General features: G+C 42.2%; 1 protein-coding gene across 1 annotated transcript; it reads right to left on the reverse strand.

Annotated features, from left to right (window-relative positions):
• Window positions 1–21,540: 21,540 nt before the first annotated feature.
• Window positions 21,541–90,330, reverse strand: JAG2 (jagged canonical Notch ligand 2). Its single transcript, XM_030452455.1, has 26 exons — window positions 90,007–90,330; window positions 89,383–89,706; window positions 64,971–65,025; window positions 59,153–59,407; window positions 58,117–58,177; window positions 46,944–47,074; window positions 46,443–46,562; window positions 44,021–44,134; window positions 43,102–43,215; window positions 42,431–42,544; window positions 41,861–41,907; window positions 41,417–41,590; window positions 38,961–39,111; window positions 38,507–38,671; window positions 37,689–37,802; window positions 36,256–36,369; window positions 35,769–35,882; window positions 34,737–34,853; window positions 33,869–33,896; window positions 32,829–32,914; window positions 30,536–30,649; window positions 30,217–30,332; window positions 28,468–28,713; window positions 27,961–28,092; window positions 26,782–26,938; window positions 21,541–23,886 (listed from the first exon to the last, which is right to left on the reverse strand). The coding sequence occupies exons 1-26, from the start codon at window positions 90,328–90,330 to the stop codon at window positions 23,414–23,416; spliced, it is 3,960 nt and encodes a 1,319-aa protein (XP_030308315.1). The 3' UTR covers window positions 21,541–23,413.
• Window positions 90,331–129,735: the final 39,405 nt, after the last annotated feature.

The following is a 129,735-nucleotide window of genomic DNA, read 5'->3' on the forward strand; positions in this document are numbered from 1 at the left end:
TGAGCCTGCTAACACCTGGAGAATGTCTCGCAGGTACAGGGAGACAAATCCTGTTCAGAAGGAATTCGTGAGTAGGGATGGTGAGGTTGGACTTGGTGCTGGCTGCTGTGCTGGGAATTGATGGAATTTCCCCACACTGTGCCAGCCCACCTGCAGGAGCAGTCCAGACAGACAGAGGGATGCAACAGCAGAGACTGCTGAACTCTGGTCTGGGCACTTCAGGATGTGATTCACAGAGGCTCTGGGCTTCCCCGGAGCTGGGGAAGTGGTTTCGGCCCAGATAAGGCAATACCTCCTCATGTGGCACAGCATCTCGGGATGTCTGAGCAGAGTGCTGCTTGTCAGAGACTGCTGAGCTTGCCATGACTTTCCCCTTCAGACAGTGTCAGCCTTTCCTAGAACATCCTTCTTGAGTCATTTCACCTTTTTTGTGGTCTACCCCATTTCTACGTCTCCCTTTACTTTTCCCATTCTCTCTCTTTACACATTTCGCCTCCAGCTGTGGGAAGAGCTGATGCTGTCACCTTTGCTTTACGGATCCCCTTAAGGTTCACTGCTATGGGATCACTTCTACATGTGGGTAACAGCCACCTCCAGACCACCACCACATGGAGACAGGCAGTCTTCCTCCAAAGCTCCTTTAGCCTCCCATGGTCTTTACAGAGCAATTTGTTAAGTGTAGGACACAGCATCACATCAGGGGCAGTAGTGCTTAAAATGTGCTTGCTAGAGAAGGCAGTTTTGTAAAGGTGAACTTGAGGTAAGACTAACACATATCTCAGATGTCAAGTGCCAGACTGAAAAAGTGTTTGGTCGTGAAATAAAGACTGGCAAACTTACTTGTGATGGCTGGTTTAAGAGACTGAACATTGCCTTGGGGCTAACTGTAAAAATATGGGGCATCTAAGGACACATGAGGGCTGCTGAAAGAGAAAAGTGGTGGGTGATAATACATACCAATCTAATAACGTTAGAAATAATTTGAAACAAATTAGCAGTGGAAAACAGAATAATAACAATTTTAAAAAAAAGAAAAGAAAAAAAAAAGATAGAGAAGAACAAGTTGTAGGTATTACTAATATTTCTTCTCCTGTATGAGCAAAAAATTTTCCTTGGAGTCTCCAGCCAAGTGAGAATGTGTAATTGCAATTCATGAGGAGAAGTAACTGTTGGCTGTCACCATTAGTGATAACATATTAGTACTGGATGTTCTGATGAGGGCCCTCTGTGGTCAAGTAAACATGCCTACAAGGCTTAGCTGTAGTCTTTTCCTTTTAGAGAGCACCTCTAAACCTGTTAGAGGTTTAGAGACCTCTAGGTCTCCACTGCACCTTTAATCATGATAAATTATCATTGCTGTTTTTCTGACATTAGAGTTACCTATCTGCTGAACAGGGGTAGAGATCTGGAGACTTGGTAGCTGGTTTCTTGTAAAGTAGAAATAACCACTACCAGTATATCATGAATGTGTTTTATTTCCACACACCTTCTCACGTCCTGGGACTGAGCTGGCCAAATGACACACAGGATTTTTTTTTTCTGAGTTCCCAGCCTATGGTCAAGATGTAACTCCCAAGAATTACAGAGAACAGCAGAACAGCAGGAGATGGTCTAACACATCCAACTCTCAGGATGAAAGGAGGTAGCTCACCCAGCAGGTCTTCACAGGACTGAGTGCTCTGTGGAGATTCATGAAAAGCCTGTGTCCAGCTATTGCACCTCAGGACACCTGAAGAGAGATTTCTCTGCTTATGAGAAGGAGAGATCATCTCTTCCTCATGGGTCCTTTGCAGAAACTAGCTTGAAGAGCAGCAAAGCCTCCTGGTGATCCTTCTGTTTTTATGCAAATTAACTCTTAATGAGGAAAAAAAAAACCACAACTTCAGAGTAATTTCTTTGGGTTACCTTTTTGATGTGCAGCTACAGAGTTTTAATCCAGTGGTACCTATTAAAATGTTTCTTGGGAGCTGTTGGGGTAGCACTGTTCAGGCAGGCCAGGAAGCATTCAGAGAAGCAAACTGGCTCTCTCCATGCAAATGAGCCCTCTGAGATAGCTGGAAAACTCTTTCTTGTGGGCTTTGCTAAATACTGTGGTCAAATGGGCTGTTATTTGCTCCTTTGTACTGACTGCAGATGCTGAACACACACCCTGGCATGACGTGATGCTGTTTGTCCAGGCTGATGCTTGGGCACTAAAATGAAACGAGCACAGAGGCACTGAGCTTGGAAAAACAAGAGGTTCAGAAACCACTTCCAGCTCTACACCAAGTCACACGGGTATGGGCCTTGCCTGGGCTGCATTTACCCTTGTTTTAAACAGGCATATCCCTGATGACCTCACTACTGTACAAACAGGGTAGGAATCACACAGTAAGTGTCTTTAAGCTTGCAATAGGACTTCAATAATACCATAGTGTGATGGGTTTGCTTCTAAAATCAGCCATGATTCCTTCAAGCAACTGTGTAGAAGAGATTGGAGAGGCATGGTCCTGAGTAGGCCTGGAGCTCTCTGCTGCTGGGACAGCAGCTAAGCAAACCATAATGCAACAGAAAGCCCTTAGCTCACTTAAAAGCAAAGCAATAATCCCTCAGTGGTGAGGGAAATTGGGCAGGAAACCCCCTGTGGGTGAGGCTGCAATTGAACAGTCTCGTTCCACAGCTCAGCACGTGGTCTACCCTAAAATGCCAATACCAGCCTGGCAATGATGTGCCCAATGTTGAGCACAAGGGTTTGCCCAGCATGTGAATGAACCATCCCACAAGAAAACATCACTGAGTGTTCCTCACCCTTGTTTGTCCTGAGGCAGCAGGGATGCACTGACAAGGCTTGAGCCAGTCTGCCAGACAGGTTCTCCTCTTGCAGGCAAACCAGCAAAGCCCAACCCAGGCGTGCAAAGCTGCAGAGTGATTCTCCATGCACATTTCTGCTGGACAAGGTGGTCAGGCTGTGGTGGTTTGGGGCTATCTTGGGGTGTGCTGGAGCAGTTGAAGGATTCATGGTAGAGCTGGGAAGAGCTGATGGAGTAAAGAAAATTTCCATTGCTGTAAGCCTCTGCTCTCCTTCAGCACCCAACTGCAAATTGCAGATAGGCAAAGAGAGACTTTTTCTGCACTTAGTTCCTTTTTGTCACTTTTTCAGCTTCCATTCACATCAAGTTCCCCTTTCACTGCACCTTTGAACTCCCCTTTCCATCTCCTTCCTACTCCTGATGCAGTAAGGATGCTCTGCCCTGCCAGGACATTTCCTTGGGAAATCTCCCTGCTGTGAGCTCCCTGCACAGGATGAAGGTAGACCATGATGTTTCGTTGCCACAGGGCAGCAGGGCTTGCAGCTCTGGTTTGCTCCTGCTTGCCTGCACATTCCTGTCAGGGATCACAGTATTGTCTCAAGGAGCGGCAGGCATAGGTAAGGGATCAGGAAACTTGTTTGGTCATGCCAGAATCGCAGCAGGAACTCTCTTATCTGCTCTTATCACACAGTGCTACAGTGTGGCTTCCCTAACGCAGCTGTCCCCCCGAGACAGGGCTGCCAGGGTGGGACCAGAGACAGAAATCACTCAGGCTCTCCACCCTGCACGTTCAGCAACCTTGGCATCCCATAAAAATATGGAGGGAAGGGAGGGGTAAGGGAAACCTGTGCATTCATTGCAACTTTCCCCTTGGCTGGCCACTGCTGCAAGGTTAGGACCATCCTCTCCCATATTGTAAACCCCAGTGGAGGGGTTTTGCACTCCCCATGAACCTGTGCAGCAGGCCCTGTGCACCAGGGCCTCCAGGAAGAGTTCCTTGGCTTTGGGCACCTTATTCCAGAGAGCATCCATTGGCCAGGAGATGCCTGTGCCACATCCAGCTTTCCTATGATGCTTCTTATGATTGAGATTTGCAAAGACAAAGCCAAGGTTTGTGGCAGCTTAAGGGGCCCAAAACAAGCTGTAAACTTCAACATAGTGTTTGCCACCCCTCCAAAGCCTGACTGGTGCTGCCTGCCCAGTTTTTGATCAGGAACAAAGACAAGTGCTAGGTCTGCTCTGAGCTAGAGCCCTTTTCACAGAAGGTGGCCTGTTTCAGGCAACAGCTACCAGGAGCAGCTAATTAACCCTGGCTTTATTTGAAATAATTGCTACGCACAACAGATGTACATCAGGCTGCTTAATGCACACCCTGCTCTGTGGTCAGTTGTCTCCCAGTGCTCTCAGATGGCCTGGGTTTGGTGGTGGTTCCTCTGGACCTCTCCTCTGCAGAAGGCTTCTTCCATGTGGAGGAGTTGAGAGGGTGAAAATTCATACCCTGAGAGTGTGTCCTCATAGACTCTGGATTCAGGTTGTTTTCTGCACTGCCTGTTCAAGAGAAAGTGTCTCCAGATTTCCCCAAGCCTATTAAAAAAAGCTGGTGAACTTAGCAGCTGTATGTCAGCATTTTGTCTGAGATCTTGTTCACCAGGAAAATACTGTGATATCCAAAAATACAGTTTACAAGCCTTGGGAAGTTTTGGTTGGGTCCAAGCCTGTGCAAATTGACCCTGGGCTATTGCTCTTACAGCACCAGTTCTCTCTTCCTCACTTTGATGCCCTTGTGGATGAAAAAATCTTTACTGACCTCCCCCCAGATTCAAGAACAAACAGACCATTTCCACCACATGAAGACTGCTGTGATTTATTGCAGAATAATCTACTGAAAAGGGGATGGAGGAATGGGACAGGACAGGGCAGGTCACCATGTCCAGGGGCTAAAAATAAATGGGACAAGAGGTTTTAGAGCAGAGGTGGGACTCTGAAACAGTGTAGATGCAAGATGTAAGCCTTAGGTTGAGCAAAGAAAGCTGCTGACTTTGGTTTCAGGCTGCAGCCTGAATTGAACCCAGTGCAATTAAAAAATTGCACAGGAAAAGGCAAAGGCTGTCAGAGAAAGTAAAACACCTTTACTTGTTTGCTTTTCTCACAATGTTCTGCAGGGAGCATTAGCAGCTAAGCAGCATCTCCTGGGTTTGTCCTGCCTCTAAGGCATTGCCAGCATCCACAGGCCCTTCTTGTATATTATTTTAAAACAAATCACAGCAGCTCTTCCGCCACTGGAAACTCACTGTTTGTTCTTGGATTTAAGGGGAAAGGCAGCTGGAGGGTGGCCGAGCAAGGATTGAATGTGTTTGCACATTCCCTCCCCTTATAGGATTGAATCCCTGTCAGCCCAGTGATGGATGGAAGACAGTGCATCTGATAACTGGGATCATTAACTAAATGGGTGGGGGGTGAGGGGTCGGAGGGCCAAACACCGTCCTCATTCCCTGTTTTACAATGATCCTTTGTGGCATTGTGTGCTGGCACGAGTCTTGCAGGCAGGGACAGTCACCTCAGAGCCCTGCAACAGTGACTGAGCCTTGGGGGGATGTGATGAGCAAGGAAAAAACTGCACAGAAAACTGCAGGGCTTGGGTGGCTCAGCCACAGAATCTGTCAGATCCTTGTAAATGGATGCAGGGTTTCCCCACGCTCACAGTTTTGTTTGAGAATGGTGTTTGTCTTTCCTCTCTGCAGAAGAGAGGACACCGTGGCTGCAATGGCTTCCCCCACCCATCTTCCTCAGCCCAAGGAAGACCTTTCCTGGGTAAGGCCATTTATGGGATGCAGCCTCTCTCCCTGCTCCATCAGGGCCTCTCTGCAATTTCTAGCTGTCACACACACATCGAGCAACTTCTCTGGAAAATTGCACTCCATTTACTTAGGTCTGGTGCACAAACGAATGCCAATCCTGGGGAGGTGGCTACTTTCCCAGGCAGATGACTTCAAGTGTTAAAAAAAAAGGAGCTAGGATGCTCCTATTTATCCTGGAGGGCAAACTGTGATGGAAAGAAAGGGATGTACCCATCCCCTGGATCTTTATGAGGGGTCTAATGCTTAAGAGACTGTTGAATCAGATTCAGTGCAACACTGAGACATCTAAGAGGGGATTTAGGAACTTAAAATTTGCCTGTGGGCAGTGATACAAACTGTGTGAACAAATGGCTGCAATCCTCAGAGAGGTGATGGGCTGCCAAAAAAGAGAGAAGAAGTAATTGGCTCACACTGGGTCAAGAGGGAATGGGACAAAATGGCAGGAGGCTCAGATAGGCCCAAGATGGTGAGCAAAACCCCCAGGATGAAATTCCAAGCAGAGAAGTGTGCTGCCCAGCAGCTTTGGGAAATATGTTAGGAAAAGTGTAGAGGGAAAACGTGATATTAAGTGCATCCATTTCAGTGACCAGAAATACTTCTGCTCATTCTTCAGTGTCACAAGAAGACATTTTTGTCATAGCTTAATTAGACAGCTGCCTGCAAGTGTTCAGGTTGAGTTCTTTTCTGTGAGAAGAAAAGGCAAGGCAAGGCAAAGCAAAGGGAAAGGGCAAGGAAAAGGAAGAGGAACAGGAAAAGGAAAAGGAAAATGAAAATGAAAAGAAAAAGGAAAAGGAAAAGAAAAAGGAAAAGGAAAAGGTCAAGGAAAAGAAAAAGAACTTTTCTTAAAAAAACCCGAAACATTCTATCAGAACACAGCTTTCAACCAAAACTTATTTTGCAAGACATTACACAGGCACTTTCTTGCCAAGGTCAAAATATTATCTTGGCCTCTTCCAAGTAACTTCTTTTCCTTTTCATTAATTTTTAATGTTTATTCTATTGCAAAAATCAGTGCCGCTCAGGAAAGACTGAGCCTGGAATGAGGAGCATTGATTGTATTGATGGGGAACATTCTCCTGATATCTGAATTCCCATTTGCACATCTGGAAGGAGATCTCAAACATTTTTTTTTTCTATTATTACTTCATTTTGGTTTGGAACCAATATTTCAAATTCAGCTAATGTTCAAAACCACATAAATTCTGCCACCAAGGAAAGTTTTTGTCAGCCCTGTAGGTGAGAGGTCTGCTGCAGGACATGGTTTAGTGGTGGACTTGGCAGTTGGATTTAGTGATCTTAGATGTCTTTTCTCCCCAATATGATTCCATGATTCTGTGATCTTCTCCAAGTTTGGTCCAAACAATGCCCAATGGTGTTTGTGGTCTGAGCCCTGTCTCAGAAGGGCTGTGCTGGTGATTTGTGACCTGGCTGCATTTCCTTTGGAGGTGCAAGCAGAAATGGAACCAGGAGATGGACCTCAGGGAATATCCAGCTTCACGACAAGTATGATATTCAGAGGTGCTTTTCCTTAGCTGCTCTTGGCCTGACAGCAATTCCAGAGGTGTCCAAGGGGCATTGGAAAGCTTCACTGCAGACTGGTGACATGGCTGCAAGGCAGGAGACTCTGCAGAGGGTCCAACAGCCACAGGGCCAGTGCAGACATGCAGTGGAGATCAGATTAGAGGGGACCCAAATTCCTGGGCCCTTGGAACACTTGCCAAACAGGTTCTCTAACCTGAACCACCAAAATTTGAGGGCTTCTGTGGACACAGTGGCTGCACACCACAATGTTTGTGGAAAACGGTGCTACATGGCCACAGCCCATGCCAGAGGCTGGTCTCACACCAGCAGTGCTTAGCTGGGCTGCTCTGTGGTCAAAAGCAGGCAGGGCATCCCCCCCCTCAGCTGGCTCTAGACCCAAACATGAGCCCAGACCTAAGGAGCAAGCCTGGGAACGTGCATGAGGAGACACAAAGCAGGTGCTCTCAGGAGGTCTCATTGCCTTTCCATCAAGGAACTCAGCTTCTGGATAGCTGGGTGAAAAGCAGGAGAAAGAAGCTGCATTATAAAACTGGACTCACGCAGCAAGTTTTTTGCACATTTTCTTCTTATACGACATTCTCCTTCTCAAATGAGGTCCTGTACCTTTGTACAGAGCCCTTTGGCTGGTTTACTCAACAGGAGATTTGCAGCTGGATGGTGTCCCAGTCTCATTGCAGATGTGTGGGCTCCAAACTCTGCACTTGACCCTCAGTTTGGGAAACCACCTTGAGGTCACTTGGGAAATTTGGCACCTTGAGGTTTCAAAATTGTAGCTGACTCAGAGGTGTGCTGAAGCTGCTGCCTTGAATTTGGTTTGTGAGACAACCACACACATCACCTCTGACACACGAGCTGGTTAAGGCCACCCAGGCCACTGCTGGAGCATCTGCTGAATCACTGCACTCCCCTGCCTGAGTTGGGTCTCCTTTATTAGTTATTAGTCAGCAGAAAGAGAGGTTTCTGGTGTCTGCAAGCCACGAGCTGCTCTGTGGCACCCAGTTCTCTGCAGGGAAGGCTGCTTGGTCTCCTGTCCAGATTAAAAGCAACAAGTACTAAATGTTCCTTCTTCTGCAGACTGAATTATTTATATCAGGTAGTAGGAAGGAGAAATTATTTGACAACCAAACAGACCCCATGCTACAATCCCTTTTAGTGACATTGTGGTGTGGAGCTGTGGAAGAAATGGTAATTTGCCCACCTCTGGAGTTAGCCAGCTGTGGGCAAATGATTCTTAAATTGTCATCTGAGATGGAACATTGAACAAAGGGCAAGAAAACTCTTTCAACCAAGCTAATAATTCCCAGCAAGGAATTTGTTTGGTGACTGAGAGTGAAGTCCCTGTGAATTCCTTGGAATTACTGACTATGGGGTTGAGTTTTTCTTGGTGTGTTGTGGGTGGGGAGTTTTGCTGGGGACTTTTTGTTTGCTCATTGTCAGAATTTCAGGGGTATTCTGATGGGAAACACACGCTGTGGCATAGGTTTGTGTCCCTTGATGAGCTGAATAAAACCCCTCAAAGGATCTGCAGTGAGGGAGGGTTTGCTGAAGCAGGAAGGACAATTCAGTGGGGATCAATTGTTATGCCTGGGGGCTAGAAAGAGGATGAACTGAGATGCCTGGGGGCCATGTAGAAAAATAAAAAGAGAGAAAGTGTAAAATAATGATGTATGATCTTAGTTTTTCAGGCAGTCTTGCTCATTTGTATGAAGTCACCCTGTGCCAGAACTGTCAAGTCATGAGTTTGATGGTTTGATTACCACAGCTCAAGTGAGGATTGGTGACAAGCACCAAGACTTTAACATGTCATTGCTCCAAGACACTACCATGTCCTTAATTCAGGTTGTTAGCTTGTCACTGCTCTGGGACACTGGCAGCTTATTGTTCTAGGAGGTTAACATAACAGTGGTCCATGAAGTTGAGTTATAATGGGAGAATCTGTTCTGTGATGAACTCAGGGCAGAAGCTGCAACTGGGAAGTGATTCCTGTGGACAGAAGGGCAATTCCAGAATGTGACCTGGTCCAGGGGCAGTCCAGGGTGCTCTTGGCTTTGTTTCTTTCCACCAAAACTGGAGGTGAGACCTTGTATTGTCAAAACATGGGCCCAGACTGACAGGTTTCTCCCTGTCCCTGGTGCAAACCATGGGTGCTCCTGGCTCTTCTCCACCCAGGGCAAAGCCAGTGGCACAGTGAGGTGAGCACAGCTCTTGGACTTTGCTTTGGGATAGAGGGAAGGAGGAATGTGGGCTTCCACTCTGCACACCACAAGCTGAAGCCAGGGGGAAGGGTGATGGGAGACTTCCTTTGCGTGCTGAGATAAAAAAAAAAAACAAGGAAACAAACATTGAAAACTCTTTTTCCAGTGACTAGCTCTGGCAGTCAAGGTCCCTTATCCTGGCTTCCTCACCCCAGTTTTCTCTCAGAGCATTGGTATAACCTGGCAGGAATTGTCCAGATTTTAGACTGTGGCTTTTTTCCTCCAATGTGTGGGTGATGCTGGTGTTTTTTCTCCCTTTTTCTTTTTAAGAGCTTGAAAAGCCCCTATGCTAACGACAGTCATGCTCCTCTTTCAGTGTTTGGGTCAATACTTGTCCTTGAGACCATAACAAATTCAAAACACCATTGATTGCTCCCCACAGCACTATCATCATCAGACTTGTCCTAGCTGGTCAGGGTTCCTATCTGGGATGCCAGTGAAATACCAGGCCTTGAGTTGTTTCTCTGCCCCCATGTTGTGTTTTCATCACTTTTATCAAGTCATGCCATCTCTGAACAGCACTTGGGCATTTTGTCAGGCCTCACATTGATAAGAGGCTGCTTTTCTGTGTTGTTTAAAAGCCATTGTTCTTTATTCACTTCCTTCTGATGATTTACTCTTTGGCAGAAATGAACCATTGCATAGTGGCTCCTCTGGGCTTCTGGAGGAGCCATACACCCAGGCCAGGGGTACCCTCCCACCCTTAGCTTCTTCTTCAGTGGTGGCAACCTTGAATGGAGGTATTTTCCCAGGAGCTGTTGCTGGAAGGATCTCAGCCATAGGAGGGGCTTCAGTTAAACTCATCCTGAAGAATCAGTTTTGGTTACAGACCCTTTACAGAGCCTGAGGGAAAATGAAACATCTTCAATTTTGGAAATAATTTGTGGGAGACCAGGCTTCTGAATGCTGGGGATAAATGTCATCCATCACAGATATAAAGGGCCCAGCAGCAATGCAAGGTGAGAAGGGCAAACCTTTGAGGTAGCTCTTAAGAAGCTGAGTCTTTCCATACTTTTAGAAAAGAGACATGAGAGACAGCTTAATGTACATGTTTTGAAGGGATGCAGGGCTGCTGGGATCTTTAACATTTCCAAAGGCTCAGGTGGTTTGAAAGTTAAAGCCAAGCATATCTGAACCAGAAGGAAAACACACACCTGAGCAATGATGGTGTCCAGCTACTGGAGCAAAGAGAAAGAGACACTTAACCTTCCAGTGTCTTCAGGGCAGTGTGGGCTTTAGTGAGCCCAGCTACTGAGCTTGAGTGATTGAGCTCAGTGACCTGAGTAAAACCAGAGTTAGCAATTCCTTCTGGCCATAAAAACTGACCAACCCTGCTGATTCTCACAATTTAGTGGTGGGAAAGGGCTGAATTTGGTGCTTGCTGTGTTTATACAAAACAGAGAAGTGCTCTTCTTGTAGGGGAGCAGCCCCATCCCCATGTGGCAACAGTCACTCACTGAGGGTAGCAAGAGGTCCTGGATGGGGTCACCTCCCAGAGGGCAGCTGGTGGTGCTGGCATCTCAGACCCACTTTGCTGCTCCCAAGGAAGCTCCCTGGCAGAGAGGAAGGGTTCTGTGCACCCAGAAAGACACGTCTAAGAGATCCAATGTCAACAGCATCCTGCAACACCTGGACAGGACCCTAACACAGAGGCTTGTGTGTAGCTTCAGCTGTTTCTGAAGATAGCAGATAAACAGTGCTGTGATCAGATCTGATGATGGTCTGCTTCATCCCAAACTCGTGTAAATGCAATTCTCTGAACACCCAAAGACCCCTAAACTTTACCAACCAACTGCATCAGCCCTAGACCACTGATCCTTGCAGTAACAAAAAGACAAATGGGTAAAACCACTACAAGAAATGTAAGCTTTGTAACTTTGTAAAACCAATTTCCAGCTTTTTTTCCAGAACACAGCTTCACTACCTGTGAAGAAACCACTGGCACCAGCCCTCTGTTCCCCCACAGGGCACACACAGGCAACCAGAAACTCTACCCCAAGTCCAAAGCTGAGCTTGGGCATAAATTTAGTTTTTTTATAGACTTACAGAATTATAGAATGGTTTGAGTTGGGAAGGAGCTTAAAGATCACATAGTTTCAATCCTACCAGGTCAGATTGCTCCGAGCCCCATCCAACCTGGCCTTGAACACTTCCAGGGATGGGGTATCCTCAACTTCCCTAGGCAAACTTTTTGTAAGGCTCATGGTGTTAACCAGACCTTTTGTGAAAGTTGCACATCGGGTAAAGTGTGGAGCAGTGTGAAACCATCAGGGAGAGTAACCAGAGCACCAGCATCACTGTGGCAGTGGAGATAAGGGGCAGTCCTCACACTGCAGCTGATGAGTGATGCTTTCTGCCCTTTCAGTGCCTTGAAGTGTTTTCCTTCTTGACTCAAACTAGAAGTAGCACAACTTAAAAACAATTAATGTCACCTTGGGGAGGGAAAAAAAAAGAAAGAAAAGAAAAAAAAAAGCAATAATTTTTCTTTCTATTTTTAAGTCTCACTTCACCACAATAGTTCCAATATTTCACTCCTGACTCAAAGGCAAAGTCCGAGGGAGCAGGATATGCTGTAGGGTATCTCTCTTGCCACACTATTCGTGTTATTTTCAAGTTCCTCTCTCCAGGGTTGATCTTGGCAGCAGATCACAGCGCCAGCGCAGCACAATGTAAACCGGAGCCATTGTTACTCCATCTCCCGCTCCTCATAGCTGCAACAACATTTCCCCACACGCCTCCCAGCAAATTGTTGCTGTGTCCCATCCTGCTTCCCCCCTCCCCCCTCCCCTTCCAAAATCCATTAGGCTGCTGCAGTTCAGCTATTCATCTGGCCCCCTCAGAGGCACCAAAACTAATGTGTTTCCCGTTGTCGGCTGACATTTCACAGCCGTGAGCCACCACGCTGCAGGGCTGCCCCGTGTCCTGTGTCATGTGCACCCAGTGGGCAGAAAAGGGTGGTAGGGAAGGGGGAAGCTATCAAAATGGCTGGGGAAGTGAGCCCTTCATGTGGGGTCAGCCCAGTGTGCTGAGGAACATATAGAGAGTTTTGGACCGACAGGGTCAAGGGTGGGTTTTGCTGATGGAGTCAGAACTAAGGATGAGTTGTGGTACAAATAGAGAGCTGAGAGCCTCAGTCTTCATCAACAGGGACGGGTCAATGGGAGCAGACTCTAGGTTTTTTTGCTCACAAATTAGTGGCCCTGATATACACAAATACAATGTACATTTGTGTATGCATGTAGGCTCACTCCTGCCACAACACAAAGCCAAAGGATACTGCACAGAACTAGTGCAGTGCTGAACCTTAATTCAGCCACCTTCCTTCTGCTGGGTGTAGCTTACCCTGGCCCCAGCAACTGCAGGACGAATGATGCTCAGTCAGCAAAGCCAGGCCCAGCCCCATAGAAATCCTCACAGCCAGGCTCTGCCCAGGCTGGCTGGTGGTGGACAGTACCCAAGATGGGTTGGGAGTAGCGATAAAAGTGACATCCGTGGGAGTTCACCGCCAACTTCAGTGAAACAGGATCAAGTCTTCTGTCACTTGGCAACCTGCTTTATCGATGTGAACTTGTATCTCCTGCTGCTGCTGTTTTTCCAAGGGCTATTCATGGTTCAAAGCTGTAGACAATACTGCTCCTTTCTTCACTCACCGCCACCTAGTTATCTCTGGCAGAGTGTGACTCTGGAGAGAAGCAATTTGAGAGAGGAAATACATCGGAGATGGAAATAGCATGGAAGATACAACAAGGACTTGACTTTCTTGTTTCTATCTGACTCAAGATTATGTTTCCTGACTCCAGCCTTAAAGTCATTTGAGTTGTTAAAAAAATTGTGAAAGGAACAAAAACAATTTTTTCATGCACATTGAAGAAAACCCAGAAGGCTTTTGCAGAATTCCATGGTGTGGAAGTGGGAAATGGGGGTCAGCACTTGACCCTTGGCTGAAGCATGAAATATAGTGAAACTTCAGGGGCATGGAAGAAAGAAATGCCATGTCCCAGTCAGGTACCAACATGGGAACATTTCTCTTAGCATCCTGGTTCATAGCCCATTGGAAAACCCATCTTGGTCCCTACAAACATTCAATGTTATAAAAATACAGTAGCTGGACAAAAAAAAATCTCCCAGGGTTAGCTGGGAGAAAGGACTGATGAAACTCAAAGCCATGGATGCCAAAGGCTGTGCTCCCCTTCCCTGGAAGTCTGCTGGGTCAGTTCATTTGTATGGTGAGGAAGTTTGCCATCTCATTCTGGGCCTACCCTGATTTCCAAAGCTTACTTTGGAAACTGGCTAAGAAGCTCTCAAAAGTTTCATTGATGGAAAGGTGAAATGAAATAAGTGCACACAAACCTGGAATAATTTTCATAGCGAGGGCTTTTCAATCTCAACAAAACTTTTCTTGAAAGGCTGAAGTTATCCTGCCATGGGTAAATCTGATCTGGTTGATTTGGTTTTCTGAAAAATGTATACATAGACATCAGGTGATAAAAGTTTGCCATGAATTAACAAAAAGGCATAACAAAACATAAGCAAGAACAGAAAGAAAATGACAGGAAAGTTGTAAAAACAATAACCCTGAGAAATAACAACAACAAAAAAAATCAAATCCAATTTTTCCCCACTTAGTTGACCTGCAACAATTAAGGCTAAAAGGTCACCAAAGCCCTGCTGGGAGGGTGCAGTGGCTCAGCTCGGAGAAATGCCTGAGGCTGAAGGAAGCTCCCCATGGGACAGACCTCCTGCCACTGCCCCCCCTGCCTGGGACTCCTGACATCAGCCAGGACATAGGTCTGCACAGTGGCACCAGGACATGAGCTTATCCCCTCTGTACTTCTGGGGCCATGTGTCAGAAAGCCTCACCAACAGAAGGGCTCTGAAGAGATCCTGAATGGCTAAAATGTCCAAACTGAAACTTTCTGTCTATTTTGATCAAATCTAGCTTGATCGCAAAGCTTTATCCTGCTTGACCTCAAATGGATGTGCAGGCAGGGAAATTTATGAGAAATAAACATCAACAGTTAAATAAACACTCTGGCCTCTGGCTATCCTGTTAGGAAAACAAACAAACAAACAAACAAAAAAAGCAGACAGCAAATATTAGCCACAGATTTTTAACAGGTGGAGGAATTATCATATGTATCTAGGAAAGAAAACAAAACAGGCACTCCTAAATCACCAGTGCTGATTTAAACATGAGGTTTTAAATATAGTGTGTGAGCAGCAAATGAGTTCTAATTGAGGAAAGCTTGTAAACAAACAACAGCTTTCATCTGCAGCATCACACGCAGTGCAGGCTTTGTGCTGGGGGCTGGACCCTGCTACTGAAGCCCAGGTCTGGGAGTGGAGATGGGCACTGGCCCTTATCTCGTTCATGAAGTTCAAGGTAGAAGCATCCTGGAGCAAGGAAGAACAGCAAGGACTCACTTCTCAGGGCTTGGATGAGCAGAAGGAGCTGTGTCAGATCAGTGAACCAGGCACATGTGAGGACCCTGGGGCTGCTCCATCTCGTCCGGGTGCTGTGGAGAACCAGAACGATGTCTGGAGGCAGCCTTGGAGCTTTCAACCTGGGATGAGAGTCACTTTTAAAACCACCTTTGAGAGATGTCATTTGTCTTGAAGTAAGAGCATTGAGGTCTCTTTCCAGTGCCCGTGTGGGCATCTGGTCCTTGCCACATTCTCTTGTCATCTCCTGCTCTCGCCTTGACATCCAACATCTCTCAGGCTCCATGAAGAAGTTCCTGAGAATTAATTTAGGAAAACTGGGAGTAGCAGAAAGGAGGGAGAATGGTTGGAATCAAGCCTCCAAAAGGTAGTTGGGGTCATGGTGGGGGACAAAAAGTCTGTTGCAGCAAAGCCTGCAGAATTAGTGCCCAGCCAGTGATGCAAGAGCAGGGGAGATACAGCATGTCAGGAAATGTCTAAGCAGCTCAGATACAATCAGGCTGAAAACACACAGAGCATGCCAAGGAAGTAACCTTGAATGTCTGCTGGTATTTTTCTCTGGAAAGCAACAACAGGATGTTACAAAGGGACAGAAATATGGACATGGTTGCCAGTGCTTACCTAGATACATAAATTACCTGCCCTGGAAAAGAGCATGAAAGGGAAAAGTGTTTATGCCCAGTTCCAGACCAGGGCTCCTAAAAAGGCAAGTGCTGGCTCTGCTGGCAGCAGTGCCCATGGAGCTGTCACAGTCAGCTGGAGGTTTCAACAGAGGGACCATTGCATTCAGTGTTAGAGCTCAGCATTTCCACTGGGTCTGCAAAGGACAGGCCATGAAAAACACTCCTCTTGCAAGAGAAAGGGACTGCTGCAGCTGAGCTGTGCCAGCACCAGGCATCTGCTGCTAGGGAAAAGTAATCCTCCTTAATTCAGTTTTTATTTCCAGAAGTTTTAGTCGCTCTCTGCTCTGATGAATGATTAATCTCTCAGATGAGCCGAACCAGAAACTGGCAAATCAAAGCCGCCCTTTGTTTTGAAAACACTTTGCCCACAAACCCCAGTTTAGTACCATACCCCACAGCAGGAGAAACACAAACCCAAGCAGAATATAGCACCCGCAGCTCCCAACCCAAGTACCCAAATTTAGGCATGTAGATGGAACAGCTTAACCCTGGGGATTGCTGGGACCCATATAGACCACCAGAGTCAATGGAAGCAGCAGGTGCTTGGAAACACTGCAAATCAAAGCACTCAGTTAGGGCACTAAATATAGAGCAAAATTTAAACACCCAGGCTGGAAAATGCTGGCCATGTTGTCCCTCATGCTGCATTTCCCTGCGGGTCCTGCACACCCAGGCTGCTGCCACACGATGCCCGTAGAAGGTGCTGGCTCCCTGCTCCCACCACTGCTGCTCATTAACAGGATTTTTATCCATGGTGACACAGTGCAAAGTAGGTTCTCCTCCTTGCTTTTTTAGAGGATATTGCTGCACTTGAGATAACCTCACTGGTTTATCTGTACTGAAAGCAGTGTCAGCGGGCTGTCAGAACACCTCCCTGCTTACCCTCCCCCCCTGCATCCCTGGTGCCTTGGGGCTGGGAGCAAAGGTTGTCTCTGTGCCACCATGTTGGTGACCCTCACCAGGCTGAGGTTTGCACCCAGGAACTCAGAGCAGCCCACCAGGGTACAGGGAGCCAAGGCAGCACCCTCAATGTTTCCCAGCACAGACTTAAGGACACTGTGAGAGAAGAGCTTGTTGCTACAGAATTTTTTTTTTTTTTTTTTTTCTTTTTTTTTTTTGGCTGTCATTTTAGTTAAAGAAAATAGGAAAAGGGAAGAGGAGAGCCTGGTGATCCACACTCACCTTTTGACTTGCGTAAATGATTTGTGAAACTTTATTTTGCCTCTTGTGACACTTTATTTTGCCTCTTGTTGAGAAGGACTGCTCTCACCATTTCCATTTGCTTTGGGGAAGTGGAAAAAAATGAGGACACGCTGCAGCAGTTGAACCTTTGGTGCTCTACAGAATCCTTCCCAGGAGAGTTTCAGCCCCAGGGACAGCAGGCTTGGTCCTCGGCTGGAGCAAGGGCTGGCTTGCACATCTCCAGCACAGGCTGACTTGGAGTTTTGGCACTGAATGGGCCTTTCTCACACCTCTTCACACCTCCTTGTAAGTAACCCAGGGCGGATTTTGGAGTGTAGCCCAGTCATGCAGACATACACCAGTGAAGGGACCACCAAAGAGGGAAGACCTAGATAAGCCACGTGGCAAAAAGAGAAAGAGATACAAACAGTCTGGGTATTTCTAATCCATGAAGAGGTCAGGTCCTAGAACAACACCTAACAAGGGTCCCTCCTCCATTCTCCCAACAGCTATCATATACTATTTATAAATGACATAACACAACTTCATATAAATCCACAGCTTCTAAATATGCAAAAATAATTTTGAGCCCTTTCTGAAAGGAGCTGTGCATGTTGCTGCTTTTTTCAGCACTGGCAGGTACCAGGACCTCAAATAGCCCTGCCAGGGTATTTCCTCAGCTCCTAAAACAACAAGCAGCCCACTGCAGTTCTTAGTCGTGGTCAGGCTTTTACTAGAGGGCAGCCCAGTGATGAACAGGAGCTGCTGCTCTCTACCGGATAATGCTGTGGAGAAGCTGCCCAGAGCTGGGCGCAGGACAAGGCCACCAGCCACCTAAAACTTCTTTTTTTCTCTTCTTCTTTGTCCCCTCTGCAAGTACTAGCGGTACAGTATGAAATTTTGGGGTTGGAGAGCACCGTGACTATCCTGCTTTTGAGGACTGTGCCAGCTGTGACTTGTTGCACAGCTCTTCAGCAGCAGAGAAATTGAAGAGGGATGAACCAAAGCGATGTGGTGCCTACCTGACTCATCTCTGGATATCACTGACGTACCGTTCCCCCCAAAAACACAGTTGTCTTCCACGTTTAATGATTCCCGAGACCTTTTCAGCCTCCTCCCTGCTGGGAAGGCTGCAGGGTTAGTTTTCCTACCAGCCTTGTGTGCATGAGTCCTGAGCATTGACATATTCCCCCTGCAAACAAATGGAATCACAATGCTCAGGCTCAGCATTGACCACTTCCCTGTGCTGCTTTCTGCAGACAGTCATGGGTAGTGGGAGCTTCTCCAGGGATCTCAGCACTCAGAGCAGCTGTATTCAGACAACTTGGCATCCTCCAGGCACATGCAGAGGCAAGGCAAGAAACAACCATCTCTGCTTCCAGCCTGTAGTGGCCAAAAAGTAACCATCCCAGCCAGGGACTGTCAAGAAAGGATTTGAACAAAATGGAGAGCAGTGCTGGATTGTGTGGGGTGCCCAGGTCTCAGATGCTATTCAGTTTGCTCTCCCCAACTCAAAAGTGGTAGGGAATTATTTGGAAGGACATGGAATTCATACAGGAAAAACAGCTGGAGTTGGGGCACAGCAGTTCTACATACGGAGACTGGAGAGGCTGGAGCTCTGAACCCCAAGACTCAGGGAGAGATTGGTGTCTGCACTGTAAATCCCAAATGTTGTGGAGATGATGGAGAGGTACCAACTCCTTGCTGTGTTCCCACCACCTTACCAAGGGAACAGGTTCACAACAAACACAAAGAAGCAAATTTCTACCCTATTCATGGTGCAGTTGTGGAACTTGTTGCCACATGACACTGTAGAGGCCTAAAGCATAAAAAAAGATGGTAAGATGCTGGAGGAGAGATGCCTATCAAATGTGTCTGGCTTCAGAAGCTCTTAAACCACTGATGAAGAGAGGCTGATGGAGGGCTCCCACTGCAATCTGCTGCTTTCCTGCACTTTCTCTAACCATCTTCCACTGGCCACTGCAGGACACGAGATACAAGATTAGATGAACCTTTGATCTGCAGCAGTAATGCTATTGGGTGAATCAACTTCCACCCACAGGTAGCGTTTTGTTAATTAATAGGTGGGGTTATGCCCAGAGTTATGCCTCCAGACAGATGGCCAGGCCTTCAAAGGGCCTTCTGGATGCCGCTGCCACAGCAGTTTCCAAACCTGCTCCACAGCTCCCTGCTCAACCTTCTTTAATACGTAGCCTATCTGCACAGCAAATCTGCCAGAAGAAGTCCCCTCCAACCCCAGCCTCCCTCAGATGGGTGGGAGAAAAGCTAGGATTAGCTGCTGACAAAGATCTACAAGTTAACAAGTCTTTCCCTACCAAACAGGGGTGGAGGATTTGCACTGGGTTGGTTTCTTGAGCTTTTTTGACAGAACATGTAAAATCAGTAGTCCCTCTTGGGAATCTGTATGCCAAACAGTGTGACTCCCTAGTGACAGACTTTCATCCTTAAAAGAATTGTCACAATCACACCTGCTAAGTGATTCTTATCCACCACCGAAAAACACAGATTTATTGCCTCTGTGGTTATAGAATAGTATGATTAAAGTATCAACAATGTGGAAAAAAGCATAACACCTCCTAAACACTGCCTGTTTACAGTTTCCATGATTTTTTTTTGCCCATCTAGAAAAAAATAAAAATAAAATGAGGCACCTTTGTTGCCAGAGAAATAAATAACTAGAGTTCCTCCTCTTAGTTTCTAAAGACCTGGTCATTTTCCACTCCAGTAGTTGATTTACACACTTCTTCCATAAAGGCACTGCAAAGCAACCCTAGAAAAGGATGTGCTAAATCTACAGCTGTAGGAACAGGTTATAGCTATGAGCTGTGGAACTTACCAGCTGCAAGAATTGTCAAGATAACATTGTTCAGCCTTTGTGAAGTTGCATGCCTTCTGCAAACCGTGCTGATTCATTAAAAATAACCTGGATTGTTAACTTTGAGTCTCCTTTTCTCTTTCCTGTTCAAGTAGCAGATTTGGATCTCAGTCCAGGTCATCTGCAAGGCTGACTTGGTGCTATGAATACAGACACCACCCTGTACCATGGCTGTTTTTCTTGCCCCAGAAGTAGGATACACAAAGTCAAAAAGATGAATTTAAACCACACAGACTTTACTGGTTTTTGGAAAGTGTGACAGAATGGACCAGGAAACTTAGTGATGCTTGAGAATTAAAAAAAAATTGTAATAAAAGACATCCTATTTCTGAATGTTACCTGTGACATTGATTTACAAAAAATTTGACTGCACGTTTTCAATCAAACGCTTGAAGAGATTATTGCACTTAACACTAAGTCCCAAAGGCACTGAAAGAAGTCACTTGCATAAAAAGTTCCACATGAGTACAGAAACACTGTGTACAAGATGGCTGCTATGTAAGGGATGAACATGGGAAGCATTTGGTCATCTCTCATTCCTAAGGGGACATTTTGTTCCCTTACTGTTTCATTAGCCCAGTTTTTATTCCACCATCTGTGATGAAACAAGAACAAGCAGGTAGTTAGGGACTGCGCTGCAGCACTGCACAGAACAAGTCTGAGAATCACATTTTTCCAGACCAAAATTCCTAAAAGTGATTTAAACAGTAACTTTTCAACAGTAAAGGGAGAAAAAGCAAAGCCAACCTCCACCCTCCTTGCCTACAAGAGGCCCTCCAAAGGTCACAGCCAGACTATTTAACAGAAGGGATGCTAACTACCTAGAAAGGTTCACAAGCTGCTTGAACTCTTCAGACTCATCCTTTCTTTGTTTCTCCAAAGGACTATGAGAGGCCATCAGCACTCAAAAGCAGCATCATGGGGAGACCACACATGTCACTTAATTGAACCAACCCCTTATTTTTGCACAGGTTAATTACAACCTACAACAATCCCCAACTGTCCAAGCTATCTCACCTAGCATTGAAATGCATGTCCTCTGCAGCTTCCAAGGCAGTGACTAAAATGCCTTACAAATTTTAGGCTTTTTCTGAAAAATGTATGGGGTAGCAAATAGCTTTTAGTGGTATGAACTAATTTTCCATCCAAGCAGTTGGTTATCAAAAGGACTAATTACGTGGTCTAGTAAAGAACAAACCATACAACAGTAAACAGCCAAAAGAGTTGAGCTCACCAAATGTTTCAGATTAACATCAGAACTTGAAAAGAGCAAAGAAGGAAAATTAACCTGGAACTACCCATTGCTTAGGAGGAAAAAAAAAAAAAGAAAAAACCAAGGAGGAACCAAGCTGCTATTTTTCTAATTACAAACTTTTTTTAACAGATAGATTTCTGGAAGCAATACAATGGTTTACATGTATGCACCAGCAAGAAGTTGAGATGTACAAGTTCAACATTTCATGTACAAATAAGCTGAAAGGAAAAAAAAAACAAATCAGTAAGGGGATGTGGAACAGGGGAAGAAGACCTGCAATTAAAGAAACACATAAATATAAGATCTGTATAAAACAGACCAAGGTTAAACTATGCAAGTAGAAGAATTTACTTTTTGTTCATCCTCCTCTTTCAATCATCTTGTTTCATATATCTCAGTCTCCATAACTCATCCTTGGTCATCACATGAAGGTGGCATAAAACAATTTTTGTTCTTTTTTCAGGCAAATAGCACTACCAAACTCTACACTTGTCCTTGCTGTTTTTGCAAGTCCATCGGGGAACAAGACAGTTTCAGCCATCAGGGAATCTTTGATCTCAAGATTGGGACATTCACTCCTTCATTTAGGCTCCTCACATCAGAACTCCAAGCCCTTAGAAAGTAAACACAATCTGAAGTATCTTACACACAATGAGGGAATCATTTTATTAGATTATGGAAGACAGCAGCATTACAGTACAAAAAGTTACAAGAGTAGCCGAAAAAAAGTGTTTTTGGTTTAAATACTCAGGATTATACTGGGGAACATGAGAAGGATAGTACCCTTTTCTAAACTAACTCCTAACCAGGTTATCAAAATAAGTTTTGAATATTTAGCACAAGTAAAAAAGTTACAACAAACATCATTATAAAATGCTTTAATAAATAGTTTCTTTTCTGAAAGTTTTTTGTTTTTTTTTTTTTTTTTTTTTTTTTTTTTAAAAAAATGTCAAAAAAAAAAAAAAAAAGTACTAAAACAGAAGATCCTGCAAAGCAAATCCTGTGTTCCTGTATAAAATAACTGGTTTCCAAACATTCACGTTTATATTGTTCTTGGGCCAGAGTTTATACTCCAAAACATCCGTTCCTCTCACTGGTAGGGTAACTAAGTGTATGTAGTGTTATGCTTCTTCAGTAATTAAAATAAACTGATCATTTGCCCAGTTAATAGCAATAATAAAGCTTTTAAAAAAAAAAAAACAAAACAAAAACCACGCATAAGCCTTTCATTACAAATAACCATTTCTGATGAGGTACTCCCATCTTCTGAGCTTGCCCGCCTTTTTTTCTTTAGAGCGAAAGATGAATAAAGCACAACAGAAACAAGATTGAGGAAAATATTGTTCCCTTCATTAGGCCTGTATTTAAACGCAAAAAAGTAATACCACATGTAATTAACATATTCACAAAAGAAAAAAAAAAACAATGCCTCGCTATGTTGGTACTGTACAGTAGATGCACCCGTTAGTGTTCTTGAGATGGGCTGAACATGGGAATAAACAAACAGTTCTGGATCCATTTACATGTAAGTGGTTATGTTCCTATGTAAATACAAATGACCAACAGATTCCTAACATTGATTGTATTAACATCATTTTCTAATCTGGACATAATACCAAAAAAAGTCTTATAAACTGCCATAAAACCTCCTTTTCTGCAACATAAATTAAAAGGAATGACATGTAAAAAAAAGACCAAAATATTTAAGTTATTAAATCAAATATACAGAGTGATTCATTTAATATGTACATATTTACAAAAAAAGCACTTTCACTATTAGAAAATAAACTGTGTCAGTCAGGGAACCTAGAGTTCTCACAATTTTACTATATTGATATGGCAGTCTTTGACAGTTGCTATAGAAAAAGTTTAATCTCAAGGCACTTGTCACATGCTTCAATACTGCAATTCTAAAGTAATTAAACAGAAACAAAAAAGGCCACTTTTAAACCACAGTTGAAAGATCTCTATAATTTTTTTTTTGTTCCTATTACAAAGTGTGTAAGGCAAATTTGGAAAAAATCTTACAGAAGCTACTAACGTAACAAGTGCAGTGAGCTGCCATTAATAGAGATTCAAAGTCAAGAAAGCAGTTTAAAGTTCACACAATTTCCTCAACCAGGAGGTTTTAAAGCCACCATTAAATTAGAGCAAGTAATAAAAAGAAATACATTCTGTAAACAGTGTACAGTCTTTTGTAATAAACTTTACACATATTGAAAATACCTCTCCTCTGCCACACAGCGAGTGTATTATAAGTAAACTTTACAAAAATAGCAACTATCAAAGATTACTCATTTTTTTCATCTGACAGTCATTGAATAATTTATACAAGGCTAAAGAAACAAAATAAATTTTATTTATTATTATTTTTATTTTTTTTTTACGCAAAATAAAGAAACTATGAACATTTGACTCCAGACATTTTTAGTCCTTGATGCAAAGTGGAGATGTCAACTTTTTCCCTCCCCAGTAATCGCAGGCGCAGTCTGCCTACATTCCAAACACAGGTTAGTCTCTACTGCCTTCAAAGTTTGATGCATTCACATTTTTTACAGATCTGTTGTCCATTTTGCCTATTTGATGGGATTTCTTTACTGGACTGCTCTCTGATGTGTCAGATGCCTTTGTGGGCAAAGGCTTTGCAAGTTTGTGAGAGAGGAATTTGTCCATTTCCTCATCTCTTTCCTCCTCTTCATCCTCTTCTTCCTCATACTCTACATACTCCTCTACTGCATCACAAGTTCTTTTTTGAGGAGATATGAAGTTTTTGCATTCGTAACGAATGTCTTTGTTACTGTAAGATCTGTCTATAGGATTTCTTATTGGATTTAAAGGTGCCCACTGGTTATTGGCACCCTCTTCTCTGGGAGGACGACTTCTCTCTCTCTCTTTTCTCCTCTTCCGAGTCCACCACACGCAGATGATTATACAAGTCAGCCATACAATGCTGAACACCGCACAAAGAATTGGAACCAAATAATCTAGAGAGTAAATGAAAAAAAAAAACAACAAACAACAAAGTTTTGAGTTAAGAGGATATACAGCAAGGGACATCTGCAGGAGAAATACATCCATATGTAACTATAGGTTAGCCCTTAAAAGGTTTTTAAGAGAAAGGAAATAAGATGTAATTACAGCACTGTGATAGCTGTCTGAGTGCAGCAGTCCACCTAGAAATGCACTTTACTAGATGAAACTAAGAGTTCTCCCTGGTTAACGATGGGGAGGTGGGGGTAGAAATGCTAAACTTGAGAGGGTTTTTTCTGCTCCAGCAGACAAACTGATTGTAGAAACAGCATCTCCTTCTCAAGTACTAAAGCTAAGTTGTCCCAGGAAAGCTCAGTAGTGACTCTTGAGAAAAAGTAATAAATCTACCCTTGTAGGAGGCAAGCTGTAAAGAATACTGGCCCTTTAAGTTGCTCTAGAAGTACCAACACTTGCATCAGAAATATGTCCTGTGTTTAGTATCACAAAGAGGAGTCCTTTACCATCAGGTCCACAGACATTTGTGTATAAACTACCTCAAAAATATTCAAGTTAGAACTATGTAACTAAACCAATCATGGTTTCTTTAGGATGTGTATATTTCAGTGTAAAACATCAGCATATTGCCACTAGAAAAAGAAGTCTTCACTGCTCACTGTATAAACAAAAGGAATTGAGGCAATTGAGTTTTCCCACATTCCCAATCACAAACCTCAGTAGTGCTCTCCCAGACACACAGCCTGACACTATTTCTCTAGGAAACAACTCATGGCCTATGTTTGGACTCCCCTCCCAAGCCCCCAGTCCATTCCCTCAAGGGCTTTTCTGCTAGGATAGAGTAACATTTTTCTGCTCTTCTTGAGAAGCAAGATAAGAGGCAGTTAAGACATGAGGTGCTTTGCTTTCTGTAGACTGCAGGATTGATCAACAGTTCTACCCACAAACACTGTTAACCTACCACTCAAACCTCTGATCCAAACATAAATTCCCTCTGAAGTCTTAATACAATTGCTTATGAAATAACAACCACTTCAACAACACAGTCATTGAGTCCAATGTTAAAGTCACTTCTGGACATATTCTTACGTGGAAGATGGCAAATTCTCTAACACTTCTTCCAGGTAAAGGGGCATGAATGATGAATGGCATCAAGGGATCTAAAAAATTGAATTTTAGCTGCCTGGAGAAGGATTGTATTCTTAGAAGAAACTGGTATTCTCTCCTGTTTTTTTCATAATACTCAACTAGGAACGGGAGGAGGAATACTTCAGGGTAAAAGGAGCTCTTCATACCACCTTCCCCAAGATTAAAACAGAAGGCTTGCATTCTCACAACTATCACATCTATTATTTCATCATACAACTGTCAATCCAAGTTTACTTAATAAAAGGTTCTTATACAGAGAACTGTCTATATATAGATTCCAAGTACAGAATACTTTTTAAAAGCTAGAGGAAGTAAATGAAGTGTTTAAATAATCATCTCCATCTAGACACTTGAACATCCCACAGAAATGAGATTCTTAAAACAGACATAGGGCTTTACCACATTTGGTGATAGTCTTCCACCTACCTCATCCAGTTAAGAGGTAACAATAAAACAAACAAAAAAGACCAGGGGAGTCCAGGTTACAGTTTACTTCATAACAACTCCACTGAAAGGACCAGAAGGCAGCAACCAATATTGAACATCCATATTAAAATGGAGAGTCTGCAAAGCATTTCCTAGCCCTTGCCACAAGAGAAGTCCCACAATATAAGTCAAAGTCTTTCCTAAGAAAATCTTTGAACCTTTTTGAGGCAGGAGGCAAAGTAATCCCTGTCCTTTTCATCCTTGCATTTAACACACAAACAGGATAAAGAGAGGCTGAGGAGATACGTCAGAATCTCAGATCAATTCTTTATCATATATGCAATTTCTGTTTAAGACAAGAACAAAGCTAGCAGACTCCTTCAGGGCAGTTGAGGAAATTGTGTATTTGCCAAGGCTTTAGGAGATGAAAGGCATTTCCTCAAAGAGAAATGCAAGGGAAATGGAATCGGGCAATTTACTAATTGTTTGGACTACGGGTGGAAGATCTTCCAGAAGATTATGTTGGGAAGATCTAGGAAGTCAGAGACTCTCCTACCATTTTAAGTTTTTCACTCTGAGGCTAAGTTGAACTCAAGCTGACCAGAGGTCTTTCCCAAGATCTCCTCCAGGCATGAACGCCAGTATGCAAAATCTTCAGCTGCTTATTTTGGTATACCTCTTGGAGAGCTGATATTCAGAGATAGAGGTCTCCCTAATCATACCATTTCCTCATTAAGAGCAATGAACTTTACATTTTAAGCCAGCAGCACACTAGTGAGAAACACATGTTGAAGAAGAGAGCAAAGTTTTGCATTATCATGGTTGAATATGGGAAGATCCTAGACACCTTTAACTCTTGATAGGGTAAATAATACATAAGCATTTGAGAAGAGATGCAGTACTACCTTATGTGTCTTCCCCCTCCCCATCACATTTTCAATACCTCTCAGCATCTGTTTCTATACTGCAGCATCATCAAGGGATACAGTTGGGTTAAGATTAACATAGGGGAATCCAAAAGTATTTGAACAATTCACAAGAACCCCTGCTCTTGTGAACAGTATGCCTTGACTGGAGAGTGGGGTTGGAAGTCAGAGCAAAAACAATAGCAAGAGTAGGTGGGGATATTTCACTAGGGATGAGTTTGAACAAGCACACAAGCACATTGTTACTTTTAAAGCCACTTTCACTTCAGTCAGCAATATCAATTAAAGGAACAACCTGATCAACCTTTTCCCTCAACACGTAAAGAAAAGCAAGAGACTGGAGTGGAAAAGAAAATGCTTACACACACAGGATAAAGGCATTGGAACCCTTACCTGATGATGAGTTGCCAACAACTATGGTCTCTACTTTGACTTCAGTCACTGCCAACATAACAGTGCTGTTCTGCCGCTTGGTGATCGCATTTACTATCACATTAGCAGCATTCTGAATGAGGCTGTTATCTTGTTCATCTCGATGTGGGACAAAAGACTGAAGGGAGTGAAGGGGAAAACCAAAACGTTATTGCAATCACCTAATCATGGAAATCTACTTTTTAAAACCAGCTACAAATTAATTGAGTTCATTAGGTTGAATTTGATGGTAATTATGAAGAGTATCCTAGAAAGCTACTGCAGCAAGAGTGTAGCTGCCTCTACCCAAACTGCAGATGCATTATCAGACCTGGTGGGTAACGTGCCTACTTGCTAATCATACCTCAAATAAAAGGCAGCTGATTTCCATGTTACTTACAATGCTGAGCTAAACTTAGTCATATAGTTTGGAGCACTTCAAGACACAAGGATTATCTAGACAGAAGCTTAAACTTAAAAGTCTGCTCTACTTATACCATATACTGTGCTTCCTGCATCACAGCTCAGCATGTTCCTTATGGTACTGGCAAAGACAGTCCAGCTTCTCCTGGATAAACACTTTACTATGAAAATTAACTCTTTTATTGGAAACTAAGGAATACACAAGCACTAGGCTGCAAGTTGGGCTGTAAATGCCTTTGAAGCAAGTCTTTAGCACAGAAGAGCAACAATTACCTTTATCTACACAACTTGTACATTCTTCCACTTCACGTTTAGCACTTAAGTGTTTAATGAACATCCTGAAGCAGCTATACTCCAAATGTACAGCAGAAACTTATTTAAAATATTCAGTCCAGCCACCTGCACATGTAGCTCCTTATCAAAAAGGTCAATGGCCCAAGGTTCATGACAGAACAAGTAGGCACTTTTTCACTAATTTGGGCTAGATTAGTCTAACCCAGATTAGTCTCCTGATAGTATTTTATCAGGAGACTGTGGTAGCCTTCTGTCATTAATGAAACCTACAGTTCCAGCTAACATTATACCAAACTGAAATCACAAAAATTGCTTTGCAGTCAGACTAAGCCACAGATTTCAGCATCTGCACTGAAGTTTAACAAGCTTAAACAACCTCTTCCCCAGGCTTGAACTAACAAGAAAACATTTTCGTATGTATGTTAATACAAGTCTCATACTTACAATAGCAACTTCCACTGCATTCTCTGTGGAGTAGGACAGATCACATAATATTATCAGAGTTCTGTCCCTAGAAACAGTCTTAGTAGCTGGTAAATACCGAATTTCAGAACAGATATTTTCAGTTGTAGTGCCCTGTTGAAGCAAGGGAGATTGTATGACTTCAAGTAAAAAGTAGTACATCAACATCTTTGGAGCTTCTTCAGTTACTGAGATCTGAAGAAGGCAGCAAAGAAGGCAGCAAGAAAGGGCAGAAGAGACTGCCACAGTTTAATGCTGGGCTAGCAATTAACTGAATGACAGATTTAAAAAAGAAAACATTCACTGTAAGCCCTAATTTTGACACACCCTTCAGACAAAGCACAATTAATAGCAACAGAGAAGTCTAATAATAAATTTTCCAAGTTTATGACAGCAGGGAGTTGTATTAGAAACATTAGCATTCCATCCTCTGACACGGAATATATCCCTACATATATTGCCATACTTCATTATTAATTCTGTTCTCACCTGGGGGACTTTGTCTCCATTAAAAATTAAAGTAATTCTAGCACAGTCATTGTCCAAATATCCAGAATTAGGCAGACACTTGATATTGGGAGGCAGAGGTTCAGAGGTACTGCATTCTCCCCAGTCGGTGCATGGTGGCTGAAAACATTTCATGTACTTCTCCTGGCATTCTTGACCCATGGGACACTGGTTGTTTGAATTATCCCAGTGTCTGTGTAACAGACAAGGTTTTTTCCCACACCACACCTAAAAATTAAGAAGAACAAAGTACTGTTATATAATTGCTTATGCATCAAATCAAAATAAGCATTTCACATAAGATGGTTATGATCTACTAATACATTTTTCCATAATGCAGTAGCAGATGGAGGATGTTTTGTATGGACAAGAGGAAAAGCTATGCAAAGATTACCAGAGACACCAGTGACTGGAAAGACCTCCTTAGAAACTTATGAATTTGCCCCCCTAAGTTACACAGATGTTCAAGCATTTATTTTGAACTAGTCATCTAGGCTTCTATAATCTAGAAAAAGAAGCATCTCCATAAGGATTCATTTCTCTAACATTTACTGAGATCTTTGCCACAAAATACTGAAGCCATTGAGATTTCATGCACTGTGGTGGCACTGTCACTTCAACTGCTGTCCAAAAGAGCATGCTGGCACCCCCACATTACCAAGGTGCAGGAAGCTTCCAAGCACAGTGTTCTTAAAGCACAATTGTCAGCAGGAAAACAGTGCTTGTTCCACTCTACATGGAAGAACCAAAGACCACTTGTGGATAAATTGCATTTGCAGCACAAAATGGTTTCTGAAATTCCAGTTACCTTCTTGTACTGTTATTTCCTAAAGGCATTTCAAATTTGAAATCACAACACCATAGAGTCTAAAACAGCATTTCTAAACTACTAATTGCAAGATTTAGTTATTTCTTTGCCTACAGTGCATACTAAGTAAGATTAAACAAAGCTACCAGCTAAACAAAGATTAAAGCTGGAGTAATTAGACCCAGAGGTTTTACACTGGTGCATCTAGTGAAAATGTGGGAGTCTGCTGTTTAGGATAATGTTGTAAAAGTGCTCCTAGCACTCACCTGGAGCCACCCACCCAGCCCTACAGCAGCTATGTTCTTGAATCATTTCAGCTGTTATGGAAAACTGCACAGGTACTACAAATCCACTGAGAAATGCTATCTCGGGAGGTTTGAAAGGCTTGGAGCACATGAACTAACATGGTCAATCTGCATTTAAGCTAGTCTTATTTTTATAAGTCACAACAATCAGGATATTGTCCATATAAAGGTTGCAACTTGTCAATTCATAAACCTTCTGAAGGACAACATAGAAAGGCTTTTATTACCCACTGAAAAGCTTTTCTTCCTAAATGTCCTTTACCTAATATTTCACAAAATTATGAGCTCTAAAACTGTGTTCACAGAGTCCTGGCAGAGTGATTTATCTTCTCAAGGATTATTATTCAATGACAATTCATATTTCCTTTTCTGCAAAAAGTGCCTATCAGCTCCTAGAAAGCTTGTTCTAGCAGTACACAGCTTATGACTATAAAGACAATCCAATAAGTATTTATACAGGAAGTCATTAGACACCTTGTTTTTTTTTAAATAGGGGTAGTTTGAGGGACACGTAATACAAGCCTAGATGGAAAAAAAAATTAAAGATCAACTTGTGCATGAAGAACAGTTCAGTTTGTTTCAGACAAAAGGATTTATTAACTTAGGTCAACTGCCTACCTTGGTGCAGTCAATGCGGCCATCCAAACAGTGGCAGTTGTTGCATTCTTGATCCCATCTGCTGCCATGGGGAAAGGTCAGTCCTTTAAGCCAGCATGGCTTTCCAATTCCAATCACTAAAGGAAAAATAAATAAATAAAAGCATGCTCAGACACCTCACATCTGAGATCCTGATACTATACAAATTTAAATTTAAAAAAACCCCTACCAGCTAGCAGTTCCTTACACATCAGACTATTGTATATAACCTCTATAGTGGCCACATTCTATCAGAGAATCCTGGTTTTTGGGTAGAGGTTGAAAGCAGGTACAGGCATACCTTCTTGGCACCTAGGACCAATTCTTCCAGGGGGACAATTGCATCGGTATCCATTTATTTCATCTATACAAGTGGCACCATATCCACAAGGGGAAGACTGGCATTCATCAATATCTAGAAAGAAGATAAGTAAAAATTAGTGTTAGGGACCCAGAACACTAGTTAAACATTTACTGAGATGTCAACTAACAACACCTGCTTTCCTAACAAGCAAAAGACAATCTGGCTTCAGAATTAACCTCTTAATTGGTTAGTTCTACTATTTCAACAGATTTCTTGTAATTGCACCCTAACTGAAGTTCTGGCAATCAGACACAGTCCTCTGCTGACTCATCACTCAGAGCAGAGCTGCTGGACAGGTGAAGGTGCTAATGTCTTCTTCTCATTCAGCTAGAGAACTAAAGTCCCACATCCTGTTCTGATGCTAACCTCAGACATTTAGGCTTCCTAGAAAAGCACAGTGCTTCCAGGAAGTTATCACAGTATAAGAGCTGAACAACAGATTGGCTCAAGTGCTCAAGAAAACTGACTTACTGCTATACAATTCACCATAAGAAAGAAGAGCAATAGTTTAATTCATAACAAACATTTGATATAACTTTTCTTAATAACCTTGGAATAACGAGTAGATTAATTTAGTACATAAATACTTATCACAAAAGCCTCTCAAAAAAATCCGAACCTTCAATGATTCAGAGACTTCGGCATAGTTATCTATTGAAAAGGGCAAGGAAGCATACTCCACTCAAAAGCACAGCAACATGTTACTTAGTATCCTGGGGAAATGACCAAAAGTAATTTACGGAGCAATCTACCAAAAAGGCAACAAACAGAGCTGTAAGGTTTTTTTAGCCACAGGCACCAACTACTTCACTTTCAACCATAAGTACCTTTTGAAAGGTTTCTTTCCACTGGAAAGGAGTAACTACTGCTAACCCTCTGGAAAAAAAAACCCAAAAACCCAACAACCTGATTCTTGACACAGTATCAGATCATCCTCTGTGTTAAAGGAGTTGGATCTTAGAAAGAAAATGCAGTATGGCAGTAGTGAGACTGTTGTGCATGTAAGAAATAAAAAACACTGAATGGATGTGGAGAGACTTTTGGTTCTATTTTAGCTTCCTTCAGAACTGCTCTAAGATGCAGTTTAATGCAAATACAGAAGTATGTAAATGACTACAGGGTTTAAGTACTCCTTTTTTCCTCCCTCTCTTCAAGATATGTTGTGTTAAGATTCTCCTTCCCTTCTCTGTATGCTGTTTGTGACTGCTACCTCTGTTGCTGTTATCAACCTCCCAGAAAGAGCATTTTTGTCTTTACAACTCTAAATAAGATATCTTCCATCCCATTACTAATGGAGTATTTGCCTTTTAATACAAATAGTCCCTGCTGTATTTCTTGTCTGGAAAAGTAGATGTCCACATCCCTCATCGCATGTCTGGATCTAGATATGCAATTATTTGCCATCCCTGGAGCTCTATATCCAGATATCGCGAACCTGATGGTACCACAATGGCCACAGTTGCCCTCTGACTAGAGGTGTTGGCTCATTTACTATCATCCAGAATGGAGATGGAATCTTGAAAGCACACCACCATGTTAACAGAGTGCAATGACCAAGCCCAGCAGCCTTGAGGCTACAGAAGATTCAAAGCCTGGATCCTCCAAAGAGGGAGAAATAAAATAAAAATAAGGCATCCATCACCTTCAAGCCAAAACAGTAACACTCCATTAAAAATAAGAGACTCTTCCACAGCACTTCAATGCAGTCTCAGGTTCTTTTGTTCCTCCTTTTCAGTTTCCAACTGCCAGGATAATTGCAGTGCAAGAGGTTTGTTTTACAGCTTTGAAAGATCTTCATTATATTTCTGTATACTCTGGCGCTCATGTGCCAGCATTGCACTCCTGAAGTTTGTCTTAATTTGCAATGTCTCAGTGGCTTTCAGTTTCTAATGTTAAACTCCTAGTGATACCCTTCAACACGTTCTCAAGAAAAACACTTTAAACTTAGGATTCTATGAAGCCAGCACCCCAGAATCTTCAGAAATGTCTGACAAAATACAGCAACCAAGTTTTTTGAATATAATTTTAGCCAACTTATTTCATTTCCATTTAATGGATGAGAAAAGTTGTCATTATTTACAAAGTATTGGTACTTGTCTGACTGACAGGTGACCTCTGCCTCATTATTTGAAATTTAGCTAGACTATTGCAAAGAGGATTATAGGGTGTTTTTTATTTGTGCATGAGAATGGTACAAACTTTTAGGTCTTTATCTACACAAGATACTTACTAATTCTGCAGTCAGGACCAGCAAATCCAGGTGCACATTCACACCGAAACCAATTCACACCATCAACACAGATGCCCCCATTATAACTGCAAAAATAAGAAAGCCATCATCAAACCAGGATTTCTCAGGGTGGATTCACTAGTCTAAAGATGAGCAAAACCCAGAGGTTTCATGTGGCACATTCAAATGCAAATTTCTATTGTCTCTATTCATAGTATCATCTCATTATTCAACAATGCAGAATTAAAAAGTCCTTGCTAATTTGTAGTATGAGTCTACTTAATTAGCCATCTACATTGTTTCATTGGTCTCTAAATTTTTGTTAATTAAAGCTGCTGTTTAGGGTGATGATCTGTTTCCATCAGATAAAGCATAATGTTAGATAAACAATATTGCCTAGTAAGTCACCCATAAAAACAGCAACATCCAAAGGAACATGTGGATGAAACAGCACTGTAAAGAAAGCTCAAACTTTTGTAAGGTTCTAATAAATGAAGTACAGGTTATTGTAGAATGAACAGAGAAAGATAAGGCAGACAGATGGTTTTCTTCATCCAACATGAATACCAACATCTGCTTTTAAAATACTCCTATTGTACCTGCCAAAAATTATTTGTTTTTAAAACACATTTATACATAGTACTGGATCTAACAAGATGTTTTATATTATTTAGAATTATTGTAAACTAACAAGTTTTGATATCTTATTTTTTATTCTGAAACTCAACTATAGATCTTCAAAATGTTATCAAGTCTCATTTGTTTCATAACACAGTAATTTACTAGTCAGTTCTGGGATAAAGATGGCACTAAAATACTTTCGTTTGCTCATAAAAGAATCAACTCATGATTGTGATTGTTCTGTGATCTTTGTTGCTGCTAAGGCATAGATAATGCATGGGAAAAAATGGTTTTAGATTTTTACAGAGGCTGGATTTAAATATTTTATGGTAGAATCACCTCTAAAATGAAATGGAAATTCACATTATTGTGCTCACTTATTGTCTGAATAGGTATAGAACTGGAGTATGCATACTTACCATGGATGAGGGTTGCAGTCATTGGTATCTATAAAAAAAGAATACAGACTAGTGTAACTAGTGGCATCTTTTGTTTTGTAATGTACAACATTACAGTTCAAGGAACACTGTATTTGATGAGAAAAAAAAAGCAGAATTGACATTTGCAAAGAATGTTCAATTAGACCTGACAGACCAATGAAATATGCTAAATTTTACAAACAGACTGACAAATGCACATTTTACAGCTTCAGTGTATTTTGGTGTTTCAACAGCAGACATGATGAACGTGACAGGATGACAACATAACCAAAATAAAACAGGGTATCAATTGCACTGGTAGTGGATAATTCAACTGGCCTCTAAAAGCTTTCTAAAGTATTATTACTACTACTTTGGCACTCCACATGTATACAATGCAACTAGCCAGAACTCTTAAACAAATCTTTCCCATTACAAAAAGCTTGGAATTATTTGTCAGCATTTATACCAGCACTGTCAGCTTTAAAATAGCTAACTAGGGCACACATCAGTACAACAGTCATTTCACAGTAGATTTGGAGATTTATAATTTTTGGATATTTCTGTCATGCCTCAGAAAAATATCAAAGTTGCAGGCTTTACCACACCTAACCAACTAATTTTATTAATTTATCAAAGCAGTTAACTGCTACCCTCAGAAAATGATGGTATGTACACTACTGCCTGCCTTTGCACATACTTTTCCAAGCTCTCTATTCATTACTCAAGTATTGCCCTACCTACCACCCTGAGTGATTCAGTATTTTGGCACATGAATTCTATAAACTTGCTTTGTTTCAGTTAACAACTCTGTGCCAGACACTCCTAATATCCAGAGGACTGGAGGGGGTAGAAAGGAAAGTCTTACTCTGTGTGCATGTACGTCCTTCCCATCCTTCTTTACAGATGCAAGAAAAGGAATCCCCACTGCCAACACATGTTCCACCATTCATGCAAGGGTTTGGAATACAGCTGCTGTTTTTAGCTTTGAAAACAGAAAAGGTCACAATTTAGCACAGAAAACAAAAAGTTATTAACTGGACCTGTCAACATCACAATCCTGAACATCATTTTAGTCAGCAGTGCAAGACTTACAAGTAGGTCAGAAAGACTTCAAATAGTCACGTCACATGAAAAATCTCTCACCTGTGTTCAGCCATCATCCTAATTCAATATTTGATTGAACCATTAAATTTCATTTAAAAAAAATAACTTTTTTCCCTGTGTCAGCATGCTTCAAATACTGCTGAACTCTTACTTTGGCAGTAAATTACCTAGTACATGAAGTGTGCTTTATAACTATATAAAACTACAATTGTGTCTAAAAAGGAGAAAAGCTAGACAAAGTTAGCTTCATCCAGCTTCTTACACCCAAGAGAAGTCGCATATTCAGAAAAATGTGCCACATAGGCTACGTTCAACCCCCAGAGAGATTTAGAGTAGGTACCGACAGCAGGCAGTAACCCTGCAAATCTCCTTGGAAGAACTTCATTTTTCTTGCATACATCTGCTCATACACCTCCCTTGACCAAACCTATTCACATTATGAACTTCAAGCAAAGCAGGGGACTAAGTTCCAAAAAAAAACCTTTACACAAGGATCTCTGAAGGCTAATAGTAAAGTCAAGGAAAGTCCAAGTGTTCCAAATGTGTTTAGGAGAAGCTATGCAAAAAACATGTAAGCAGCCTGTGGAAAAAAGTTTCCTAGAAATCAGTGCTTTGCCAGGTGATGTTCTTCTAGACAGTGGAAAAATTACTCTAAGACTCAGTCTCCAGCCAACTGGAACAGCTTTGAACTAGGCAGCAAGAAGAACAATGTGCCTACTTACTAAACAGTGAAGTTATTATTTAAACACTTCAGTATTTCTGGCTTCATTATCAGACAATTTAAAAAGCTTACCAGTGTTGCAAGTACTTCCTATCCATTCTGGAGGACATGAACAGCGGAATGTATCTCCATCATCATAGCAAGTTCCACCATTGCTGCAAGTATTGGCATCACACTGATATTCCCCTATACATCACAATAAAACAGTTTTAGCTGCCATTGGTCTTGCAGAATTTTAAGACCAAACACTTTTCATCACAAAATTACTTTTTAAAGAAACAATATTTAAATACAAAAATACCATGAACAATTGCTGTAATACAGCAAGAAAACAGTGGAATCTAAGGGCATCTCTTATGGCACTATTTCACTAGATTTTGTGATGGAATACATTTTCCAATTGTTCCATTTTGTTGCAGAGGACTTAGATAAAGTAATGACAATATAACTATTATTTTGCTGCAACAGTTTTTACTTTAAATTTCAGGAACTCTAGTCTCATGAGAAGAATGAACGCAAATCTTTGGGTAAACTCAAGATCAAAGCAAAGAGCACTTACGTGAATGGCAAGTTTTGCCTTTCCAGTCATTCTTACATTCACAATAGAAGTCATTTACCAAATCAATGCATCGGCCACCATTGTGACATGGGTTGGGAGAACAGTCATTGAAATCTAGAAAGAGTTATTCAAATTAGATGAACTAGCCTAGACAAGGCCATGAGAAAGTCTAAAATGCTTCTTTACAGAGGAAAGAAATTGTGTGCTGTTTAGGAAAACAGTGTTCCTATTTAAGCTAAAGGTTATCTTTATACAGACAAAGAAAAACTTCTGATTTAATACAAAACAATGTGAACTATGAAAGACTTTTGACAGCTTAAGAGAAAAAGCATCATTCAAGATTTTAAGTACAGCACCAAAGTAGTTTTATTTTTTCAAACAGCCATATTCTTAACTTCAAAGAAAAATTTCTAGTAGGGACTGCAATGTCCTGAAAAGGAGTTCTACCCCAGGACACCCACAAAAGGCAGTGAGTTAAGTCTCCCTCTCTTGCCTTGCTTCAAATTAACATAATATATACACAGACTTTAATTTTACTTTTTTGTTTACCCACATAGATGAGTTTAGAGAAAATTCTTGAGACAGATGTTTACTAGGTAGAACATCATAATTCCAGACCGAATTTCATCTCAGCAAAAAGTTCTTTTGACAGACATAGCTGACAAAAGTTTCTCAGTCTTTTTTTCTCAGTTGGTGCGTGTCCTATAATAAGTCCCAGCAAGTCCTTGCAACCACAATTTACAATTAGCTTCAGAGTGCGAGAACAAAATGCAGCTTCCGTTGAGATAATTTAACAAGAACTGGCCTAGTATACTTTGTCAACAAAGGCCCAATATGCCTTAAGCCAGGATAGCAAGAGTAAAGGTCTGTTCCCACCAAAGAAGCAACACAACATGCTGACTCGTGATATTTACAGAGTAAAAATTCAGGCTTCATCAGTACTTTTCTTATTGCAGGAGTAGATTTTAAATTTATGAATTCCGTCAGTAAGTTGGAAGCGTACTGTAACTTGCACTGGCATGAAAATAAAAAGCTTTTTAAGTCTGGAAACTACTGTCTATGAGTGGGGCAGTGATAGACTTATATAAAATACTAAGAAGTACATATGCTTAGACCAATAAAAGCAATATACCAAAGAGACCCCCTAACAGAATATATTCAACTTTTGCCTCTCCTCAGCAGAGAAAAGTTCTCTTCTCCTGAGATATAACCTGTACTGCACCAAAGAATCAGAATGCAGTCCTATTAAAGGAATTGAGCCTTTTAGAGCTGCTACCAAAAAACCTTCTTGAAAATAATTTTGCAAACACTGGTTAGACTGTTACTATGGAACAGAAAATTTAACCTTTATTATTCATAACATACCAACCACCACCAATTATCTCAACAAAGCTGTAATTTTATTTGACACTTCAATACTTAGCAGTACTCACTTGTGTCACACAACTCTCCTTCCCAGCCACTTGAGCAGAAACACCTAAATGAATCAACTTCATCAATGCACGTCCCACCATTCTTGCAAGGTTTCCCAAGGCAATCATTGATATCTATAAAAAAAGAAATTATTGCTCAAGGCTGTCTTCATCTATCCTGAGAAGTGAGCTACACTTGTGTTCAGAATAGCTACACAATGCTATACTCCATTTGTACATACACAAGAACAGCTCAAACTGTTTTCAAGTCTGGTAAGGTTTCCAGATGTATTCTCTCTCACACAAAAGGGTGAACCAGGGCATTAAATTTACCTGGGAAAAACAGGCTGATGCTCAAGAAATACCTGGAACAGCAATGCATGTGTACCTAACCTATGCTGTCAATGTGTCTGCTCCTTCTCTATCATCCCCACATTGGAGAAATTCATGCCTTTTTATAAGACTGTATATAAATGCATTGAGTACAGATGCATTCACACTGAAGCTGACCTGAAATCAGTTTTCTCTCACAGAGGAAGTATGAACCACTACAAAGAGACAACTGTTAACAGAAGAAACTGGATTTCAAACAGTACACCTGACAAAATGCTCTGTGCAACTTTATTAAAGTCTTAATGTTTTCTTCTTAAATACCTCCCTGAAGGTATTTAAGAGACATACATAGTTTATTGGGATCTGTCAGTGTCAGGTTTATGGCTGAACTCAATGATCTTAGAGATCATTTCAAACCTAAATGACTGTATGTTGTAAAGCTTCAAAACAAAAACTTCAAGGAACTGTTAGAGCAACAACATAATTTAGAAGACACTCCCACTTACTTTCATGGCAGTATATTCCAGTAAAACCTCTTTCACAGGCACAAGTAAAATTTCCTCCTGGTTGACTAATACACCGTCCATGAGGCCCACAAACATTAGATGAAATGAAACGGATCCCTTCTTGGGTAGCATTAGTGAAGACTTCTATTGTACAGCTGTCTATTACTAAGAATGAAAAGTATATGATCAGACTAAAATCTGCATCACCGATCAGTAGTTAGTTTCAAAAACAGTTCAGGTTAATAATGACTTAAAGGTCGTGTTAACTCCAAGCTGCCCTTTCCCCCTTTATAAATAAGGACTGTTACAAGCACCACTCACTGCCTTACTGCTTCACAAAGCCCACAGGAGTACAATCAAAATATTTCTGCACTATGCTATTCCAAAAATACTGATTTTCTCATCTGATGTATCATCAATGCATTAAGACAAGTTTCTGGACAACAGCGGGTACCTTTACAAGAATTGTTCTTGCAGTGGTCCTTGAGATGAGAACAATTCTTTCCATCATAGTCATCAGGGCAGGCACAGTAATAATCTCCTCCCAGATCATAGCATTTAGCCCCATTCTGGCAAGGGTTAGGTTCACAGAAATCAATATCCATCTGTAAGAGAGACCACAGTTAGCAGCAGCTGCTTCATTTCCCAGGAGTAAGCAGTATTATCTTTGGTAACAAAGACAAAGATGAAGCTAATTTATGTGGTACCTCAAGTTTTGAGGTAGTTTTGAGAAGGTTATGAATGAAATATATTACATTTCTCCTTGCAACATGGAAAAAATTCAGTTACTTTAACCAATCCTAACACAAAGCATTTCTGATACTGCTAAAAAGATATTCCTTTGCAGGAGGCTGAATAAGCACATTTGCAATAACTTAATTAGCAAAGAACAAGTCGTTAGCAGACATCTTACTGTGACTATGCTGTGATTTAAAATAACTTCTGTGTCCTTCACACCCACATACTAACTGCTATAAAGCAAGTTAAACACCAGTGCACTTGTCAACTTTGTCTGCAAGAAACTTAAAATAGAAAGAACCTTTAAAAAATCCTATTCTCTAGAGCAACTTCTCTTCCCATCTCAATTAACACATAGAATCTTTTATAGAAACACATGGCAGGGACCTCTAGAGGTCAGCTACTCCCACGTCTTGCTCAAAGGAAGTCTAGTTAGATCAAGCAGCTCAGGGCCTTATTCTTACAAATACTATCACCATGCCAATTTAGACACAGAGATACTATGTACATTTTTAACACTTATTACCATCTTTTTACCACCACTGAAAAACAAAACCTTAAACCTAGATTTCACAGCATAACCCTTAACACAGACAAATTACTGCAGCAGAGCAATTCTGCTTGTTCTACATCTTAGCTTGACACAAGATCACTGACTGGTGATGCCCTAAATGAACCTCAAAACCCACAAAGAGGCCTAAGAAGGGATATTGTTACTCCACAGTATCTTTCTTCCAAACTGGTTTTCTTAAGGACTTCTTTCCTCCCCACATGTGAATTTTTCCTCTCTCATCTCTGTTGTGAGAAAGATAGCCTTCTGAAACTCAGACATAAAATTAACTATAATAGTAGATTTGGTTACTATTTTTAGTAGCTCTTGTAGCTAAACAGGAGAAAAATCCAAAGCTAACCAAAACAGAAGGAACATCACTGGTGTTAAGTATCTAACTCAGTGGAGCACATACAATTCCAGCATCAATAGAACTTTCAGTAAACATTTTTCTTTTGCATTCTCATATGGAACACTCAAAGCAAACTACAAAAAACAGCTAAGGTCTGAGAAAGATTCTCAGATCTCCTCTATCATCTCTATCAGATGTCTCCATTTGTTTCCTTCCATTAGTGTAAATTTCCCCTTCCCAATGTAAGTTCAGTAGCTGGTACTTTAGCATCTGGAATCAATGGTAGATATTTCCTGCAACACACAAGGCAAGCAGCCAACTACCCCTATTATTCAAACACATTTGCTAAAACTTTAATTACACATTATGGTATGAATCAGCCAAGAGTAGAGCACTCAAGCAATAATCCTTCTGTAGAAATGGTACATGAGCACTTAGGTACTGCTCCAGTTTTCTTACCCTGGTCAGGATCTGCAGCCCTTTGATTTTGAATAAAAGGAAGGCATTGTTTTTTTATCAATGCAAATAATTCAGAATAACATTACTTCAGCATTTAAGAAAGATCACTCCCATGTCCCCTACAATAAATTCAGGAGCAAATACAACAAAATTCTAACACAATGCCTCCAGATGACACTGTCTTACTAGCCACAACACACCTGATTTTGGCTATCAGGAAAAGCCAGGAAATACATACTTAGGACAATAAAATGTTACACTGAAAAGCCAAATGTCCTCCCTAGAAAAACGCAGATCTTCATTATAATGAATTACTTTATGGATTATCAGTATTTCAGATGAGAATCCCTCTACACATTCCTAAAATAACCTCAAGTTCTGGGAGCCAATACTTGCCTATCTGCCTGCCTTTAATTATGTGGCTGCTCCTACCAACAGCCAGATACCTTGAAAGATAATTCAATCATGTACTTCAGAGTTATTAGGATGGAAACATAAAACATTTAGTGTAAGAGAAGAATACAGGTCCTGAAAATTGCAAAGGAAAATGTTTCAAGATTAAGGAATACTTACAGCCTCAGAACATTTACAAGAACCAACACCTATGTGCAACAGCTTGCAGTTTACCAGAGTGTAAATTTAAGTACTACAGCTACAGCAGCACTGCACACATTATATGCTTATGGAGTGTCAACTAACAAATACATTAGTCTGTAATGCCTTAGACTTGGGTTACTTCCATTTAAACCCAGATACGTTTTGAGAATTCAACCCATGGAAGGTAACACAGTCAGGTCACCACTGTCCTCACCTCACAGAAGACTCCTGAGAATCCCTGGGAACACAGGCAAATGAATCCATTCACCATGTCTTTGCAACGGCCTCCATTTTGGCATGGATTGCTTTCACACTCATTTGTTTCTATCTCACAGTTTTTTCCTGTGAAACCACGAGGGCATAAGCAGTGGTAACCATTCACTTCATCCTTCACAGAAGGGGAGAAAAAGGCAAAAAATATAAATCTTTGCTTACTGATACAACTTGTACACAAGAACCCAAGCTATATCCACAGTCTGGATTTGTGGACCACAGTAGCACCACATAAAACTTCATGAAAAGGAGCAGGAGTCTGTAAATGCTACACCACACTTAATATATAACTTCATTAAATCAACCAGTAATTATACACTACAGAATTCATAAGTAGGCAGAACGAGATTTATTTTCAACATGGCATGTAATAAACAGGAGTTACCTTACAAGTCCCTCCATGTTGACATTGTCCGTGACAGTCATTAATATCTATGGATAAAATATTAAAGTCATTAGAATTTGTATTTGAAGATGAAGCTGTGAAAGTACAGGTCTGGTATAAAAATGCAGGTTATTTCAGAAATTATTTTTCTAAATGTTTCAGCAGAAAGCAAGAATGCTTGATGTCTTGAGTCTAATATTCTAATAGAAAATGTATTATATATTTCTATAAACAGAAATTAAAGCAAATGCTATCAGCTGATTTAATATGCAATGTTTTTGCCAACAAGTACATTACATTGAATAAATACATGATATTGGTTCAGAATCAGGTACGAGTGAGGAGAGATTTATTACAGTTATCTAAGTGTGTATATAAGCTCAATTTAATACCAATTATCTTTCTAAATTTTTAGACAGTACTGTCAATTTAGATTGCTGAAATTTAAGGAAATCCTGGCAATATTTGTTTTGTTTTCTTGTACAAATATGCATGCTATCATTCATCATAAACTTTTTTTAAAGAATAAAAGCATCCTGTGGTTAACATATATACTAAAGAAATACTAACTTATATGACAATTTACTCCTGTCCATCCTGGAATGCAGTCACAGTAATATCCACCAATGAGATTTTTGCAAGAGTAAGCATTAACACAGGGTTTCCCCTCACACTCATTAGCATCTGTGAAAGAAGATAAAAGAAAGGAGAATAAAGAACAAACCCAGAAACAGATTACCACTGCACCAAGCAAAGTTTGCATGCAATTCAAGCATCAGAAGCTTATATTATAACATAGAAAGGGCACTGAAACCATTTAAATACTATAGGTTTTTAATGCACACTTGTTTGTAGCAGCACATGCTTAGTATCTTACTTTTCCCTTTGCCAAAAATCAAGGCAGTATGTTAGTCAGGACAAATCCTTTTCTTGCCCCCACAAGCTTACAGTTTCTGTTCTGCCACCATAAAGAAGGAGCTACCATCACCAATGCTGTATTTTGAAACAGAAAATTAATTGGACACTCTAGAAGAAGTATTTTAAGTAAGCTTAAATTGGGGCTTGAGTAGTTGCAGATTGACTTGAAATTTCTGCCTTCAAGATCTATTAAAATGAGCTAAGACACCAAGAGCACACACATCTTCAATGTTTTCTTCAATCATAATGTCAGAAACGATTCAGTTATTAATTATTTAGGAATAACATCCAGTGGTCTTCCAAACTTGAAGGTAATTACTTACCAAGCTGACATGTTGCTCCAATCCACTGTTGTGGACATATACACTCAAATGCATTAACCCCATCAATACAGGTCCCTCCTTGAGCACAAGGGTTAGATGCACATTCGTCAATATCTGGAAAGTTAAAGTGTGCCTTCCATTACATGGCTTAAAATTGGCTTAATTTGTTGTTTTGTTTTGTTTTTAAAAACTTAATTTGGGATGAAGGGGAAGAACATACAAACAAATAAGTTTAGGAACAGACTGGTGTTTCTAACTTTTTACTTAGGCTTTTCTCATATCTTTGAGACAGAGGAGAGAGAATCTCTCCAACTTTTTATCTGCAACACCAATTCAGCTAATCTGCCAACAATTAACACATCGATTAAAAAAATCATGTCCCTAGATCATAACAAGTTTACTCAGTATTTTTTTAAGGATAGTTTCTGCTCAAAAATAGATAAAAATCTTGTGTTCCAAATCACAAAGAATATGCAAACCAATTACATAGGACCACAATACACTTAAATTGCTTCCCTGTCTTCCAAAACAGACACTGAAGCAACTGAGTAAATCTACTCTTCTACTACTTTTAAGAACAGAATGTTTCATGTTCACATTTACATCTCAAAGTGAAACCATGTGGTGTTTTGCATTATATCAGCTAGCATCAGAAATTGTCCAACAAGCTTTGACAACAAGGCATTTCTTTGGATACAGTCCAGATATGTTTTTGATAACCTGCAGGTCTCAAATGCAAACAGTGCCAGCTGCACAGTCCCATTGGTCTTTGCAGAGGCTGCCCCCCAGCACACAGCTGTTAAGACAGGTAAGGGAAGAGACTAACACTGAATTCCACACCCACAGAGCATGAGAACCAGGCACGATGCATCAACCCATTCCAAACCAACCTGTCCACAACCAGTAAATCCATACCCACCAATAGCACATGTTGGTCCACTCCACCCCGATGGGCAGTGACACTTGAAGCCTGATGAAATTTCATGACAAATTCCACCATTAGCACAGGGATTAGATACACAAGCATGCTCCGCTGGGAAGAAAGAGGGAAAGATATTCTTGCTGAATACTCTTCCAGTACCAATTAAGAAGAATTTATATGCTTAGAAACTGTATTCTGATTAAAAGTGATCAAGAGCATGATGCCTGTGGAGAGATGCCTGTATGGAAGTTTGGAGTTTCCCTCTCCCACTGCAGAAACTAAGATTGCCAGTACAAGAATGAAGCAAGATTTCACTGAAGGTTCAGCATTCTTTGTAGAAAGTCTACAGGTAGGCAGGTCACTCATGTATCTTAATATTCCAGGAGCTAGAGAAATTCCCCATTAATCTACCGCTTCCTGTCAGGTTTGGGTTGTGTTTTTGTTTGGTTATTTTTCTTTCTTCAGTGAGACAAAAAAGATACACTGTATGAAGAGGTCTGAACTGGAGTAGTAGTTTAGATAACAAAGATCTTTTAGCTTCATTCTAACACTGCTCCTTGGAAACAGCAAAGAATAGAGCTACAGGCAATTGCAGGCAGTACTGCTTGCTGTCACTCCATGTAGGGCTGTAACATCAGCAGAAGTTGCACTAATCAACAGTCAAGCTGAAGAGGGGCATAGTAAGCCATCACTTTTCATATTCAGAAGCCAAAGAAGCTTTACAAAGAAAAAATATAAACCTCTTACTAGGTAAGATTTTCTAATTGTTGCATTTATATTTTGGTATCTTTCTTTCAAGGATGTTCTCATTTGCAAACTGAATTTACATTGTATAGGATGCTAGGTAGTAGTACCTAAAGAAGCTCATATACCAATCTACAGCTAATAATCCGTACACAAATATGTCTACCTTTATCATTGCCTCATTTAGAGGGACAAAGTGCTTCCCACCCACAATTTAGAGCAAGCCAAACCAAAATTTCATCCATTTTTGCCAGAATTTTGCATCACAATCTACCAGCTGAAGCAAAATTCAAGTTTTGATAGCATAATTAATACCACAAAGCACTTATTAGAGGTTAAAAGATTATCTCTACCCTGATAAATGGGAAACCCTTCTGCAGATAAGAGTTTCATGAAATAAAGGCCAAACAATTAGGTGAAATTAAATTATGGGTTCTTTCTACTCATGCTTAAAACTTTGAAAGAACAGCAAAATTCAAGGAAAGAAGAGTAAGAATAACAAATTTTTAAAAAGGATTTAACAATCCATCATGGCAAAGAGAGCCACTGCAGAATACCCAACTGAATATTACAGGTGAAAAAGTTGAAGCAAAAATTCTAATTTTTCTCTAAATATAGAATTTTTAAAGGAAAATAGGAGAGAAATACAAACTGTGCACTTGACCTTTCTAACCAGAGACAGAATAGTCAGGAAGTCTCCAAACCAGGGTAGTCTCCAGCATGTGAAAACTTTAGTCTTTGTGTAACAGATACAGAGACATACATGAAAAAAAAAGCAATATTCTATCTTTGTAGTGTGGCTGAATTAGGAAGCAGTTTCTCATGTTGGACAGACACAGATCTGTTAGACTCTAGTCTAGAAGGCATACTTCTGAAGTAGAAGTTGAAATACTTCTCTCCATTTTGCCAATGGGAACAGGGAAAACAAACGTTTTATTTAGACTGTGCCTTAGGAGGGCCTGAGCAGGTTTCCATATGAATTAACATGTGTTATTAATCAGAAAGTATTAAGAGCCCTGTATTAAAGGATAATATTAAAAATTAAGTCTCCATTGATCAAAAAGGACAATCATCACATTCGGGCAGCTAAAAATTGAGCCAAAACTCCATATGACAGTTAAAACTGAGGTGCCCATCACTACTACCTTCCTCAGTCCCCAGCTTGTTGAAAATGCACATTTGCAAGGAAGCCAGAAAATAAAAAAAATGGGTAGCTATTAGAAAGGTAACAGAAAGTGTACCTCAAACTCTCTTACATAAGACTACAGCCCAAATTGGATGTTTGAATTAAGGAAGTGAAGAAACCAAAGGGGAAAAATATTCTTGGTCTGATCTAAACCCAAAGGAAACTGCTTCACCATTTCTGTCATCTTCAGTGTTGTTTTTTTTTTTTTATAGCAAGCCTAAGGCACTAGATAGGGGAGATGGAGATGGCATATCCCCACTGTCACACAAAGTAACAAATCAAGCTGGAAGGACAGCATTGCATGCCATCACTTTTCACACTTGCCCTCTCAGATACCAAGCCAAGCTTCTGGAAAGGAGAAAACAGCCTCTCCACTCTACAAAACTAAAATGCAGTGAGCACACAAAAATGCCACAATGGCTAACTAGAACACAGCAATGCCTAAAAGTGTTTCAGTTTTCTGAAGATAAATGCAACATCCAGAAGTACCAATTTCGCAGTTTTTTCCAGAGTAGCCATCTGGGCAAGCACAGCGATATTCATCTGGTTCAGTGTTCATGCAGGTTCCACCGTTGAGGCAGGGATGGTGATTTCCACAGTAATTCAGATCTGGACAAAGAAGAGTGTCGGTCAGAGAACATAAATTTCACCCTCTTCATTCCTAGTCAAACATACAGATGCCTTTCTGGCTTGAACATTATCTACCCACATCAACCCCATACTCCATTAGCTAGCCTGTCATCTCATTGCTATCCACAGAACTGGAAAGGATGCTCAAGAGATGACTGCAGGAGTTAGAGGAATCATGACCACTCCAAGCCTTTTGTCTTAAGCTTCCTGTTCTTAAGGCATTTAGGTACCATCTGCTATAAAAACATTAGGCACAGAAATACTCAGGTAGTTGCACAAGAGCAGAAAAAAAAATGGTTATTGAGTTATCAGTTAATCATGCAACTTTACTTATTTTTCCTGTACATTAATGTTAAGTACCTTTGTTACAGAGCAGGCCACCCCAGTTGGTTTCACAATTACACTGCCATGGTTCATTACAGCTCCCATGAGCACAGCCTGGGTAGCGGACACACTCATCACAGAACTGTCCTTGCCAACCATAATGACACCTAAGATGTAAGTTCACATGTTAAAAGTTAGCAACATGATGCTTAATTATCAGCATTACAGGTATTTGGAACACTCTACACTTACCATTCTCAAGAACAAGGTCAACTGTTCATTGTGCAACAGATGACAAAATTTTACTTCTTTTTAGAAGGGACATTCTAGTCCTGTTGAACCTCTTACTGGAACTCTGCTTCCTCAACCATATTACATATCATGGCAACAAACACCACCAAGCACTATGCATTATGAGAACTGTACATTTATTAGTTGTTCTCTCAAAATCATCATCTCACACTAGAATTCAAATTGTGATTGATATGCAGAAGTTGAAATTGCTTTACAAAAGGATACTGCTGGCTTACTGCATCAAGCATCACAGCTTTTTTTTTTTTTTTGTGTAAGGATAGATTTCAAGACATTAGCTAGTTTGTTCTACAGTCTTGAAAGACCAGAGCAGCCAGAGAGGCAGCTGTCTTGTCAATTTTCTTGGGACTTAGAGTAAATCTGTATAAAAGATTCTCTTGAGAAACTATTATGTCCTCAGTGTTCTCTAGTCATATAACAAAAGTGCTCTTTGGAGAAACGAGGAGAGAGAACAGAAACAAAAGCTATTAATAATTCATTTGTTTTAAACAGAGCTGAAATTCTGTGACAAGACTTCTTCAGAGACCAGTATCCTTATGTTATCTGTAACAGAATTAAGCTAACAAAAGCACTAATTTATATTACAAGTGTAAACAGTCTGAACTTAGAGAAAACAAAAAAAGAAAAAAAAACCCAAAGAAAAAAGAAAGGCACAGGCTAATGTATGGGGATTTAAACACTTATTTCACACACATTATAATCAAAAAGACTGCTCCTTCAGGTCAACAAAAAGTGTTCTGCTTATTATTTTAAGACCATGTCTATAAACAATTTAAGAGCCACACTGCCAGCAAAGAGATGCATAAAAACACTCTGAAAGGGAGCTAGGCACATGCATGCCAGTGCTGCCCTAAAGCCTAGGGGAAAAAGCAAAGAAAGAAAACTCCTTTAGTTTTAACACCACCATTCTATTGTCAACATGCCTTGAATACCATAAAACAACTGAGAATAAATCCTTAAGTCTTTGAAATGTGGTGGGGGAAGACAAGGAAAAGTATAAATGAGAAGTCTTGGTTCCTTGTGAATCAATCCACTTCCACCATTTCAGGAAGCTGTATCATTCCCCAGAGGAACAGAACAGGTTATGCTGCCAGCCTATTATTTAAATTTCTGCAGAGGCAGAAGGCATCTGCATTGACATTCTCACAAAGCAATTTTTTAATATTAGGTCCTAGAACTGAGTTTTTATTCCCAGTATCTGCTCCTCATTCAAAACCTCACAGTTGCAGGATCCCTAAGGAAAGCCTCAGCTGTGCACCTAATCCAGACACCTCCAATGGCTCATCTAATCAAGGTTGTCAGAAGCCTGGAGAACATGATTTCATAACCAGCTTTCTTTTGCTGTATTAGCAGTAAGAGGAAACACATACTGCTCCTGCTAAATTTGATCTCTTCCTTCCTCCTTAAGGACAGAAAAATCTTTTCAGGGGCTGGTAATAAATGATAAAAAAAGCACTGTAACTCACTTTACTGGCCCCAACCCAAACCTCCATCCATGCCAAACCTGGCACTACTGCCAGTGATTCACCATGACTATTCCAGCCAGAGCCAACTTCCCACCCACATATAACAACCATTTTTCAAGAGCTAAAAGCCTGCATCACAAAGCAAATCACAATAACTCAATTTGTTTTCCATACCCAATGGATAACAAGTTTCTTTGTATTTAGAGTGCAAAGGAAAATACAGCTACTTCCTTAAAAATCTGAGACATCTTAAGTACCTACTTGAGTTCGTAGGTATGCTTGACTGCATTAAAATCAGTTCAGCAGGAAAGGTTGTTGCTTTTTCATGATATTCAAAGTCAAAAAGTTTACTGTTGAAGTTACAACCAAACCCAAGGGAAATAATTTCTAGAGGCTAAAAGCAGTCAAAAGGAACACAGTGTTTATAAGTCAAAAGGTTACTATGTGGTAAACTGATCAGCCTCCAGTTTACAAGGAAGAGTAAATTAGGATTTCCTCTTGAACAGGAAGTCTGGTCGCATCCTACATTAGCAGGTGCTAGAGCAGCTTTAATTCCACTTCCTTCTAAAAAGATACTGTTTACATGGATCTTGGCCACCCCTTGGTCAAGATTTGATCAATAAAGCGAAATCGATTTAAAAAAATGAGGATTTATTGTAATTTACAAGAAAAATATAAAGCCAAAACAAAAGGATGAAAAAAGGTTAATGATCCATTATGAGAAGTCCAAAAGACAGATAAAAAAGCAACATCAAGTTAAAAAAACAACAACAACAAAAAACCCCAAAACCAAACAAAAAAACCCACAAAATTCCTTTTCAAGTAACAGCCACTTGTGCAAAGGCCAAAAGGAAACCACCAGTGCAATTAATGGTGGGTCAAGTTACTTCTTCCCTGCCACTCCCCATTAAGAAAAATGTGTTGGAAGTTTCTGCAACCCTAAATTTTTAACATCTGAATAAATAAGAAAGCCAACTTTAGAGAATTCATAAGGATCCCCATTGTTCAACAGACAAAGAAAATTCTTACTGGAATCAAGATTCTACTTCCTTTGTCCTTCCCCTCTGCTGACTTCATTGGCTCTAACTTGTCTTTACAACCAAATGCACGCAAAACAAAATCAGAGATGGCTTAATCTCAGCCTTTGCTGGGTTATTAGCAGTACAAAAGAAGCTACCATAAATAGATTGTTACAGTTTAGTAACTTCCTGATGGAAGGTTGAAGTACAGGCATCTGGTTCCCAGACCAAAGCGTCCCTTCAGGTCAGGATTAGCACAAAGAGAGTGCAATAGGAATAGAAGAGTAATTAGCAATTATCTTGAAACCAAGAATTTGCAGAAGAGATCATGGTAATTCTACAGACATGCTTCACAGCTTGCATTTTCCTTGGATGCGAGTCTGGTGGTGGCAATGGAAAACAAGAATTTGAAGACAAGGCTGGAGGAATGGTATTTGGCAGGGGCTGACATTAGCAAAGCTTTTAGATAAGAGTTTAGTCTTGAGATTAGAGAAACTGCAACTGTGTAGGAAAAACACTGTTGTCATAGACAAGTAGATAACACCACAATAATTCAACTCATGGAGTATATTTGGTTATAATAAGCAAGTGGGGCTTCAAACAGCTGAATTCCAAGTCAAGGAAGAAAGATGTTCAATAGTAAATTTCTTTGTGTTTAGAGGAGTAAACTTAGCATCAATAGAAGCATCTAGCAATACAGGCAGTTCAAAGATACCAGTGTAGTATGAGACAGGAGTGGGGGAAGTGAGGAAAGGAGAAAGAAAATTGAGTTGTTTGCTTCTCCTGGACTTATGTAAAAAGCTGAACTATCAAAAATCAATAAAATGGAAGTTTTGCCAGAGCTATACTTTCCCATATACATATACTTTCCCATTATACACTGGTCTTTGCTTTCTTCTGAGGATGTTTGTGTTGTAATTATTTAGTGAAAGCTAGGTTTAATTTCAGCACTTCCAAATCAGATGGCACAAGGTGTTCAAAAGATGGTTTGTTGCTGTATGTAAGCAGGTAAATTATTTGTGAGGAAAAGGCCCTGAGTAATCCAGGCTAAACAAGACCTTTGAGCAGGAGGTGGGACTTTGCAGCCTCCATCATTTTATAGTAATCTCACAATGGCTGTTATGAAAGTGATGTGGAATGGCAGAGTTATTCCCAGATCTTGACTGTCTGCAATCCATGGTTGCTCAGCACCTTTCTTAACTCCTCCCTAGCCAAAAGGAAAACACCTGTGACAAACTAAAAACTTAAGATGTTCTCATCACTGAGTATTAACTCAGCTTTTTTGTACTATCTTCAGTTTGTTCTCCAGGTTCAATCACTTCTGATTGAGAGTCCTGGTTTTCTGGTTCAGAAACTTCTGGCAGAAAGTTTGCCTGAGAAACTTCTTGCCACAGGTTTCATCTGTTTACTAATCTACTCTGGTCAGCCTTTCAAGAACACTCATAGTACAAACGAATGAGAGTATATCTAAGTAAATTCTGTCCTACATCTAGCTACAGAGCTTTTTCAGCACTTAATATACAAGTCCACCTAAACCATTGATGTGAAGGAAATCAAAACCAAACCACTTCTCAAGTTAAAATACATAGCCTGAAACTACATCAAAATAATCCTGGGGAAGACACAGGCAATGTGACATAAACCTTTCATTACCACAAACTATGCCTGAATGCTATCTTGCACTTCCTAGAAAAGCTTAAGTGAAGATCATTGTGCCATATTTACATGTAATTTTTTAAGCAAGTTTTTTGGAGGGAGCTTCTCCCACTCATATTTCAACTGCAAGCTGTGGCCAAAACACTCAACACAGGAAAATGAAGCAAATCATTAGGAGCAGAAGCAAAATGCATCATTCAGGGGTGGGGGAAGAAATGACCCTCTTAAATGAAAAACCACTAAATTTTCTAATGACGTGAACAGGATGGTGTTGCATAGGCCAGAACAATAGCTTTATATTAGTTATTTACTTAAAATAACTATAAGAAAGCCTGTTTAATCTTTTAAGAGAATAATTGTTGCAGAGTAGACAGCAATATGGTCTACCTGTTAGGGCATCCTACAACTCTGAGCATCCAGATTCAATGCTATAGCTCATACAGTACTCATATTTGTCACAGGAGCACTTTTTCCACTTTCCTGCTTTTGAAATAGCAGGATTGGTTTTGTGAATATGGAAGGAAAAGATACTCATTAATGAACTTATGTAATTTCATGACCTGAAAGCATGTCACCTTTCCTCTCATCCCCAGTTTTCTTATTAGACAAGAAAATACAAGCCTTTTCCTACACTTTTTTCTCCTCTAGCACTGGAAGTCACTGAAAATTAACATTCTCACTCCAGTATTTACAGTCTTGTGAAGGAGCTGACAGAGGGGATGGCTCCAGCTTGTTTACCCAGAACATATGGGGAAAGGTTGCTCAGTTACCTAGTAGTAAGTAGCTCTAAAGTAGTGTCTATATTTGCACTAGTTCACACCAGGAACATGCTTTTTAAGTGAACTGCCTGATCATTACTTTTGACAGTGTGCTGGTTCACATCACAGAGATAGTTTGGAACAAAAAAATTAGTTTCCTTTTAGGTTAAACTAAGGTAATGTAAAACACTATGCCAGGAGCACACCTAATGTGTTCTACCTGCAAAGAAGCATTCAGTCCACAAGAACAGACTAGAGCTAGTCTAAAATTAAAAAATGAAAGCATCTTTTTAGTATGGATTTTGGGTTTCCAATGACACTTTCATCTACTTTTCTAATTTGTCTCTGCTACCTACTGTTGTAGACACAGGTTAAAGTACTACATTATTTTACTTTCAGTACACTTGCTCACATCCTCCTGGAAGCAGCATCCCCATTTCATAGAATCATAGAATTGGCTGGGTTGGAAGGGACCTCAGAGATCATCGAGTCCAACCCTTGAACCACCGTTGCGGTTGCTAGACCATGGCACTGAGTGCCACATCCAGTCTCTTTTTAAATATCTCCAGGGACGGAGAATTCACCACTTCAGTGGGCAGCCCATTCCAATGACGGATCACTCTTTCCGTAAAGAAATTCTTTCTAATATCTAACCTAAACTTCCCCTGGCACAACTTAAGTCCATGCCCTCTTGTTGAAAGTCGTTTAGTAAAAGAGCCCAACCCCCACCTGGCTACACCCTCCTTTCAGGTAGTTGTAGAGTTGTAGGATGCTCTGTCCCCTTCTACCCACTAACCACCCAAGCAAGCAAGTGCAGACTGTGCCTCAGTTTCTTGACCAACACAGAAGCAAAGCATGAAATTCTTTTTCTATCTAACTTTGTGTCTATTTGTAAAATAATTGCCAACAACCCCAGGAGGCCTGCCACTAGGATATAAAATAATAAATGCATACCACTGATGGTAACAGGCAAGATAACTTGCATAGTCCTCTACAGCCTTTCAGTAGCAACCTTCTTTGAGATGCCTCACCAGAATGTCTTATACTCAAGAATGAGTTTACAAGAACCACCACCACCCTTTTCTAAGTTCCTCGAGTTCCCTGATGCTGATGTTACCCATGTTATCCACTCAACTGTCATGAAAACACAAGCAAGAGATCAGTTGTACAGCTAGGCCTCCCTACTGAAAAGGGCAGGAAGACTATGCAAGCCTTTAATTTTTAACAGAGAATCTCTAACCCCCAACACTCCAGGTAGTTTTGGCTCATCGTGCAGTTCAGGCTTTTGCTCCTACATCTCTGTACAGAAAGTACCAAAAAAGAGCTGAGCAGGTTCTGGCTCTTACAGTGACAGATCAAGGGAGCAAAACCATTTGGGAGAGGCCAACAGCATCTGCAGGCACTGCTGGAAACAAGAAATCAGCCTCCCCAGCAGGGAGGAAGGGGAATACCAGGACTGCAAAAATCATGGCATTTGGGAGGAAGTAGGAGAAATGTTTCAACAGGACAAACAGAAGATATGTGATTAAATAAAGACAAAGAGTCATAAGCACCGGAAACCCAAAATTTTGTCACATTTTTTGAGTAAGACCATTCAAACAGTGTATACAATCACTTTCAAAAAAAACTGGACACTTTCTTAGACTACTATTAAAAGTCTCATTCAGTTGCTCTACACACTCTAAGAACATTTTTATCAGAGTTCTGTGAAGCAAGACTTGCATTTCCCAAGAGATAACCTAGATCCTACCATAGCTTCAGAAGCTGAGCACAAGCTGAGCAGTGTTAAAAGATTTGACTCCTTTTGTTTTGCTTCAGAGAGAAATTTAAACATTCCAAAGCAACAGGAAAAGTAGACAGACTTCTGAAAATACCACCCTCCTGGCAGGAATATGACAATGTAGGCCAGACACAAGGCGTATCTGGACTTCTACCAAACTCACACCACTCTGGATCACAAGGAAGTGCAGGATTTAAGCCTTTAAGCCCACTGACAGTTTGAGTGGTACAAAACACCTCAGATCAGCAGTTTTAATCAAGGAGGGGAACTGTCAGTTGTGGGTTCTCTATATTCAACTTTGATAGTTCCATAAGGTGACTGAGCCTAAGCCAGTTATAAGTCATTAGATCAAACTTCATTCTTTTCTAGACAGCTAATGGAATTTAATTATTTAAAATGACACAGACACACAGAAAGCACCAATCATTGCCTGGCAGTGTTGTGTCTTCAACAATCCTTCCTACCACTCTGCACTGCCAAAGTCAAACACCAAAACCATTTGGCTTGCCACTGCTGGCTAACAAACAAACAAAAAAAAAATTAGTGGCCAAACACTTTGAGCCTAGGTATGGGTAAAGGGATGCTTTTAGGATTGCACATTCATATATTTGCAGGATTCAGCTAACCTGCTTTTGCTTTCCTCAAGAATGTGATTTTGCTTATTACTATTCAATAAATTAGTTATTATTATATAATGAAAATAAAAATTTTAAATAAAAATTTTAAAAAGAAAATATTAAAAAACCTAAAATAAAACCTAAAATAAAACCTAAAATAAAACCTAAAATAAAACCTAAAATAAAACCTAAAATAAAACCTAAAATAAAACCTAAAATAAAACCTAAAATAAAACCTAAAACCTAAAATAAAACCTAAAACCTAAAATAAAACCTAAAACCTAAAATAAAACCTAAAACCTAAAATAAAACCTAAAACCTAAAATAAAACCTAAAACCTAAAATAAAACCTAAAACCTAAAATAAAACCTAAAACCTAAAATAAAACCTAAAACCTAAAATAAAACCTAAAACCTAAAATATAGAATAAATTATTACTTTTTCTGACCTGTCTCCACAATGACAAAATCCACCACCCAATCCCATCTATAACACAATCATTTGCTATATCAAATAATTTTGAGACACCAGGTCATTCTCTACTTTTTTCCCATTTCTTTGATGAAAGGTCAACAAAAGAAATGGCAAACTTCACAAGATTATAACTTCCTCAAAACAAGGGGTACATGAACTACACCCAACAGATGATGTACGGTTAACAGCTAATGGCATATCCTTTATTAACAGCTCGTAGTCATTTACCTACTATTAACATCTGTTTTTGGTTTAACATTTAATCCAAGAACAGCTCTAAATTGCATTGGAACAAAGGATGGAGGGCAGCTCCTTGCTCTCAGAGCTGGGTTGAAGCCTCAGAGCCATTGCTTCAGTTGCCTGCATGTTCACACAAGCTGAAGATGGAAACCGTTTTCCAACTTTTCTATTTATAAATACCACAGCAGATTTTGGCAAACAAGTAGCTATTGGCACTAGTAGATTTCCATACATCTCACACCCATGTTTTTCTCACATCTTCATTTTCTGAATTAAAAGGACATTGTTTTCACCTGTTAAATGACAGTGGCAACTGTCCAAAAACCAGGATGAAGATTATAATTCAATAGCACCAAACATAGCAGTTTCTTTTAAATAACAGCTTCCTTTGTACTGCTGAAGATAAAGGTCATGTCTGCAAGCCTTGCTTATTTTTAGTTCACAGCACAATTTTTCTACAGAAAACGTTACCCATTTAGGTTAAAAGCTAAATTTCTAATACAGCATAGCAACTATTACAGAATATAGGCTAAAGATACCTGACTAAACAAGCTCATTCTACTTAATCTCATGTAAAGAGGTAGCTGAGAACACTCCACAATACTGGAAACAGTGGCTGTACTGACAGACCATACTTTTATTTCAACCTGCTGATCACAGATCTATCCCTCCAGCAGGTGTTAAGAAAGAAGGTAGATGGCAGATCAACCCATCCAAAACAGTTAAGTCCTTTATTTCTTCCCCAAGTCCTTTTTTCTGAGATAATCCATCCAACAAAACAGTGAAATTTGTGGTCAAGTCATTCTACAGACTCAATCTTATTTTCATGAGCCTTAGATGGGAGCACCTAGGCTTGTGATGCCAGATGCTTCCTCACATCAGTGATATTCTGTAAGGGAAGGCATCACTCACGAGACAACTGATTGGCAGACATCTTTAAAAAAGGTACCAACAGCCACCCAGCCCATCACCTTCAAATGTTTTATATTCCTTTGAACTTTCTGCTGCCTCTCCAACTTCCTTTTTCCCAGCTAAAACTGGTATCACAAAGAAATGAAAGAGAAAAGAAAACTGCACCATCCTCTCTCACCTCCCCCAAGGAGGGAACAGTTTTGCATTTGCTTAAACCTGTTGATTTTTCACCTTCATTCAAAGGCCCCTTGGCATTTGGAAAGCAAGCATTCATGGGCTTCTAGGACACTAAGGACACTCCCCTCTGATACCCTTACATGAATCCAAATTCATTAGAGTAGGTTCTCAAAGGGAAAAATGTGTTCTCAGAAGGCTCAAGGAAAGGAGAACTTCTTACTCAGGCAGAAGTGATACTGGCCCAGCTTTCAACCATCACCTCTACTTGCAAGTTAAAAAAAACCCAAACCAAACAAAAAAAACCCAGTACCACCACAAAAAAATCCACCACCAACAGCAGTAGGGGCACACAGTACTTGAAATCACAAGCAAAATATTTAACTATATAACAAAAATACCAAATAACATTGAATAGAAATATTCTCTTGAATGATTGAATGAAGGAAGCTGTGCTTTAAACATCTGCCTTGAAAAAAATATTTTAAGGGGGAGGGTTTACAGCTCTTCAGAAATGAAACTGTATATGCACTCTAGTACTCAACTTCATAGCCTGGAATTTACAGCTTTCAGCCAGATCTGAGAGCTACAACACGTTAAATCTTCTACAGGTCAGCAGCATCTGATGTTTCAGGGTAGTAAGAAACCACTTTTTACTAGAATGACTTAAGACTTTGTCACCTTCTATAACCCACTCTCAGAAAATTCAGGCTCTCCAGCTGGATGGGACTTGTTTGCACAAAAGCTGCCACAGCTCACAAACTGGCACTCCAGCCCCACTAAGCTCTAAGCCCAGCAAAGCTAAATACCCTGCATCTTATTTCTGCCACTTCCATGATGCAGTAGTTAGTAGGATGCTGATGAAGCAGAAATCCCTTGAACTATCAGAGCTTGCCACAAACAGTATTTGTCATCTCTCGGGGGTCCTGGCAGCCAGTTGAGTTCCACATTCCAAGCAAGCCAATTCAATACAGCTGACAGACAAATCACTGCACAAACCCACTCTTACAATGACACATACAAATCTGAACACAAACTCAGGAACTTACACATGAACCCAAGCTTGCAAGTAGACCTGTCCTATTCCGTCAACAGCCTTTGTAAAAATAACACCCATTTCCCCTTGACCTACTGTGTTAGATGCCTAAACTCTTAAAAGGAAACGATCAACTCCCTTTGCTACCACAAAGGCTACTTTAGGCTTCATCACAAAGATATGAGAACATTTCAGACTCCCAGATTTAGGGACAAAAATTCACTTGGATAGAAAGTTTAAGTTGGGATTGCCACTGTTTTCTCCATTACTACCAAAAAACCACCTTTTTTTCTTGGAAAAGCTAATTTTATTATATTTTGGTGATCAAAGATATATACTGAGTACTCTAGCAATGCAAGCATTTCCTAGTTGTGACAGTCCCAACAAGCAAGTTCCCCTTTTTATTTTGAGGGGAGCAAAATTTTAAAAAGTCCTAAGGATTTTCAAAAGAAAACAAACAAAAAATATTATTCTCTTATTTGATAAATGCATAGCTTTAGATTACATGAAGTAAACGTGTTTGGTCCTATATGTACGAAAAATAGAACATATTGCAAAACAGTATGAAGTATATGCAGTTCTTACAAATGCAAAATCTACTTCAGATCTATTTGCATCCAAAATCTACTTCAGATCTATTTCCATCCATGTTTTTTATAGAATTATTTTCATTTTAAAATAGCATTTCAAGTAGCAGCAACACACAGAGAAAATACTAGAAAGATCAGTACTCATAGGAGAAGATACTTAAACATGCAGACTTACTTGCATTCCCCAGGTGTACTGCAACCCCCATGGAGCAAATTACATCCTTGTTTACATACAGCTGGAAACAGAAAAAGATTTAGGCATCAGTCTGGGCAGCCAGGTATCCATTAATACAGCAGGAATACAGAACTGTACAGCTAAGGCTTCTGTCACTTAGCTTATTTGTTGCTTGTGCAAAGCAAACTACAAACTTTTACCATGTTTCAATAGTTGCTGCTTCCAGGTAGCTTTCACAAAGCACAACCCCCATACAACTGTTTATGAAAATTAACTCCTTTGAAAAATTTGCTACTGAATAGGTTTGCAGCAAGAGTGTCAGCACTGAAACATTTAACAAGAACAGTTGTTTTTTTAAAGCTGTTATTAGACTGGCATTATGCCCAAAGATACATATAGCCTGAATAAGTCCTACAAAAATTCTCCCTTCTCATTAATATGCTTTTTGCTGAAATGGAACAGAAAACAAAAGCAAAAAGCCCTCAACAGAAGGAAGAGAAGGTGAAGTAATTTTAGCACTAATTAATTACCAAGAGTGAAGGAAAAACAGATTTGAGTGGTACATTAAAAAGGACAACACCTGAATTTCTGTTTACATAAGAGCTATCAAAAAGCTTTCAGATTTGCATCCATTACACTTTTTTTTTCATTTGCAAAAAAATAGTGTTACAAGGCCTTTTTTGCAGGATTAAAGTCTACAACATTAATGATTCAATCACTGTTCAGTAAAATCTTACATTAAAAGATGCAATATACCATCTTGCTGTGAAGTAACACCACTATTGAATATCAATTAGTAAAAAGATGTTTTGCTGTTGCAAATCCTAAATTTGTTGTGTACCCTCCATAGCAGCAAGCAACACCATATCCTGCATCGAGCTCCACTCTTCAGTGTTTTTTTCCGATTTCTAGTCAAAGGACAAAGTGTGTGTGTGCGTCTTAAAATTAATATGCTACACCACCCACACTACAAAAATGCCTGCTGCAGTTTATTATATATATATATTCATGCTAATCTAAAATTAAGTAATACTACCTTGTTTACATTCTTCTCCCATCCAGCCTTCCATGCAGGCTTTATTTCCATTTTGATCACAAGTGTAGTGACCAACAAAATCATCTCGAGGACCACAAAATTTATTGCACAGAGCACTGTAGTAATTTTCATCACACTTCACTCTTATTTGTACTTCAAAATGTGCAACAGGACCATTAAATTGTAGTGTCTTCCATCGATCTTCTGGGTTGATCATGCCAGCATGTGCCACTCGTTCTATTAACAAGTTGTCACCTTTTAATAAAAAGGTAAAGTCAAGAGGTGGTAAGTTTCATAGCACACATAGCATATAAATTCATATCAAAAGTATTCAACTGGTTAAGAGAAAACCTAGTAAAGAAAGTGTTGAGATGATAAAGATCTACCATAACCGAATTTTCCTTTGCCTTGCAGAGTTCATTACAGGAAGACCAATTTAAAAGTGTCCCAAAGGAAATATTAAAAAACCCTGGAACATAATCCATAGGAAATAGCTTATTTTTCAAGGCAGCCAAACATACCCCACCCACATGCTGACAACCAGCAGCTTTATCTTGATCTGAGGCTCTTTTTACCTCCTTTTTGTTCCTACAAAATTGCAAAATCTGCATAACCTAGCAGCTGAGATATTGAAGTTCTCTGGTGCAAATTTCATATTCAAAATAAAGCAAAACACATCCTCGATTTGCTGCAAAATTACTGAGCAGTAGTAAATCCTCTGGCAGGCTTGCATTATTTACCCAAACTAGCTTTTTCCATTTTATCATCTCTCCACAGTAAAGGCAAATACATTGAAAAAGCAATTCATACAACCCTTTTGCAGCAAGTATTTGACACTTTCGGAAGATACAAGTTAACCCAGATTGTCAAGGGGACATTCTCAGCTCCCTATCCTGATTATCCTTAACCCCAGTGGAACCACTGATAAATATGATCCCTACTTTAATAGACTCTATAAGCATCCTGCCTTACCCTCACAGAAAGCAGCAGCACTGCTACTGCCAGGGCTCCCTTAACCGAGACCAAATGTGCACAAACCATTAGCTGTCATGTGGGACAAGAGGATGCTAGGATACAGGACTATGAAACTGTCAAGATATTTTAGTTTTTCATGATTTTGTATTTATGCATTTGATTCTTGATATAGAAGCTTCAGTACTAAGAGAAGAGATACAATTATAGTCAGTTTCTGTAAATGTTATGAGTAAGCAGAGCACAAGGGCAAGGGTAGACAGTGAGTAACCCCAGTGATGATAGCTTTCACATATTGTCACTATTTAAACGTGGTAGCATCCTCCTGCAGGAATTTTTCTAGGTGATTCTGCAAGCTGCAGCCAGAACTCCAAGCATTATTTCACAACGAGGGAAAGATACAGAAGCTCTGTTTACATACAGGAATTCCACACCTATTTGTGAAACAACTGTAATATTGCCAGCTCAGAGTCAATTTTATTGGCATTACAAAGGATTCCATAAAATGCATGTTAAAAGAAATTAAAAACAAAAAACTTGCAAAATGCTGTAATGGTCCTGAGATTAAGTCTAAACTTCAGATTTCTTATAATATAAAGCATGTCAAGCTGGTAGCAAGCAACACTAAACTATCACTTTTAAGCAACAGTGGTTCACCTACTTACTTTATACAACTCATTAACCTAATTGGTTTAGAAAATAAAACCAAAGGAGTGACTGATTCTCACTTAGGAAGTTACTGACAGCAGAGGTATAATATTCATCTGGTACCAAAACTGCACTTCCTTCTCAGTACATAAAAGGACTCAAGAGAAAATTAAGTCACCCCAACATTAAATAAAAAGGAAAGCTACAGAAGTAGTAGGCTCTGCAATGCATTTTATCTTAACACATCATCTTTTCAAGCTTGCTTCTATGATAAAAATCTTTCCTCTTCAAATTAAGGAATACTAAACTGAAAAAAGCAGTTTTTATTAAACACTGAAAGATTCCCCAACCATTAAGAACTCAATATCTCTCTTTACTACTTAAATTAGTATTGTCATGTATAGGCTAGGATTCATGCTTGCCTGGAATAGTGTGCATAAAGTGTTTTATGGCTGGATAACACACACTCAAATTTATCCCTGCTCAAATTTATCCCCTCTGTCCAGCATCACAAGGTCAGTAGAAGAATGGACAAGAAACCTGTAAGCTAGAAAAGGATGCCTGCATTTTATTTTTGATTGAACAGAATCTGTCATACTACCTGGCACCATTAAAAGCTTTATGAATAGATTCAATGTCATGTTATTCTTCTCTCATTACTACTGATCTGTAAAGCTATAAAGGGAAAGTGCTGAGTAACTGGATGTTCAAGGAATTTGAACAAATAGCAAATATGCATTATAGAGCTATTTTCCAGCTATAAGCAACACAAGCTCATTTTAAAAAGGCTGCAGCAGCCACTCCTATAAAAGTGTTTCCACAGACTGGATAAGGTGGACTGAAGAACAGGTCCTGAGATTAAAGGACTGGCTTATATAATGAAAATCTTATCACACATCAGGGTAACACAGATTTATCAGCCAGTTAAACAACTAGAAGCAGCATTACAGCTATTGCAAATATGCCTATGCAGAACAGTCTTATAATACATGGGGTAGAGAACAGAAGAATCCTTATCTAAAGTGGACTAAACTGCAGACAAGAGCTATGACTACACTTAAATAAGAGTACTGCTCATCAGCAGCTAACTTTTAGGAAACATCAGACATTCCCAAGAAGCCCCTCACAGGGCAATACCAAAGGTGATGCTGGTAGCTGCTGGCAAGGAAACACAGGCAGCATAAGAACTTCATGCCCACAGGAAGAGAGGAGGTATCTTTCTCAGGAAATACGTTGCCTTGAGTCTTTCAAGCAACTATTTCAAAAAGTGATAATGGGACAGATCTGCATCCTACAGACTAACATGAAAAGAGGAAGGCAACCACACTATCCTTGCAGTAAACATGCAGTCAAATGGGAAGTTACTCCACAGATAAAGATACCAGCTTGATTCATTGCAGCAGTGCTGAGTTAGGCATTGCCAAGATCTCTGCTACACAACTAGAAGCTTGCCAAGTCAAATGACTTACCTGGATAGTAACACAAACTGCTGTGACAGATGACAGACCACAGGCCCCTTTGCAGGGACTTTTTATCTAAGGGAGCTCTTCCTCTCCCTTCCTCCACCCTCATGAAGCAAACTAGTAGTAACACTATACTGCCACAAGGTTCCCTCTGATCCAACCCCACTGCACAGAGGGGGGAAAAAGCATAGATGTAGTTCAGGACTCAGGATTTGAAAGACTCTGAGTTTGTAGTTTGAGGAAAGTACTGAGGAAACATTTGTCCTGGCATACTTGTGATGGGTACTTTGCAGATCTGCTCTTAGCAGATGTCTTGCTTTTGATGGGTACAAAGAATGAAGGATGCTAGGCCATGGAGGGAAGAATGACAACTGTTCTAAAATCTTCAAGTTGTTCCCTGGAAACCCCTCTTTCCACATTTTTTTGCTTGGGTTATTGTTTGGTAGTTGTTTTTTATAAATACCCACTTGAAAGTTCAAGCAGGAACACACAACCTGCATTTAACTTTCAGCCTTATTCATCCCCATTAAAGGAAAGCAAAGTCTGACTTTGATACTAGTTAATTAGCTTATAAACAGACTCTTGCAATTACTTGGATTAATCTTTCTTACAGTAGCAACAGAAGACACATGTAACCTGATGCAGAGATCAGCTCACTATTCAGGATACAATACAGAGTTCAGCTTTCCACTCTCTTCACCCCTCCAGTATGATTTCTACCTTTTCTCATGCCCTTTCCTATTCTCTTACATAGGGATTTTTTTTTTACTGATATGTCCATCATCTTCAGCACTCTTTTCAGAGGTACAAGAGAAATGTCTCTGTATCTTGACAGATTCACAAAGTAAAACCCTACTGAAAGACTCCCTGCCAAGAAAAAGGAAATGAAAGAAAAAAACAGTATCTTCTATACCTAGGAATCTAACATGCAAGTCTAAGTTGCATGATGGTAAAGCAACAGGTCTCTAATATGGAATCAGTAAATAGACTGCAGAAACATTTACCCAACACTAAGTTCCCATGGCAAGCCTTCCAAGTCTCAAATGCTATAACAGCACCTCTCTGTCAGCCTATATTAAAAGGAGTTTAGCAGTTTCTCATGAGAGCTAAATGATAATCTGGCACTTGGATAGACTGCATTAATTAACAGAAAGTGTTAAATTAAGTAGAGGGCCCACTGAGCCTCAAAAAGCCACTATATATCCTGTTGTCCCGAAGTTCAGGAAAGAATTACATCAATACAAGTAAAAAAAAGATTTGTCACACTATCTCATGAGTTCATCTGCCACCTAGAACTTGGGCATGAATATTCCAAGCTGCTGTACTAATTGCTCCTATGTAACTATTCCTAAGCTAGAAATTATTTAAAGGAATTAACTCCATGTAGTATCCTTTGAACAAAGCATTCAAGAGAATGCCTTCAATGAGTTGCTACGTAGGATATCTAAACTTATTAAAGATTCAGGCTTACTCTGCTCAGCACACAAGATCTCATTTTGAATACCATGTTCAGCCATTCAAGAAGGCTGTGCACCAACTGAAGGGTTGCAGCAACATGAATTACCAGAGATCTGAAGAAAACATACCTATTGAAAAAGGTTAAAGGAGCTGGTAAGCAAGACAAAAGAAGCTTAATTCTAGTAGTGAGCAGGCTCAGGAAAAAACTGTAAACTCATCATTACTTCATATATCACTGGAGATAGAGTGTGTTTAGAAAATCTGTAAGTTAAAGTTTGTCAGAAAAACACAAGTGGGACTGATAGTCATCTCCAAGGAAAAGGACCTTGAAAGAAACTCTCACATAGCCTTAACATCAATTGAGCTTTGCCAACTCTTTATACTTGATTCATCTTGATAAGGCTTGTCAGTGAAGTAGCAGAGAATGGCACCTATAATGAGAAACTGTTGATTATTTGGGACATAAACCTTTCCTAACTTAATGTCCAAACACTCATTTTCCTCTACATTCATCCCAGCAAAGATTAAATAGTTTGTCTATTGTTAACCACATTGAAAGTCTGAATTCATTTAACACTTGCAGCCAAAAGCATTGATTATTTCAAGACAGGTTTGCAAACCATTACCAAAGAGTAGGTTCAGGCTGTAGTCCTACTTTAACAACAATACAGCAACCATCATCTTCATAAAGTTCTGAAGTATTTACACAATAATCTTGCTTTTCCTTCAGCCCTCATCCAACACTTGAGCACTAGTTTTTTACAGACCAGAAATGCAAGGTAACTTTCAGTACTTGAGGAGAAACAAACAGAAGGAATCATACCACAATTTAGAACAATCAAAACATCAAGCATGGTTCCTTTATACAGAGCAAGAACACTTCTTTGTTTATCTGATGATGAAAGGCATTACACAACATGGTTATGGACAAACTGGAGGAGAATTAAAAGAGCAACTCTACAGCACAATCATTACTTTTTTAAAAAGGACCTATCATAGCTTTTAAGCATATTTTTAAAGCATATTGTTAAGAGCCAAGCATTACAACCCTCACTGACCATTGTCCCTTTCTTTTTTTCTCTTGTATCAACAATACTTTTTAACAGCTTCTAATCTAAGATGCCCTGCTTGAATTTGTACATTCTCTTCACTTAGCAGGCTTGCACTGAGCCTGATTTGGAGGGGAGGCTAATTGCAGCAGCATCCCATTTTCCCCCTCCCCAGTCAGTGTACATAAGGCACTAAGTGGAAAGTTCAAGTTTTACATAAATACTCACCAGCTCTTGTATCATTATCCCAATCCCATGCTTCTAATACTAACGTGAATGATCTCTGGAAAGAAACAAGACACCAGTTAGATAGTAATAAAACCCCCTACTGTTACACACCAGGCTCAAACAGCGATTTGGAATCAGCAGATAATAAGAAAGCCAACTGAATACAGTTAAAATTTCACTTCTCTGCTGTCATGCGAAAGCCCTTGAAGGCATCTTCTCAAAAGCATGAAATAAAACAGCATTAAAATTGTGGGGCAGAGCATGCTAACACCAAAACAAATACATTAACACCCCCCCCTACACACACACACACACACCAAGGACAGAATTATTACTCTTCTCCTCCCACTGCATCTAATTCTCAGGTTTGCTTAGTCACAGAAACTATTTTCAGATGTAGCCCTAAAAGGTTCTGAATGAAGTGAGGGGTTCTGAACCTTGGGAAACAGCTAGAACATTTAAGACTTTGAACAACTAAAGACCAAATAAATAAATAAATAATGAAATCACAGTCATCCTCTAGAAAGGCACATAAAAGATCAGGCTGCAAAACAGGTCTGTTTGCCATTCTCTAGAAAAGCACATCTAAAGAAGAAACACATGAAAATCCACCCTGTATCCATCCAGAATTTTGACTTCTTTCTCGTGGAAGAGGTAACGTGAAAAACAGACACGCACAGAACACTGTGGAAATAAAAAATTGTTGAAAGAAGCAATCCTTGGTAGTACACTTTCCCATGAGGAAAAAAACATCATTTCAGGCAGTTTTAAAACTCTTTTGAAAAAAACACTAAGGTTTTACTTCACTAAAGCAAGGTTTCATACATATTTCTTGGGTTTATGACCAAATATGTAGGATAGATACCGATATTCAAATATCACATTTAGGGAAAAAAGTTACATTCTGCATAACTGCAATGTTTATCTGTTTTCCATTCAACTAAAGTAGCTGTCAAACCCTTCAGCTTTGATAGCTTCCAACTTGTCCAAGTTAAAATTGAGATTCTCGTATATGTTTAAAACCAAGAAAAAACCTCCAAAGAGTTATTGCACCACTATCCTAAAACCCTCGTGTATCCATCTTTATGCTTAGAGGCAAGCCACACAAAAATTGAAGCTCATTAAATTCAGTAAGCCAAGCTTTAACATGCACAGAATTCACAGGTTAAAAGTCTAAGAATTCACATGAACCTATGGACATTCATCCAAGAAATTAAGAGCACTGTCTTTGGAACAGAATTCTGTAAAAATTCAGCTATCTTCCACAGCGTGCTTAGGACTATTTTACTGTCACAGTTTTACTTTGAGATAGCTTGTATGTGGTTTATATACCCATCATCTCGCCATCAAGAAAGCTTGGTTATAATACCAAAATCTCCTAATTTTGGAACAACAGCAGCAAGCAGCAACACAACCAAGGTAAATGACTTCAGCACCCTAAACAGAAGGGCTCTAAAGTCCTTCTTGACTACAGCAAGGAGTCAAGCTATTCAGAAGTGTGCTTGACTGAGCATGTATTTTAACACTGCATAGTTATGTCAAAATGTAATCCACAAGATACTCCTTTGTAAAAGGAGTACCTTGAGTCTGTACCTTGAGTCTTCAGTGATATCCTAGGGAAAATTTTCTATCAACTGAAACAGATAAAGGCTTAGTAAGCAGCTAGATTACCATCAAGGAAGGAAGGGAAAAGGAAGCTCAGCAGTGACCACAATGGACAGAGGCACACTTGGGCTTGAACTGCTTTCAGAAAAGAAGCTGATGGAGATCAGCTGGAAAACTGAAGGCCTCTCTTTTGAGGTACAGCACTATAGCACTACTCTACAATTTTTTTGAAAGAAAATGTTAGTAGAGCATTTGAGCAGCTTCACCCTCCAACTCTCTGCTTTCCCCTGCCCCAAGTCTCAAAATTTAGGGAAGCAGGATAGTGTTTTCAGAATACAGTTGAGTATTACCTGCCACCCCTCTCCTAAGCCGCTACCTGGAAAGAACTCTTAAGTGAATAGTGTCAGAAGTACTATATAGTGTTGTTCTAACATTTCCTGATAATTGCTAGTCTCAATTTGGGTCAAAATTTTAAGTGTTAACCTAAGCACAATCCTGCAAATCAGTGCATGATCCAATGCTCTGTTATTCACCTCCCCTGCTTTTAACTAATCTTCTAACATACTCTTCAGTTTTTCTGCATTCTATTGATTTGTATTAGAAGTTCAAAGCAGTGCTCAAGTGTTTCCAGATGTCCACTTACTCATCTTATGTGCTTGTCTTTCCTATTGCAACTTGGCTGTTGCATCTGACTGCCCACGCAGGGCAAGGCAGAAGAAAATAAGCTGGACCTGCTGTGTTAGGAAAGAGATTGGTCAGCTTTGCCTTCCGAGCACTCTGCTTGAAAGCAGATTTGTATCTCTGCCTAGGATGCTAGGGAATTTTTGTGGCTAAAGAGAGCTTCATGTAATACACTGTACCAGAGGGTGTGAATGAGACCTAAGAGGCATTCTACCCATTTTAAATATACTTAAAAGGAGTGACACAGCTCTGGTGACAAATTTGACCATCTAAAGCTGGTATTAACTCTGGAGTTGAAAATACTCCTTTACTGGGACAGCTCAGTTGTGCAACTTCCTGTTTTCTACTGACTGTTCCATGTTCACCCTTTCAAACCTCCAAACAGATAAAGCATGAATGCAACCAGAAGAGAAACTGATTTTTTTCGCCATTTTACCTCTAGAGAAGACAGAGTTACCAACCCAACCTGCCATCTTTTCCACCCCTGCAGCTGGTCAGAAACTTTGAAGAGAAATTCCTCTCCACAGCAGCACAATGGATCATCACATTACAGTTACTACATCTCAAAACAGGAAACATATCCTTAATCTACTGGTTCAGAACCTCCTCTCCCTTCCACCACAAGTCTTGAGCTAGATCCACTTTAATTCTTTTGAATTTTGCAGTTGACTTTTAAGAAGCATCCATGTTACAAAGCATGTTCACAGCACGTTGCAAGAGAGCTTTCCAGTTACTGCTCATCTTTTAGAGGTATTTGCATGACTATCAAAAACATTTATTAGTGGGGAAAGTTTCATATTCATACACTCCTATTGTAACCCAGTCCAATAAGTAAGAGCTATAAGCTCCATTCAGTTATGGATATAAATTTTGAAGACTACTTTCAACTCACACAGTGGACACTCATTTGACAGAAGTTCTACCATTGGATTGCATTTGTCCCATCTATACTCTTCAATAAAAGTTTAACAGACTACCCAGCACATCTTCTGTAACATCAGCTGCAAGTAACTTCTGCAGCTCAGATGCTTATATCAGACATCTTCCTTAAAATGTGCTTCCAGAAAACAATTATAGAACTTGCATTAATTTAGTTCTGACCTGAATCTAAGATCTATCCATATTAGGAACCTTTAAACCTCTCACCTCATCCAGCAGTATACTGGCTCTCTGATATATCTTTATTAAAGAGTCCAGATGCTACTGGCATAAACCAGTGTGTTCAGGTTCCTGCATAAATTTAAGAGAAACTTTGTGGTTTTCAAATAAGTGCCCTAAGAATGCCCCCCCCCCAAAAAAAAAAAAAGATGTTAAAGGCTAAAAAGCAGAAGAGAAGCATCACTACACTTCTGCAGAAGAGCAGAGCTTCACAACAGAAAGATCTCTTAGGAGTTAACTAGATATGCCAACCAGTTTGGAAAGATACAAATTAAGCCTGTTTATGTTGGTGATGTTGTTTTAGTTCTGTTTTTCTCAGGACTGATGTTGACAAAAGCAACTTCAAAGCATTATTCCCCTGTTTACACTAAACAAAACACTCCCCATACTATTCCTGCGACCTCCTTTCTGGGGAGAGGGGAAACAAGACCTGTAATATTGGTTTGGTGTTGTCTTTTCACAAACTATTACTATTACCTTGATACTTGGAAAACCAACATTCGAAAGGATTTGGGTTGTTTTGGGTTTTTTGAAAAACCAGACATGTCAGGCTTTTCATCAAGGAGGATGATCACTTTGCTCATGGCACTTTCATTCAGGTATAAAACATATTCTCCAATTCAAAATTTGAATGAAACAAAAAGCTAAGGCTGAGTTGAAATCAGTACTTTGCTTTCTGCCTCAATAACAAGCTATTGTGAATCAAAATACTTTTATTCTAACAAAGAATTAAATACATTTCAGTAAGAACTGTGACTGGAGATTCTACAAGAAAAAAAAAAACTTCAAAGAAATCAGCTATGAAGTAGAAAAAAGTGTGGCTCCTAAAAAAACCCAGAGCCCACGTATCTTCCTGTTCCACAGCCACCCAGTAAACAGTGTCTCATCACCAGTAAGTACCATTTCCTTTCAAACCTCAATCAACAGACAATATTTGAATTTGAACATTTTAACCATAAAAACAAGTCAAACAACGTATCACTATTCTTATTACTAAGTTCTGGAATAAGTCATCACCAATATTTCTTGCAACCATGACAACCAAGTCTTGATCAGCACATTCAATTGACATTTGCTTTCCTATGAAATGTCTGGAAGTGAGGTAAGCAGTGATCTGGAAGGCTTTCCCACCGTTTTTCCTTCAGCATCTCTTCCCTGAACAGCATGTTTGCCATGGAAAAAGCTGACTTATAGGCAAGCATATTCCATTTCCATCCCTGGAAGCTCACAGCTAGGCAAGTCCTTACAGCTTCCTCATTAATAAGCCAAAAGCACAAAGGGTGCAAGGAAGAAATGAAGAAAGATCCTGACATCCAGGACTCACCTTCAACACAGATGTAAGGGTAGGCAGACAAAACTAGCCCGCAGGCTGATCTTTTAGAAGCAGATATTATAAAAACATAATGGAGACCTTTACTGATGGAATAATTGTTTCCTATTTGGGGGGCATCTGGGAAGGGACCTCCTTCTTGAAACTTGAAGGGTATTTCCAAAATTTGCATTGCAAGAACTTTTATAAAGGCAGAGGCAATTCCACCACGGAAACATGAAGATATCCCTCCTCTAAACCCTCGTTTTTCTTTTGAGAAATTACATTTCACTGGCATGGAAAGTTCCAATAAGAAGTCTACCCTTTGGAAACCAAGACCAAATAATCCCATTTTGTTAGGAGTGCTGTGGAAGGCCAGGCAGGAGTACTGCAAACATCAGCAGCAGATAGAAAGCTGAAGCCTTCCATTTGAGAGCAATTACTGCCATTACACTCCTCTTGGCCCAGTCACAAAAGAGGATGATGTTTACAAACTCTGGAGCTCTACTGTTGTCTGAGGGGAGCACTTTATGAATTAGCTCCATCTGACAATCTTCAGGAAGTCTGCAAAGCCAGGGAGAGAGAGGGGTATTTTTTGCCATGGTTAATAGCCAACAGGCTGGCATCTCCACCTACCCGAGTTTGAGCACTTCATTCCACTCCTCCCCCAAACTAAGCAAACTCAAAACTGAAGGGGTGTGTTACATGTGTATTCATATGGGGGTGGCAGGGGGAAATCTAGATGTCTAGACTATTAAGACTCATTTATTGCAAAAGGAGCGCAAATAAAAACAACAGGTGAATAAGCTAGAGACAAGTCTTGGAGGTAATTTATCAAATTTAACTCCCAGGTAGACTCACCTTCAGTTAAAGAAAATTACCCAGCAACTAGGTGGAAGAATCCTACCAACAACCAGCTGCATGCATCTAAAAGATAAAACTTCAGGGAGGAACTCAAAGGAGTATTACAACATCTATTTTGCAGTGCCCAGTGCTGTGTGAAACAGGAATATAGTGTGCTTCTCTCCAAGGTGATGAAACTACTAGATCAGACCTTACCAGATACTTTATCTACAGGAAGATCTTCAAGTGAAGGTTTGAAGATATTCTGATCTTTCTGTAATTGCAGAATGCAACCAGAGTTTCTCAATATGAGAGGGCCTTGATACATCATGAGACAGCAAACATTTTAGCTGTGGAGTTCTAAAAATCATCTTAGTCACGTATTAGCTTTAGCTAATCCCTGTAGAAATAACAACCCATCTTCATGGGGAATACAAGAGGCCAAAATACCATGTCTCTGACAAGACTTCTTCAAGAAAGGACATTAATACAGTCACCTCAGACCACATACAAAGCAAGAGCTGTCCATAGATCCCATCCACACAAGAAGCTAAACCATCAGAAGAAAGACTCCACAACCTTCTCAAAACTTAGCACCAGATAAAAACTCAAAGCAAATCTCAGTTGATTCAACCTTGCGACAAATTACACCATAGAGTTTAAGTTTCCAATACCTCAGTACTGGCCCAAACCTTTACAGCACCCTGCAGCATCCCTGAGTAAATGGGAACCATACACCTCACTAACAATTTTCACAGTGCCAGAAGTCATTAGCTTCTTATTTAGAAAAACTGCAGGAGATCTGACCCAGCAGTAGTCACATTAGGACTTTCCTACAGAAAAGCTGATCTGTTCGCTACTCTCATCTCACAAGACATTAAAGGTTCTAAAAGAACCCATCTCTATTTTAAAGCAGAGCCTTTCACCATTACATCCACAGTTGGGCCTGTGGAACATAAGTAATTCCTGCCTCTGCTTTTTATAGCTATCTGCTATTCATCCCCACGCTAACTCCATCCCCTCTCTCCCCCAGTTCCAGCATATACACATCTCTGTTGCGCTCAGGGAGATTAAGTTTCAAATCTGAAGTCCAAGCTGTCAGCTGTGGTCACTTGAATTTGAACAAGTAACACTGGACTGATTGGCTTCCAAATCTTGTTTTTTTCTGAAGCATAAAGAAAACAAACAAAAGAAACCAAGGATTCATCAGTGAAAACTCAGATCTTCAGCTAGAAGGGCTCCTGTGAGCTGAGCCTCTGCAGAGATCTTTCAGCAAGAAATAAGAATATAGATGTTTAATACCAATGCAAGCCAACAGCTACCACACTTACCAGTTTTGTTCAAACACTTTATTTTACTACAAATCCCTTCTGCCTATGCCACTTCCAGGTGCTTCCTGTGTGCCACAAGCCTCAACAAAAGTACTGGTTTATAAAATTAACCAATACATCACAGGTGATGGGTTGGGTTTTTTTGCCAAACACTTAAGCATAACATTTATGACAAAAACCAATCTATTTAATCTCAGGTGAGTGACCAGTAACTACAAGTTTTTTCTAGTGACTAGAAAGGTGGTACTCTAGAAGGTCTAGAAACTAGCTCAGAGATCAATTTAAACACAGGTTAACCTTAATGATTATTTATTTCTCTTTCCATGGTATCTTTAAGAATTCTTTGTACCAACTGCCATAATCAAAGTAAAGTATTTCCACCCTGTCATTTAAACTTGCTGCTAAATGTAATCACATTTTCAAAGAGCCTCATTTAATCCTGAGTTAATGACACTACTGAATGTTCTTCTGCACAAGTTTGTATTGATAAGCAAGGTTTCATGAAGTAAGTCTTGTGATTTGTCAATGCCATGAACAGCTACTCCTTCAATCCCCAAAGCCAGCTTGTTTCTAGCTCAACACAAATTCTTTGATCTAGAGATCTGCTTCCCACTCAAATCCATTTCTTGACTACTTAATACTCAAGTCAATTGGAAAGTATACCCTGGCCAGAAGGGGAGGCTAGAGAACAGGGAAGAAAAACAGGAAAAAGACAGTGTTACAGCACTGCATGATTCTGTATCTGAAGGTGGAGGGAAGCAGGGTAGTTCTTCCTTTCACCTTCTCTCCTAAGGGATGGGATGACCACCATCCCTCAAGAAGGGGATACTAAAAATCAAAGGTCCAGAGAAAGGCAACAAAAAGGAACAAAGAACAAATTTCCACAAGATGATGAATGGAAGATCTGGTCAAAACTGCTCAGCCTGAAAGAAAGAAAACTAGAATATGTGATAGAAACCTACAAAGTTATGAAAGGTACTGGGAACAGTTAGAAATATGTCATCCATGTTCTTGCTCTTCACAGGAGCACAAGGGCATCAAATTAAGCTAAACATTTAAAAAAAGACTGGATGTGGCACTCAGTGCCATGGTCTAGCAACTGCTGCGCTGGGTCAAGGGTTGGACTTGATGATCTCTGAGGTCCCTTCCAACCCGGCTAATTCTATGATTCTATGAAAAGAGATAATGGCACCTCATACAAAACTCAAAAATGTTACACAGGTTACCTAAGGGTGAAGTGGTTTAAGAGCTTTGTGGGTCCAAGTGCAGACTGGCATAAGTACTTAAGAGAGATCAATCATAACTAATGTTCCAGAAGTTCCCTGGCTGCAAACAGAGCCTAGGAGAATGAAATTTTCCATATCCTTGCCCTTAGACTTCCATCAATATTTGCTTGTCTTCCCTGAACTCAGGATGCAGTACAACTGCTGTTCTGAGTAAATATTTCACCTTTTCTGATGGCTGACATCAAAACAAGAGACTAAAAAGAAAATAAAAACTTACAATGTAGAATTTTGAATGTCTGCTCAAGCCAGTAGTATTTGTTCCAAGGTAACAAAACCCAGTTCTACAACTAAATTTATTATACCTCAGAACCCATCCTTAAAAGCCATGACAAGAATTTTTCATAATTGAAAAAAATCTAATGAAGATTCTTTCTGCAATACTGAAATGTCCTGTGCAATAAAAATTGCAAAAATCACTAAACCATGTAACAACAAATTCATAGCCAGCCCCAGCGCCTGTTGCCATAGATGCAACAAATGCTATTCAGAAAAAAACCCAAGCAGAGCTAGTGTTTTTAACTGAGAGATCTCACTACTTGGTATAGACTTTCTGACACTTCCCCTGAGGAAAATGCAACCCAGTCTTTTAAGAGTAATTAAGTCAGGTGACACAGATCAGAAAACATCACTGAAGCCAACATAAGAGAAATGGATAAATACAGCAAGCATTTATCACTAACTCATTGAAGACTGACAAGTGTAGGATGAAATATTAAGCTCACCAATTTTAGAACAAATTTTCACAAAAGGATGCTTCACATTTTTGATAAAAATCCTGGTTTAACTATAAGAAAAACAGTATTTGTCTTAGGGAGGACTGAGGTTTACACAATAACTGCAATAATTAGGCAATTCATCCCCAAACTTCAGCTATTCTATTCGCAGTAGTCAAAACCAATCCTACTTTTAGTCCACTAAGAAAGTGGTTCTCCACTGTCTAGGTGTGCCACTGAGCCCAGGATCACCATTCCAGACAGACATGTTCCTCCACGCTAGCTGAAGCACAAGCAAGCAAGAAATATCTCCCTCATCAAAACCCAGAACTGTCGCTCAGGATCCAGCCTCCAAGAAGGAACAAAACAGCTTTCAAAACATCACCTATGCTTTTCAGGGGGAACTAAGGGAAGAACAGCATAGGAAGAGTGAAGCATGACTGCCCCAAAAGCTCTGAAGACAAGAGCATCTGTGACAGTCTGCAAATACCAGCTAATGAGAAAGAAGAGTTAGAACTTTAAAGCTGGAGGGGAAAAAAAATAAAGTCCCAGACTTACTGCAGAAGTTGCCCTAACCTGACTGGACCACCTCAAATGCAATACAGCTATCCATAAACTGCCCTTTAGTCTGCTCTTCTGAGACCCCACCTTGAAATGTAGGGGGGAACAGGGGTTGCAAACAGATAATCTTTCGGGTCCTTTCCAACCCAAACCATTCATGATTGATAGGTTTTATCATGGAATCAATCTCTAAATACTGTAAGGAATCCTTGCCATTGCTCAGAATCCCAGACACAAACTACAGAAAGAAGATCCAGTCTCTTCAGAGCAAGCCAGATCACCCAGCTTTCTAATAGATGCTCCATAAATACTCTGCATGGATAACCAGAGTACTCCTGATAAAAGGAAGCAGTAGATCCATCAGCTTGACCCTTTGGATCTGCCTCAATAGCTGACAGTCACTATAGGCTCAGTCCAGTGCTTAGCCAACCCATATTCACAGCTTCAGATGAGATCAGAATCCTTTCCCTGAACTCAGGAAAAACATTTTGGATCAAAAGGATCAGAGGTGGGAAAGCAGCAGTTAGACATCACTGGCCTTTCAGAGCCTTACCTATCAAGGTGAACCTATTTCAGGTAAACTTCTTGATTTATACTTTTGCATGCTGTCCAGTTGGGAAAAATTATCTTAAACATTTTGGTCAGTACCCACAGAAGACCTCTTCTTCAGGTCTCCTAACAAGTCATGGGAAAAGACTTCCAGAAACTCAATACCATTCAACAATTCAGTAAAAGTGTTTTTCTCCTACATAAAGGAAGCCTACATCATCACACACATTACAACCTGCAACACAGAGCACAGCAGATTTTGACTGCATATTCAAGGTGATCCTTGGATCTGCTGGACAGAGGCCTGGCATCCCACAAAAACCTTCAGGCATGTGGAAAACTGGACTCAGAAAGGACAGCTTCTCCCAACTGTAAGCTCTTCCACAGATGCCAGACCACTGCAATGCTGTGCTCACGGCCACTCTGGAAGAATGACAATATAAAGGATGATAACATACACAAAGCAAAAATCCACCTGCAAACAAGGCCTTAAGTTATTCTGCTTATCACTTAGTTTTGATCAGCTACTAAAGCAAAGCTAACACTCAGAAGAAACATTTGTCATCCTTTCCACTGCCACAGCTCTGCTAATTAACTTAACCAACACATCCATATACACTAAACCTTAGTGCAATCTGCTTACAGTTAACCAATCTTTCAATATCCTTTGATATAGGTGTTAATGTGCCTATTCCAGGAAGGGTTTCTGGAAAGTAAATCAGGATACAAAATAGCATCAGCAAGCTTTCACTTTTTTACCTTAAAAGAAATCAGTAGAAAAGTCAGCCAACTACAAAACAAAACTACTCTAAACATAGCAGCTATCAAAACAGCAGAATATGTTATGCTATACTACAATTTAAAAAAAAAAAAAAAGAAAAAAAAAAGAAAAAAGTATCCTATTAGTTTACCTGAGGGCAACCAAACAAGTGCCACAGTTTGTATTGTACCTGTCTCTCAGATGGGAGAATCTAAAGTAACCTTGCCAGGTTTCATCTCTTTGACTGCTCTAAAGCAGATGCAGCAGGAAGGAAAATGAAATTATCCCCACATGCAACCAACCCTACAAACCTGACATAACCTCAAGTAACAATCTTATCCTTCTCTCCTGCTCAGGAAAATCACAGGACAAAAAGAGAAGTCAGAAACTTACCAGAAAACAGTTTGAGGCAAAGGGTCACAAGGTTAAGTTTCAGTGGACATTTTGCCTGATCATTATAAGGAAATAAACAAGCTATTTACATCCTAGATACTTTAATGTCTTCATAGCTATTAAGAGTCCTTTCTGCCCCAGCTGAAACTAGCACTAGCAGTTTCCAGAAATCCACTCAGTTAATCCAATAACAAAAAAGAAAGCATTGATTAAATTAGAGAATAGAGAAAAAAGCCTTTTAGAAAGAGATGTGTACAATACCAGCCAGACAGTGGGGTACCATGTTAACACCATTTTATTGGATTAAAGATGAAGCTGTCAGCCTTGCAACCACCTTTGAACTGTTTCAGATAAACTTGATACTAACCAAGTATCCATGTCCTATTCCTTTCCTAAAGTTCTGGAAGAAGTCCAAGGTAAATTAAGCCTATTGTACGTATACTTTCTTGTTGCATTAATGAAAATGTAGGTAGATTGTCTCTTTTTATGTGTATGTAACAACTATGAAGACCCATTAATGGTTAGGGGATGGCTTGTTTTATGCTAATATTTAGAATTCAAAAATGAACTAGTAATTAATACTGCTCTTCCCCTCCTCTCCACGTGGCACAGATATTAGTGTCCTCTGGGCACTTTAAGCCATGCATCGTTATAATTTCAACTTGAAGTCAAAAGGGAATTAAACTATGTAATAACATACTTTAATTATTGTTCTAACACAGAACACCTGCATGCACTTTCTTTTGTATTGGAAATACACATACTAAGAGGGTAGGCAAATACAGGAAAAAAAAAAAAGTTTTGCCCCGGAGTTCTATGTATGCAAATCTCCTGGGAAGAAAGTGTTTTATCTTAACCCTTTTAAATAATGTTAGCTGTTAATAGCACTGCAGATTTTCCCTTTGTTTTTGAAAAAGCAAATGCCTACAAACCCAATTTAAACTAATGAGCCGAGATGTCTTGCCCTAGGAAGGGAGAGGCCCATATTCAACTTTTGTTCCTACAGGGGCAGAGATTAGGGCACTGTTCTGCCAAGCCCTCTTCAACCCTCTCATCAATCCTACACAATTGAGCCAACTCCAGGGCCAGTCTGGCAGCAGCAATCATTTGAAAGAGGACACGAGGCAAAAGCTTCTCTGTCCCACAGTGATAGCAGCAGTTGACTGATCAAACATTTGTAAAGCTCCAAACAAGACGCATCCTTTTTCTTCAGTGGTACAAGCACAGGTATCACCATAGGCTTTTTCACTTCAAGGAACACATATTTAGGTTTTATAGCTACATGAACTGCATATTACATGTTCAGTCAATTAGAACTTCACATTTGCACAACAGGCTTATTGAATAGCTCATAAATTTCCTCGTGGCTAGTAACAGATATCAGGAATCCAGAAGGGGATAATGTACTTAAACAGTCCTTTATTTCAGCCCCAAACTGAATACTGACTCATTTTTTAATTTCTATACACATTAGAGGCTGGCAGAGAAACAACCAAAGAAAACACTTTATTTCAACTTCAGAGACAGCTGCTCACCTTCTCTGACAACCTCAACTCTCTCAACCAGGACACTGGGGAAACAACCAAAGCTATAGTCATATCTTGCTGTTAGCCCTAGATTTACAGGAGTAAGTTGATCAGAAAATTAAAAGTCACAGCTATAAGAAATGGTGTGAGTTCTTTCATACAGACCAACACTTGCAAGGAACTTAAAGGATTAAACAGGAATTCTGCACACAGGCATGCACATCTAAGTGGAAGCACCAGAGTTTAGCTGGGAAAAAAATACAATTCATAAACATGTTCCTCTAACAAATGCCTCATTTTTTCCTAGCAAGAGGACAATCTCCTGAACAGTACTCTGTGGCTACAGCAAAATTCTATCACATTTGCAGAACCAACCATTACACTGTATTTAATTACTATTAAAAAATTAACTATTTACATCAGCAAATAAGCACAGTACATAGGATATGTGGCCTGCAATTCCAAGGTATCTAAATATATGACAGCCAAGACTTGATCACCATAACAAAGCAGCATCAGAACTTTGATATCAAGACATAAATTTCAGATTATTGTAAACTGGAGGGGAACTGATACAGATTTATACTACTAGAAATCAGACAAACCCCACAAACTGTTACACCTTTGGAAGTGCAGCTTTGTAACAAGTATAGTCAAATATATAAACCAACCTTTTAAAGCAGGCACTTGCACTGTAGATATCCTCTAAGTGAATTAAGAGTGCTTCTCTATTTTTTCCCCTTCTCCCATTTATGTGGATCTGCAGCTACAAAAGGGATTAACTCAGCAAGGCTTCAAGTTCATTTAATTCTTGACCCCTAGCTACTTCTCTGGTGGGTACCAATATTGCAGATTTCTTCATAAGGATGAGCATCAATGGAGAAAAGAATGAAGCCACATAAAATAAGCTAACATTAAAAAGCCTGGAGACTAATTTTACCAGGCCAAAGCTGAACTCGTAAGAATGTGTACTAGTGAATATACTTTTCAATTTTGTTAGTACTTCATTTTCCAAAAACTCTTCCACTCTTGTCTTCTCCTTAGCAGGCTGATACTTCACTGACTACCCAATCTGAAATCCATCTAAGGGCTCAGGGACAAACAAATTACCACTGATAGCTAGCTGCCATGAGTCAAGAATATCTTTTTCTGCCACCTGAAGCTTATTTTATATACCTTACATTTGCAGTGATTTGGAAACAGGTATTAACAGCTTGGGAAGATCTGTTGATATGCAACAGTTTATTCTGTCTAAGCCCTGTGACAACTACATTTTGACAGTCCACAGTTTAAGCCCCAGAACATGCAGTGTTAAAAAAAATAAATTTCAATTCTGGAAGGTAACCTCTAAAGAACCGCCACTGGTTAGGTTTGAGCAACCACCTTGCCCTTCATCTCTTACAGAGCAAGAGGCAATGTAAAATGACAACAAACTATAAACTGTACAACCCTGATGTTATCACAGCTTAGCATCAAACATCAGAAGGCACTGCAAGAGCACAAAACACTTAACAATCAACATCCTAAGTGTGCATGCAAGACCAAATACTTCAAGTTTCTCTTCCTTCCCTTCCTTGACTTTTTACAGAAGAAAGCATTGGTCTGTCTGAATCAATCTTGGAAACAAAACCCTGTTTTACAAAGGTGTCCAGCAGCCAAATACAACACTAAACCATCTGGGACCTATACATAAAGATATGGTTTAAACAACAGCTTATAACCAACACAGGAGCTGCTATCAGCTCACTGTTGTGTAAAAAAACCCCTGTCATTAGTAAGGAGCAGCAGATGGTTATGCTTGCTCTTAATAATCCAAGTAAATATGTCTGACTTCTAGACTTTGCTGATTATATCTAGGCATTTACAGTAAAAACTCCATTTTGTGATACAGAAAAATTGTGTTAGTGAAACACAATTTCACTGATCAAAAGCACAAAAACTTTTTTTACACAGTGTAAATAAAGGAACTGACACTAAAATCTATTAAGCAGCAGCATAAGTTACTAGAACAGTGTCCTTAATCAACAGAAAGAAAGGAAAATGGTACCAAAAATGGCACTCCCTGAAAAATTTCTACTTCAGTCTTTACTGGAGTAGCTCAATAATTATGCAATTTACATTTTTCTCAACTTTCTGCTTAAATCACACTACAGTCAAGCCTTCCAAGTATGAACAAGCTCCTTAATTAGAACTTAAGTTCTCCAGATGGAATCCCAGACCTTTAACATTAAAAGCATAGACTGGTTTTAAGGTAGATATTTCAACTTTACAATGCTATAAAAAGAATTACACATATTCAGGCAAATAAAAAAAAAAAAGAAATCACTGAACAAATCCTATTTCATGTTTTTAGGTTAACTGATGGCTCATAGGATACAAGCTGCATGTACAGAACTGCTTCTGAAGGAGAAAGGAAAATAGCTCTACTTAAAACTAGCATTTACTGCCAACTGTAGATACTGCATCAGTATTAATATTGCATACACACTAAAAGTCTCCAGAAATATAAAATTTAACCAATTTGAATGTTAAGATGCTCAAAGGTACTTAAGGTAGTATGTTCAGAGCAGTAGAACACAGAAACTAGAAATCTAAGGACTATGTGGAAGTAGGAGGCACTGCAAGAACCATTTAAGTGTAATAATAATTAAATAGCAATGTACTCAAGAAAACACACCAGGGCACATCCTGCTGGGAACAAGATATACATAATCAGGACTTTCAAGCCCAAAGCAGGATGTAAACAGATTGCAGTTTATGTACTAATACTCCAGTCTTATCTCAGATTTAAAAAAAAAAAAAAAAAAGAAAAAAAAGAAACCAACTTCAGAGAATGAGCACCTGTGCATCTGTCCAAGGGGCATACAATTGGTTACTCAAGGACTATTAGGCTGTTCCTTAGCAACCTCTGCAAGCTCTAATCAAGTAAGACTAAGACTGTCATTTAGCCTTGAAATGCCTTGCCCCTTCCATCTAATACAGCATTCTAACTGCTACTGAGGAGCAAACAGCCATTTCAACCACAGATAAAAATCCATCAGCTTCCAAGGTGTTTCAGCACGAGCTCTCAGAAGACCTTCATGTTAGATGTTTTTTATACTTTAGTATCTGAAACAGCAATTAATAAATTTTTAAGTTCTGTCCCCCACAAAATAAAGGCTAACTGCAACTAAAAAATAACCTTTATTTTGAAGCTTAATTAGCAGCCATAAGATAAAGCACAACTTTATAAATAACATTTCGTAGCAGCAAAAAACTCTCAATATAATTGCAGGAAAAATGCTTAGTATCAAAAGCAGTAGTAGAGACCTTTAAGGGAAATAGCAAGCATTTATCTCACAGAGCTATGGTGATGCTGAAATACATCTCCTGTGTTGCACACACTGGATTTCTCAAAGCAAGTATCTTTCAGCAAAACTCAGATCAGAGGGAGAGAAAAAAAAAGCCAAAGACATCAGAGTAATTGAAAAATAAACTCATCTGGTTCAGTGCTAGTTTAGCCTTATTGCTCATCTAGAATAGCAATAAATATATAGTATCCACTTAAGACAGCAGTCTTAGAGATTAAGTTTTATATGAAGTATCTTCCTTATGGAGTAAACAAAGGCACCAAAAGTCTATGGTTAAATCAGGGATGGCCATTCCTGCCTGACTCAAGATTATCTACAAGAGAGGCACCACAAAGCTCTATTCAGCTCTCTCCCTGGATGTACAGCAGGGGAAGGCAGAGCACTAAGAGGGTCCCACAGTTCCATGGGAGTCAGAAGTCCAGCAAGTGCCCAACACAACCTAGCACAGATGGCCTGAGCCATCCACACTGGTTCATTCCCCAGTGCTGGGGGGCAGTGGCACAGGAAAGTGGTCAGACCAGACATCCACCTCCTGTGGATGAGAGCTGAAAATGCATCTCAATCACCAACTGGATATGGTGGACAGTACTGCCAGTGGTCATCTCTGGCCATAAACTGATGAATTTTAGCCACCCACTAAGCAGAAGCCCCACCCAAGGTGTGTGAGTGCTAAAGAGGAAGAAAATTCTGGAGTTATTGACAAGGAACAGTAGCAGCTGCCCTTTGGGTAAGCATTAAGGAGCTAGCAGCAAAGTGAGCCTCCCTTTTTGGTGTCTTCAGTAGGCTGAAAAGCTCTGAGAGCTCTAGAGCAAGCCAGGCAAATAGGACCTAGAGTTGACAAAACATTGGCCCTGTTTTCAGAAGAGGAGGGAGGGAAGCTTTCAGGCACACAGTAATTTAAGGCTTCTGTAGATGACTAAGTATACAAAACGATCATAGCTGCTTTATGAACTTAAGAGTTGTTTCTAAAGTATGTTCACAGCATGTATTTCAGAGCCAGCTTTCACACAAAGCAACACCTACAGGAATAACAAGCAAAGGAGTCAGGCTACACAGAAAGGATGAATTCCACCCATCTCACCTACACAGAGTGACTCAGTGGTGTTGCTTAGAAGAGGGGCCAGACAGCAACTGGATCACAAACACAATATTAAAATTTTGAAAATTTTAAAATCAGTTACCTTGCACATCTATCTCAAATACAATCCTTCTCATAGAAGTAAAACTTTGTGGTAACCAATTAATGACAAAACATTATAAAAATACACTAAACCATTTTTGGCATTTTTACATGCAGAAAAGATAGCAGTTTTACATTAATTCTTTGACAAAAGTTTAAATTTTTTTTTTTCGGCTTTTGTGCTGACAAACAGTGAACTCTAACAGTAGCTCAAAGCAGCCCGGTCTTGTGCACAGAATACACAGTAGCATCAGACACAGAAGGTAGATTTTGAAAGGCAAAGCTTCAACATCTACACCAACACATTTCCTTGAACTTCACAGGGTGGCTCAGAAGGTCTACCACACAGTGGGAACTGCCCAATTAGGCCAAGCATCACAAGTCTGATACAAACATAACAGATTAGTTTTACCCCAACCAATTATGTTAAAGATAAAACTGACTGTTTTAAGATTAAAGCTAGAAGTAGTTATGTCTTTAGTAGACCTTTTGTATGCAGATGCCTTTTCTTTTTTCTTTTTTTCTTTTTAGAAAACAGACAACAGCCCAAAGACAGTGATATGAAGCCCCCATCATGTCGTGGTGTTTCTACCTCACCTCTTCTCAAGCTCACATCTTCTAGTGTAAACCTGACTACTTTAATACCAATTCCATTTTCAGTCAAAGATTTAATGTCCATGCCAGCTGCAGGGCTAAGTGTGTAGCATTTCATTGATAGGCTGGCAGGAGTACCCTCTGGAATAAAGATGAGAAAGTTGATGAGGTATCTAAACATACCACTCTCAGTGTCTGGGGGGTAAGGTTATTTGTAAGTTCTGAGTTCAGCCTCAGTGTTTCTAATAAATAAGCAAGTGTTTATTTAAGGAAGCTTTCAAGGAGTATAAATAGAAGTGTTCTTTACTATCTGACCATCTCTGTGACATTCAAAAACCACTCAGAAAGGTTAAATAGTTACCAGGATACTGTCTTCTGAGGCATATTTATTTCAAAGACAGAAGAAATTATTGATTTAATGACATCAATGTATGCCCGATTAAGAGTGCAAAGAACATTTCTGCTTAAAATTAGAAGACAGATTTTCTATAGTTACATGAAACTTAAGTCTTTAGGCTTTCTATTCTGGGCAAGCTGCAAATAGTTGCTGGCACACACACCATGCCAATAATAAATCCCTTTTTCAAAGAGTGGTTCTGAAGTGCTCACCATTAAGGCTTTGAGTCTTTTTTAGAGGTGACACCTGCAGCTGCTATTGAAGTCAACTGGTGTGGTCACTGCCCAGCATTGCTAAAGTCAATCTCTAAAACATCACCTAGTTATCTCCTAAGAGCGAGCATAACAAAAGTTGCAAGGTGCTCTTTGCATTTGTGTTACTTAAAACTAAAGGGATCTTATTTATATAATAAACCACTTCTCCAACGTCAGCCTTTCATTTCTGATCAAAAAAGTTGGATGGCCAATACACTACTGAGCAGGTGAAAGCAGACAGTTCCCTGACCTACACTCCCTTCAAGACTGAGGAAACGTTTTTTGATCCATAGTACTGCTGTCCATGAATTGCAAAAGGTAGGGGAAGGCTTTGTGAGCAAAAGGACTAGAAGTATTCTATCAAAATAAACAGTTCAGTATGCCAGTTACCACCACAGCAGTCCTGAGGTCTACTCACAAGCCAACCAGACAATCAGTGAACAAGCAGCAGGGAAGCAAGGGGGAGAAGTGGTCAACAACTAAAAAGCAAGCTTTGTGTTATCAGCAGAGCTATCCTACTGGAGAAAAAAAGGTTAAGCTTCTAGCAAACAAAACATAAAACATTTATGTACTTCATCAAGACATGGCAGACAACACAGGTGCTGACTTCCTCTGCTAATGAGGTGTGATAGATGTGCAGTAAAAACCACCACTAATCACATATACCACATTTTGGTACAAGGTCTTGCTCAGGACCATGTGTTTGAATGCACTTATTTTTTTAAAGGGAGCTTCAATGGAGCAAAGAACAACTACTCAGAGGTATAGCTTGCTGTGTGTCACTTGACTCTGATCTTTTTCGTAAGTGTACATGCTGTTCCTCTGGTACAGCTGTGTAGAAACACCTTTTTCAGTATTAAATGGCCTAACTTTCCACTGCCCAATTTAAGCATATCTGTCATGATGGGTTGTCATTCAAGTTTACAGAATGTACCTTTACTCTATCAGGGAGCATGGAGTAATCTAATCCAGGATGTTTTCATTACAAAGCCTCATGATCCTGATCAGAGAGGAGTGATGGCTGTGTTAAAACAGCAGGTAGACCAACCATAGATCTACTAGCCAAACAAAAACACAAAAGCATATGTCCTGCAGTCACACTCTCTAGTTCCCTACAGGCACCAAGGATCCCAGATAATGAAGGCCAGATGGCTTTCAGGACCAAACCACCTTTGTAAGATAGACAGGTTTTCAAATAAGGACTGAGACTTGATGCAGAGTCCTATACTGAAGAATAAAAGATCCAAAAGATCCAAATGGAAAGCTTTATCCATTCAGTAATAAAAGCTATAAGGTAAAATATTCCTGCTCAGCTTTTGGCAGGGGTGGGGAGGACTTGCTTTCTAAGAAATTCAACCTTTACTGCTGCAGCCAAGTTATCCTCTCAACAGCTTTACATATTTGACAGCTCATGCTCCTGTGTATGTTTTAGATCAAGACTGAATCCTTCCAGACATTTGGATGAGACTCACATGAAGGCTGCATGTGGATGAAACCCACAGAGCCTGGATATTAAATTTATATACTTTCATGCACTTTTATCTACCTGAAAGTTGAGTACTTCAGAAGAGGTGTTATAATCACACTCTAAATAAGAAAAACAAATATAATTGCTTTAAAAATGGTAAATTAGTTACCCACATTCTAATGTGGAAAGCACCCCTTACTCCAGCAAGTTGTGAGGGCTGCTGGAACCTCTACTATTCCTTCAGTTACACGGAGTCCTAGCTAAGCACCAAGGAAGGAGAAGCTAAGTTGCTGTTTTCTTCTATTTATCCCCAAGGCCATGAACTCTGAAGTTCACCTGTGGAGTTCAGAACATACTGCCCTGGTTGTCAATCACACCAGAATCTCAAAAATGGAGGGATTGAGGGAAGATAATGATGCATACTGTAACAAAATTTCAACATCCATGACTAGTCAGAACAATTCCTCTATGTGACTAATTAACTGAAATAATGGATGCCATACCAATATTTATGGTGCAGGAAAAGCTGTCAGTTCCCTGAGGGAAGGAACAGGGTGGAGGGAAAAACCACACAGACAACTCCATTTCATGCCATCTTGAAAAGAAGAATGAAAAATGGTTCCACAAACACATGCAGCAGGATGGCTATAACATTAAAAACACCATCTTTAGAAATAGAGCCTTAAAGTAATCCTTCCTTCATTAAACCCAAATCTAAAATTTTACCACTAACTTGTTGCTGATAAATGTTGCAGTGCAAGGTATTTCTGAAGCTCTGGTCTGAATAAACAGCTTTGTGCTAGAACTAAAAGTGGTCAGACTAATGAACCTAAACTGTGCGAGTGATCAGAATCAATTCCTCAAAGCTACTTCAATTCTTCTGTCTTTAAGTTGCACTTAAAATTTAATTGCATCTTTTTTTTAACAATTTCAAACAAGCATTAAGCTGGAAGTTTTACACCAAGAGGCACAGAAAAAAACCACAAAAGGTAAGTGGGTGAAGAAGACAGCTGTATTGTCCTAGCTGTTCCTCAGCCTCTCCCACTGCCAGATTTCTTGGATGATGTATCCCAAGGTAGCAATTTTTAAAAACTTCTTGGCAATATCACAAGCTCCTCTTGCAAATTAAGGATCATACTAATGATATTAAAGAAAAAAAAAAAAGGAAAACAAAGAAACTGGATAACTGCGGATAACTGACACTATCAGGGAATGGAAATCACTGAATTCTGGTACTACAGCTTTACAGAAGAGACACTTGTGCAAAATTTACAGTTTGGTTTTTTATTTTACATGGTAAAATAAAATCAGTATAATAAAACTCAGGCAAAAAAAAATCACCTTTCAAAATACTACATGCCTTAAAGCTATTGCTCACTCAGGACACTGCGATATCAGACATTAAGAAAACCTCCCTTGAGGGGAGTTAAACATGAAAGTGTGTAAGTGAACTCCTTATGTAAGGGAGTTATTCAGGTGAGGTTTAGTAAGAAGTCAACATATACCAGTGCTGCCTTCCACTTGAGTTGCACTTCTCAGTCCTAAAAGCTGAGATAAAACTACTGAATTAAGTCATTTGCTCACTGTCAGCACCAAGACAAATTCATTTCTTAAGTGAAGGACACACTTTCTGACTCTTTAGCCTTGACCATTCCCAGCATGCTAATAAAAGAATGTTAATTTCATTATTTTGCAAAGGAAAGAGTCCTATGACAAGACAATATCCATATTGTTGTTTCTTGTTTGCAAACTTGAGTAGAGAGAATATTATTTGAGAATAATATTGAATCTACCCCAGGGAGTTGAAACCTAACCCATAAACTCAATCCATTAAAAAAACAAACAAACAACTTTATGCTAAACTAACATTACAATTAAGCCTCTCCTTGCCGTCTCGCATACAACTGCGACAAAGATGCCACATTCCCCATCAACAGACTGAAGGTCCACAGTTGAAGACAACTGCAACACTCAGGAGGAACTTCTTTCCATAAGTGCATCCATAGCCTACAATACAGGGACTGTTTTTTAACAGTACAACTACTCCACAGCCTATTTTTAGAATTGAGGGTGGGCAGAGAGAGTATTCAGTGAACCTTCCAAAAATCAGCCAGCCACCCACTAAACTGCAGTGGCACTGTTTAAATGAATTACAGGGTGTTTTGCAACAGCTGCAAAAAGAGAGAAAAAAAAAAACAAACCACTTTCAGTCCTTTAAAATGCTGGAGCCAATGGTAGGAGAAACAGCAGCAGACACAGTATTGTATGCTAGAGACATTGTGGTAATTTACCTGCAAGAGGCAGGTCAATCAGGCCCTTCTTAAGACTTGATGAGCATAGAACAATACCCAGCAGCTGCAAGATAGGAATGTGCTTGTTCCAATAGAGAAAAACCAAAAAAGGCTGGGCTTAGGAACCTCCGCTGCAAGGATTATCAAATTCTCTTCATTTCAAGTAGCAATTTGCAAAATAAACGTGTGAGTTAAGTTACCCTTAGTTCCTTATGCAGATAACAAGAAGTTTGAGGTGTTAACGATCCTACTAAAGAGTTCATTATTTCATTAAACCTGTATTCAACCTAAAGGGGAGAAATAATCTTCCCTTTGATCTTAGAAGGGAGGAGTTCCAAACACCCTGCTTTTTATGGCATTGACTGTATTTGTTAAGAGGAATCTTCTTACATCCAACAGGCCACAGGACCAAGGAAGACTAAACACCCCAGAATCTAATTGCTTCTGCAGAGAAATTTAACCTCTGTACTATTTAAAATAAATAAATAAAAACCTAACTCCAGTAAAATTCCCAACTTCAAATTGTGGCCAGTTTTTAATCCGAGGTACCCGTCCATCAGCTTGGAAGGTCCCTGGCAGCATGGACAGCAAAGAGCCGTGGGCTCGTTTCCTTTGGCACAAAATAACAAGCAAGGAGTTTTGTCCCTGACGGTTCCTAGCGGGAGTTTTCCAAGTAACAAAGGTCCTGCGAGAAACCTATCTCAAGAGGTCAGCGAGGGCCATTTCATCTGCTAGACACCAGGTGCCAGACACGATCCCGCAGGTACCGGGGCTCCCAGTACTCATCTCCCTCCATAGCGAGGACACCGCACCATCCCCATTCCTCAGCGCTTCGCAACTTGCCAGCTCCCACCCCGTGGCCCACTTGGAATGGCCGAAAGCAACAGCTGTGAAACTCCCTGCAGGATCCTACCTGCCTGCAGCCGGGCACCGAGCCCGGCCTTTTCTCCGCCCGCCCCTCCCCAGCCCGCCCCGCACCCTGCGGCCCCGGAAAGCAGGGGGAAGCTCCCCGTCCCCCGGGGGCGTGGACGAGCGCTGACCCGCAGCCCCTGCGGATGAGCCCCGGGGGTCAGGAGGTGCACAGGGAGGTGGGGGCTGAGGGATCGAGTCACAGAAGCGCCAGGGTCTCGCACGCACACGCCCACAGCTCCCGCCGCAACACAGCCGAGGCACGGATCCGGTTTCTGACAGGATCCGACCAGGGCTCCGTTTCGGAGCTTCACTCTCGATTCGTGCTCCTGGAGGGAGGGAGGGGGGGTGGGAGCTCAGCTCAGCTCCATCCTCCCTTCGCCACACTGCAGGCGTATAGCGCCGCGCTCGGCCCCACACAGGTGTGGGGGGTGACTGCGCTCGGTTGTGGGGTGGGTGCGGGAGCTGCCTCAGGGCGTGAGGACAGAGGCGGGGGGTGAGAGGGGTGCGGGAGGTGAGGGGGGTGCGAAGGGGGGTGCGGGGGAGCTCCCGCCCTCCCGCCAACAGCCGCCGCGCGCTGCCGCCACCCAGCAGCCCCGCCCGCGCCCCAGGAGGGGCGGCAGCTCGCGCCCTTCGCGAGCCACGGCACGCGCCCCGCGCCGCGCCCCCACCTGCGCCGCCGCGCCGCCCGGCAGCGCCCCCTACCGGGGGCAGCCCTGAGCTGCGCGGGGGCTCCGCGGCCCCGGGGTGCGCCGCTGCCGTCGGGTCTCGGTTTTCGGGGGCGGCTTCTAACTATCGGTAGCTTTACTCTATTTTTTTTGTTTGGTATTTTTTTTTGTTCCTCCTCTCTAATTTTACGCGCGCAAGCAGCTGCGAGCCGCACCTACAGCTTGTACGGGAGCCCGTCACGCAGTCACTCCGCAGCCGCCGACCATTCCCGCAGCCGCACCCCGGTGCCCGCACGCCCGGGCTGTCCCCGCCAGCGCCCCGCCGCCGGCAGCCCCTTGCCGCAGCCCTTGCGCCCTTCCGCTGAGCGAAGGCAGCGCACACCCACCGCACCCCCCTTAGCCGGCCGTGCCCCGCAGAGTCGGGAGGAGACCAGCCCCGCCCGGGAAGCGCACCGGCAGCTCGCCCCGCTTTCTAACGGGGGAGCGGGCAGCCGCTGCAGAACCGACGGGAGGAGGTGGAAGGGGGTAGGGGGAGGAAAAACAACAACAAAAAAGGGTGATAACACCACCGCTATTATCAACCTACCGGCCACGCAAACTGGAAGGGAATAACAATCCTGCCCGTCTCGGGGGTTCTGCCTTGATGGGAGTATTTGTTGGTATTCAAATAGAAAATATTTCCACCGAGAACGGGGGTAGATCCGAATCCGTAGTTGCAGGGTCCGACCGGAGTGATCTTGGCCTGATATTCCTTGAGGCAGACTTTCACGTAAGTGTCGCACTCGTCCCGGGTACAGCGCAGGTTCTCGGGGCTTTTCATGCCATCGCAGCATTCCCCATTGAACAACTCGCCGTTTACATTCTTCACCGAGTTAAGCTGCAGCTCGAAATAGCCCGTGGATCGGGACACCTAAAAATAAAAATCAAAGGGGAGACAGACTCGTTACTCCACCGCGGCCGGGGGCAGCGCAGGGAGTGCGGGGCTGCGGCGCGGCACTCCCCGCTTCCCCCTCTCCAACTTTCGCCGGCGAGAGGCTTAACCCCGCCGCGGCAGCATATATATATTATATTATACATATAAATCCCATTTTATATATATATAATATTATGTACATATATGTAAGATTCGCGCAAGGTGGTTACGGAGCGGGAAACGAGGAAAGAGAGCCGCGCCGCCGGGCCGGGAGCGAAGCCCCCCGTGTCCCCCTACCTGCACGCAGGAGGCGAGGAGCAGCGCCAGGCCGAGCGCGGGGGCCCGGCTCCTCCGACCGGAGCCCCGCATGCCTGCTGCTCCGCGCGGCCGCCTTACAGGAGCCCGCCGAGCCCACCGGCCACGGACCGGCGGCCGCTCGCGGCATGGGCGACGGGGGAGCCGCCCGCAGCGCGCCGGGGGGCGCAGGGCATGGGCTGCCGGCGGGGCCGCCCGGAGCGCTCCGCCGCCGCTCCCCTCCCGCGGGCTCCGCTCGCCCTCTGTGCGCCTCGGCTCCGCGGACACCCAACAAGTAGGTGCCGGAGTGACAGCTTCATTACCCATTCGCCGCTGCTGCCGCTGCCTTCATATTAATGAGGAGGACGGCCCGGCCCCGCGGCCGGCGGGTGGGGCCAGCGCCGCTCCCGCCGCGGCTCTTAAAGGGCGGCGGGCAGCAGCCCCCGCCTTGCCTTGCAGTGCTCTGCTCTGCCCTGCCTTGTCCGCCCCCACCGGCAGCGGGGGGTCCGGCAACCCTGGGGTGGTGGGGGACAGGAGAGCGCGCAGAGGAGCGTTTGGGGTACAGGGGCCCACACCCACGTCTAAGTGGGGTATGTGTGTGCAGGCGCTACCACGGAGGAGAGTGCAGGGTGCTAGCACCCACGGTGTTGGGGGAACACCCGTGGGGTACGTGCAGCCGTGCTGGTAGAGGAATGTGAAGGGTGGGCGCACCCCTGGCCGTGGGGGAGTGTGCAGGGTACACGCATCCACACTCGGGCAGTACGGGGTGTATGCGCATACAGGTGTAGAGGATCATGTGTAGTTGGAGGAACACATAGTCAAGGAGATGCACTTGAGGTGAGAGCACCACAGAAACGTAGGAATTTGGGTAGTCGATGCACCCACAGCTGTGGAGGAGAGCACAGGGTGGGATCACCCACAGCTGTAGAGGAGAGCACAGGGTGGGATTACCCACAGCTGTGGAGCAGTCCACCGAATGGGATCACCCACAGCTGTGGACGAGTATGCATGATGTATGCACTCAGTCATCGAGGATTATGCTGGCTGGGAGTGCTCACAGCCATTTGAGAGTACACAAGGTGCATTCAGACGTGGAAGAGAACACGGACTGGGATGCATGTTTCATGCACTCACAAGTGTGAAGGAGCATATGGCTTGGGTGCAGCTATGACTCTAGAGAAGCATAGAGGGTGAGAGCACCCCCAGCCTTGAGGAGCTCGAGGGGTGGGTGCACTCTTGTCTGTGGAAGAGCAAACACAGTGTATTCACCTATGGCTGTGGAAGAGTGCATGGGATGTGTGCAGCCACACTCATGTAGAAGCACAAAGGGTGTGTACACCCACAGACATGTAGGAGTTATCACAGGATTGCCTATGGAGTGCTCTCAGTGACGTGCAGTACACAGAGCAGATGGCCAAGTGGTGCGATCATGTCCTCCTCCAGTGGTGGCTCAAGCAACTATGAGAATAACCAAGCAGCGATTTCTCCTTTAGTGTAAGCACCCTGTGATTTTGATCCCTGCTGACAACTATGAAAGCTACACATCCAGACAACCACATGCTATGGATACGCTGTTAAAGCCCAGATCCTGATTTAGGACCTAAGTTTTTCTTCTGTTTCTCTCCCTCCCCCCTCTCCCCATTTTATCTCTTTAGAGAGCTGATCATCCACCGGAGTGGACAATTGGAGAACAAACAGCTCAGAAATCAAAGGGCTGTCATGTTCCCCTGCGTAGAAAACCTTTCAGAGCCTCCCTCTGCCTTTTCAGCTCCCCGGCTGCCCCCCGTCCCTCCAGCAGCCAGCCGGCACGCTGCTCCTCAGCTATTCATGGCCAGCCTGCAGCTGCAGCTACTCTCCTAGGCTGACACAGCAGCAGCTGCTATGTGTGTGCCAGCTGGCTAGCCGCTCTCCAAAATCCTCTTGTCCGCCCCACTCCCCTTGCTTTCCTGCTTCCCCACCTACAGACCTGCTTCTCCTTCCCCACCCACGTCTCTCACTGGCCACAATCTGCTCCAGTTTCCTACCTCCCCCCCTGTCCTGAGCCTACCCTGCTGCTCTCCTGATTCACCTTACTTGCTCTCCAGGAAGCATCCCCTACTTTCCCTCTCATCCCTCCTGAGCTCAAACAGGAGCTCTCTGAAGTGGAGCACTGAATATTGCTTTTAATTATTTTATGTGTCCTCTCTTTGAAACCATGCCTTCTAATATAACTGCATTCAAGCATTTTTGGGGTTCAGATAACCTCTCATATAACCACCTTCAGAAGGCAGCAAAGGAAAAAGGAGGGGAGCTGAGGCAGGGCCAGGGCCTTGGTTTGAGGTGTTATTTTAAAACCATTATGCTTTGCTAATCAGAAACTTTGCTGGGTCCATACTCTTGCCCAGCTGTGCTGTCTGCTGGCTTCCAAATAGAGAGACAAATGCTCTTTAGTTTTTAATTATTTGTTTTCTGAAAGGAAGGAGTTTTAGACTAGCTTTCTGCCTAACGATTATTGTTTAGGGGATGGCAGCCAAAATATTTTGCAAGACAGGTATTTATTTTTGCATGTGAAATCATCAACAAACATAAAACCTCATCATCTAGGTTCAGCATTATGCGGTCAATATGCCTGTGGAGGAAGACATATATTTTTATCACCAAGCTAAGCAAATGTAATACAGAAGAAAGATGATCCATTAGTTACAGCATATGCTCAGTCTCTACAGAGCCAAGCTCGGTTACCTGCTGTATCACAGAATTTCTTTGTTACCTTGAGCACACTGCATGCTGGTTTTGTGCTTTCATTTTGCCTTTGTAAATATTCTACAGTATTCAAAACTCTGGTGCCATTTAAGAATGCTTTTTCCCACTGTAACCTGACTTAACAGGAGCTGAGAAGGGAGGTCCAGCTATTTCCAGGCATTCTCTCAGCTCAGGGAAGTTTTCATTTTATCTTTCCTAGTGCTGCAGTCCCATTTTAAGCCTGAACTCCTTAGTTTTCTCACTGTGGTTCCTATTATTTCCTGAATGCCATGAACATTCCCTCTTTTCTTCTGTAGATAGGCAAAGCTGTTTCATTATAGTTTTGCACTGACAGTGATGGTTTTCAGGAAATGCAGCAAAAAATATTTCTCAATGTAAAGGATTTTGCATTCTTAAAAACGACTGGTGGCAAGATCTGGAGATGAAGGCTAAGGAAGGCTTAAAGGACCAATCCATTGCAGCTGGAGTAATGTATGTTAGACCATCCTTGCAGGATCAGCCCTGCAGAGGAACAGTCCAGCCTCCTGTGTAGTCCCTGCCCTCCCATGGGGGCTGCCTCCCACTAGCATTTTGGGGAAGATAAAGTGAGATACTATTAAAAGCAAAAGGTCCTGTACAGCCTTTGGGATGCCTTGCACACTTCCAACAAGCCAATGAACTCTTTTGCATCCAAGTGCATGGTGGCAGGGTTTGCTCCCTTCTTGCTCCAGCATTTCCCTGGCTCTGGAGCCCTGCTGCAGGCTACTTTGTGGGACAGGGCTTCCCCTGCCCTGAGCAAGCACACTGGAGGCGGGTGGTTCCATAACTCATTCCCTATCAGCTGTTTTCTCCAAGACCGGCTAGAGGCCCTGCTGTCAAGTGTAGCATCTCTTCTTACACCCACACCTGCAGCCCAGACTGTTGTCACCCAACCCGCTGTCTTTCCCTGCCATCCTGCATCTGGCTGTACCCCACGCTGGCTGCCATCCTTTCCCCATTAAGCAATGCTGGGGCACTTCCTTCCCTGCTGCAGGATCATCCTCCCCTTGCCTTCCCCAAAGAAGGGTCCTTGTGCCTTTGTGTTGAGTTGCAGGACCATCCGTGTGGTCCTGTGCAGGCAGGAACCTGCCTGCTGCTCAGGGGAAGTTGATAGAAATCTCCTTGTGCCAAGCAAAAGTTTTGAGGCATCCTTCTTTCACTCCTTCACCACTGAAACAAGGGCTATCAAGATTCTAATAATGAAAACACAAATATCCTCCCAGTGCTGTTCTGTTTTTTTCTCCTGCTGCTGCTCCTTCACCTTTCTCCAGCAACCCCTGCTGAGGGTAGCAAGCTGGAATGAGGGGCTGTGTGTGAGAGGGGGGTGGAAAAAGGGTTGAGGAAACTTTTGCTTGACTTTAAGCAGGGTTTGGGCTTGCAGTCAGCAGTTACTCATCCTGCACAAGGGACGAGACTGGAGAACATTGGTCCCTCTGGCAGGGGAGGGACGTGCTCACTGCCAGTCTCAGGCAGGGTGGAGTGCCGGCATCCCACACCTCCTTGTTCCCAGCCCTCTGGGCCAGGATTTTTTGCTTTTGTGCTCTGGCTGTGTGCTGGTGCTAAGTTTATGCTTGTATGCAAATCCTATGCTCATTAAATCATTTGCATAAAATATCCCTGGAGGATCATAGCAGCCAGAAAGGGGTGGGGTTTATCTGTTTGACTTCAAAACGGCAGAAGTATAGGGATGTCATTTGTCAGTGGATATGTGGATATGGATATGGTCATATATCTCATTTATCCACGCCAGAATGCATCCACTTGGGAAAGTTAAAGGCAAGAAGATAATTTTGGATGTTGTCCATCTGAAACTTGGCAGGGTAGGAGTTAACCCTCCCTTTCCGGCCAGAAAGGCTACAGCTGCCTGTCCTGAAAGCAAGGCATTGCAGGACAGAACCAGCTGTGAAGAATTAATTTCTCTCCTTCCTCCTTTGTGAGAAGCCTTGTGGGCAGGGGCTAACATTATGAATGGAGAAGACTGCTCAGGAAGAGAGCTAGAGGGTAACTAGAGGAGAAGGATTTTTCTTTCTCTCTTCTTTGTGGAACTTGGCTGGAGCAAGGTATTTTGAGCTTTGCTGTGGAGTTGGCAGGGTAAAGACATGTCTTCTCCCTTGACTTTGACTGAAGAGTCCTGTTGGATTTGAATGGCTCATGTAATATCTTTAACGAGTGTATACATGCATATGTGTGTTCTTCATGGAAGCAGAGCAGACCTGAACTGCAAGTATGCTGTTTTTAAATATCCCCCAGTGTAAGATCTGGGGGTGGTTTCTCTTAGGTAGGAGTGAGCTGCTAGTACAGCCCATGAGAAGGCCAAGTGGAGAAGGCATAAAGTAGTGCCCCTATTTGTCTTCCCTCCCAATTACTATTAGGAAAGTAAAGTTATGCTTGATAGAAGTTGTGCCAGCAAAGAAGCTGAGATCTTGGCACCACTATTTCCTATTTCAGTGGCTGCCCAGCTCTGAGCTGGCGCTGGTCTCTGGGCTCTAGAGCAGAAAGAAGGTGGTTTCCTATCGTTTCAGCTTTGCTGCTTGGCATGCTCTCTGTTTCTGGGGTCTGGTCTTCTGCCAGCAGAAGCATATGCTGAGTCTGGCCCAAGAAGTCAGTTGGTCTCAGTTTGTGCATTCTTGGTACTGAAGTCCAGCAATATTAATAAAATGAGGGCGTTCTACTGAACACTGGCTTTGCAAGTTCCTTCCAACTGATCATCTTCTATGTTTCAAAGCCCTACTCAAAATGTCAGCACTCAGGGTGGAGTTAACTGGTCACTTTAAGAGGGGGGGAAATTAGCAAACCATCTCAGCTGATCTGACTTCTAAGACTCAGTCCACTCCCTTAAAAGTGAAGTTTGCTCTCCTCATACCTTTTCTTCTTTGTGGATTTTCAGAAGGCAACCCACATGAGAAGCTTTCTCAAAACTGACTGAACCATGCTGTGTCCACTCTCCACGGCTGGCTGTTGCTCTTAAGGTTCATTGCATTTATCTTCAAAGAAACCTCCACATAATTCTTCCCTGATGCGTGAATCACAGAAAATAAGGTCAGAATAGATACCCAGAGATTATCTAGTTTATCCCACAAGGAAGGACAAACAGTGTGTGCTTCTTGCATGACAGATGGGTATCCAACCTCTTCTTAAAAACATCCCCAGATAGAGATTTCATGGTCCTGATAACTTATTCTAGTGGCTAACCAACAAAAAAATCTATTCTACTGTATTGCTGAGCTTTGATCCCATTTCTTGACCTATTTGCAATGGACACAGAGCAAAGTATATTCTATTCCTCTTTGCTGCTGCCCTCTATGTATTTTAAGACTACAGCTGTGCCTCTCTCTTGTGTCTCTGTACAACAACAAGAACAACAATAACAAAAAATAATTCTGGTCTTATATGATTTTAGATCATATTTTCCAAACCCTTGATCATTCCTGTGGTCCTATTGTAGTTTCTCTGCCATTGTTCTTCCATTTTCTCAAAATCCAGTTCCCCAAATTGGACACAGAGTTCCACTGAGATCTTAGCAGCATTAGATGAAGTGAGAGAGGAATAGATCACAGACCAGGCAGAGGTTACTCTTGGCCATGCATGCAAGCATGATCTTTGCTTTAATTTTCTTTTCTCTCTCTCTCTTTCTTGCAGCAGCATGATGTCCTTAACTTCAGTTTTGTTTGCCCTCCAGCTTTTGCTTTGCCCACAGCTTTTTAGATAGAGGTTTAGATAGTTTTTTCTAGTTATGAGAATATGATGTAATTGTAAAAATCCTACTAAAGGACAGGTTTGTTGTATCTGCTTTGTGTGTACCCTGCTGCCCTAGTGATAGCAAAAATATCTGGGTGATCATGCCCAGAGCTGTGAGATTTTAACAAGTAGCCTAAGCACACAATATTTAATCCAGCTAACTATTCTTCAATTATTTTTCTTCCTTCTAGACTGAGTTCTTTCTCTGTCATCTGTGGCACTAATTGTGTGTAAGTGGTGTTTTTACTGAAAGCTGAAGTAAAAAAGGCAAGTATTGTCTTTACATTATGCATTGCTAGCTTTGCTTGCCTGTTAGGTAGTTCTGCCACGGCCTTGATGTCCCTGCTAATATATTTTGTGTTTCCTAATGTTCTGTTGGTCCAATTTCATTTTACATCTTGACTTTTTGGGTCTTCATCCATTTACATTCAAGTGCAAGTGAATCACTCCTGTTTTCTGAATACACTCTTTCTTGCATTAGAGGTCAATTAAATGGTCATGAATTAAGCAAACCATCTGATTCTTACAACAGTTGCTTCCCCTTCTCTGCTGGGTTTGCTTGAATTGATGTCCTTACCATTGTTTCTTTAAGATGCTGCCAACTTTCCTGAGTTCTCTTTTCTCTGGGACTTGTTTCTCATGATTATCAGTTCTATACGGGTTTTGAAATATGGTTTCTGGAAGTCCATTGTATTTATTTTGCTGTTCTCCTTCCTTCCTTTCCTACGACTTATGAACTCAGTTGTTTCATGGTCATGCTCACCCAAGCTGCATTCTTCTTGCATGCTATAAGCAGTTCCTTCTCTTTGGTTGGAGTCAAATTCAGTTCTCAGTTTGATTATGTATCAAGCTCTAATCTCTTCTTATTTATTCCTTATGTGGTTTGCATTATTTCATTATCCTCTTCAGCATCCCGCCAATGATTTTCTTACAAGTAGTGGTATTTCCCCTTGTTTATACACCTCTGCCCCAGTACCTGGTGCTCATATTTACCTGTTTGCTTTTGAAACCAGTCCCTGTGGATCTTACTTGCATTAACTCAGCAGCTCAGGCCACAGAGATGCTGTTCCTGGCTTATGAGTTGAACACAAGCTCTTTTTCTTAGAATATCTGTCCAAGTTCAAGCAATTCAAAACTTTTCCCAGTGATATCACCTGCACAACCATGCATTCATTTCCAGAAAAAAGACTTATAAGTAGTTGACGCCACTCATGACCAAAATAGCTAGTGCTATATATATGGAAGGGATTTTTCCTTCCTTCTTTCATACATGAACTGGTCTTACCAATGCTAAGAAAACCCATTCTGGATGTTTTAGTTATAGCCAACTGCTAACAAGTTAGATCTCTAGTTCCTGTGGAAAAAATATGTGGAAATTATCCAAGATACAGTTAGAATTTTTTTTTTTTTAAACTCAGGATGTATTAAGACTAAACTATTGGCATCTTGGATAATCTGCTCGCAGAGGAGGAAAGTCTGACATCCCTCTTCTGTGTCTGGACCACTTGGCAGAGCAGGAGCTGTTGTTGACCAGGAGGTGTTGTCATGCTGCTAAGAGGAGATGGCAGAATTCAGGAAAGTACAATAAAATATCCATGACTGTGGAAAGGACATATTCAATGCTTAAGGAGGAAAGCAAACATCTGTCTATGCAATTAATTGTTAAGGTGCAATGTATTGAGGTATCAGATATATGTAAATAGATATAATGGTACCTTTCTCTTCATACAGAGACATTCTTTCACTACAGCCACATGGTTGGCCTTGAGCAGCTCACAGCTTCTCAAACTTAAAAGTGATTAAGGTGAAGGGTATGGTAGATTGAAAAATTGAAAATGTGAGGTGTTTAAAGATCTTATTCCATCCTCCTTGTTTGAAAGCATCATACGTAGCATCAGTGGAGTAGGGTTCACGCATTCCTCACTGATACACTCACACTGCTGCAACTTCAGATGATACCATCCACTATTTCTTGTTACCTGGAAAACCTACCTAATGCTGGAGGAGGATGGATTGCCCTTTATTAGGGCCCTCTGTTGTGTAAAGACCACACAATGTGATTGGAAGTCAAGCAGTCAGACCTAAGGAAGTGCAGATTTCGTGCTGTGCTGGTGTGAGCATCGTGCCAGTCCAACCTCTGCAGCAGGGGTGTGCAAGGGAAGTTCCCAGCACACAGTGGTGCACTGGCACAGTGACACTGCTTTTAAAATAAATAAATAAATAAATAAATAACCAATATCTACAATATTCCTATAACTTTTTTCCCAGTTACCAATGTGTTTATTTGAGTTGCTTCTTGAGGTGTAATGTGATCTGAGGTGCATGTTCATGCCACCTTCTCCCCTACTGCCACCTCCAACCCCTTGTATTTTGATTTTTAAAAAATCTTGTATCTTTCTAAAAAATTCTTTGGTGTTCCATATAGCTGAGCTTGTCAAGGGAAGTGATTGTCCACATCAGAGCTCTGGAACTAAAACATTTATGCCCCAGTCTCCATTAACACTTGGATCTCCATCAGTCTTTGACCTTTCTTTCAGCCAGTGCTTTCCAGCACTTTCTGTAAGGAAGCAATGTGCAGGAGCAGACCTCCAGCTTGCAGAAGACAGCTCAATTCATTTGAGAGAAGTGACTCAGAGCCAGGATCATGGCATCCATTGTGCTGGATCAGAGGCACTTTCGCAATTCATCTGTTTATGCCCTGATTAACCATTCAAATAAAATTTTTATCACTCCTAGTTAAAAGCAGACATAAATGAGAGCTTCCTCTTCTGAGCAAGAGACCTTGCTCCAAAACAGAATTCCTTTTTCCTGGAGCCAGGCAAAATAACCAAGAGGGGTGACGGATAATTCATCTACCAGCACTCTCCATCGAAAACTGCAGCTAAAACGAGATTACTAAGAAGAAGAGCGCTATTAAAGGAGGAAACTGCTGCTGTAATTTTGTTAAGGAACATGAGATTATTTAAAAGCCTTTTTAAAAGTGTGTTTGTTCCAGGAGAGGAGGGGTGAGGAAGGATTTTAGAGGAAGGGAGAAGAGAGAGAGATTATTAGTGTTTCTTGTGTATAAAGATTCATGCTGCTTTCTTTGCACTACCCATCAAGGGTAGAGGTTTCAGGAGCTATTGTAAGTCATTACTCCAGCCCTAATGAAAAGGGCACAAGCTGCACCCTAGCTTTGCAGAGGCTGAAAGCATGGGGAAAAAAGGTTGTGGGGACTAGAGGATTTGATGCACTGTACAACACGTAATTGCAGGTTAAGATTTTTTCCAGACGGAGTTTTTGTTCCTGGCCGTGGTGATCCCCAGCGTTACTCCCACAGCAGCAATCTCACATTGTTTGGTACTGCTTTATAAATTCTCAAAGTCATGCACGAGCAAGCCTTAAAGCATATGCCTCACTTTGCTCACCAGCAGCTGGTTTTGCAGCACACGAAGCAGCGATGGAGCAGGTAGTGCCACAGGCTGCCACTGCTTCCAGCAGGCTCCACTCTGTCTTATTCACGGCAAATTACACAGCAAATGCATGTTAGTGCAGTGACCCTGCAGAAAGCAGTGCAGACAACCTAAGGGGCAGAATCACAGAGCTGGGAGGAACAGGGATTTGGGTGAGGCTGCTCTGGGATGGATCTGGCACTGGATGCATCTGGGGACTGCTGGTGGGTTTCATCTGTCCCCTGTGTGCTGGTTCCCCCGTGGAGCCAGGCCAGCACAGCTGTCCCTGGGATCCAGAGCCTTTTCCTGGGAAGCTGGAGGTCTCATTCTGCTTTGGAAAAGTGGCCTCTCTGCATACCAACTGGATGTATTGTAGGCATTACTGAGAGGGAGAGAAAGAGGATTTGTGCCCTGCCAACACACCGACACAGATCACCAGCCACGAATTACACGTAGCCCCCCCAAATGTGACTCCGTGTAGAAAAAGATAAGGGACCAAAGTGATCCCTTAAACCAGGTCTTTCAGTTGTACAAAAAACGTTTTGTGTACAGTGTCAACTTGAAGTCAGAGCTGTGCATTTTGATCAGATTTTCAAGGTCAGACAGAAACTTGATGGTGATCCAGTCTGACCTCAACTGGTTTTTAGGCTTACTCAGTTCACTTTTATTAAGAGAGGCTCTGCAGCCAGGCTCCCCACCTTTGGCTCAGTAAGAGCCATTCACTGGGCAGGATTTGGCCTGGGGGCTGCATAACAAACTGAGAAAACACTAATGAGCTTCAGAGAAAAACCTCTGGGTCCCAGCATGGGTTGTGTCTGAGCATTTCTCCTGGACAAAGGAAGAATGCTGATACCTGTTTGTTAACTGTGTGTTGAATTTGCACTGCTATCACAAATTAATGGTGTGTTTTGAATGCAGAGCTCCACAGAGCAGAATGTTGCAAAATTCTGGCTTTGTAATGTGGCAGAATTGGGACACTTGGGAGAACTGCAGTAGTTCTGGACTTCTAAAAATGAAATGTTACATGAAGGAATTTGAAAGTCGAGAGGGGCTCCAGCAATGAACAATTTTTAATAAAAAGATTGAATTCATTCTGAAAAAAAAAAAAAAGTTCAGGATGTGGCTTGTTTTCTGTAGTTAATCCCTTCTAAATATTTAAGGGAAAAATTATAAGGAATGGAAATGGTACTTTGTTTAAAAATAGGATCAGAGGTTCTACTGAACACAAAGAAATCCCACAGTTTACTGTACCCTGGGACTCCTGTACTCAAACATGCTCACCCTTCCTTATGTAGTCCTAGAAAAGCCAAAAACGAGTTTGTATTTTAAAAATGTACATGTAGGATTTGGTAGCCTCTGAAAGTGGTTTCAGCCCTGAGAGTGTGTGTCCAAAATATATGTTACACACGAGCCACAATGTAGGTATGCAAGGAAAGAGGGAATAGACCTGCTGTGGCTGCAATATGCAATATGCAAACGGGCCCCTGGCTACAGCCATCTCCCCAGCTCCTGTGACAGACCCACCACAGGGCTGCTGCAGTTTCCCTCACTGCCTTGCCATGTCAAATCTCCTTCTTCAGGCCAGCAACATGCCTGGGGCCTCTGAAACCCTGGATCCATCCAGCATGGACCAAAACACACGGAGCTGGCTGCAAGCCCAAACGCAGGGTTTTGTGGGTGTATTGTGTCCTTGCATACATTTCCAGGCAAAACATATTACACCTAGCTTTGGATGCCAAACTTTTCCAATTATGAGAGAACAGTAATTCACCAAGGAGTACGTATTCCTTCAATTTCCTTTGCTTGGAAACGATACTGAGAATCTGTTCTGAATGGAGGCAGATGAAAAGTGCTACATGTTAATGCATATTCTGGGTTAGCTGTCTTTGTTAAACTAGAATGAGTGCTGCTCATTTCCCATCTGGTCTTCTTTGACATTACTTCCAGAATATATTCACAGCTCTTATTTGTACAGTACAAATGGCTGGCTGTAGTACCAACTTTACCTTTTATAGGATGCTAAAATGTTGGTGCCAGATCGCAAAATAGCGTTCTACTTCTAGGAAGCATCTGTGGATATTACTTGCTCCAACAGCTTTCCTTTTTTTCTCCTCTTATTTTCTTTCAATGTAACTGTATATGTGAAGCTAGTTTGTTGTCAAACCAAGTGCAAGTTGACGGTTTGACAGTCCTGGAGCCTGCAATCTTCCTCTCGAAGTGAGGATGCAGCAGGCAGATCAAGCAACGTGCTATCAGCATTCTCATCTCTTCTGCACAGCCTTCCCCCAGGGCTGAAGGAGCAGATACTTCTCCATCTGCAGCTTCTCCTTGGTGCCTTTGCTGGCTTCCTTGCCGAGAGATTTTGTGTACTGGATCCCTGAGCACTTTGGGTTGCCCTGAAAATACCAACGCAATAGAAACCCAATAGCTCTCAGCCAGCGCTGAATCCGGTGCTGCCAACCTAAGCCAGTTTTCTGATCATTCCTAAATCTTCCCATCCTTGAGTGTTTGTTTCTGGCAGTTTCCTTAGCAGGCTTCCCTGTGCCAGCAACCTCCACCCCTGCCCTCCAATGCGTTTCAGACCTACCTCGATAAACAAGAGTGTTGTGATCCGAAACGCCCACGTTTGTCTGCCTGGAGTGACCAAGGGCTGCAGCGCCGTGCTGGGAATTCTCACCATAGCAACTACCAGCATCGACAGAACTCAGTATTTATGGAAGAGGAGAGGCTGTTTGTTTACCTCCCAGGCTGCGAGAGCAGACAGCAACCCTCCGCGAAACGCCGTGAGCTGAACAATGCCAGGCTGCCGCTTGTATCTTCGTGTGTAAAACAGATAATTACTGTGTTCTGTAAATGAAACAGATAGGGGAAGCCTGCGTGGGGTAGGAGTGTTGAAGATGTAGGGTGACATGGTGTTATTATCAGGAGATCAGCAAGCACGCTTGTCAGATGCTGCCAGGCTGTCCTGATGGATCCAGCAGAAAGTGAGTCCTGCCAGTCACATCTCCTTGACAGATGATCTGAGTGACCCTGTTCACGGGGGTCAGTTTGCAGGCTTAGCAAGCAGCATTTGCATGAGGGAAAAAAAAATAAATTGTTACCTCAGCAGTAAATAAACAAGCTTGCAGATAGAAGCTCAATGCTCAGCCTTTCAGAGGTCATATGTATGGAAGTATTTTTTAAGATGTTTGTCAATGCCCAAAATGCAGGATCCCCTAACAGTGCAGAAGTGGTGTTCACAAAACATCTCTGGTCATCTGTACAGCTGTTTGGGTTCCAGCAACTCAGCCTCTGCCACTCCCTCTGCAACCTCATGCTTCCAGTGGGCCACAGCTTGTGCTGGGCTGCTGTAAACTGTGCTCAGCAAAAGATAAAGGTGATAAAAATAGGAGGAAGCACCCAAGGTCAAACCTCCTCTGTCCACCCCAGAGCTGTCCAACCTCCTTAGCAGTGCCTCTGTCAGGGAGATGGCTTTCAAGATCAACACAGGGATGCTGCTGGGAACCCACCACTACTTGATGCTCACCCTCAGCACAAGCACTCTGAGTTGTGGGTGGTTTGCCCAAAGTGCAAACTGCTCATGCATGTACCCATGTGTGTACCCTGGAAGCAAAGCCTCAGGGAAGCCCTGTAAAATCAGCTAGTGAGTCCTCAGCACAGCCAGATCCTTGGAGAAGGGGCACATACAGGCAGGGCCAGAGTACCCACTGAGAGCACTGAACATCAAGCATCCCGTGGCAGGCAGCTGCAGTTTCCATCCAGCACTCGGGTGCACTGCCTGCTCTCCCACTCATCCCCTACAAGACTGCCATCTGGGTGGGAACTCCTGCTTGCCCCTGCCCCACTGAGGTTTAGGACATTGTGGGCCCAATCCCAACAGCTGTGGCAGTGCAGGGGCATAAGATGCTGAAAAAGGAAAGAGAAGCCAAACTGCACAACCCTTTGACTCCAGCATTCCCCGTAAAAGGGGCCAGGGCTGCTGCTCAGCTCCCTGCCCTGGGCAGGGAGGGGAAGGGAGGTGGGCTGCAGTAATTTTCCATACCATCACCTAATTAGAGCATTTCTGGTAGAGGGATGGGTACAAGCCCAATTCCCTTCAGCTTTTAGGGGAGCACTGCAGCTGTCTGGTCACAGATGAGATGCTCAGGACTTTGTGCAGGCAGGTGCTTGTAGGAAGGGAGGGAGAAACACCTCTGAGACAAAGGTGAGGCTGGAAACCAGACCCTGTAGCTCTGCTGACTGCAAAAACCCAATGAATCCACAGGTTTTATTAACACTTTACCTCAGGTCTTACCTTGAATTCACATCTTTCCCTTCCTTAGGCAGTAATTTTTGCTCGGTTTTTTTTTCTCTGGCCTTATCACTTTGCTAATAGTCCTCTTTCTGTGCAGGTGCTAACCCTTTTCTCTTACCTTAAGTCATTAACAAAATTAAACTCAACAAATTGTGCACAGGCATTCTCAGACTGAAACTACTGCTTCTCTTTCAAAACCAAAGAAGGTTTTTTAGACCTGGAAATCTGCCTGTTTTCTCTAACCACATGATCTTTTCTGATGAGGGGCATTATCTCTCCATACAGCCCTGGCCTTGCCTAATGGCAGGAAGAGTGCCCTGTGCTCTTTTCCCTGTTCCCCCAACTCTTTTAGCATCTCTTTAATTTTAAATGCAGAGCTCTCTCCTCAGGGGTGCCCCGAGCACGAGGCTGGGGAGACATTTCCACTCTTCATCTCCTGACTAATGAAAGCCTCAGTTATTTTTGTTTCATCATCAGATGGAGGAGGGATGGAGAACACCACTGCATCCCAGCCAGGGATGGGTGCCCTCCTGGAGGGCTTCCAGGGGTTTGTTTCCTTGTCTGAATGTGCCCAGGGTGGGAACCAGGGGGTCTGGTCCCCACAGCTGGGTTTCTCCCTTCTTACAGCACACCAAGAGATACCCCAGATACACCGAAAGACAGCAGAGAATAAATTGTTGCAGTAGCAATGGTTTCAAATCCCAGGATCCCGTGGGGAGCTTGTGCAGACTGTGCCACCACAGCTTTGCTGCCACCACCCAGGGCACAGCTCTGAGCTCAGCTGATCTCACACAGACCCACATCATGATGTCTGGGGTAGCGCTGAGGTTCAATTGGACATCACAACTCCTCACGAATTCGGTATCCTCCAGATCAGGATGCTTGACTTCAGATGGTGAGGATCTTGTTTTCCAAGGTGCCAGACTCTGCTTGCTCTTGCTACAATGGGGGCAGGGCAGAGCAGAAGCATCAAATTAGAGACTCTGGTTTGGTTAGAGAATGGGGGAAGCAGCAGCAGCATACCCGGAGGGGAGAAGTTATTGCTTTGCCTTTGAAAGGACAAGGACGGAGTTAGTGAAGGTATGAGGATTAAGAAAATGCTAATGGTGAGCATGCAAATAGATGATCAGATTAGAGGGAGAGCTGCAGGCCCTTACATGTGGGGACAAGCAGAGTTATGGGACAGCTACTGGCCACAGGGGCTCTGCATTCAGTGCTTTGGCTGCTCCAGCCTCTCCAAGAGTTGCTGCTGTGCCTTGTTTCGAGCTTGGCTATGGCAAGTTGGTATCTTGGTCTTGTTTCAGCTTGACCACTTACTGTGACCAGGCACATTTCACATTTCAAATTATTTTTCTACTGACTGTCGTACGTGTGGGAATATAACCCAAAACATATCCTGGAGTGATTAGATGGAAGACTTTCAACAACTTTCTCAGTGTCAGTCATTTGGTGGGACTTGAAGATACAGAGATGATGAAAGGTGGTTTTCTGCCATTCACTTCTTCAAGGAGTGTCAGGCTTAGGTGGGCTGGTATTTCCCCACTCACCTGATAGACCTGCCCATTCTAAACATGCTCCTCCCCACTAGGCAGCATGATTTGGGGATGAATCAACATTAGAATTCAGGGGAAATTGAACCCAAACCAGACCTGAATGTTCAAATTTGTCCTGGTTCAAATACCTGGGAGATGACTGTTACGAATTAGACAGTTAAGTCCCTTTGTTTCCCATTTCTGACTTGTCCTCTTTTACTGCCTCACATTTCCAGCAACAAATGAGTCCAACTGCCAGTTCGAGGAATTATTCTTGTGGCAGAGCGTGCCTGATGGAAGAGACACCCATTGCTACCCGTTTCCATTAGCAGCCTGTCAATGGAAATTAAATTACATGAATAAGGCGCTATCGGTGCCAACATCACTGCAGGAAAACATTAATTAATCCTCATTTACATTAGTCAGTGCTACCATCAAAAAGACTCTTCTGTTGCTACAAAGACATTTCCACAAATGATTGTTACTGTCTGATAAACAGATTCACAGAAGCCCACTGACTCACTTGTTGGGCACTCGCCATCGTGTTTGGGGTCTGAACGAAGCAAATGTTTTGTGGGATCCTATTCAAAGCCCAGGTTGAAAGTTGGGCCTCTGAGTCCTATTCAAAACAACCCAGGCACTGAAGAAGTGGGTCTCCAAGCTTTAGAGAAAATAAAGCCCCAGTTAATTTACAACAGTCAAAACAAATTTATTTTTCTAAGGAGCTTGCAATGTGCCATCGCTGTTATATCTGAACTTCAGTAAGGAGTAATGATTTAATGAGGGGGAACCTTATTTCTCTCTACAGCTACCTGAGAGGAGGTTGTAGTGAGGTGGGTTGCTTCTCCCCGGTAACATGTGATAGGAAAAGAGGAAATGGCCTCAAGTGTGCCAGGGAAGGTTTAGACTGGATATTAGGAAAAAAATCATTACTGAAAGGGTTGTCAGGCACTGGAACAGGCTGCTCTGGGAAGTAGTAGAGTTTCCATCCCTGGTAGCATGTAAAAGCTGTGTAGCTGTGGTGCTCAGGGACATGGTTTAGTGGTGGTCTTGGCAGTGCTGGGTTAATGGCTGGACTTGATGATCTTAAAGGGGTTTTCCAAACAGAACAGTTCTATGCTTTTGTCTTTCAGAGGGTGCTATACAACAGGAGGAAAACAGGGGGGATTGATCCTTCCTTCTGGCTTGAGAAGGAAGGATTAAGAGCTGAACTCTTTCCTGAGTGAGCACTTAAGTAAGACATGCAGTATTTAAATCACAGGATGTCTTTACTTTGGGAATTTTGAGCTCTGCTGAAATCCAGATTTGCAAATAGATTCTGTCTTCACCACAGACTGAATAAAGGTCCTACACTAAAACACTGCTGCCCTTCAAGGGACTCACTCCAAGCCCCATCTCTGCATCCTGGCTGACCTCAGGGGACTGGTACCCAGCTGCCTGACCTCCCTCCAGGAAAAAGACAGCAAGGGGCTGTACTACTGCCTGGTAGGACAGGTGCCTGTTGCCTCCAATTTTGGGGAAATAAAATATGGTGCATGGCCAGATCAACAGCTGGACCTCACCTGGTGCAGTAGAAGTGTCAACAGTGTCACTCTAAAGAATCCTCATAATCGCAGGGGCTTTCCTGTTGCTCCTGCCTTTACACCACTGCATCCATCTGTTGAGCTGGCACAATTGAATTCACCACCAACAACATGGATGTGGATCTGCAGCTGCTGCCAGAAGTCCTCAGTTTCCCTCCAGAGCACTGACCTCCTGGAAAGGGAGGGTCTGCAAACTGGAATGGGTCAGAAAGTGGTTTGGAGAGATCATGGATGTTGAGAGAGCTCTGTGACCTGAGCATCAGTCCTTGGTTCCCAGACAGGGCAAGCTGTTCCTCTGGGACCTGTGCATGTATCAGCTGAGCTACAACCCAGGCAGGGCTGGGCACTGCAGGTGTCAGAAATAAAAGCAGAAGTCTCTGTAGCAAAAAAACCTCAGAGGGATTAAAAAGGAGAAGTGAGGAAAAAGCAAAAAAAAACACCAGAATGTCTCTAAATCATGGAAATTACTTTCCAAGTAAGTTGCATTGCATGTCTGGCTTTGCTGGACCTTGAGGTGACTGTCTGCACCAGCACTGCAAATATTTTATTCTTCTGCTTTGCTGCAGGAGACAAATTGGTCTAATGGGAGTTAGGGATGGGTGGAAATTGAAATTGTGATCCCCAGCAGCTTTTGCCAAGAGATAAGAAATACCATTAGCAGTTCTTCTCTATGGCAGACTGCTGGGTCATGGGTGCTGCTCCTCCTCCCCAAGCCTTCAGGAGAACACTGTCCAGCCCCACCACTGCCTGGGAGATGTTTGGAGACACAGAGCTGTGAAGTCTTATCTCTGCTGCAGACCTGTGTCCTTGTGCTTGGGGTCTTTCTTTTACCCACTTGGAAAAATATTACTGGTATGGGTCCACACAGGGAAAATGGTTATTTTGAGCCAGTAACAGGGAAAAGAGAAGTAACAGAAAAATCAATCTAAAATCTTTGGATTTTGTTAGGTTTTGTAATCCTATTCAGTGCTTTGGCTGTATAGTGTCTGGCACAAACTGCTAGTTACAGGAATAAGTCTCTAAATCAACTGTGTCCTTCCACTTCTTTCCTTTCTTTCACAAGGCATGTGTTCAGCTGCCAAATGAATATATGGGGGATGTAGTAAGCAATAAACAGCAGAGTTCAGATAAAAAAGCTTAGCTGGGATAAAGATAAGACAGTATCCACACAATCAGTACATGCACGGGCAAAACCGAGAGCAGGAAATGTGGGATGCACCTCATGAACACTGAGCACAAAAGCAAAATATATCCCATAACTCTCCTGACATTCAGAGTGAGGAAGTGGGTATGTAAACAGCAACTATTTATTGGTCCTGCCTCAGCACAAACTGTCCTGGGAGTTCAGGGATGGGCAGTGGTTTCCACCCTGGGATGGAGATGCTGCAATGGGGCTTTGAAACTCTGCTGGTCCATGTAGGGGCTGCTTTCAGCAGTGCCCAGGCCAGTCCTGATGGGTGTAGGTGTACAGATCATCGGCCTCCTGCTCCTCTTACCTCCTAGGTGAGGTCCCACCTGGAGAACTGTGCCCAGTTCTGGGGCCCCCAGCACAAGAGGGACATAGACCTGTTGGAGCCAGTCCAGAAGAGGGCTATGAAGATGATCAAAGGCCTAGAGGACCTCTCTGTGAAGGCAGCCTAAGAGTGTTGGGGTTGTTCAGCCTGGAGAAGAGAAGGCTCCAGGGAGACCGTATAAAGGCCTTCCAGTACCTGAAGGGCATACAGGAAATCTGGGGACAGAATTTTTACTTACCCCTAGAAATAGGACAACTGGTGACAGTTTTAATCTGAAAGAGAGTTGATTTAGATTAGATATGTGGAAGAAATTCTTTAGTGTGAGGGTGGTAAGACACTGGAACAGATTGCACAGAGAAGCTGTTGATGTTCCGTCCCTGGAAGGGTTCAAGGCCACGTTGGATGGGACTTGAAGCAACATGGTCTAATGGAAGGTGTCCCTTCCCTTGCAAGAGTTTGGAACAAGATAATTTTTAAGGTCCCTTCCAATCCAAACCATTCTATAATTCCATCTTTCTCTGCACCTAGCAATCTATAGGGAGAGAAGCATTAAAGTGCAAGTTCCCCCAAAGCTGACACTTGAAAAGATGTCCACAGGAGGTAATGGTGAGCAGTCCTCAGTGGAAGTGGTAGCTAAATCTGGTTCACAGTGATCATTTGAAATGTGTTACCCAGTCATCTGCTGCCTTGTACTGCGTGCCAACGCTAATATAATGAACTGCTGATCGTTCACTTAATAGCTACACTGTGGCTGAAAAGCCTGGGACTCCTACCTCATGTAAATTTGCCTAGATTTCATACGCCTACTGCTGACCTCCAATCCCTTTTAAAATGGTTTAGTTCCTCTGAAGAGAATTCATTTATTCTAATTTTTTTCAGTGAGGTAAATGAAATGGGAGTCAGGTCCCTAATGTTATGTTAAACTGCATTGAATTACACATGGCAGAAAATCTCAGCTCAAGAAATGATTCTTAAATGCTTATCTCTAGGTTCCCTTGCATGAGCTGTTTTTTTGTGGTTGTTTTGTTTTTTTTTCCTCCCAGTAAGTTTTTACCCACATTTCCAGACTGTGAAATTTTCTGCTTCCAAACGGGAGGTGAGGATGCCAGAGCTGTTACTTTATGGAAGTCTCACTGTAAGTAAAATTAGGAGTAATCAGATAAAAATAATGTGGCACCATGAAAGTCTGATAGTGCTGAAAACAGAGAAAAAATGGTGGGTATTCTTACCTCATCGGTTTTAAAAAGCAGTGATTTAAAGAAGCCAAGTGCTGTGTGTGCTAAGACATCAAGGCCAAAGATCACCTTCAAAATGCTCATCATTTTAGAAAATGCCCATTTGATTGTAAACGATCTCCTTAACTGGTTTCAGTCAAGACCCTGTGCCACCTGACCAAAGCTTTATTTATCATGTAGCTGGGATACCTCCCACATGGCCAGTATCTCTGTACAGTGGTAGACAAGCTGGTGTCCATGACCCCTGTGGTCCCTCTACAGTGGTAGACAAGCTGGTGTCCATGACCCCTGTGGTCCCTGGTTTGTCCCACAGCCTGAGACTAAGACAAGAAGGAAGTGAGGGTTGAACCCTGCCTAGTGTCAGAGACAGAGATGCTTTTCTTTTCCTCTGGTCCAAGACATGAGGTGAATTCAGCCAAATAGAAGCTCAGTTGGCTGTAAGACAAGGTGGGAGAGTCTTCCCACGCTGAGGGTCACCTCCCTCCAGCCTCTCAGTCTGGTGCTCCAGGGGGTCTGGGGCTCACTGGGAGCACATAGGGCTCTGAAGGGCTTCTTCAGTGTCTGCAGAAGAAAGCAGGTGCTGAGCTAGATGAAGAAGAGGAGATGGTTTGAGGAGGGTGTTTGAACACCAAGCTGGAAAAAACATTTCTTCCTCTGCACTTCCCATCTTGCAAGGTGCTCAAACTGTGTGGCAAATTACTCAGATGCTATTTTTTAAAGTGTTCTTCATTTTCCATGTGCCCAGCATGAGACACTCATTTCTTTCACTGTGATGCATTGCCACCATGCTCTACAGCACATGGGTGCCTTCCAGGTAATGTGGAGAGCTCAGCTGAAGTCAATGGACATTGCATTATTTGCTCTCTTTTCTTTCCTGTCTCTTCGTGGATCTGTTCAGCATGTTGAGGGAGTAGAGGGGGGAGGTGGGAGGTATCCTCTGACTTGGCTGTGCTTCAGTAGGGATGTAAGGATACAAGCTCTGGCTAAATACTTGGCTTCATATTTCCAAGTGTCTGAATGCTCACAGCCAGTGTAAAGTCTTGATGCCCAAACCACAAAGTCTGCTTGATGCTATAAAGTACGGAGCATTCAGAAAAATCTCAAGCAGATCACTGCGAGTAATTGGGAAGGTGGCAATTTTGACCTTAATTTTCTTGTTTTTCCTTTTCCATCTTTCAAAGACAGGTAATGCTACCAGGTCACTCAGAGAGTCATGCTGGTGGACACCTCGATGCTGGACAGCTGCTCAGCTGCTGCTAAGAGCAATTGTTAGCAATGGGAGAAGAAAACTGAGGTGACTCAATTAAAGACATCCTTAACCCTGCTGTCTTACCTGAACAGTTCTTGGTTTTCAAGTGCCATTTGTAGTTTCTGTCTGTAGTTTCTGTCATCTGAAATTATCTTGAAAGGTTTTCTACCTTTAACATGAGTTATATGTCAAATGTGACACAGCAACATGGTGGGGTGAAAAGCTACTGTGGAAAGGAGATAGAGAATTGCTGGGATGGTGAGATATTGAGCACATTTGGCTACACATACTTCTTGTGTTGCTGTAATCCTTGGAGGCCTAACTGCAGCTCAGCACCCCATTTTGCAAAGTTCTTGTTGGCTCTCCTCCTTTGTTGTACATTTGCTTTGAGATAACAGGTAATTGCATAGGAAATAAAAGTTGGGCAAGAGACCAGGACGAGCTTTCACTCTCAAAGGCTACCCAGAAAAAGTTTCTATGGATAAGTACATGCCAGACATCCCATCAGGATTGTGTTTAATCAGTCAACAGTGATGACCCCCCTAAAAACTGCCATTTGCCTTAGATAAGACATATCTATCTGATAACCTCAGTATTTGCCTTGTTCAAGATATTTCCCATAAGGAGTACAATGAACTAGATGCTATTTGTTCAAGCAAAGGCCAGTACTGTGCCTCTCATGCTCGCAGGAGCTCTGGGGTAGCCAGTGGTCACCCTGATGTCCTTTTTCAAAGGACTTTTCCCCCAGAGCTCTGGTAAGTTACCCCAGTCCCCTGCCCAGGGGCAGCCCTGCCAACCTGGGGCAGCAAGCATGGCTCCTTGTGACTCTTCCTACCCACCATGTCTCACCCAGTAATCTGCCACAGCCCAGGTTGCCATGGAAAGACTGAGAAAAGCTTCTGATATATTTTCATTCAGTTTTTCGAGTGCCTTTTTTCATTTTTCAAGGAAGGTTTTCAGGTGCTTTGGTCAGGAGAAGGTGGTGAGCAGGGAAGGGCAGTGGATGAGGATGTGACTGGGTCCATCATTTGGGGGACATAGAAGTGGGCTAGAGCTCTCATGGCTGGGAAGGACAAGATTTGATCCACAGCCTGTGTCTTTCTTACCTGGTAAAGCAAGAGGCTGAACAGAAGAGACATTTCTAAGCAAGCCAAGAAATGGAGAAAATGCTACAGAAGGAAAATGGGAGAGGAAATCTGTTAAAAGCAAGGCAAGTTTTCACCCTCAAGAAAATTTCTGTGAAAGAATCAGCTGAGATTTTAACATTTTCACTGCTGTTTATAAAAATATATATGTATGAGTGTGTGTCTGTGTCAAATCCTCCAGCCAGGCATGATATGCTGACCACTCAATTGAACCTGTGAGGAACATTAGACAGACCTACAGACCCAGGAATGACAAGGATTTTACAAGGGGCATATACACACACAGGACCCTGAAGCCTAATAAGGAAACTCTTTACCATTTGTTTAAAGACTACATAATTTATGTTTTTCATCATCTCACAGAGGAGAGAAGGTTGTTTACTTTGATTTGTTGATGCAGAAGTTTTAAACATACTGAATGGTATGTGGAGTCTATCTGGAAAAAAACACACCTTATTGATTGTGGTGTAACCAACCCAAAAGCTGTGGCAGACAAAGAAAACTGTTTTTAGGACAGACAGTGTAGTGTACCAGTCTCACTGGTGTCATGCATCTCCACCCTTCATGCAATGTTTGTGCTCAAAGGTGAACATTGCAGGAAGAGTTACAGGATACTCAAAGTGAAAGGTTAAAAATGCCAGATTTGAGGTGTGCCTTGGGGAAAGAAGGAGGGGAAGATACCTCTGGAGTCATCCCAGGCTGCACAGCTCCCAGGAGCTGTGGGTTGAGGTTTGAGCTCTCAGGGTCAGGTAGCTGGGAAAGCAGAGGAGCAGCAAGGTGACTCCACGGAAAATCTGCAGTGATAAATTGTTTGCTCTTAATATAAGCAGGTTCATAAACCAATCTGATCCCTGAAGCTTGAGAGAGACCAGATACCAGAAAGCACATTTTCAGCTCCAGAGCTGGCAGAAATCATACCTGAGATCCTTACCCAGGTATAGTGTTACATTGTGCTTTGAACAAGTTTGATCACTCACGATGTCCTCACTGGGTTACCCAGCACTGCCTCAGATGGTGAGGCTCTCAGACCTAAAGTCAGCTTTGATTTCACCACCACAGGCTGAGTGCTGTGGGTGTGCACAGCCTGTCTGTTGACAGTTGGGGAGAGCTCCATGCTGGGCTGCCAAGCCAAGTACCCTCAGCTGTGAGGCTGAGCATGGTCCACCACCATTACCTGCAGCAGGGTGGGCACCCTGTACAATCCACCAGGATGCAGCTCTCCCTCCCACTTCTTTGGGAGAGCCCACTCAAAACATCTTCTTTTGTTCACGGAGTGGGTGCAGCAGTGATGCTCACCCCAGCTCAGATGTGGGTACCAAGCTGAAGCTGGGGTGACCCCATGATTTCCCTCTGTGCACACCTCATCACCCCACCTACCCCTTAGTCCCTACAGCAAGGAGTTTAAAGCCCCTCTTTTTGCTCTGGGATTCTCTCATCTTCTCTTGTTTTCATTATCAGCACACAAGTGCACTGATGACTGCAAGTGGGGACCTTCAATTCTTCAAACTTTTTACAAGAAAAGAGTGCACTTTGCCTAATATGGGCTGCTCCCTGGGCTCTTTGCTTACATCTATAATTTTAAACAGAAGGAGTGGGTTGGTTTTGCTGGTAGCTTTAATTTCCTCCTTGCTCTCATTTGTTTTACTGTAAGGAAAATGTGGCCATGCAGTCTTACTCCTTTGTGCAAAGGGTTTGTGCTCAAGGATGAGAGCTAATAATTTAAGATTGAGAGCACATTTTCATAGACCTGATATAAGGATGGCAGATATTTACTGAAAAAGCCACATTCTGCTCCAGTTCCTGAGACAGATTGAAGTAGGTGGGCCAAGCAAAAAAAAAGAGCTAATTCAGACTTCTAGCTTTGTTTATAGAAACTGTTTTTTCCATCGTGAATGCTCTTAACATAAATACTTGGGGGTGGTTTTTTTGTTTAGTTTTTTTTTTTTGTAATGCATATCTTTATGTTTACATACTAATACAGCTGGCCATTTATTGGCAATATCACTTATTAGAACTTCTTAAATTGTAACAAACATTCATTGAGGTATTTTTTCAAGACAGAAAAATAATTTTGTCATGCAGGGACTCTTCCCTGTCCTGCAGCTTGACTTTTTATTAGAAGTCATCAAATCAAGATATTATGCAACAAAGTGGCTAATGGCTGGAGTACACAAGAAAAATAATCTTCTTATCTGTTCCTTCCCTCTTCTGAAATATTTTTTGACAAAATGAAGTTTTAGCTGCATAGAAGTATTTTGGATTTCCTCAGGAAAAATCTGTAATTCTTTTATGGAACAGAGACAGGCTTTTTATACAAAAAGTACTGCTTCTGCTAGCAAAAGAATTTCAGTAGAAATGTTTCAACTAAATTTACTAATAGCAGTGTGCCCTCTGTTCCTGTATGCTAGGTAGGATATATTACAATCATAACTTGACATTAGATGGACAGCTATTAATACAAGGTAGTTTCAACCTCTGAATTCTTTCAGATGATTCAGTCTGAATTTTCTTTTGTTCATGTAATAATCTGTATTCCCCTGCTTGGGAGGTGAATTTACTTAACCCTCAGTGTCCATTTTGCACTGAAGACCTAATCAGTCTGAACAGCATAAACAGGCAAAAGCTTTTCAGCATATCACCCCTCTGTTCCCTTGTTTTGTATGGCAGTGATAGCCTGGTTGTCATTATAAATCCATACATCAGCTGCTGTTGTAATAAACAGCAACAGCTAAAGGAGCATCAGGCAGTGCAAGGGAGGGGAGACCATCACCACATCATCTCTTTTGGAGACTCTTCAGGTCTGAAGGTGATGCCTGCATGGCTCAGGAGGTGGACCAGGTACCAGTGTGGTCCAGGGTACTGTGACACCTCACTGGATGCAGCAGGCCAGGCCAGTGACCCATCTCCAGGCCCAGTAGCTCCAGCCATGCTGAGTTTCAGCCATACCAGCCCTTCCCACCAGTTCCTGCCCTTCTCTGTCTTCTTGACCATGTCTGTGGGAGGGTACTATGGTCTGGTGAAGACAGCAGCATAGATCAGATTTGGCTGTGGGGAAAATACGGTCTCTTTTATTTTTTCTCCTTCCCTGTGGTATTTTCCTGCTGGATCAGTCTCCTGGGCTGCCTCATGGAGATGCCACACAGGCAGATACGTGACGGAAGGGGTTTGGGATGCAGGAATGCCAAGAGCCAGCCCTGCTCTTGAGCAAGACCCCTCACCTCTGCCTCTGGGCCCAGGTGGCCAAAGCAGCTTCTGGTGAAATAGAGCTCAGCTGCCTCCAACAGGCTCTTGATTAAGCCATTATGCTTGTGACTAATTTCTTAAATATCTGCTTTCCTTCTTATGTTCTCTTGAGAGCCTCCTGCTCTGTGGTTGACTCACAGGAGAGCAGGTGCTGCTTGGCAGGGACAGTGTGTGCTGGTGTCCCCTCCCCTGCCTCCCTACAGACTCCCAACTCTGCTCCCCAACACCCCCCAACTCCCCAGGATCAGGCACAGATTCTGCCCAGACCTGTCCTGCCATTGGTGAGGCTTAGAGAAATGATGTTTTGAAGTAGCTGTGAACATCATACAAAACCCCATCTAGGTGTAAAAAAAAGAAGCTGTTTTACTGTTTGCTTTAGCCTTAATGAGGAAGAAAGGGTTTTCCAGAGCACAAGGCAAGTCTGGCACCAGAAAGCAGAGTGTTTTCCACCCAGAAAGCCTCATCATTTCTCTTATGAATTCATATTTCTAAAGAAATCACCATTTTCAGTGCTCAGTGCCACATGAAGCAGGCTATGGGATCCTGTCTGGGAAATCAAGGTAGGCCTGTGGACAAGTTGCTCAGCTGTGTGGTATGAATGAGAACTGGATTGAACTGCAGCTGTTACACTACTGACAAATGAACCTGTCCCCCTAACCCAGTTGGTCTTTCTTAAGTGAATGACAGGAGGGGCCAAATCACACCATGCTGTAAGTTTTCACCAGAGCACTTGGTTGAAAATTACAAGTTTTGCATTGCATGAGAGTAAAGCAATTTGGCAGCCTCATCCCTGTATGTACAGCTCACACCAGGCACTGAGGCAAGGCATGGACACCAGAGATGGACCTTGCTTTGCATTTAGGAGAGGAGAAAGGCAAGGGAAGGGGTTGTGTTTCATAGAATCATAGAAGACACATAGTGTTTCCTGGGTCAGGCATGGTCTAGGGGATTCTGACTGCAATGTGGCATCAGGGTGTATCCTCTGCCTTCTAGCAAATCCCTGCTGTGATTAATGCATAATTTGGGGTGCTGTGGGAGAGGAGCAAGTTCTTGTATGTCACACACCCTCTTTGTTGTTCCCTTGCTGGCTCAGAGATGAAATCCCACTGCAAGCAGCTCCATCCATTCAGAAAAGACAAAGGGTGTTCAGGCAGTGAATGCTCCACAAATGGATTCCTGATTACTCTCCATGGATGCTGGGTTTGGCCCACTGGAACAGAAATGGCACAACCCAACTATTTTGCTTCTGAGCAAACTCAACAGCTGCTTCTGAGCTCCTGTGAGTGATTTTCCAACCTTGCTCTGCCCTCTCCACTTCCCGAGGCCTTGCATGGCATCAGCCAGGACCATGCAAACCAGCCAACCCTGCAGCAGTGAAAAACATCACCTCAGAGAGCTCTCCAGTTGGTGGAGAAAGGGCAGCAGTCACCTGTCTGAAGGACCTCACACCATGTTATTAATGTCTGGTGGCAAGGCAAACATCCCTGGGAAAGGCTTTCCTCCCCAGCTCAGGGCCAGGGCTGCACTCTGCATTAGGGCTCTGCTGAGCCAGCTGGTGCCTCTATACAACTTCCAAACCTTTTTCCTTGCTAGTCCTTAGCTTGGGAGAGCAGACACAGCCCCACTGATCTCAGTCCTGCTTTTCCTTCCATATTAGGCAGACCCCTAAGTGTCATGCCCTTCGCTGAGCTAACATGATCTCCAGATAGCAGCAGATGGCACTCGACGGCTTGTGTTGTGTCCACGACTCCTCACGCAGGTTTCACCCTTCTTGGGCCTTCAGTTCCTTCCTCCCATCATTGTCCCCCATCACATCATCTCTTGGGGGTGCAGCTGCTGGACCACACTCTTTCTTCTGCTCAAAGATATTCAGCTGCTGCCTGTGGATGTACTCCTGATGAGCAGGTACCACTTGGATAAAGGCTACTGATGCTGTGGAGAAATGTTCCCCAGAGAGGTGGCAGAGATGCCTCTTTACCTTGGCCAGTGCTTTCCCTTTGACCAAACCATAAGAAAGACACCAGAATGACTAAAAGTTGACATATACCCTTTGGTCACCTTGGCCCATGCTGACACCTCCTCATCCCCTCCCTCAGAGCCAGGCTGCAATGAGCAAGGCCACCCAGTGGGTCAGCCCTCACTGTCCCACCTGATGCTCCTGTTGCTAAACATAGCAAGGATGAGTGGTACCAGCACACACAGACAATTGTCACACAGCAGATTTTTACTGTAAATGTCTCATGCTGATTTCCCACAGTAGTTATTGGAAAGATGGAGCGTAAACAGGAGAAAAGCCTTGGAGATGCCTTAAAGATGCTTGTCTGTAACAAGTGAAGCTTGTAAAGAACTCACCCTGGAAACAGTTGGATTTTGAGCCTTTGCAAATTTTTGAAATATCTATGCCACTTATTTATCTGACCTTGTGACTTCAGCACTGAGTGTGTTCTGCAGTCTGTAACCATGGAGCAAGAGGGTTTTGCTTCTGCCTGGCAAAAGCAATGGGCTTGCCATTGGGTTTGTGTGATTGATGTCACAATCGAACATTGAGGGTGCACATGAAGGCATTGCTCATGCAATCCCCCTTGAATCGATCCAGGTCATGACTTGTGAATTTATTTTTGGGTGGGCAGATAGATAAAACCTGCTGCTTTAATGCACAGAGAACTGACTTAATCCTGGATATGGAGAAAAAAAAAAAGCTTGATTTCACATGGCTGATTTCCACAAATTAATCCATAATTTTGGCACTTGGTATTAACCAGAAGATGGGAGCCATGGGTTTGCTTGATAACAAAGGGTAGTTTACATGGTCAACTTCTTGGGCTGAAATATACCCTCTGCCTGTGCAGATTACCTTCATTCGCTACTTGCTCAGAAGGCACCCTCAAGCATGGGTGATGGAAAAACCCAGCTGATGTAGGTCCCCGGGCCTCCTTTGCAGACTCTGCCAACCCCAGACCATCCTTTGATTTTGCTTTCTCATCTCTGAGGGTATTTGGCCTCAGCACCCGATTTCTTCAGATCCTGGGCAGAGAGTCTCACTGCCACCTGACAAAACTCCCTGATTTCCCCAGCGATCAGGAAATGGTGGTGGTGGCCTGAGGTCTTCCAGCCTAGTGAGAAGATCATTTCACATCTTGTCCTTAATGCCTGCCAGGTGATGTGCAGATGATCAATGCAGTTGCTGTGCAAAGAGGAAGGGATAAGCTGACACTTGGTACAGTGTTCAGACATTTAGGCTTTCCCCTTCCCATCACAGAGCAGCTTTTGCAGCCAAGGGGAGAAGGTGTGCACTTAGCTCATAAAAATAAACAGTGTTCTCTGCTGCATTCCTGGACGTAATGTTTGCAGATCTGATATTCACTTGTGCCACTCTGGCAAGCATTAGTTGGCTCAAATACTAAATATTTACATAGTGTGTGTCACGTGCAGATTGTGAAGAGGGAAAGCATCATTGCTCCCACTTACAGGGCAGTTAAGTGACTTGTCCATGGCTGCTCTGGAAAGACCCTAGTAGGACCTAAAGGCCAGCAGAGTCCCAGGACATAGGGCTGCTCTCTTTCCCTAGGACTTTGTGAGCCATCCTTTTGGGGAAAAATGTCCCTTGCCAGTGGCAAAGGAGCAACAGGGACTTCAGCACAGGCAATGGGATAAACCTTTGGGTCCTCTAAGGAAAATCAGTCTCTTGCATACACTGCAGTGGCACCATCAAACCCAGGTGGCTGGGTCTGGTGCATGGCTTCATTTCACATGGGAGAAGATGCCAGAGGTTAGGTGACCCCTGACTAGACAAATGACCCAGACTTCTGAGAAAATTCTTCTCTTCCAGCTTGCACAGCAAACAAGTTTTTGTTCTTTCTGTTGACAACAAGCCATAAATTATCTTGTTATAAAAAGGGGAACAGAAGCCTGAGGAGCTGTGCTCCAGCCAGACTGCAGACATTTTTTTTTTTTAGTGGGGAAGGGCAAAACCCTTGCGTTTAAGTGAGATGTCCCCAGTTTACCCAGTTTGCTGCCCAGCAGCCTGCTGGCTTTCTCTAGATTTGTACAGTAAAGGTCGCATGGATAGCTTGGGAATAAGGCACTCCCCTTGCTGCGTGTCATGCGGATGGAGCTGGAAGTCTCTCAGGACTGGTTGTCTCCTGCATGTTTATTTTATTCCGTGGTATCATGTCAGTGTGTCTGCCTAAATATAGCCTCTGTGAAGAGCATTTCTAAGTTTCCTGTTACAGTTTCACTCGCAGTTACCTTACAGTAAATGGAGGAAAATCAATGTAATCTCCATTATGTGCTACATCTAAATGTGCCTTGCTGGAAATTCTGCCTGGATTGATTCTTCTCTCATGGAAACCACCCATCCTCTTTGCCTCTCTCCCTTCCTCTCCCTTCTTGTTTGCTTGGTTGTTGGGTTTTTGTTTTTTGGTTTTGGTTTTTTTTTTTGGTTTGGGGTCTTTTTTGGTTGGGTTCTTTTCGATGGTTGGTTGCTTTTTTGTTTTTAGAATTAACCCCATTTTTATCACTAAATCCTCCCTCACGCTCTGCTGTTTGGTATGCCTTGCAGATGAGGCTCTTGCAGGAACTGACAGTGCAGAAACCATGGAGTCTCTGGGCAGAGCTACAACTGCAAAACCCAGATTAATTTACTCTGTGGCATTTGGACAGGACCATTTCAGCAGCTTCTACAGAGTAAATTGAGCAGAAGGGTCAAATTCAAGGTAATCTCTGAATAGCAAACATTAGCCTAGGTCTCGCTTCTTTTGTCTTTTGGAGACCAGATCATCCTACAAGTAGCAAGGAAATAATGGATTTAAAGTGTATTCCCTTTGCAGTGGTGTTTAACTACAGTTCTTATACCTGTCCCCACTGTCTTCCAGTGACATGGACCCACAGATACACAGAAAAAATACTATTGCCGAATCCCTGCGGTGTCGGTGTCACCAGTAAACAATCACAGCTATAAAGTAACCCAACAGATGTTATGCTAGAGATGAGTAGTCCAAAATAGAAAGGCTAAAAATACATCTGCAGGGTCAAATCACACCCACTTTTTTTGTGCCATGCTCTGCCATTTTTGGCACACAATTGGCTTCTTGGTTCCAAATGTAGGTAGTGCCGTGGCCACCAGCACATGCTGGGAGAGGGCAGGGTGGGGGGAACGTTTTTATGGGGTGCTCAGCCTGACATGACTACAAGAGGAACAGTCATTACCCTAACCCAGTTCATTTAAAGTTGTTGCTGTTGTTATTAATCCCTCTGTAATTTAATACCAGGGACTTTTCCAGTTCCAACAGACTTTCAGAAATTGTGCACATTGCTATCCGTGTTCAAAGCCTTGGGCCTGAGGTAGAATTTAATACCCAGAGGGGCTGTGTTGGTATGTGCAAAAAGCAAGGCACCAAAGCCTCAGCTGCTCTAAGAAAGCGGAGTGGGTTGTGGCAGGGGCAGATCAAGTCACAGAAGGGGGTGACACCTCTGTGCTGCTCATGGCAAGGTGAGGCTGGAGCTGGGGTTCCTGCACTCCCATCATATTTCCCCCGACCAGCAAAGCTCTTTCACTGAGAAATTTTTTGTTTTATCTTGCTTCCACGTTCTGAGACTCTGAGCCAAAAGAGAGCACTCAGGAGTGAAGCAGCTGCTTTACACTGTGATACCTATCAAAGCCTGGAGACAAATGAAGGGTTATTTTGTGCTTCTTTAAAAGGAGAGACACAGAAAATGTATCAGCAGCACCCTTCTTGCAGAGAAGGGTGAACAGAGGAAGACCCCAAAGAGGGATCTTACAGACCCATCACTGTCTGGTCCTTGGGGGCTCATTCCTATAAGAGAGGAGCAGATGACACCAATCCTTTTGGCCTGTGGTTGTACAATCTGGGGCTGTGATCCTATCAGACCTTGTGAGCCAAACAAGACGAGGCCAGGGCAGCAGCTGGTTGGGAGATTTCCAAGAAAAAGCAGCAAGGAGCCCTTACAAATCTGCCTTTACAAATGTGCCCCTCCTCTTGGTTCAAGGCCCATGCAGGATAATGGGCAGGGTGGGACATTAAAGCCTCAAATCCAGGGTCAGTTCAAAAACCCCAGTCCAGCTCACTTATATGGCTTAGCAGGAGGCAGCATCTCTCAACTCTCCTGGGCAATAGATTTTTTTTTTTTTTTTTTTTTTTTTCTGTTTAAAAGTTGTGTCTGCTGCTTGGACTACAATCGAATAGAGACAGATGGAACAAACACAACCCTGGAGCAGAAAAAAAAGACCTGCACAGCCAGAAAGGAGGGACGAGATCAGAGGACGAGGGAGAAGGAAAAAAATTCCCTTGAGAGAGTAATATGGTCTGCTCTGATCATTGAAGATGAACAAACAGCTGCCTCACTGAGAACTAGGATGTCTGGAGACATCCTGGCAGCTTCCATCAGGGCCAAGCTCTGTGGCAGGAGAGATGACACAGAGGACACAGGCAACTGGACCTTGGGATATCCCCAGTCCCTGGGGCTGTAAACACTCCCCTGTCTCCATGGGCAAGAGAAACGCAAATTCTGTATTTTGATGGCTCTGAGGACATTTGCCCATAGGAGACTGTCACTGCCTTTCCTTCCAGTGTGTTGTAGTGCAAAGACAGCCCTGTGTCCCTAAGCTTGGGATGTGATGGGGCTAGGGATTTACAGGCTCTCTGCAGACATTGCTTCAGCAAGCGCTGATTTCATGTTTCATTATAGGCATCAATAAATCATTAGATGTTATCATAGGGTCCCCTCTTCTCCACTGTCTTTGCCTCATGGTGGACATGCCTGTGTCAGCTGGGGATTCTGTCTCTGTGTGGCAATACAGGAGCCAACACAGACGTGAAGATGGCTCTGTAACAGAACACACATCACCTGCAAAGGTCCTGGCTCAGCCACAGGTGATGGCATTCAGTGCTGCCTGGCACAGGCTTTAAATTGGATATTAGGAAAAATTTCTTCCCCAGAAGGGCTGTCAAGCATTGCAACAGGCTGCCCAGGGCAGTGGTGCAGTCACCATCCCTGTGAGTATTTAAAAGCTGTGTAGGTGGGGTGCTTAGGGATATGATTTACTGGTGGGCTTGGCAGTGCTGGGTTAATGGTTGGACTTGATGATTTTATAAGTCTTTTCCATCCAAAGTGTTCTGTGAGCTCTCCTCTGCCAGGGGACAGGGTGTTGGACTCTCTGCATCCTCCATTCAGTACCTTCTTAACCCAGAGCACACAGGACTGGCTAGAATGGTCATAGTCCTCTGTGAAAGAAAATAATAAAAGCAGAGCAAATTTTGAGGGATGCCCATGCCTCTTCTGAGATGGTTCACATGTCTGCAATTTTTCACAGATTAATTCATGCTGTTATTTTCTTCAGTTTTGCAGAGACTTGGAGCTGAACTCATTTACTCTAGAAGGAATGCTTATTGCTTCAGCTTCCTGACATGGGTTAAACGTAATAACATTTAAGTTTATTTTAAACACTTTAGTTTATCAAAGCAATTTTCTCGGCATTCCAGCCTGATGTCATTTTTTTTCGCTGTTGTTTGCAATGCATTAGGTGTAGTAAAAGAGTGTTTCACAATCCCATCTGCTTTCAAAGACCTTTCTAACCAATCCTGCAATGAGGATATAATTCATTTGATGACCTTGGTCAAAAACAAACACAGGCCCCAAGGTGCAGCATGTGCAAAGGAGTGGATACACTCACAGGTTTGGTTATAAAGAAGGTTTTATGTATCCCGCTCTTGCTGAAGCTGACTGGCCTTGTGGACACCCTGCTGCTCTGCTGCTGCTGGCTGGGAAGCTTGCTATTTCTTTGGCTCCTTGTAAAACCATGAAATATATTTAAACTTCTATAAAAACCCAGTAGACTGGCAAACTTCTGTGCCCGTGAGCTGATGTTTGCAAACACACAAAGTGTTGTTATCTCGTCAGCCTGGGCAAAGCTGCTCAGCTGCAGAATTTGAAAAGATTGATGAGATGTTCTTGGGAGTGAGAAGTGTTTGGAAGCAAGGTGGGTTTATAAATTTGCCAGAGATGAAACACCTTTGCAGGTAAGATCCCCAATGAGAGTGCAGTTGGGTTTAGCGTCTGTGGTGTCCTTTGGTGGGGCAGAGCTGCCTGACTGGTGCAGAACAGCAGCTGACCCAGAGCTGCTGCAGACTCAGCTGCTTCCATGGAGAACTGAGCCATACATGGACCAGGCTTTGAAATTTCCCCCAATTCTGAAAACCAGGTCACCTCTTGGGTGCTGGCTGTGTCATTAAAAGTCTAATTTTAGGCTCTTGGCCGCAGCAGGCATCCCTGTAAATGCTCAGCTCCTCTGCCAAGCTTCTGTAGGCTGGAGTGGAAATTTGCATCAGGGAGGATTCACTGTCTGCACTCCAAGTCAGGAACAAGAAAACAAGACAGAGAAAGAACGTCTGGATAAAGCTGCCTCTGAGAGGGCAGTATGTAGGATAGGGACAAAATTGGTTATTTTGGTTTTCAGCAGAGTTTTATAACCAAAACAGCCCCATTATTTCCCTTTTCTCCCAGCAGCTCCCAACAGCTTCAGGCTGCCACCATGCTGACCATCCCCTGGAGCTCCTGGAGTGGTTTTTGCCCAGAACCAGCTCTGTGAGGTACCTGTAGTAACAGAACTACAGATGTAGTAACTGTAGTAAGAGATGCTGTTGGCCCTGTTGCCCCATCTCCCACATCTGCTGCTCTGGTGGAGAGGGGTTGGGCCTGCAGAAAATGTCTTCTTGTGGAAAGGAGGTGGGAGCAGGAATGGATGGGGGAGGCTTCGAGGAAGGAGGGGAGCTCTCCTTGCCATCCTATACCTGTGGTTTCACATACATAACTGATACTCTGGAGATGACCCCTGGGTTATCTGAGGATGCAGAGTACTGTTTTGCAAAGGACAGTTCTTTTACAGTGGTGCAAGTTACCTGACATGTGGGCTGTATGCATGAAAATACAATACTTTGAGGTCCTCAATTCAAAGCACTGTGATGTGATAGAGAGATACATATTATAGGGTCTTATATCATCTCCACAGCACTGATTACAAATTCAAATAGTCTTGTGTCAGCATGTAGCAGGATCAGAGGCAGACCTAGGAAAGATTCTTTGGGGGTGGACTATTGAAGTGCTCCAAACTCCTGCCCAGTCTCTGGGAGAGAATATTGCTTAAGTGCTACCTTCATTTTCCAGAGAAAATTTTTGGAGAAAACCTGGACTACTTGTAGAGAAGTTCCTGCAGATGTTTTGGGTGTAGCAGTTAAATCCAGCCACTGCCACACTCTTTGGGCAGGATTATGACCAAGGGCACCTGGCAGAGAATCAGATCCTGGCCCCATCAAAACCCATGGATTGACTTGCACAGGCCAGTCTTTGGGCAGGCACATTCCTGCTTTACTTTATGCCCTTTTAAAATGTATCTTAGAACCTAAAATCCAGCTGAACAAATCAACCAGCTACCACTCAGAGAAACGTAGGTGATTACCATGTCACTTTGTCCTGGATCTCTTGTACCTATTTGTTAGGCAGTGTCTCAAAAGCTGACTGAAGCACTAACTTCACTCCAGATATTTGTTCCACATTTTATAGGGAACATCTGGACCACTCCTACATTTGCTCCCACTGAGGAACTTTTTACCTCTGTAGGGATTCTCTGAGGATGAACCTGCAACTGAGCTACCTCATGTGAATGGGTAGGCTGATTTCCAGAGAACATTTTGGGTTTTTTTCAATTTTGTTTTATATTTAAATGGAAATATTAAACTTTTTCTATAAATTCTAGTCCAGTGGCATACCCAGGGGAATATCCACAGGATAGCTGAGGCAACCACTCTGACCCAGGGTCCAGAGACAGCAGGTAAGTACGGTGGTGTAGGCAACAAAATCTGTCCATGGAGAAAAGTTGAACAATCATCCTGACCCCTCCTATGTGCCTGCCAATGCAGACCCTGAAAGCACAGGCATTGCTTTCAGCAACTGCGTTTTCCAGGGCATATTTCTAAGGGAGATAAAAGCATTCAAATCAGAAGATTGTGACTTAAGGGCAAAACCTCTTCATCTCCCTAAGCCTCCCTGAGAAAACCTTACATGTATGAGGCCCAATAGTGCTAATGAGATGCTCTTATTTAAACGAGCCTCACTCAAAGAAGATGCAGTTGGTGTGCTGAAGATGACTTTAGATAGGGCAGCTAATTAGTTTGCAACCCACAGCTGTGAATATCAAACAGTGGGAAAAGGTTGTTGTTTTACCCAACTCTGCAGCCCTGCAGAGGAAATAAAGGCCATGCCTTGAAACCCAGAATTACTGGGGTAGCCTCAAGGCAGGGCTGCTGATAAGCAGCAGCAGAGTGGTAAGGCCAGCAGACAACATCTCAAGGAGCCGAAGGGCAGGGCCTTGCTGGGGGCAGCTGTCAGCAGATGCTGGAGACACTTTCTTGACCAGAAAAAGGCCCTCGGGAGAACTCAGAGACAGGTATAACTCTGGAGGGAGGGAAGAATAATCCCCCTCCTTGTGTCCTCTTTCTGATCAGTTCTGTGGTCAGAAGTTCTGGAAACCCTGAGAGTGCTGCTTTTCCTCAAAAGCAGAGATGGAGCTTGATGTTGACTTCAGCTTATAAGCTGAACATGTTGCTTCAGGAGCTGTGCCAAAACAATTAAAGGAAAGAAAAGTGATGCTATCTTCCGGTGTAGTGTAAGTCAACACAGACCCTTCTCTGGCAACAATGGAGCTGTATTTATTTGCATCCAAGCTGGTCTGGCCCCAGGATTGCAAATAAAGCTGTATCATTTCCATCAGGAGAGCAAGCAGGTGGAAATTTCCCTCTGCTTTTGGAGAGCTCTTGAAGTATGGATCCCTCATATTTCCAAGAAAATGCATGACACCTGAAATAATGAAGCCACAGTCTTTTTTGTGGGACACATGTGGGACATGTGGCCTCTTTGCTGGGGGGGGGGCAGGAAAACTATATGATTTGAGATGATCAGAAATGCAACAGTTCACAGTTTCTAAGGTGGCATGACACAGCCAAGGTGTGTGGACAAGGCCACACCAGGCTCAGGCTTCCCAGGCTGATGCCATTGACCCCACAGGCATGCATGTGTTGGGCTTGGAGGATCCACCAGCCCCACAGTTGCCCCAGCCCAGGAACATCTATCCTACAGGAGCCACACTTCCACAAGTGGATGGAGAAGAGGCTTTCCTGTTGGATATTTATGGAGTTACAAGCTTTTCTGGGGCTCTCCATGGTGGTGTTTTTTTAATTTGTGCTGTGGCACAAGTCCATCTGCTCCTGGTCATTGTGGGGTGACAATGACAGAGAGCTGTGTGCCACCAAGTGCTTTCCTTCCAGTCTAGCCTGATCCTTTGGCATCATCTCTTTTGATGATTTTCTTTAGTGCTGAAAAGCAGCTATGCAATGAATTCAGTGTAAAAACATCCCCTTAGGAAGGTGCCAACATGCACCTTGCTGGGGAAAGCACCTTCTTTTTCAGAAGAACCTTTCAAACACTGCCCAGTTTAACCCTGCCCACTCTCAGTGTGGCAGCAAAATTCCCACTGTTGGCTGTGAGTAAAATTAAGAGCTTTTGGCTCACGTGTCTATAATTAGAATGAGCAGAAGGCAAAATACTTCATTTTGACAACTTCAGAGTGGAAAGAAATAGGTCTGAGCAGATGTTGATTTGCAGGATAAACAAATTAATTCAATTCAATTTAGTTCTCTCTACTGTTGGAGTCCTTTGTTCCCCAATTTAGAGTAACAAATACAGTGCTCATGCTGTATGCATGACAAAAAACACTCGCCAGGACAGACACATAAATCTGCAAATAGAAAGTATATCCAGTATCTTTGCAGATCTGCTCTATTTCCCTATTGCCCTGCAACCTTCAGGACATTGGCTTTCACTCAGGGCTGGTGTTCTTCAAAGAAAAATTCAATTTTCAAAGCTTTAGCACCTTACAAGTGAAATAATTGCCTTTTGTGCTGCAGTCTCTCAGGATTACAGCACTCTCTTAGGTCATACTAAATGAGCAGACTGAACTTTAAGGTGAAAGCAACATTCCTTATAAAAGGCTGCCTGGTGGTATGGATCTGGGGAGGAGCTGGACTGATCTACCTATCCATCTGTGGGACATTACCCAGGGTGGCACAGTCCTTGAGTCTGGGACTTTTCTTGAAGCAAGAACAAGCCTGTACAGCCTGTTGATGCAAATCACATGGAAAGAAATTCATCTGAAAACAAACAAGGGATTGCTCCTGGAATAGCCTGCTCTTTCTGAGAGGTTGAGCTTGGGTTTGAGGGACTTTATTTCCTTCAGAGGTTTCAGAGATGTCTCTGGCTCCTCTCACTTCCAAGTTTAGACCGAGACATAATTCAGCCCTTTTAATGACTGAGAGGCATTTAAGTCTTCTTAGTCCAAACAAACAGATAATCAAACAGATGAGCAGCTCTCTGAGTGCTGAAACTCAGGCTGGCTCTATAAGGGGCATTCATACAATATTCTTTCCATACTTATTGTGGTTTGCATCCTAATAGGAATAATAGTGTACACACAGGCTTAGAGGAATTGTCTAATATTTTTATTGTTTGGCATTTACATTTTCTTAAATGTGAACACCAAAATATTGTAAACTAAGAGAGCATTACGAGCTGGGACCTCTGACCTCTGGTGCAAAGATGTGATTACACAGGTACACTAAAGAGGATCAATGTTCTCATTTGGTAAAAGGGGAGGTGGAAACATTAAAAAATATTCAAAATTCCTGTTGACTCCCCTGTCAAGTCCCTGTAGCCTCAGTCTGCTCAGTTTTTGCTGGCAAAACGAGGGGAGCTGAAAAATGCCCCAAGCTGTATTTGTTTTCTTTCCTGCAGGCAAACACTGTGGTTTTGTTGTGAACAGCATTTAGGATGGGTATTTGCAGCTCCTCTAGAGTGGTGGGGCATGGGACACCAGCCTGCTACCCATACAGCCTTGTGGGGATTTCCATGCTGGCAGTCTCAGCCAAATGTGGGTCCTGAGACCCCAAAGGATTGTAGGTTGGTCCTGCCTGGCTCCAGGCTCCTCTCCCAGACCTACCTGCTTCCAAGGACTTCACACCTCTACTTTTCTTGGAATAAAAACTCCGCCCCCCCCAAAATTCTTATTCCACATAGATGAACTAGATATAGTACCCAAGGAAAAAAAACCTCATTTTTCTACCAAGAGCAAGTGCTCTGTGCTAATTTTGCAGTGTTATATGCTTATTCTGTATGTGCTTTATGAAGCCAGTGAGGCAAAACCAGCCCTGCAAGCACCAGTCCTGCAAAGCCATGCTAAGCTCCCACCCACAAGACCCTCTCTGATCTTTTCCAGAGATAGAACCATGATGAATAGTATATTTTACAAGTAAACAACATTGCTACATAAAAATAAGTCACTTCATTTAATGTTAAACTAGTTGCATTGCATGTTTACATCTCCTCTTTCCCTGCTGAGTAGCTCTAGGTGGGTAAAAAACACCAGGACACGTGTTGTCCTGTGAATGGCAGAGCTTGAGTACCATGTCTATGGGATGCTCATGTCTCACATCCATGGGTTTGCCCTCTCCAATAGCATTGTTAAACACATTCTGGAGCAGCAAACCCACTCTGGAGCAACTACCCCACCCAAGAGGTGGATGTGCCAGGGAGAGGGCAGTAGCCAGAGCCTCTGTACTCAGAGGTGGGGTGTGTAAGCACAGTTTCTCTGGAAAACAGCTAAAAATAGCCAGGGGAAAAGTGCCACAGGCTTTGTGCTTCTGGTGCCAGGTTTTTTTTATTTTTCAGTGGAACTCATGCCCAGGCCATGTGTGGTGCCAAGGGGCAAGGGCTGGAGACTGGGGGGTGCAGGGCTGGGCAGCTGGGAACCAGCAACCCCAGTTGGGCTGGGGCCAAATGCAACCCCCTGTGCTCTGTTTCCCCCCCCTCACCTCTGAGCCACAATGCTTGCTGGATGCTGACTCTCACAGGAGCTGGGACAACTGCTTGGTCTGAGAAGGGA

The sequence above is a fragment of the Calypte anna genome, chromosome 5A, assembly GCF_003957555.1.
Source record: "Calypte anna isolate BGI_N300 chromosome 5A, bCalAnn1_v1.p, whole genome shotgun sequence".
In the NCBI taxonomy this organism is placed as follows: domain Eukaryota; kingdom Metazoa; phylum Chordata; class Aves; order Apodiformes; family Trochilidae; genus Calypte; species Calypte anna.

What these genes read in the sequence shown, in the direction of transcription:
- JAG2 (XM_030452455.1), bottom strand. Translation starts at nt 90,330, where the DNA reads ATGGGTAATGAAGCTGTCACTCCGGCACCTACTTGTTGGGTGTCCGCG. An exon ending in AGGAGTAAATTGTCATATAA is followed by an intron (nt 41,908 to 42,430) that starts GTTAGTATTTCT and finishes TTTTATCCATAG; the next exon opens with ATATTAATGACTGTCACGGA. An exon ending in ATGGAGACAAAGTCCCCCAG is followed by an intron (nt 28,093 to 28,467) that starts GTGAGAACAGAA and finishes TTGCTTCAACAG; the next exon opens with GGCACTACAACTGAAAATAT.